This window comes from Lampris incognitus, chromosome 10 (genome assembly GCF_029633865.1).
Source record: "Lampris incognitus isolate fLamInc1 chromosome 10, fLamInc1.hap2, whole genome shotgun sequence".
NCBI classification, from domain to species: domain Eukaryota; kingdom Metazoa; phylum Chordata; class Actinopteri; order Lampriformes; family Lampridae; genus Lampris; species Lampris incognitus.
Window position 1 is genome coordinate 8,035,635 of NC_079220.1, and position 108,461 is coordinate 8,144,095.

At 46.1% G+C, this 108,461-nt stretch overlaps 4 protein-coding genes across 6 annotated transcripts in view; 1 reads left to right on the plus strand and 3 right to left on the minus strand.

Moving 5' to 3' along the window:
* rac2 (Rac family small GTPase 2) overlaps positions 1 to 257 on the minus strand; it is a 23,315-nt gene extending 23,058 nt beyond the window's left edge. Inside the window, exon 1 of the mRNA XM_056288757.1 lies at positions 1 to 257. This exon is cut by the window's left edge and continues 93 nt beyond it. The gene's annotated coding sequence lies outside the window, so the exon portion shown is untranslated.
* Positions 258 to 6,211: 5,954 nt separating this feature from the next.
* cyth4a (cytohesin 4a) lies at positions 6,212 to 23,773 on the plus strand. The gene is made up of 9 exons (XM_056287412.1): positions 6,212 to 6,540; positions 6,686 to 6,766; positions 12,978 to 13,090; positions 15,305 to 15,453; positions 16,340 to 16,451; positions 17,633 to 17,709; positions 18,988 to 19,062; positions 19,749 to 19,897; positions 22,525 to 23,773. The coding sequence occupies exons 2-9, from the start codon at positions 6,693 to 6,695 to the stop codon at positions 22,610 to 22,612; spliced, it is 837 nt and encodes a 278-aa protein (XP_056143387.1). The 5' UTR covers positions 6,212 to 6,540; positions 6,686 to 6,692; the 3' UTR covers positions 22,613 to 23,773.
* Positions 23,774 to 30,675: 6,902 nt separating this feature from the next.
* fam83fa (family with sequence similarity 83 member Fa) lies at positions 30,676 to 60,456 on the minus strand. The gene is made up of 5 exons (XM_056288705.1): positions 59,980 to 60,456; positions 52,132 to 52,299; positions 39,309 to 39,430; positions 31,998 to 32,791; positions 30,676 to 30,725 (listed from the first exon to the last, which is right to left on the minus strand). Exons 1-5 carry the CDS (start codon positions 60,454 to 60,456, stop codon positions 30,676 to 30,678), a joined length of 1,611 nt encoding a protein of 536 aa, XP_056144680.1.
* A 4,261-nt stretch (positions 60,457 to 64,717) lies between these two features.
* Positions 64,718 to 105,261, minus strand: grap2a (GRB2 related adaptor protein 2a). 3 transcript variants are annotated; one of them, XR_008810852.1, is made up of 9 exons: positions 94,651 to 94,894; positions 89,372 to 89,519; positions 85,255 to 85,346; positions 84,986 to 85,105; positions 83,893 to 84,082; positions 66,500 to 66,595; positions 66,127 to 66,246; positions 65,057 to 65,500; positions 64,720 to 64,855 (listed from the first exon to the last, which is right to left on the minus strand). XR_008810852.1 is itself a non-coding variant. In XM_056288047.1 (8 exons), exons 2-8 carry the CDS (start codon positions 89,447 to 89,449, stop codon positions 65,321 to 65,323), a joined length of 876 nt encoding a protein of 291 aa, XP_056144022.1. In that variant the 5' UTR covers positions 89,450 to 89,519; positions 105,180 to 105,261; the 3' UTR covers positions 64,718 to 65,320. The 3 variants fall into 3 exon arrangements, 2 of the variants coding, with proteins under 2 accessions (XP_056144022.1, XP_056144021.1); XM_056288047.1 differs by lacking the exon at positions 94,651 to 94,894 and adding an exon at positions 105,180 to 105,261 and having other exon boundaries at positions 64,718 to 65,500; XM_056288046.1 differs by having other exon boundaries at positions 64,718 to 65,500.
* Positions 105,262 to 108,461: the final 3,200 nt, after the last annotated feature.

The following is a 108,461-nucleotide window of genomic DNA, read 5'->3' on the forward strand; positions in this document are numbered from 1 at the left end:
AATGATGAGGAGGAGGAGGAGGAGGAGGAGGAGGATGGAGGAATCAAACGGAGTTCCTGGCAACAGACTCCTCTCTCTCTTCTGACTCGGCCAACCGTCTTCGTGCTGCTTCTGTGCCTCGTCTCTCGTTGCGGGCGGCGCGCCGGGAATGGTGCAACAGCCGCTGTGGAGTCTCACCCTCTCGGCTCTTGACGAGTAACAGGAAGTGCGGCTCGCACCGCCTGCAGGCTGAAGAGCGCGCCGCCCGCTTCCGCCCGAACTCGGCAAGCGCGTGAAAGCGTGCGTCTCAAATCTCCCAAAAAACGCCGCAAACTTCCGTTTTAATGCCGGCAACTCTCCGTGGGGAGGGGGGGGGGGGGGGGCAAAACAGGTGAGCCGAGCTCCGGGTTATGGGGGGGGCCGCGCAGGCCATAATTCACACCGCCCACTAGATGGCGCCAGATGCTTAGGAATGAAGCACGTTGGATGTCCTTTACAGGAATGGCAGCTGGTTTAGATTACGTTCCACCCGTTTCTATTTTTTTCCATTATTAAAAAAAAAAACAAAAAAACAAGATTAAGGAATAATGTAAGTACTGCATATGAAGGAGATTAGTGGCCTTCGCTTGCTCCACCACATGGTGTGTCGGTGTTTTCATCCCCGTTGTGATCACTGGGGGGTTTAATGAAAGAGAAATTGCTGGTATGCAGGACATATTATTTACCATTCAAAGTGTGAGTACGAGTTACTGACAGCATCTATTCTAGATTATGAAGGGAAAAAAAAAGATTCCCATACACAGAATATATTTTTATATAGTTTATATTCTGACATTGTCACGTCACCAAAAGACATGACCGCTGCTGACCACATCCAAAAAAATAAAAATAAATAAATAAATAAAAATGCTGTAATTCAAAGAGGGACCAGCGTGTTAATTCTCGGGTGGATACGTGTGAGTGGTTACGGCATCAGGCATGGCTACACCAGCCCTGTTTTCATTCTGACATATGTTTCCTGTACAGCCTCAGTACATTTCCACAGCCCACGACAAAGCATGGCCATCCGAAGAAGAGACAGCTTCCTTTGGGGAAAAGGTAAGCATTTTAACTTGGCTATTGTTTTTTTATTCGCGTTACGAACAATATGGTTATTATGGACCCTAAAGACGTTGAGGGAGGGGGGTGGTGTACTTCTATAGGGTATAGCAGAGTTGTCTTACAGGAGGCGTCAGTCAACAAGTCTAGAGGACTCACTTTAAGATGCACTTGTGTTCTGTCAGCCGACAAATGAAGCGAAGTCAGAGTTGATTCCACGCACTGGGAAAAGACAAAATAACGTTAACTGGCTTTTAAGCAGCCATTTAAAAAAAAATAATCACTTTTTGGTTTCTGCTACACCGGTTATTATCTCTATTCCCAATACCCAGTAATTCTCTCGGTCCAGTTACGACGCAATTGGAGACCCTTTTGGTACCGTTACCCTATTGCGCTTGCAACGGCCCCAAACTCATCCAGTTGACCCCTGTGATAAGGGACACACAGCAACCCTGCTGAGGTAAACGTGTCCTATTTAGTATGTTGGGGGGGGGGTGTTTCTTTTGTTTTTTGTGTGCACAGAATCCTCTGTATCATAACTGTGCCCTGGGAACTCGTCACGGGGTAGACGCAGGCAAACCAGGACAAACAGATCCCACTCCGGTTGGACTTGTCCTTCAACGGGGACGACCGTGCCGCAAGCGAGCGAATCGAGTCCTTCGTCCAGGAAAGAGTCGTTCTGTAGACGGAGAGGTGGAGATGTTTTAAGACAGGAGGCCGTGAAATCAGAGTATACGCCTATCGGCGTTAGCATGTGTGGGTGTGGGAGCCGGTCGTGAAGGCCGTCGAAACATCTCCCCACACTAGGAGATTGACGTGGCCCTTAGCGTTATGTATGTACTGAACCGGAGTTATTACCAGACACTGCAGAACTTGACTCATGTGGACTGTATTCATCAGACACACTAACACTTGTCCCTGACACGATCCCGCAGCTCCTGCCAAAGTCCCGTCACTAGAGAAGAGGACGATTGAGCGGATCGGAACTCACAAGAGGGACCTAATAGACGACATCCAGGTAACGTGTGCGATATCCTCCCGAGGCCTTTGGTGAAACGCGTCACGTCCTCTCCCCACCGGGTGACTAAGCGGACCTATTTGCGGCACACGAAAGCCGGCCCGTGGCATGCTTTCGGTCTGAAAGAGGTGTTGCGTCACAACTCTGCGAGTCGGGCTGACCGTAAACTGTGCGGCAACAGCTTAGGTCACCTGCGTGGGCCGGCCACGTCACACTTCTCGCCGACCTCACACTTCCTTTCTTTTTTTTCCTCTTACAGAAACTGAGGTTGGAGATCGGGGATGTCAGCACAGAGGCCCAGGGGGAACAGAAGTAAGTGGCGAAAGGTCGCTCTTGAGTCAGCACGGCCTGCTTCCTATTTTAGGCCGACCCTTTGGCCGTGCTGTAAAACGCCCATCGGGTTTTTGTTTCTTTCTCATTTATGCCCACAGATCTTGTTCCTTATTTCCACTTGTCTTTGTGTTCATTTAATGCCTCACGTGTGCGATAGAGGGGCGGCACGGTGGCGCAGCGGTTAGCGCGGTCGCCTCACAGCGAGAAGGTCCCGGGTTCGAGCCCCTGGGTAGTCCAACCTTGGGGGTCGTCCGGTTTCCTCCCACAGTCCAAAGACATGCAGGTCAGGTGAATCAGCCGTACTAAATTGTCCCTAGGTGTGAATGTGGGTGTTGGCCCTGTGATGGACTGGCGGCCTGTCCAGGGTGTCTCCCCGCCTGCTGCCCGATGGCTGCTGGGATAGGCTCCAGCATCCCACGACCCCGGTTGGGATAAGCGGCTTGGATAATGGATGGGTAGCTGTGTCAAAGCGGTCACACACCTGACTTACTTACGTTGAGATGTCTGTCTGGGTGTATGGAGGGAGAAGGTGTGGGGACTCTGAGCCTTATGCAATGTAAATGTAATGGAGAAGGGTCTTGCTGTGTGATGAAGGCTTTTTTTTTTGGTTTGTGTCGCCGTGTGTGTCACTTCTGTGTGTTGTCACACACGTAGGAAGATGGTAAACCTCTTGTATATTTGCAACATGATAACATAACAGCAATTTACTGGCCCGCGTGTCTCAATATGTGCGGTTCAGCTCGTACATACCAGCATTAAAAGCAGTTTATCTGTGAACTTGGAGAAGGTATCAAGTCTCTCAAGTCAGAACGCTCAAGTCCATGTCCAGTCACGAGTCCTCGGTGTTGACGTCAACGTCGAGTTGCAAGTCTGTCTCAGTTTTTGTCAAGCCAAAGTCATCAAATCTGTGATTTGAGTCTGACTCGAGTCCAAGTCACTGGACTCGAGTCCAAGTCATATGACTCGAGTCCACTCCTCTAGTAATACGTATCTCTCTCTGTAGTAAAAGTGCCGTCAGGAACAAGAAATTATTGTGTGGGAAGAAAAAGTTCAACATGGACCACAAAAAGGTGAGCTCATTCAGTGGCGGTTGGTGCTAAAAAGATTTTTTGGGGGGGGGGGCGCAATTTACCTTGGCACACCTGACAGCTGCTTTAAGCACACATTAAGTCACACATTAATTAAACACAGTCACAGGGTTATTAAGAAGGACAATGTAGTCTATAGATTTTTCAGATGGTGGATGATTGACAGTTGAGACGAGGCGTGGTGGTGCTTGTGAACATGATTGACAGCCATGAGAATTGTCCAATCACATTTGATCAAAGAACATTTAAACAATACCGATTCACTGCCAATAAAAGTGGGCGTGTCTGGGGCAGCACAGAACTGCGCCCCCTGGAAAATCTGAAGAAACCAATCAGGCAGCAGCCTCAGGTCACCTGCTCGCCACAAGTTCGAGGGCTTACATAAGGTGTGGTTTGGCCTGCACCCCCTCACCCAGGAAGTATATGTATTCAGACAGAAACCGACCAAATACCACCTGGAACCAATATTTAATGGGTTCTGACAGGCGCTCACAGACTGAATACACCTTTATTTCATAATTATACAACTAAATTATATTTAACATGTTTAAGTAGATTTTAATCTCTTGATGTTTGAAGGGGCGGCGCCCCAGCGCCCTGTACTGGCCACACCACATGCCCCAAATGATCTATTTTATGAAATGTTGCACAGATCCACATCCGGGTAAAATCAAACAAGTCAACTCTGATCCATTACACACAACACAACAGTGGGTTTAAATGTGATGACACAACTGGTTTTGATCATGTTAGGTGCGCTAGTTTAAATCTAGGCCGTGCCCTGTAACACCTCCCCATGTAAAAAAACCCTCAAATGACAGGTAAAAACCACAAGTTCCCATCACTCACTGCTCGCCGCCATGTGCCTCATGTCATTAGATTCGCCCATTCACACACAAGGACGACGTGCCACACCGACAGGATGGATAATAGTGAATATTGTCTTTAATTCACGTCACATTTTCTGAGAGATGGCAGAGAAGATAGCCCCAGCACAGTGCATGAGCGGATGTAGAGGGAGAGAGAGAGCCACCTTATCTGCAGAACTGCAACTTGTGCAAAGGCAGACGGGGTGACTGAGAAAGAGAGCAAGAGATGGTGTGGAAACCACATCCTGTTCCCTGAAGTGGGGTAGAAGAACAGGATGCCGATTAACCACAGTGGCCTCCTCCTCCTCCTCATCCGAGACTCGTGTAAGATGAAGGAACTTTATGCACAAAGTCCCTGCAACACCCCTACCCCGTCCCATGTAGGCGGCAACTGACCACCTTGCCCTGTGGAGATCATGAAGCAGGCGTATTAGATGTTTTTAAGATTTCTCGGCAGTAATGGTGTCTTCAGATTAAACTGGTTTGATCTGGGTAGAGTAGCTGCAGTACACTTGCCTGCAGTGCACCATCAACACAGGTCTGTTTTTTTTTGCTGATGCCAAATTATTCTAATGTGTAGCTGCATAGTCTGGGGAAATAACTAAGTCACCAAGAAGCTTTCTAAGAAACTGTGGTTGATTAGTCTGTCAACACACCGAGCGAGCGGGACTAATTTCCATTCAAGAACCTCCATCTCCTAAAAAAGAAGTCTGCTAGCCAAACAGGACCTATTCCCTGTAGCAGGACCCAGGCAAGAGTGAGAGAGCTGAAGGAAATGTTATTTATTATGAGGCTTGAATGTTGCACATTGCAAGATTCTCCACTAGGGAGAAGCAAACGGTTCAAAGTTGCACTTTTCTCTTTAGACCATGGATACCCCATCTCATACAGACGGCTAGCATATGAGGGTGGCACGGTGGCGCAGTGGTTAGTGCGGTCGCCTCACAGCAAGAAGGTCCCGGGTTCGAGCCCTGGGGTAGTCCAACCTTGGGGTCGTCCCGAGTCATCCTCTGTGTGGAGTTTGCATGTTCTCCCTGTGTCTGTGTGGGTTTCCTCCGGGGGCTCCGGTTTCCTCCCACAGTCCAAAGACATGTAGGTCAGGTGACTCGGCCGTACTACATTGCCCCTGGGTATGAATGTGTGTGTGTGTTAGTGTGTGTGGGCCCTGTGTGATGACCTGGGTGTCGTGTAACGTCGGTATTGTAGCGAATTCAGGGGCAGCCCGGGAGCCGCCGCAGCCAGGATGCGAACCCGGATCTCCCGCACCACGGGCGACAATGTTAACCAGTCGACTAAAGCGTCCGACCAGTTAGCCAAGGGCTAGTGAGTCTACACAACCGTGGTTGTCACACTACCCCCCTCCTTCAGGAAGGGCATCCCCACGCTTCAGCATATCAGCTCCCTCACGCCTCTGGGCGCATACACTTCCGATGGCCCCATGGTCTCACCACCCCACTTCTGACACCAATGTAGCGAATTCAGGGGCCACCTCCAGGGTGTCTCCCCGCCTGCCGCCCAATGACTGCTGGGATAGGCTCCAGCGTCTCCGCGACCCTGAGAGCATAAGTGGTTCGGGTAATGGATGGATGGATGGACTGATATACGACACCAGCAGGGCGGCAGGGGGTGTCAGCTGACACCACCAACCACAGGGATTTTAAAGCAGCAGTTCAGCAGCACTTAAATACCCGAGAAATGACAAAAAAACCTTACTTACTTAAGTAATATTTATTAAAAAAGATGCTCGTCACAAAAGTCCTTAAGTCAGTTAAGAAAAAATCGAAATTTAAGAAGCATACCACAATATGCCAAGCATAAGACAGAAATATCACTGGGTAAAAACGATAAAAATACCCACAGCAATTCAATTTACACATGCAGAGAGAACGCTTAATGCGGCACGGCACGAGAAATGAAACACAAATCACAGTAGAAAGATTATATTCATTAACACACATTCCCAAATTGTGTGCATGTGGTTTCCAAAACGGTGAACAGACAATTTCCCTCTGATTGACCATAACCCTGTGCTTCAGGGGATTCATTACCTGGTGGGAAACGGTCTGCTGGAATGGACGGCGGGGACGGTGGCAGAGTTCCTGTACAAGGAGGATGGACTCAACAAGACTGCCATAGGAAATTTCCTGGGAGAGAGGTACACAGCACTATTAACCACGGTTCTGATGATGACAGCCGGCGTGCAGTTGATCATTACCTTAAGATTGACATCATAATTAGAAAAAGTGAGGATTTCAGATGGCAAATAACTGACACGGCTTCTTTTTTTTGCGCGCACACAGGGAGGAAATGCACCTTGAGGTTTTGAAAGCCTTCGTGGGCCTGCACGAGTTCTCAGACCTGAATCTGGTGCAGGCGTTGAGGTTGGTTGGTTATTTATTTATTTATTTATTTACTTGAATTCATCTCTAAGGAAAGTCACATCCCATGTTCAGCAGGGACGTTCACGTTCACACTGCATGCATGACCTTCAAGTCCTCTGCTGCTGGAAGGGTGGGCTGCTGCGCTAAAGCGGCTGGTTAAAGGTTAAGAGCTCCTCCATAGAAGTTGAAAAGAGAGAGGAGCGTTAAACTTTCTCTCTTCTCCAACATCTTTTTTTTTTTTTACATACATGGTCTCTCTCTTGCTGTCTCTCTCTCTATATATATATACGTATATATATATATATATATATATATATATATATATATATATATATATATAAATAAAACATCCAGCTAGTCAAGTGAATTCTTTATGACAGTACAAGCCTGTTTCATGCCATAAGCAATCATCAGCTTTTATTGAATTTTATTTTATTTTATTTTTAGTAGTTTTATTGAGTAGTTTTATTGACAGCTGATGATTGCTTATGGCATGAAACAGGCTTGTACTGTCTCATAGAGAATTTACTTGACTCACTGGATTATTTTACTCCTTATTTGTTCAGCACTTTCCCTACCGTTGAGTGTTTCTTTTAACAAAGTTATATATACATATACACTACCGTTCAAAAGTTTGGGATCACCCAAACAATTTCGTGTTTTCCATGAAAAGTCACACTTATTCACCACCATATGTTGTGAAATGAATAGAAAATAGAGTCAAGACATTGACAAGGTTAGAAATAATGATTTGTATTTGAAATAAGATTTTTTTTACATCAAACTTTGCTTTCGTCAAAGAATCCTCCATTTGCAGCAATTACAGCATTGCAGACCTTTGGCATTCTAGCTGTTAATTTGTTGAGGTAATCTGGAGAAATTGCAGCCCACGCTTCCAGAAGCAGCTCCCACAAGTTGGATTGGTTGGATGGGCACTTCTTTGAGCAGATTGAGTTTCTGGAGCATCACATTTGTGGGGTCAATTAAACGCTCAAAATGGCCAGAAAAAGAGAACTTTCATCTGAAACTCGACAGTCTATTCTTGTTCTTAGAAATGAAGGCTATTCCATGCGAGAAATTGCTAAGAAATTGAAGATTTCCTACACCGGTGTGTACTACTCCCTTCAGAGGACAGCACAAACAGGCTCTAACAGGTACTATTTAATGAAGATGCCAGTTGGGGACCTGTGAGGTGTCTGTTTCTCAAACTAGAGACTCTAATGTACTTATCTTCTTGCTCAGTTGTGCAACGCGGCCTCCCACTTCTTTTTCTACTCTGGTTAGAGCCTGTTTGTGCTGTCCTCTGAAGGGAGTAGTACACACCGGTGTAGGAAATCTTCAATTTCTTAGCAATTTCTCGCATGGAATAGCCTTCATTTCTAAGAACAAGAATAGACTGTCGAGTTTCAGATGAAAGTTCTCTTTTTCTGGCCATTTTGAGCGTTTAATTGACCCCACAAATGTGATGCTCCAGAAACTCAATCTGCTCAAAGAAGTGCCCATCCAACCAATCCAACTTGTGGGAGCTGCTTCTGGAAGCGTGGGGTGCAATTTCTCCAGATTACCTCAACAAATTAACAGCTAGAATGCCAAAGGTCTGCAATGCTGTAATTGCTGCAAATGGAGGATTCTTTGACGAAAGCAAAGTTTGATGTAAAAAAAATCTTATTTCAAATACAAATCATTATTTCTAACCTTGTCAATGTCTTGACTCTATTTTCTATTCATTTCACAACATATGGTGGTGAATAAGTGTGACTTTTCATGGAAAACACAAAATTGTTTGGGTGATCCCAAACTTTTGAACGGTAGTGTATATATATATATATATATATATATATATATATACACACACACATATATAGGTATATGTTGTTGACCTGGGGTGCGCAATCTTCTTCTTGCGTATGGAGGATAAGCAAAGCTTGACTCGGCTCTCTGCTACCGACTCTTACAACAGGCTTAAAACACACTGTCGCACACAGAGAACGTGGCGACGTCACATCTGAATGCACCGTAAAGCCTTAGACGGAACAATAATACGGCTGGTACCGTAATACAATGAGTAAGGGCGCCATTAAATAACCACTTAACACCCCCACTCGCTCTTAGCTCACTGGGTTACCTGGAAAACAAAACAACAAAAAATAAGGCTTCTTCTTTACCTCGACAATGAGCACACACCCTTGGCACTTCTAGTGCCAAACATGTCTTGCGCAAACCTCTTTAGCTTTAGCTTGGTGGCTGCCTTTGTCATTACATCAGCGAACATTGCTCAGTAGGGCAGTTTTCCAAGATTACCTTTCCATTATTGACAGTTTTCCCTTATGAAGTGGTCCTCAATATCAATGTGCTTGCACCTCTGCCTGTTTCCTGGGTTTCTGGCTAGGGCTATAGTACCTTGGTTGTCTTCGTACACCTTTGTTTGTGCATAATGGTATTTGTCTATACCTCTGAGTAGCTGTTCTACGTAGATACATTCCTGTATGGCTGATGCTAAGGACATGTACTCTGCTTCGCAAGTAGATAGTTCTACTGTTGGTTGTTTTCTCGTCTTCCATGAGATCAAAGAGCTTCCTTCACTTAGACCGACACAATATCCTGATGTACTACATCTGTCTGTTACATCTGATGCCCATTCAGCATCACTGCAGACTCTTAGACCTAGTCTCTCTGTGTCATTTCTCTTGAAGCATATCTCCTATTCTGCTGTACTTTTGAGGTATCTGAACACATGTTTTACAGTGTTCCAGTGTTCTTCTGTTGGTTCACCAAAGTGCTGAGATAGTTTACTGACTATGAAACTTATATCTGGTCGAGTGCATGGGGACAAGTAAATTAAACTTCCCACTGCCTCTCTGTACTTTTTTGGCTCTTTCATTTTTTCAGCATTTTCTGTGTACTCAAGTTTTGGCTCACATGGAGTCACTCTGGACCTGCAATCCTGCAATTCAAATCTCTCCAGTATTTTGCTCACATATCTCTTCTGTGACATTTTAACTTGACCTTCTGCTTGCTCAAAATCTATCCCCAAGAAATGTTTCAACTTTCCCAGGTCTTTCATTTTGAACCTTTCAGTGAGCATCCCCTTTACACATTTCAGTACACTCTTGTCGCTAGCTGCTATGATCAGATCGTCAACCCATATATCAAATTACCTTTTCGTTATGTTTTTCTCTTGTATACACGCAGTGATCAGCGGGATGCTGTACAAAACCATTTTCACACAAACATGTATGTAACACAGCATTCCAGTTTCTGCCTGACTGCTTTAGACCATAGAGAGACTTCTGCAACTTGCATACTAGCTTTTCACACGTTTCTGACTTTTTCTCATAACCTTCTGGATGCTCTATATAGATTTCAGTCAATTGGTGCATGCAAATAAGCAGTCTTAACGTCCATCTGGTGTAAGACTGGGTTCTCCTGTGGTGCCTTCCTCATGACCACTTGTCATATCAGCTGTGGGTGAGAATGTCTCCTCGCAGTCAGTTCCTGGTTTCTGATTGTAGCCTTTTGATACGAATACCGCCTTGTATTTATCTGATCCATCAACATCATACTTGAGTGTGCAGACCCATCTACCCCCCACTGCCTGTTTACCTGGTGGCAACTGGGTGAGGCTGAAGGCCTCGTTCTCCTCCAGTGATCGCATCTCCTTGTTCATGGCATTTTTCCACTGCCTTGATTTGGTTGACGCTATGGCGTCCTGACAGGTTTGAGGAATGTCGCATACTGCTCTATAACAAGAGTCCACGCACGTTTGCAGTTTGTCCTCTGTGTCCTCAGTCTCGAATTCCTGTAGGTAAGCTGGTCTCCTCTTGGTTCGCGGTGGGCTCCTTCTGATTACAGTCTGATTACACTCATGGTCTCGCCTGCATCTCTCTCAGAGCCGTAATGAGGTTCTCCGCCCTTATCTGTCATGCGTAGCTTGGGTTAATGACGTGTATAAATGTATTATCTGCGGCTTGCTTTTTCCGGAATAATGTTCTCTCAGTATTCTCAGAGCTTCCTGCCATCACCAGCAGCTTCATGTCTTATCAGCGATACGCTTTCATCATCTATCAGTCTTATTAGCTCAGCACAGCAATCAGCATTCTTCCTCCTATCTTCAGCTAACTGTTCTTCACGTTAAATAGCCTCTTTTAGCTTCAGAGTGTGTAAGCAGCCCAGGAATCTTGTTTCCCAAAGTTCCTACTTATCTTCGGATCCGTCGAACAAAAGCTGCGGTGCCAGGACTCCCGTTGCTCTGCTCGCCATGTTGCTAACGCGCGAATTTTACCGCGGCCTGCTAGCTTGCTATACTTTTTCTTTGCTAAGCTAGCTTGTTAGCTTCACTGGCTAACGCATAATACGTGGCGTAAAACTTCTTCCGAGAATATTGTAACCGGTTATTTTCCTGCCCGGTGCGGGATTCGACACGAGGTGTACTGCACCACAAGGCGACATCGCTAACCGCTCGGCTAAAGGGTCAGACCCGTTAGCTAGGGGCTAACGTGTCTTATTAGTAGTTCACAGTCGTCACCCTCCCCGGAAGCGCGCCCTCGCGCTTTGTTCTTCCCGCGCTCCGAAGAGACTTCTGAGGATCTGCATACTTCCGGATCCCGCCGCTGCCACCAATGTAACCGGTTATTTTCTTGCCCGGTGCGGGATTCGAAACGGGGTGTACTGCACCACAAGGCGACATCACTAACCGCTCGGTTAAAGGGTCAGACCCGTTAGCTAGGGGCTAACGTGTCTTATTAGTAGTTTACAATATTAACACAGATTAAGAAACTCTGCGATATAAACGCTCACTTACCTCCAAGCTGGTCCACATAGGCTGTAGAAGTTCCGTGTAATGCTTGGCGTTAAACTTCTAGCTTGCGTCCAACTCCGCCTGGGCCCGTAACCTGTTGAGCTGGGGTGCGCAACCTTCTCCTTGCGTATGGAGGATAAGCAAAGCTTGACTCGGTTTTCTCCTTAGCCTTTAACGTTGGGCATACTTATTTAGGCAAATACAGCCGGACCTGACTCTCTGCTACCGACTCTTACAACAGGCTGACAACACACTGCGGCACACCGAGAACGTGGCGACGTCACATCCGAATGCGCCGTAAAACCTTACGCAGAACAATAATACGGCCGGTACCGTAATACAATGAATAAGGGCGCCATTAAATACCAACAATTAACACACACACACATTGTCTCATTCTCTTCAGCTCCTCATTTGTTGAACACTTTTATCCACACCATTGACGGTTTCTGAAAAAAATCTCTCTCTCTCTCTCTCTCTCTCTCTCTCTCTCTCTCTCTCTCTCTCTCTCTCTCTCTCTCTCTCTCTCTCTCTCTCTCTCTCTCTATATATATATATATATATATATGCATTCATGCATACAAACATATATACATACATGGGCTGCTGCATCCTGTGGGCCCAGGGCCCACGGCCCAGGGCCCTGCCTGGAGCTGTGCTGAAGAGGTAACTCCGAGGGTGTTCTGACAGGATGCGGAAGCGGGGCAGGCTAAGCTAACTGCTAGCCCATGCAGACCGGCAGTCATCTTGGCTGGAGCGCGTTCTCCTGGACAGTTATTTATTTTTTTATTTTTTTAGTTTAGCTATATGTGTTAGTTTGGATATGTGTGTTCTTGTTGTGTTTGTCCTTGCGTTGCACTGCTGTGGGCTGTGGGCTGTGGGCAATGAAGTTTCGTTTCATTTCATGTGCATGTAATGAAACGACCAAGTGTTTCTGATTGTGGTTTTGACACATACATACATACATACATACAGACAGACAGACAGACAGACAGACAGACAGACAGACAGACAGACACGTTAAGTACATAGATACAGAGACATAATATACTGATAGATAGATGGATAGACAGACAGACAGACAGACAGACAGACAGACAGACAGACAGACAGACAGATAGATAGATAGATAGATAGATAGATAGATAGATAGATAGATAGATAGATAGATAGATAGATAGATAGATAGATAGATAGAGAGATAGAGAGAGAGAGAGATAGAGAGATAGATAGATAGATAGATAGATAGATAGATAGATAGATAGATAGATAGATAGATAGATAGATAGATAGATAGATAGATAGATAGATAGATAGATAGACAGATAGATAGATAGATAGACAGACCTGTTTGTGTGAAATCGGAAATCCCCCTCTCTGAGTGACATTTGAATTGTTCTTCTCGTCTTGCAGGCAGTTTCTGTGGAGCTTTCGTCTTCCAGGGGAAGCGCAGAAGATCGACAGGATGATGGAGGCGTTTGCGTCGCGGTACTGTGACTGTAACACGGGGGTCTTCCAGTCAGCAGGTAGCTACTGGCAGTGCAATACGTGGTCGACGTGGTTAAAAAAACAAACCAGAAAACTGTGGCTTGAGCTTCCATCGAGGTCTAACTCTGCTGTGGAGGTCTCACTCTGCTGTGGAGGTCTCACTCTGCTGTGCAGGTCTAATTCTGCTGTGGAGGTCTCACTCTGCTGTGCAGGTCTAACTCTGCTGTGGAGGTCTCACTCTGCTGTGGAGGTCTCACTCTGCTGTGCAGGTCTAACTCTGCTGTGGAGGTCTCACTCTGCTGTGCAGGTCTAACTCTGCTGTGGAGGTCTCACTCTGCTGTGGAGGTCTCACTCTGCTGTGCAGGTCTAACTCTGCTGTGGAGGTCTCACTCTGCTGCGGAGGTCTCACTCTGCTGTGCAGGTCTAACTCTGCTGTGGAGGTCTAACTCTGCTGTGGAGGTCTCACTCTGCTGTGCAGGTCTAACTCTGCTGTGGAGGTCTCACTCTGCTGTGCAGGTCTAACTCTGCTGTGGAGGTCTAACTCTGCTGCGGAGGTCTAACTGCTGCGGAGGTCTAACTCTGCTGTGGAGGTCTAACTCTGCTGTGGAGGTCTAACTCTGCTGTGGAGGTCTAACTCTGCTGTGCAGGTCTAACTCTGCTGTGGAGGTCTAACTGCTGTGCAAGTCTAACTCTGCTGTGCAGGTCTAACTCTGCTGTGGAGGTCTAACTCTGCTGTGGAGGTCTAACTCTGCTGCGGAGGTCTAACTCTGCTGTGCAGGTCTAACTCTGCTGTGGAGGTCTAACTGCTGTGCAAGTCTAACTCTGCTGTGCAGGTCTAACTCTGCTGTGGAGGTCTAACTCTGCTGCGGAGGTCTAACTCTGCTGCGGAGGTCTAACTCTGCTGTGGAGGTCTCACTCTGCTGTGGAGGTCTAACTCTGCTGTGGAGGTCTCACTCTGCTGTGGAGGTCTAACTCTGCTGTGCAGGTCTAACTCTGCTGTGGAGGTCTAACTGCTGTGCAGGTCTAACTCTGCTGTGCAGGTCTAACTCTGCTGTGGAGGTCTAACTCTGCTGTGGAGGTCTAACTCTGCTGTGCAGGTCTAACTGCTGTGCAAGTCTAACTCTGCTGTGCAGGTCTCACTCTGCTGTGGAGGTCTAACTCTGCTGCGGAGGTCTAACTCTGCTGTGGAGGTCTCACTCTGCTGTACAGGTCTAACTCTGCTGTACAGGTCTAACTCTGCTGTGGAGGTCTCACTCTGCTGTGCAGGTCTAACTCTGCTGTGGAGGTCTCACCCTGCTGTGGAGGTCTAACTCTGCTGTGGAGGTCTAACTCTGCTGCGCAGATCTAACTCTGCTGTGGAGGTCTAACTCTGCTGTGGAGGTCTCACTCTGCTGTGCAGGTCTAACTCTGCTGCGGAGGTCTAACTCTGCTGTGGAGGTCTCACTCTGCTGTACAGGTCTAACTCTGCTGTACAGGTCTAACTCTGCTGTGGAGGTCTCACTCTGCTGTGCAGGTCTAACTCTGCTGTGGAGGTCTCACCCTGCTGTGGAGGTCTAACTCTGCTGTGGAGGTCTAACTCTGCTGCGCAGATCTAACTCTGCTGTGGAGGTCTAACTCTGCTGTGGAGGTCTCACTCTGCTGTGCAGGTCTAACTCTGCTGTGGAGGTCTAACTCTGCTGTGGAGGTCTAACTGCTGTGCAAGTCTAACTCCGCTGTGCAGGTCTAACTCTGCTGTGGAGGTCTAACTCTGCTGTGGAGGTCTAACTCTGCTGTGCAGGTCTAACTGCTGTGCAAGTCTAACTCCGCTGTGCAGGTCTAACTCTGCTGTGGAGGTCTAACTCTGCTGCGGAGGTCTAACTCTGCTGCGGTTGATAGTCGCTAAAGGATCTGATTTGGCTTTTTCGTGCGGCGCGCTTTACCCGAGCGTCCTAAACTCTGTTATGTCCTATGTCGTGGGCTCGTGGCCACATACAAGCGTACTCGAGTCAAAGATTCATATTTATTTAGTTTTTGCTGTTGTTCTGTTGCTGTTTTGTGAGGGAGGATAAAAAAAATGGCCACCTTGTACACAAGTACCGCCAAACCAAGCTAAATCCTAACCTTCTACTGAAATGATGAGGTACAAAAACTCACTTCTGTATTCCTGTGTGTGTGTGTGTGTGTGTGTGTGTGTGTGTGTGTGTGTGTGTGTGTGTGTGTGTGTGTGTGTGTGTGTGTGTGTGTGTGTGATGGGGGGGGGGGCTTGTTAACAGACACCTGCTACATCCTGTCGTTTGCGATCATCATGCTCAACACCAGCCTCCACAACCCCAACGTTAAGGACAAGCCCACCCTGCAGCGGTTCGTCTGCATGAACCGAGGCATCAACAACGGCAGAGATCTGCCCGACGAGCTGCTCAAGGTGAGGGCAGCGTTATCTGCCCCACGGGGGGGGGGGGGGTGGAACGTCCACATACACATTCAATCTAATTATACATTCAACAGAAGACTCTCGGTCTAGTTCCTCAATTAGACGTGGTGGTGGTGGTGGGGAGGGGGGGAGGTGGGGTTAGTTTGGACTTTTCCTCCGGTTTCAGAATCCTTACCTTAGGGCAGGGGTGGGCAGTGTTGTCCAGAAAGGGCCGGTGTGGGTGAAGGGTTTTGGTCCAGCCGAGCAGTTGCACAACTGTGTCTCCTCATCAAGTGCAGCAGGGACTCTGCTGGTGGATTAGTGGGACCAGATGTGTAACTGCTTGGTTGCAACAAAAACCTTCACCCACATGGGCCCTTTCTGGATAAGACTGCCCACCCCCCAGTCTGTGGTTCTGCCGCATGTCACTCCTGATGAGCAATACATCATTGGCTCTAGACCAGGGATAGGCAACACGATCCCATTGGCTCTAGACCAGGGATAGGCAACACGGTCCCCGGTGTGGGTGCAGGTCTTTGTTCCAACCAAGCAGTTACACACCTGGTTCTATGAGTCAACCAATAGTCTTCGCTAAGGACCTTGATTTGTAGACTCAGGTGTGTAACTCCTTGGTTGGAACAAAGACCTGCACCCACACCGGACCTTTCTGGACCATGTTGCCCATCCCTGCTCTAGACCCAAAATGGATGCGGTCTTAAAGAGCTCTCTCTGATCTCTGATCTGGTCTCTATTGCTTCCACCTGACATGACCTCTATTTTTGGTCATACCGGTTTATAATAAGATTATGGCGGCGTATTAAAGAAAACAGCTGATGTTGACTGACTGATAATCAAACTGAGATTTGTTCCCCCTCATCTCAAAAAATTGCCCTCACAGAAACTGTACGACAGTATTCACAACGAGCCGTTCAAAATCCCCGAGGACGATGGGAACGACCTCACGTACACCTTCTTCAACCCGGAGAGAGAGGGGTGGCTCCTCAAAATGGGTGAGATTTCATTATGGAGCGGCATTACAGCTATGTAGAGGGTCACTTTGACTTGACCGCCGTAGACTTCGCCCCTAAAAGCCATGGCGTTATTCAGCCTCTGAGGCGTTTTTCCTCATCCAAATGAGAAGCTGCTGTGTCCTTGATGCGTGCTCAGTAATCCAGGTAAGAAACACACAGGAAGTTGAGTCGGCTCATCTGGACACAGCGTTTATTGACAGGTTTCATCACCCCTCTAAGGGACCTCTTCAGTCTCAGCTGACTTCAGGTATCCCCACCCGTACAAACAATACGGTGGCATAACGACCCAAACCAACGACCGGGTTCATATGCAAATATGGGTGCGACCATTAACTAGAGTTACAGTGGCCATGCGTACTACTCACAGAGGGTCGGGGAATGGTTGCACAAACACAGCAATATAGTGTGCGCTTGAGTGCCAGGAGGATTGTCGTGACTTGTACATCGTGGAAACCAAACAGACGCTGGCCAAGAGGACGGCACAACACAGGAGAGCTAACACGTCAGACCAGGACTCCACAGTCTACACCACCTACAGGCCAGTGGCCACTCTTTCAGGGATGAGGATGTGCACATCCTTGATAGGGAGGAGCGCTGGTTTGACGTGGAGTCAAAGAGGCCGTCTATGGGAAGAGGGAACCACCATCCCTGAACCAGGGGGGGGGGGCTAAAGAGTACATCTGTCACCATCTTCCAATGCTGTGATTGCAACCATTCCCCAACCCTCTGTGAACAGTACACATGGCCATTGTAACTCTAGTTAATGGTCACACCCATATTTGCATATGACACTGGTCGTTGGTTTGGGTCGTTGTGCCCCTGTGTTGTTTATAAGGGTGGGGACACCTGCAGTCAGCTGAGACGGAAGAGGTCCCTTAGATGAGCGATGAAACCCATCTGTCAATAAACGTCGCGTCCAGATGAACTGACTCAACTTCCTGTGAAGACGTTGTAGCCCATCATTATCTACCGTTTCTAGGGTATCTGTTGTATCTACTGCATCTTCCTGTTTCTACTACTGTTTCTACTCTCCGTATATCTCCCTGTGTGAATGTAGAGGCCCCTGAGACGAACTGTGATCTAGGGCAACACAAATGAACTTGACTTAAAATCTCAGTTGCTGTGCTCAGTAAATCAAAAAGACGTGTCGTTCTCTGTAGGGGGAAGAGTGAAAACCTGGAAGAGGAGGTGGTTTATTTTGACCGACAGCTGCCTTTACTACTTTGAATACACCACAGTAAGTAACCATCGCTCCGTTTGGAAACTGAAGCGGCTGCAATTGAGGAACAAAAAGCATTTATTCTGAGCACATCTGAAATCCGGTGGCGCAGTGGTTAGCGCGGTCACCTCACAGCAAGAAGGCCCCTGGGTTCGAGCCCCAGGGTAGTCCAACCTTGAGGGGAGTCGACCCGGGAGTCGGGAGTCCCCGTGTCTGCATGGGCCCCTGGGTTCGAGTCCCAGGGTAGTCCAACCTTGAGGGGAGTCGACCCGGGAGTCGGGAGTCCCCGTGTCTGCATGGGCCCCTGGGTTCGAGCCCCAGGGTCGTCCAACCTCAAGGGGAGTCGACCCGGGAGTCGGGAGTCCCCGTGTCTGCATGGGCCCCTGGGTTCGAGCCCCAGGGTAGTCCAACCTTGAGGGGAGTCGACCCGGGAGTCGGGAGTCCCCGTGTCTGCATGGGACCCTGGGTTCGAGCCCCAGGGTCGTCCAACCTTGAGGGGAGTCGACCCGGGAGTCGGGAGTCCCCGTGTCTGCATGGGCCCCTGGGTTCGAGTCCCAGGGTAGTCCAACCTTGAGGGGAGTCGACCCGGGAGTCGGGAGTCCCCGTGTCTGCTGGGCCCCTGGGTTCGAGCCCCAGGGCAGTCCAACCTTGAGGGGAGTCGACCCGGGAGTCGGGAGTCCCCGTGTCTGCATGGGCCCCTGGGTTCGAGCCCCAGGGTAGTCCAACCTTGAGGGGAGTCGACCCGGGAGTCGGGAGTCCCCGTGTCTGCATGGGCCCCTGGGTTCGAGTCCCAGGGTAGTCCAACCTTGAGGGGAGTCGACCCGGGAGTCGGGAGTCCCCGTGTCTGCATGGGCTCCTGGGTTCGAGCCCCAGGGCAGTCCAACCTTGAGGGGAGTCGACCCGGGAGTCGGGAGTCCCCGTGTCTGCATGGGCGCCTGGGTTCGAGCCCCAGGGTAGTCCAACCTTGAGGGGAGTCCACCCGGGAGTCTCCGTGTCTGCATGGGTTTCTTCCTGGTGCTCCGGTATCCTCCTTCAGTCCAAAGACATGTAGGTCAGGTGAATCGGCCATACTAAATTACCCCTATGAATCTGTGTGTGTGTGTCGGCCCTGTGTGATGGCCTGGTGGCCTGTCCAGGGTGTCCTCTCACCTGCCGCCCAACGACTGCTGGGATACAGGCTCCAGCATCCCCGCGACCCTGAAAGCAGGAGAAGCGGGTCGGATAATGGATGGATGGGTGGACATCTGAAATCCAAGCACCTTCTGCATGTTTCAAAATGTCTCCGTCTCCCCCCAGGATACGGACCCGATTGGAATAATTCCTCTTGAGAACCTGAGTGTCAGGGAGTGTCAGGGAGACACAGGCAAACAGGTATGAAGTATAACTCAAAATATCCTCTCAGTGCTAATGCTAACACGGCTACTTTCGGTCTCGTGGTCTTTGCTGACGTGTCATGATTCCTCAGAGTAGCATCAGCAACCACAGCACCGAATGACTCATCCTGCAGCTTTAGTTAGCACAGAAGACATCATGATGATATCACGGGGGGCGGCACGGCGGCGCAGTGGTTAGCGCTGTCGCCTCACAGCGAGAAGGTCCTGGGTTCGAACCCCGGGGTTCTCCAACCTCGGAGGTCATCCCAGGTCGTCCTCTGTGTGGAGTTTGCGTGTTCTCCCCGTGTCTGCGGTGGGGTTTCTCCGGGTGCTCCGGTTTCCCCCACCATCAAAAAGACCTGCATGTTAGGGTTTATACGCCTATGGGACTCCTGTGGACCACGTGTTCTCATGAAGACAGTGGAATCACAAAACATCTGCCTCATGGGGACACATTGTTGGCACTCAAGAGGAAAAAGGATATTTCTGGGCGAGGGGTTAGCTTAACAGCTCGGGTTACAGTTGGGGTCATGATTAGGTTTAGGTCAAGGATTAAAGTAATACATGTGATTTAGGCTGGGGATTAACATTAAGGGTTAAGGTCAGGTTTACATTTTTTGTCCCCACAAGGATATATAAATTGTGTGTGTGTGTGTGTGTGTGTGTGTGTCTGTGTACAAACAGTATTGTCTGGAGTTGTATAACAGCAAGGGACAGAAGATTAAGGCGTGTAAGACGGAGAACCGAGGGAAGGTGGTGATGGGGAAACACCAGTCCTACAGGTTCAGTGCAGCCAGTGCAGAGGAGCGAGATCTCTGGATGGCCTCCATCAGGTAACACACTCAACACGGGCCTGGTCTCACAATGTCACAACGAGTGTGCAATTGACGAGACCCGGGTCTCGTAAAGTTAAAACTAAGCGATTTATCGTTTCACAATCGGCATATTAATACACACATGTGCAGTATTGTCATACTGCGAAGGATGCAGTGTAATGCAAGTTGGGTCCATCTGTCATTTTACACTAAAACTCAATAAGAAAACTTGCAAGCAGTGGCGGCTGGCCAGTACAGGGCGCTGGGGCGCCGCCCCCTTCAAACATGTTCAATATAATTTAGTTGTATAATGCAAATAATTATGAAATAAAAGTGTTTTCAGTCTGTCAGCAGCCATTAAATATTGGTTCCAGGTGGTGTTTGGTTGGTTTCTGTCTGAATACATATACTTCCTGGGTGAGGGGCGCCGGCCAAGCGATACCTTATGTAAGCCCTCAAACTTGTGGCGAGCAGGTGACCTGAGGCTGCTGTCTGATTGGTTTCTTCAGATTTTCCATAGGGGGCGCAGTTCTGTGCTGCCCCAGACACGCCCACTTTTATTGGCAGCGAATCGGTATTGTTTTAATGTGTTTGGATCTAATGTGATTGGACAATTCTCGTGGCTGTCAATCATGTTCACACCCACGACGACGCCTCGTCTCGACTGTCAATCATCCACCGTCCACGAACCCTGATAGAATCTACAGGCCGCATCGTCCTTCTTAATAACTGTGACTGGTTGGACATTAAAGCAGCTGTCAGGTGGGCTGCGCCAAGGTAAATTGCCCCCCCCCCCAAACATTTTTAGCACCATCCGCCACTGCTTGCAAGGCCTGTTTTTATGACTGCATTTGAGGAAAAACACTCTCGTGCATCTGACAGATAATATAATTTAGTCCGATTTAACGACTTCTTGGACAACCGCCTTATTTCCAATCTAAAATCATCCTAATCAATGAGAGTGATCAATTCTTTCCAAATGGAGCTTTGATAGTTACAAGCTGAGTATGTCACCCCTTTGTACTCTTTAATATTGCAAAAAAAAAAAAGCATTGCAGTGTTGGGGTTAATATTCATTGCATATAATTATTATTAATTTAATATTTCTGCAGTTTTATCAGTTTTAGCTCTTGTAAACGACGTGTGACTTCTGCGGCAGCATCAAGTGTCACTTTTATCTCGTGTGATTTGCACCGTTTATCTTACATGCTGCTCACAGATGTGATCCGGGTTGCTTGTATTTATTCGATGAGACGATTTGTTGGTCTCGAGAGCGACGGGGCTGATCCGGATCCGCTCGGGCTGCGAGCGATTCCGGCAAAACCTGTCTGTTTGATGCAAACGCAGAGAACCTGGGTGGATGAAGCGAGATGATAGCCATCTTTGCAGTTGGGACTGGCATCAGTCAGCCACTGCAACCACAAGTTGACTAAGTGGACCTTCCTTTGTAAGACGGGGCCTTCCTGGATGGCAGTGGACGATAAACTGCGACTGCGCGCCCGTAGATTTGCCCCCAAAGAATTTTTTTTTCAAAAAGAGCTTTTAATTTGAAAGTCACCTGAGATTACCTGAGTAGAATGTATAGGGACAAAGCTGTGAAGGGTCGGGGAAGAGCTGCCGAACTCATCCCAGGCCTGAAAGAGACATCATATGAAGAGAGGTCAAGACATTTAAACTGCCAGCTCGGGAGACATACAGGAGGCCCGGTTGAAGTCTATAAGCTTGTTCACAGAATATGTGCTCCCGCAGCTGAGTCTGTTGTCTACTTTGGGAATAACAGGTGCGAGTTAGGAGGGAACTCCTGAAAACTACCCCCACTGAAGTGTCTTTTACTCCGAAAAGAGAAGAAAACTTCTCCACATTTCGTGCCATAAGAGCACGGAACCAACTTCCAGAGGAGGTGGTGCAGGCTCCGTCAGTTAACTCTTAGAACTAGATTCTCCCCTTTTGGATCCGGCCAATTACCCCACCCTTCCGAGCCGTCCCGGTCGCTGCTCCACCCCCTCTGCCGATCCGGGGAGGGCTGCAGACTACCACATGCCTCCTCCCATACATGTGGAGTCGCCAGCCGCTTCTTTTCACCTGACAGTGAGGAGTTTCACCAGGGGGGTGTAGCGCGTGGAGGATCACGCTACCCCCCCCCCTGAACAGGCGCCCCCAACCGACCAGAGGAGGCGCTAGTGCAGCGACAAGGACACATACCCACATCCGGCCTACAGACACGGCCAATTGTGTCTGTAGGGACGCCCGACCAAGCCGGAGGTAACACGGGGATTCGAACCGCCGACCCCTGTGTTGGTAGGCAACGGAGTAGACCGCTACACCACCCGGACGCCCCTTATTGTGATTTTAATAACGATATTGTGGTTCTTCTTTTGTATGGTTGTTTGCTTTGATGGTCGAGTCTGGTGTAGAGGATTTGTATCCTGTGCCGGAAAATGTTTCATTAAAATGTCATTAAGCTACCAGGCTCATTAAGCTACCAGGCTCATTAAGCAAGGACCACGAGTTCGTGACACTTTTTTGTTTGCCGTCTCTGCTACAATATGTGTATTAGTCTCAAGTAGTTGTGTGTGAACGCCTCATGTGACATTCGCTCTTTATCTTCTCATTTTCAAACTGAATTTTGACCTTTGCCCTGACAGAGCGAGCATCACAAAGGACCCCTTCTATGACCTGGTGGCGGCCCGCAAGAGGAAAGTCACCACTGGCACCGCCGGCTCGCAGAGCTGAGACTCAACGGACGGGTTGATCTTCTGACGGATCAGACCCCCAGATCTGTTTGTTTTCCCTGTGATCATCCCGTGCTTCCACGCGGCCCGCCGGGGCGTGGAAGCTGTGCCCCTATGAAAGCGTTGAGCCCTGGTGCCGTACAGCGAAGTGCAGCGCGGGGGGGCAGTAATTGAGTTTTGCTGATGAGGAGCGTGAAACGACCCGTGTGTGAGCTGCAGTGTTGCGCCGTACAGAGCACAACTTTACTTTGCTGCTACTTTATGTCACGTGCTCCGCTACCCAGACAGCATCCGGATGTGGGCCACTTCAGGCAGCGATGCGGCACCGACGGCCTTCTTCTGGCCCTGACAAAACGGACGTGAGCCTGAAGTGGCCCACACGTATAATAGCAAACATGGCCCAAATATGCCAAATCAAATGTGGGCCTTTTTTGGCAAAGATGTGATCTGGATGTGAGCCTGAAGTGGTGAATATGGCCCAAATATCACAAAACAAATATGGCCACCTTTGGCAAATATGTGGCACATGCGGCATTGCTATGGCTTGGTTCTGGCCCAGATCTGGCCAACAGGAGCGGACCGCCCAAGTGCCATCATTCCACGTGGTATGTGGGCCGGACCAAGTGTGGGGTGTGGGACGGGTCCAGGCCACAGCAGTTTTGCTATCTGGGTACAGACGTGGGGTGCAGCTCTAATGCAGATTTAATGCAAAAGTCAGTGTGAGAAAATTTCTTTCGATTCAGTAAAATGTGTTATTCTGTTCTTGAATGGAGATATGGGCCATTATGGTGGGGGTGGGGTGGGGGGGGGACAAAAAGAGGAAGGAGCAGAAATTTAATTTTAGCCATTTCACTTCCTTATCAGCTCAATTAAAACCAGTGTATACTTCCTCCCCAGTACTGACTTTTTTTATTTTTGACAAAGGTGTGGCTCATCGCCTCAGATTGTTGCAGTCAAACATTTTTTATGAGGTCACTGAAAATAAGCTGTACGCGGTTAAAATAAGACGGTAGAAATAGTTTTTTCTTTGTGTTAAGCTCACATTTTGTAAATGTTTCCAGTCTAATGCACGTTAATTATTCACGAATCTTCACACTTGTAATTTATTTAAAGACTATATTGATGGGAAAACGAGTAACTTTGCATACAATAAATGTGTTGAGAACGGAGCCGTGTGGTTGTCTCTCCAGCAGAGGGCGCTGTGTAGGTGTCCAATGAAAACTACAAACCTGAAACTTCATCACAAGTTTAATGTACGGCTGTGAATTTAACTGATAGGTTTGATAAGTGTAAAGAAAACGAAACAGAAAAATCTTGTCAACTCTCCCATTATTAATTATTATTATTATTATTATTATTATTATTATTACTGAGAGGGTGGCTCTCGGTGTTTAACTGAGTTAGTAAGAATCCAGACAGGACACAGTTTTACGCTAAATATCACATTGTAGAGCACACTCCAAACATAAACATCTTTTAAAACTGTAATTATCTGTTCAGTGAATGCCACATAAAATAACAACCACATAAAACAGCTTCAAATGACAGTTCTCCGTATTTGATAGCTGATAAAATATTAAAAAATGTTGAGATAAGACTACTCTAGGGGAAAAATAGACCTACACACACACAAATATATATATATATATATATATATATATATATATATATATATATATATATAGTGGCAAATTCAGGGGGCAGCCGGGACACGAACCCGGGTCTCCCACACCACGGGCGACTACATTAACCAGTCAACTTGTTAACGTAGCATAAATGGCCGAGAGAGAGAGAGATTATTTTTTTTGACACTTAGGAGTTTATCTCATTTTCTCTAACACTGAACGTAATTGTCACTTTGAGTTTCACACTAAAAGGAAAACTAAATCGTTTGTTGTTTCGTGTTGGAACATCCAGGGTCTGAGGTCCCCTGCTTTTGGCCTTAGAAGCAGGACCCCGGACTTGACCAGAGAGTCAGGAGCTGCAGGTGTGTTTATTTTACAGGAGACTTGGAGTAGAGGAGACATGTCCCCTGGTTGTCCCGTGGGCTACAGAGAGACAGTGTTCCCATCTAGCAAGCTGAAAGGAGTGACCCAGGGCAGAGTCTCAGGAGGAATGCTCATTTGCTACAAGGCAAATCTTGTACACTCAATAGAATTAATTAACAAAGGCACATTTTCAATTTGGGTCAAAATAAAAAGAGAGGTTGTCTCCACAGATAAAGACATATTCTTGTGTGCAGCATACCCCCCCCCCAACAGAATCTCCTTATTATAATGAAAATAGTTTCTCAATTGTTGAAGGCGAGATCAGTCACCACCAGACACAGGGAAGTGTACTGATCTGTGGAGACCTTAATGCCAGGACAGGTCTAGAATCAGACTATCAACCCACAGAGAGACAAACCTATAACTGGCCAAGTCAGCACTTCCCTCCCCTCATATCCCCACAGGAACAACTTTTGGGGACCCTTTTGATCACCACACACACAACTCTCTTCTTGGCAAAAGCACAGTAGATTACAATATCACAGACCTAGACCCCTTCTGTCTGAGAGCATTCACAGTCAGCCCCCAAACACCCTTATCTGATCATAGTCAAATTACTCTATACATTAGAAAGATGGTAACAGACCCTCATGCAGCAGAACCCAATAAACTGAACTATACAAAACAACCTTATAGATGGACCAACAATAGCAAGGATGACTACCAGAAAGTAATTGCACGTCAAATAATTCAATCCCAATTAGACCATTTTCTTTCCACATCATATCCCCACAACAACGGCCTGAATCAGGCTGTACAAGATATCAACAACATATCTGACAATGCGGCAGATTTATCCAATCTGAAAAAGCTTCAGCATCTCCGATCAAAGAAGTCAGCCAATGAAAAGTGGTACGACGCAGACTGCAGGCATCTGAGAAGAACACTCAGAACTTTATCAAATCAAAAACACAGACAACCTGCCAACCCTGAGCTCCGCTGTCAATATTGGGAAACACTGAAATTATACAGAAGAACACTCAGAACTAAAAGGGAACAGCATGCACAACAACAACTTATCGCAATTGAAGAGTCCATTGACTCAAATAATTTCTGGAAAAAATTGGCACTCTTTCAGCAAACCACACGAGGAAGAATTGGCTATTCAAAATGGTGAAACGTGGAAAAAAAACTTTGAAAACCTGTATAGTACTATTACACTGAATTCGGCCCAAAATGATCTCCTCAACAAGCTACAAACCCTAGGATCAGCCATTAAAGACAATCAAAACCATTTAGACTACCAAATTACCGAAGAAGAGCTACAGGCTAGGTTCCAGGCCCTACAACCAAGGAAGGCCAGTGGTCCTGAGGGTATTTTAATGCTGAAATTTAGCAACCATAAGTTTAACATTGCCATATTAAAATCATTCAACCTCGTTCTGAGCACTGGACATTTCCCTGGCATCTGGAGCAAGGGAATTGTCACACCAACCTTTAAAAATGGAAATAAATTTGACCCAAACAATTACCGAGGCATTTGTTTCAGTAGCAACCTGGGGAAGTTCTTCTGCAGCATCCTAAACAGCCGACTGCAAGACTTCCCCAGTGAACATAATGTCCTGAGCAACAGACAAATCGGTTTTACATCACAACATCGAACTAGAGACCATATCTATACCCTCCACACCCTCGTTAATAAACATGTCCATCAAAACAAGAACAAATTTTTCTCTTGCTTTGTAGATTTCAAAAAAGCATTTGACTCAATTTGGCACAACGGTCTGTTTCTGAAATTAATTGAAAAAGGTGTAGGGGGGAAACATATGACACAATCAAAACAATGTATACAAATAATAAATGCGCTGTGAAAATTGCCAATATGGAAACAGATTTTTCCCCCCAAAGTAAGGGGTGTGAAACAGGGCTGCAGTCTCAGCCCCACCCTGTTTAACATTTATATTGATGAACTGGCAAAATCCCTAGAACAATCAGATATCCCTGGTCTCACCCTCTCTGACACAGAAGTTAAATGCCTACTTTTTGCAGATGAACCAATATTATTAGCTCCACCTAAGGAGGCATTACAACAGCAACTGGATCATCTGCCAAACCTCTGTCAGACCTGGGCTCTGACAGTTAATCTGGAAAAAAACACTAGAATTATGGTCTTCCAGAAATGACCCAGGTGTCAGTGAAACCCATCTAGGTTCTTACTAGGCTCCACTGACATAGAACGCACATACAGCTACAAATATTTGGGGCTAATAATTACCTCTACAGGAAATTTCAATCTCACTATTAATGATGTCAGAGACAAGGGAAGAAGGGCTTTCTATACTATAAAAAGTCTTCAAACATAGACATACCTGTTAGAACATGGCTCAAAATATTCAAATCCATAATTGAACCAATGTTACTATATGGTAGTGAAGTGTGGGGTCCTCTTGTAAATCAAGACTTTGAAAAATGGGACAAACACCCGATCGAAACCCTGCACGCTGAGATTAGCATTCTCAGAGTAAACAGGAACACGCCCAACAATGGATGCCGATCAGAACTAGGCCAGTTTGCCCTGTTAATAACGATGCAAAAAAGAGCAATCAAATTCTACCAACACCTAAAAGCAAGTGATCCCAACTTCTACCACTGCAAAGCTCTCAATTACCAAGAGGAGAACAAAGAGAGGAGTACCCTCAGCCAGCTGGTCCTGAGGCTCAGCTCAGCCAACAGCACGAGGCATCAGGACAGCCCTCACACAATCTGGCCCAACCAAATTATAGCTAAAGAAAAAGAAAATTACATTAACCACTGGACATCCATCACAAAAATTCAAAGCAAACTTCAATGTTATGTGGCTCTAAACAGATGGTACACGATGGCAGACTACTGACCACCGTGACCGACCAGAAACTGAGAAAGACATTGACTATGTACAGACTCAGTGATCACAGCTTGGCCATAGTGACTGGCCGACACAGGCAGACCTGCTGCCCAGAGAAGACAGGCTGTGTCAGCTCTGTCCAGAGAGAGACAGGTGGAGACAGAGCAACACTTCCTGCTACAATGTAGCACATACGAAGACTTAAGAACCCAATTCTTCACAAAAATTAAATGTAAATTCCAAGACTTGGACATACTCTCTGACCAGACCAAAATGACTTGGACACACTCTCTGACCAGACCACCATGACTTGGACACACTCTCTGACCAGACCACCATGACTTGGACACACTCTCTGACCAGACCAAAATGACTTGGACACACTCTCTGACCAGACCAACATGACTTGGACACACTCTCTGACCAGACCAACATGACTTGGACACACTCTCTGACCAGACCAACATGACTTGGACACACTCTCTGACCAGACCAAAATGACTTGGACACACTCTGACCAGACCAAAATGACTTGGACACACTCTCTGACCAGACCACCATGACTTGGACACACTCTCTGACCAGACCAAAATGACTTGGACACACTCTCTGACCAGACCAAAGTGCAGCATGTACTTGGGGAGCACAGTGTCAGCTCATAGCTGCAGCGAGACATGGCAGGTCATGTCACAGCCTGAGAGACAAGCAGCACAACACATGACGGCTGTAGTCTCCTCACCACCCATGCTCCACCTTCTGATCTACTTCCGTTTCTCTCTTGTTATGGCTGTTTTATCATTTCTTTATTGATCGTTACAATTTTGTGTTGATGTTCATTATTAGTGTTATTGTGTACCGTTCAAACTGTATTTTTGATGCTTTGGCAACATTGTTGTAAAACTTTCATGCCAATAAAGCCCTTTGAATTGAATTGAATTGAATTGAGAGAGAGAGAGAGAGAGTCACACAAATCCAATTTTATAGAAGATTACAAAGCTTCTTGTATGCTAGCAAGAGTCCTGAGACAACTTGTTCTTATTTAGCGTGATGTGTAAGACGTTGCGATGCCCTGGTGTGTGAACGTCTGTTTTTTTATCTGTAGTTTTCTCTTTATTTACCGCTTCTTCAGAGTCGGTAGAGATCAAGGGGGCAAATTGCTTTGCTTTTTGCAAGACTGAGTTCTCCCACACCCCTGTTGGAAAACCAGGGAGGCCCTTTAACGTCGGCTCGTTTGTGAAAGATATAGATGGAGTGTATGGTGCACTGTTAAATGTACGTGACTAGAAAACTTCAAACCATAATTTTCTGGCGAGACGACGGCTAAACGGAAAATGCTGCAACGACCACAGATGAGTGGACTCGCCAGCCCTTGGCTAACGGGTCGAACCCTTTAGTCGAGCGGTTAACGAAGTCGCCCGTGGCGCGGGAGATTCAAGTTCGCTTCCCGGCTGCGGCGGTTCCCGGCTGCCCCCCTGCCCCGCCCCGAACCCGCTACAGTGTATTCATGTTTTATGCAGATGATGTGCCGTTTTTAGCTGGAAGAGGATCGAACAACCAATCAAACTGCACCGATCGTTTAACTCTTCCGTTTTATTCCATTTCCAAAATCAAGTTTACATTACTTGCGGCCTTGAGTTGTACTCGAGGCCAGAGGTGGAAAAACCCGGTCCAGAAAGTAAAAACCCTAACCGTGTCTTTACTCCATCCACGTATTAAACCAGCTAATTTGGGAAACCAGTCAGTGCAATCCGATGGTTTAGTACATGGGTGGAGTAAAGACACGGTTAGGGTTTTTACTTTCTGGACCGGGGTTTTTCCACCTCTGCTCAAGGCTTCACATTTTCATTTCAACACCGTTTGCTTCGCATTCTGAAGTTTCAACGACAGAAGAAAAAGTACCAAAAAAAAAAAAACACTTAAGTGCAAAATACAAAATGTCCTCACGCTGTTACCGTGAGGGAAACGGGGGGCGCTACAGAGGACAAGAAGGGACACGTTCACTTTGGAGATACAAAGCAGCCGGAAAGGGGCTGCAGTCCATTACACTGACAGTACCAGCGGCTGGCTTCTGAACACGGCGTGAATTATTCATCAGCTACACGACAAGCCCTGACGAATGCTCCGTCCGTCCACCTGCCGGAGCAGGCCCCGGTAACGGGATCCTCCTTAGCGAGGGGACCGCTCATCACTTTTCCTTTCCCCATAGGAACCTGGATGACATCAAGGCACGATGTAAACCACCGACCTGGGTAGGTGGTTTACACCTCTTTCGTAGGTGCAGCCACACAAAACAAGATAGTGTTTTCTTTCACGGCTGTAGTTGGGACGCCACACGAGTCTTTTCTCGAACGGGGAAATTCATTTTAACGACGGCTCATTGTGACAGATGCCGCGTGGTCGGATAGGTGTGACATCGGGACGCGTGGAAGACATTTCCTCGTGGGTTGTTGTGGGCTATTATTTCAGCTCTGGTTGAAAAAGCAAAACAAGGGCGTCCGGGTAGCATAGTGGTCTATTCAGTTGCCTACCGACACGGGGATCGCCGGTTCGAATCCGGTGTGCTACCTCCGGCTTGGTCGGGCGTCCCTACAGACACAATTGGCCGTGTCTTCAGCTGGGCAGCCGGATGTGGGTGTGTGTCCTGGTCGCTGCACTAGCGCCTCCTCTGGTTAGCCGGGGTGCCTGTTCAGGGAGGAGAGGGAACTGGGGGGAGTAGCGTGATCCTCCCACGTGCTACGTCCCCCTGGTGAAACTCCTCACCGTCAGGTGAAAAGAAGCGGCTGGTGACTCCACATGTATGGGAGGAGGCATGTGGTGGTCTGCAGCCCTCCCCGGATCGGCAGAGGGGGCGGAGCAGCGACCGGGACGGCTCGGAAGAGTGGGGTACGGAAGAGTGGGGGTACAACTGGGGAGAAAAAGGGGGGGGGGGAAATCAACAAAAAAAAGATAAATAAGCAATACAAGCTTAGTCGTGGTCGATCCCATAAGGCACTGTGTGGACTATAACGGAAAAAGTTCTGGTCGACTGGGGTGTGACAGGTCAACACCGTGAGGATGGCTGCCGGCCTGCACACTGCTGAGTTCGCCAACATTAAGTGACGTAGAAGTTGTAGGGTGACGCAGCGGCCATGTCGGTGCTGCAGGTTTCATCGAGCTCCTAAAGGTTGCTTACTATCTGTAGCCGTCTGTGGCTCAGGACTGAATGCAGTTCTTCTTTTGATGACGCTTGCGGCCTTTGAATCCTGTTGGCAGAGAAAACAAAGAAGAAGAACAGATGGATGAACTGATAAATGTTCCTCTAAACAAGGCAGGGTAATTAGAGGTTAATCCCTTTTTGTTTTTTTGTTGTATTTTTATCACTTGGGTGTGATTTTTGTAGTCTTTGCCATCATGCACATTGATCATGACGGTGTTTTACTTCGTTTTGGAGATTTTGGACCTGGCAGTCCCGCTGGACACGGTTCTACAAGCAGCCTTTTTGGGGACCATGGAAAACAAGCGTCAGACATGATTCAACAAATCTAATTTAACCAACAACTTGCCTAAAACATGCCCCCCCCCCTTCCCAGTTGTACTTGGCCAATTACCCCACTCTTCCGAGCCGTCCCGGTCGCTGCTCCGCCCCCTCTGCTGATCCGGGGAGGGCTGCAGACTACCACATGCCTCCTCCCATACATGTTGAGTCACCAGCCGCTTCTTTTCACCTGACAGGGAGGAGTTTCACCAGGGGGACGTAGCGCGTGGGAGGATCACGCTATTCCCCCCAGGTCCCCCTCCCCCCCCGAACAGGTGCCCCGACCGACCAGAGGAGGCGCTAGTGCAGCGACCAGGACACATACCCATAACTGGCTTCCCACCCACAGACACGGCCAATTGTGTCTGTAGGGACGCCCGACTAAGCCGGAGGTAACATGGGGATTCGAACCGGGATCCCCAGGTTGGTAGGCAACGGAATAGACCGCTACACCACCCGGACGCCCCTAAAACATGTTTGAAGGGAAAACAAACGTTATTACTCGAAATTTCCAACATGATCAACAATGGTCCATCACATTGCTGGGCTGCTTCCTTGTTCAACTTGCAGGAATGACCACAGCCAAAAGCAATTTTCTTCATAGTGTGAGTGGATCAACCTTATATAAGCTATTGTATAAGATTCATATAGTAACTCAGCTGCAATGGCTTAATATTTCTCTGTTACATATAATTCTATTATTATATAATAGAATAATTCTATAATTCTATTATATAATAACATAATAATAATAATGTAATTCTCTACTACAACGGTAATCGGGTTACACTGGACTTGCTGAAATGTGTCCGACATTTACATTTTGTGGCCCCAAAATATGTTTAAAAGCCGAGTCCGGCGGAGGTCATGTGTCCAAAATCTCCACAATGAAACCGAGTAAAACAATACTACGTATAACCGATACGCACGATGGCAAAAACTGGCAATCGCTAGACAGGTGTAAAGATATGGGATATGATTTGTGTTTTTCTGCACATACCCTCTGCATCTCCTGTGTTGATGGTCTGCAGAGACATACTTCTTGGCCCAAGCTTCGTGGGTTTCTTGATCTTGGATTTCACCAAAGACGGTTTCTCTATTATTTCAAACCGGTCCTCCAACTCACCGGTCTCAGCACCATCGGCCTCTGAGGTTTTGCGGCTCGGGGACGGGTTCTGTGGCGTGACCGTGCCCTCCTCTATAGTCTCTGGGCTACGGTTGATTCCTTTGGCCTTCTGGAAAAGCCTGAAGGAGGTGCGTTGTTTTTTATCTCCGGGGCTGTGCTGCTGCTTCTTCACCCCCCCTTTCCCTTCCCCTTCCTCCACGGGTGAACTGGGTGACTGCGGAGAGACCCTGTCAAGCTTCTCACTACTGCCCCCGCTGGCATTGGGTAACTTTTTCTGCAAGCCATTCGTCTGTGGGAGTCCGCCAGCTGGCAAGTCTCTCTGGGTGGACAGTTCCTGTAAGGAACACGTGCGGGCCAGACTGTTCCCCACCACCAAAGAGTATTTGGGATTGTGATATTTATGCGCAGGCACCTTCAGGTCAGGCTGTCTAAATTCCCCAACAGATACCTGGAAGCGGGAGGTGGAGACAGATAGGGGCTGTATTTGCTCCACCGGCTTCATGACCGGTGCCGGCATAGGGGGCTTGGTGATGTTGAACTCCTTGTAGAGGTCCACTTGTTCAGATGTGGCGTACATCTCCCTGAAGTCGGTGTCAAAGAAGTCCACAATTTGTCCCGACATCACCGTGATCGTGTTCCTGTCTATACGTGAAGATGTCCAGGTGAAGCTGAGGGGGAAAAAAAGAAGCAAAACAAAAAAGGTGATCAGTTTACAGCTTGAGTTTTGGGGCCATTAGCACTAGTAGGGTCTTTAAAGCTCCAATCCAGGAGTTTCTTCTATTAATAACTCCTTATTTTATCCATCTGGACCATGGAGTCAGGTTACATAACCCAGATAGCAAGACTGCAGTGGCCCGGACCCGTCCCACACCCGACACTTCATCCGGCCCACATACCGCGTGGAATGATGGAATTTGGGTGGTCCCGCTTCTGTTTGCCAGATCTGGGCCAGAACCAAGCCATAGCAATGCCGCATGTGCCACATATTTGCCAAAGGTGGCCCATATTTGTTTTGCGATATTTGGGCCATATTCATCATTTACCACACGGGCCACTTCAGGGTCACATCCAGATTACATGTTGCCCAGAGCACCGCATCTTTGCCAAAAAAGGCCCACATTTGATTTGGCATATTTGGGCCATATTTGGTGTTATAAATGTGGGCCACTTCAGGCTCACATCCGTTTCGTCAGGGCCAGAAGAAGGCCAGCAGTGCTGCATCATTGCCTGAAGTGGCCCACACCCAGATGCTATCTGGGTGTCATCTTTACCACGGTTAGAGTTACTCTCTATATACCACTGTTGACATTTACGACCAGGCAGAACAAACACTGGTGCAGCAAACAACTTCCTATTTGAACAGAAAAAGGACCGAAACATGATGGTGACGGGACTTTTACTAGATTAGACTGCTACTGTTAGCTTTGGTCCAAGGATGTATTTTTTTTTTTTTTTTACAAAGGTGGGAACTGTTCACTGCTGAGCTGATGGGACATGAGCAAAAATGGCTGCTACACCTTGTTTGTAGTTCCCATTGCAAGAGGGAGGGACGGATCGAGGAAATCATGGGTTTCAGCTTTAAGGCTAAACACAAACACACGTCAACATGACCACACAGTTCTCACTGATAACAGTGCCTCAGATTGCTCGGCCCGGAAAGGTCCGATGGTTTTGATGTATAATTTGCCCAGAGGTGGGAAAGTAAGTAGTTACGACTAAAACCGGAGACAATGTTCGAAGACCGGCGCTCAAACATCAACCCACCCGCCACATTTCCTGTCACCCCTCACAGTACTATTTAATAAGGCGGAAAATGCCTGAAAAATAACCTATAAAAACAAAGCGCGGATATCTCACTATGCACGAACAGGTTTTTATTCGCACCAAACACGACACCGACTGATGTTTCCTGGTTACCACACATTCAGCTAGCATCTGGCTCAAACGAAAACCTGCGTACTCCATGACCGGCTCTCCATGGCCTATGTTTAGGCTCCATCACATTAAAAGGAACAACAGAAAACCTACTTTTCCTTTTATTTTCCAGCGTCTGCAGTTTTAAGGCACGTGAACATTTTGCATAGTAGATGGCATGTCTCATTTCTGAGCATAAGGGCAGAACCGTACAATGACGTTGACAATCTGTGCTTACAGCGAGGCATTCAGCGCTTTACTGCCCAAAACCTGATACTCGGTTTTAATCACTACGGTTTTTATAATTCATCAACAGTTTTGTGAAATGATTCTGGAACATGTATGGTGTAAATTATTAGGTGCAGAGGCGGATTATGAGACAATGGGCCCCTGGGCACGGACATGTAAAAGACCCCCCCCCACCCCCACCCACCCAGCAGGACAGGTACACTGACTTGCAGCCAACAGCACAATAACTAGATTCACGTGTACGTCAACAGGATTCACAGTCCACATACACACAGTTAACGCCAACAGCATATTAACTAAGACACACATTCACCTGCAGTTTCCTTCAGTTATTCAGTAGGACTTAGAAGGATATAGACACCGACCAGAATACATGATGAAAATTCCTGCGGTGAACAGAATGGTTCACAGTCAACGAAGAAGGTCGCTAAGTGAGGGCTGCATGATTTCTTCAATGCTGTGACATCCGCCGCCACCCTATTCCCCCTCCCCCCCCGATAGCTCCGTATCGCGGTCTGCCCAGAGGAGTTGGAACTGTGGCAGATGAAATGTACTGACCATGATATGCTCACTAAGCCAGGTTTCAGTGGGACACAGGGGGGCAGATCTGGAAAAGTCCGAGTTTTTTCTGTTTATGAGTAGCAGTTCATCCATTTTGTTGGCCAGAGAGTGGACATTCCGAGGCTTAAAAGCTCTCCTCTGCTGTATGTGATCAAGCCTGGGCTGAAGAGGCATTAAAACACCTGGCTGATCATATTACAAACATGGAGCACAAACATCCAGACTCCCTACTCATTATCCTTGGGGGATTTTAACAGAACAAACCTCAGCCATGAACTGCCAGAATACGGACAGCATGGTAAATGTCCCACCAGAGACAAAAACACTCTGGATTATTGCTACACAATATTAAAGGGCGCCTATCACTCTGTCCCCCATGCAGCCCTGGGCCTCTCTGATCACTGTCTGATTCCTCTTATCCCAACCTACAGGCAGAAATTAAAATCTGCAAAACCTGTGGTTAAACCTGTGAAGAAATGGACCAATGAGTCAAAACTGGAGCTCCAGGCCTGCCTCGACTGCACTGACTGGAGGGTTTTTGAGGCTGCATCTACAGACCCGGATGAACCAATGGACACTGTGTCATCTTACATAAGCTTTTGTGAGGACATGTGTGCGCCCCCCAAGACCTTCTGTTCCTTTAACAACAATAAGCCCAGGTTTAAACTCAGGCAGCTTCGTCGGGCCAAAGGGGAAGCCTACAGGAGTGGATAGGATACGGTATAACAAAGCCAGAAATGTACTCACAAAGGAGATCAGGGTGGCAAAAAGGTGCTACTCTGAAAAGATGAAAAACAGGCTTACTGCCAACAACCCAGCAACAGTCTGTAGTGGTATGAGAGGCATTACCAACTACAGGCGACCATCCCCCCCCCCCCCCCCCCACACTGCAGGGAATCATCAACTGGCTGATGACCTAAATGGGTTTTATTGCAGGTTTGAAAAACAAATGTTCACACCCCGCACCCTCTCTGACCACTACACACAACCAACTGCACTCTCTGCCAGCCACTCCCCCCCTCCCCACTGAACCCCCACCCACACTCAGGATCTGTGTTGAGGAGGTGCGCCAGCTCTTCCAGAGACAGAAGACCAGGAAGGCACCTGACCCGGATGGCGTGTCACCCTCCGGTCTGAAGGTCTGTGCTGACCAGCTGGCCCCCATTTTCACACTGATTCTCAACAGATCACTGGAGCGGTGTGAAGCCCCTTCCTGCTTCAAGAGCCCCACTATCATCCCGGTCCCCAAGACACCCCATATCACAGAGTTAAATGACTACAGGCCCATTGCCCTAACGTCTGTGGTCATGAAATCCTTCGAGAGACTGGCGTTGGCCCACCTGAAGGAAATCACAGGCCTCCTGCTCAACCCCCTGCAGCTTGCCTACCGAGCACACAGGTCAGTGGAGGATGCAGTCGACATGGGATTGCACTACATCTTCCAACACCTCGACTCCCCAGGGACATACACAAGGGTCCTGTTTGTGCACTTCAGCTCAGTGTTCAACACCATTGCCCTAGATTTCCTCTACTCTAAAATCATCTGGCTCACTGTCCCAGACCCCATCTTCCAGTAGATTAAAAACTTACTGACAGACAGGAGGCAGCTGGTGAGGCTGGGGGGGAATCACATCCAGCACCTGGACAATCAGCACTGGTGCCCCCCAGGGATGTGTGTTCTCCCCTCTACTCTTCTTCCTCTACACAAATGACTGCACTTCAGGTGACCCATCTGTTAAACTCCTGAAGTTTGCGGATGACACAACCACCGTTGGCCTTATCTGGGATGGTGATGAGTCTGCATATAGATGGGAGGATGATCAGCTGGCCCTCTGGTGCGGCCATAACAACCTGAAGCTGAACATGCTGAAAACAGAGGAGACTACAGTGGACTTCGGGAGGAGCCCCCCCCCCCCCCCAACGCTGCCCTCCTCCCACCATACTCGACAGCACGTTGCCTATGGTGAAAACCTACAGATTTCTGGGTTCCACAATCTCGCAGGGCCTAAGGTGGGCATCCAACAGAGGCACAATCATCAAAAAGGCACAGCAGAGGATGTACTTTCTCTGCCAGCTCAAGAAGTTCAACCTGACTCAGGAACTGCTGATTCAGTTCTACATTGCAATAATCCAATCTGCCGTCTGCACATCCATCACTTTCTGGTTTGGATCGGCCACCAAACAGGACAGGGACAGACTACAATGGACAGTTAGGTCTCCAGAGAAAATCATTGATGCCAACCTGCCCTCCATTCAGGACTTATATGCCTCCAGACTCAGGAACATCACTGCAGACCCATAGCACCCTGGTCACAACCTGTCACAACTCGTCCCCTCTAGTAGGCGCTACAGAGCACTGTACCCCAAAACAACCAGATATAAAAGCAGTTTCTTTCCGTGGGCTGTCATTCAAATGATCGCTTAACACCGTCAATAAATCCAACCATTTTGTATAAACTGTACTGTACATTGTACGTATACTGGTACGCTCTGTCATGTCCATCTACCTCAGTCATGTATGTAAGTAACCTGCTCACATCTATAGCAGCATCTCTGATATATTCTCTGCACCATTGCACTTTATCACCTTTTATTTCGCCTATATAAATCAATCCTTGTGTATATATCTGAAGATTGTTGTGTTGTAGTGTTGTTACTGAGAAAGCCACCAAACTGGAGTCAAATTCCATGTATGTGCAAACCTACATGGCCAATAAACATGATTCTGATTCTGATTCTTAAGCTTCCAGGTCCATTCCAGTTCTTCCTTCAGCCTGTGGTACTTCTCTGTCTTTTCGTGCTCCTTCATTCTGATTTTGCTGTCAGCTGGGGTTGCTACACCTATCACTACTGCTCTCTTCTGCCCCTTGTCAACAACTGCTTTTTCTGATCGTTTTATTGTGATTATCAAGTTTCTTATTGTGTTTTTGAAAGTTATTGAGCCTATCAATATCATTAATTACTTATAGATCTTATAGATTTTATTCCACATTTAGCTCCCTGGAATGAAGGTTTTCTGGCATGACGCAGGTCTCAGTTAGAGCAAGAAAGTTGAGGGAGAGCAAGGATGCGTAGCCTGAGATAAACTCAGCTTTCAGCACTGCAGACTGGCAATTCCAGAGCCCTCCCATCACCACTTGCTCAACGTGAGTAGAGAGAGTGGGATAGATGAGATTGGTAGGGTCGCAGTGCCTAGGAGTGACCCAATGTCTATGCCAGCCCCGGGAAGAGGAAAGGACAGGAATGCGAAGGAAACACATAGTCTATACTAGGTACACAAAATACAGATGAATGACCGGATCTAAAAAGAGCAGTCCTTGCTGGACGAAGTCTTGGCTTGAAAAAGTTCACTCTAGCCTTCGTTGAACCTAGGCCCTCGGCTTGTTTGCCTGTCGCTTGGAAGCAACAATAGATATGTGTGTAGATATATATATATATATATATATATATATATATATATATATTCATTCATCCATTTTCTAAACCACTTATCCTGCTCTCAGGGTCGCAGGAGCCTATCCCAGCAGTGATTGGGCAGCAGGCGGAGAGACACCCTGGACAGGCCGCCAGACTATCAGACTAGTACGGCCGATTCACCTGACTTACATGTCTTTGGACTGTGGGAGGAAACTGGAGCACCCGCAGACACGGGGTGAACATGCAAACTCCACACAGGACGACCCCCAAGGTTGGACTACCCCGGGGCTCAAACCCAGGACCTTCTTACTGTGAGGCGACCGCGCTAACCACTGCGCCACCATACCACCATACATATATATATATATATATATATATATATATATATATACATATCACACAATATCTGCATATGCAAAAATACCATGTTTAAGAATCCAACTGAGGTTCATCATGTGGAACAGTTTGGTAATGTAAAGTATAATATCAAACCAAAAATTGTTTTCAAATGACACTCCGTCAAGTATTTCAGACCTCATTTTGTGAGAAATTTCATGAAATAAGATTCTGACCATTAACTTGGACAACAAAATTGTGAATCACGATGACAATGTCCGAATTTGATCCTGATACAACTGAAATATCATTGAGAGAGGCCTAATAATCTTCAATTGTTGATCAGCCCTAACATAACAAGTACACAAACTGATTCAACACAAAATTCACTTTAATGCAATGGAGCAAACTAACTTACGACTTTGGCATGTGCGCTGGTTGGAAATCATACGAATACTCTACTCGGATGATATTTTTCCTGATCAGGACAAAAATATCCATTGGTATTTTTGAAAATGGAAAGTGTACTTATTTTCAAAACCCTGCACAGTACTCGAGACTTATTCCACCACAAGGAAAGCAGATACTGCTGCACTGTTCTGGATCTGAAGAGTGACGCGAGCTTAGTTGGGGCGCTGAAGAATACCTCAACCCTGAACCCTGGAGTGTGTAGCAACGGGTGAAGCACGCTCGATGACATACACTCACCTGTAGGACCCAAACATGACTTTTTCTCCATCCACCAGCATGTATTTGGAGCACAGTGAGCCCGGCAGCTTGCCGAAGGACAGGGCCATCCCAGTGCCTTTCACTGTCCGCACACGCAGGTTCTGCAAGAAAAGACCCACTCAATTTCACAATTGGCTTGCTGGTCTCTCCCTCTCTCTCTCGCACACAAACACACACGTGGACCACAGTCAAATGAGTCAACCATAGCTATCAAATATACTGTCGCTCTATCACACACATGAGCTGAATAAGTGAAATGCCAAGTCAAGCGGCATCAACGGCTCACACAGCAATGCAACCAACCAGCACAAACTCTGTGAGAGAGAGAGAGAGACTGACTTTTAAAAGCTCCTTAATTAAAATACTGAGAAAGATGCATTGAAACCCGATACTGGCATTGGCCAATGTTTCAGAAAGTGCACCCCCCCACCCCACCCCCCCCACACACACACACACCAGAGATGGGCAGTATTTCAATGAAATGTATTTAAAATACTAGTTAATTACTTTTGAGTATTTCGCAATTTGCATTTTGCTGGAGAGAGAAAAAAAAAGATCTAATCTGTAACAAAATGTTTTAAGAGCTTGTATTTGTGTATTTGAAATACTTGAAATGCAATTTGTAATGTTGTTTTATTCTCAAATAAGACACATTTTTATCCCCAGGTTTCAACAGTAGGGGGAAAAAACTGTGCAACAATTAGCCTGATGACAGTCTTTGGCTCAATGCAAGTGGATCATGTTGCATGTCCTGTCGGGTCCAGCAATGCACTCATTGTGAACTACCATATTTCATTTGTGCTCCTTGTGACCAGGAGCTCGAGCAAAGACGCTGCTTTGGTGTTTAATGTCCCCTAAGATCAGGGGCTCTCAAGTCTCACGCATTGGGCGTGAGACACGCATTTCAACTCGTTCACACGCTCACACCTTGTATTTCTCACGCAGAGAACCAGGGTAACGCCCACCAAGTTGCGCCGCTATTCTCGATAACAGCGGAACAGGTGGGAATCAAGCGGATTCCCCATAGCGTTGAGAAGGGCCTGCCACGCACCAGCCAATCAAATTAAAGAATATAGCTGCCGAACAGCCAATCAAATGATAGCATTGCTGTATCCGGGTAAGATTTAGATATCCCCGCTACAACAACTTGACAGAAGAGGACAGCCAGCTACTAACTTAGTCACAAATCCGAGGTAGGACGACGACGACGTGGGAGAAGACCACATCCTATGTGTACAGTAAGTTATCTCGTCATCTGAGATAACTTGTCTCTTTTTTACTCTCTGTGAATATTGTGTCCAGGCATTTGGTTTAACCAGAGTGTGTGAACTAGCCTAGCTAGCTTAGGGTGACCAAACGGCCTCTTTTCCCCAGACATGTCCTGGGGGGGCGGGTTATAAATTCAGGAAAATGTCCAGTTTTCTGTGGTAGGTTTGCGTGTTGCTGAACTGTTATATATTATATTTTTACCCATCTCAAGCAAGCCAGCTGCTTTACCAGCGATGTTAATGGCAAGACACTGCTACTTCATATAATTTACTTTTTTTTTTTTTCCTGGTTGCTATGAGCTCTCCGTTTCCATGGAAATACATTTGGAATATTCAAAAAAGTGAGATTCATGAGCTTGGTGTTTTACTGTAAGACAGATTGTAACCTGATGTAAACTACTAGTAAGACCCGTTAGCCCCTAGCTAACGGGTCTGACCCTTTAGCCGAGCGGTTAGTGACGTCGCCTTGCAACCCTGTCGTTTGTATTCATAGCGAACATGTATACGGGTTTACTGCGCATATTAAGCAACGTTCTCCTGTTCTCGTTCAGGTCACCAGTTCTATCTGCACTTAAAAAAAATGATGAATTAAATAAATATTGTTATTTGTATGAATTTATGTGTCATTTATCAGATCAGACCCCCGTCCCCACCCCAACCAAACCCCCACCACCGCCGCCGCCAAAATCTCACTCTGACCTCAGTTCAAAACTTGAGAGCCCTGCCTGAAATAAAGACATGTAATCAAGTTATAATCAGATATTGCATGCTAAGGCAAGCTTTCTGAATGACTCTAAAGAAGAAAAGAGCAATTAGCAAATAAATGTGCTCTAGAACTGGCAAATATACTTACTAGCTAGTAACGTTAGCATATGTTACTAGCTAGTAATATTAGCTGGTATGCTAACGTTACTAGCTAGTAACGTTAGCATACCAGCTAACGTCACAGACATGCTCAGGCAGCCTGGGACAGTGGCATCTCGTGGTTAGTCATCATATGGGAAGCTTCGTTAGCTAGATGAATTGTTAGCAACTTCTTTAACTCGGCAAAATTGATTTATAGCATAGCTACATTTAGGCGTTTTATAGGGGCCGTTCTTAATAGTTGTCGGGGAAATACACTACCGTTAAAAAGTTTGGGATCACATTGAAATGTCCATATTTTTGAAGGAAAAGCACTGTACTGTTCAATGAAGATAACTTTAAACTAGTCTTAACTTTAAAGAAATACACTCTATACATTGCTAATGTGGTAAATGACTATTCTAGCTGCAAATGTCTGGTTTTTGGTGCAATATCTACATAGGTGTATAGAGGCCCATTTCAAGCAACTATCACTCCAGTGTTCTAATGGTACAATGTGTTTGCTCATTGGCTCAGAAGGCTAATTGATGATTAGAAAACCCTTGTGCAATCATGTTCACACATCTGAAAACAGTTTAGCTCGTTACAGAAGCTACAAAACTGACCTTCCTTTGAGCAGATTGAGTTTCTGGAGCATCACATTTGTGGGGTCAATTAAACGCTCAAAATGGCCAGAAAAAGAGAACTTTCATCTGAAACTCGACAGTCTATTCTTGTTCTTAGAAATGAAGGCTATTCCATGCGAGAAATTGCTAAGAAATTGAAGATTTCCTACACCGGTGTGTACTACTCCCTTCAGAGGACAGCACAAACAGGCTCTAACCAGAGTAGAAAAAGAAGTGGGAGGCCGCGTTGCACAACTGAGCAAGAAGATAAGTACATTAGAGTCTCTAGTTTGAGAAACAGACGCCTCACAGGTCCCCAACTGGCATCTTCATTAAATAGTACCCGCAAAACACCAGTGTCAACATCTACAGTGAAGAGGCGGCTGCGGGATTCTGGGCTTCAGGGCAGAGTGGCAAAGAAAAAGCCATATCTGAGACTGACCAATAAAAGAAAAAGATTAAGATGGGCAAAAGAACACAGACATTGGACAGAGGAAGACTGGAAAAAAGTGTTGTGGACGGATGAATCCAAGTTTGAGGTGTTTGGATCACAAAGAAGAACGTTTGTGAGACGCAGAACAAATGAAAAGATGCTGGAAGAATGCCTGACGCCATCTGTTAAGCATGGTGGAGGTAATGTGATGGTCTGGGGTTGCTTTGGTGCTGGTAAGGTGGGAGATTTGTACAGGGTAAAAGGGATTCTGAATAAGGAAGGCTATCACTCCATTTTGCAACGCCATGCCATACCCAGTGGACAGCGCTTGATTGGAGCCAATTTCATCCTACAACAGGACAATGACCCTAAACACACCTCCAAATTGTGCAAGAACTATTTAGAGCAGAAGCAGGCAGCTGGTATTCTATCGGTAATGGAGTGGCCAGCGCAGTCACCAGATCTGAACCCCATTGAGCTGTTGTGGGAGCAGCTTGACCGTATGGTACGCAAGAAGTGCCCATCCAACCAATCCAACTTGTGGGAGCTGCTTCTGGAAGCGTGGGGTGCAATTTCTCCAGATTACCTCAACAAATTAACAGCTAGAATGCCAAAGGTCTGCAATGCTGTAATTGCTGCAAATGGAGGATTCTTTGACGAAAGCAAAGTTTGATGTAAAAAAAATCTTATTTCAAATACAAATCATTATTTCTAACCTTGTCAATGTCTTGACTCTATTTTCTATTCATTTCACAACATATGGTGGTGAATAAGTGTGACTTTTCATGGAAAACACAAAATTGTTTGGGTGATCCCAAACTTTTGAACGGTAGTGTAGCTTGGGCAGTCCTATTGAGGATAAGGATAACATTTTACAGTGTTTGCTATGTCAAAGGATGGTCAGGTTAAAGAAAACTCATCATGGATTTTAAGAAAGAAATTCATGTCCATTATTATTCCATTATCCAAACCGCTTATCCTGCTCTCAGGGTCGCGAGGATGCTGGAGCCTATCCCAGCAGTCACTGGGCAGTAGGTGGGGAGACACCCTTGACAGGCTGCCAGTCCATCACAGGGCCAACACACACACACCTAGGGAGAATTTAGTATGGCTGATTCACCTGACATGCATGCCTTTGGACTGTGGGAGGAAACCAGAGCACCCGGAGGAAACACACACACAGACATGGGGAGAACATGCAAACTCCACACAGAGGACGACCCGGGATGACCCCCAAGGTTGGACTACCCTGGGGCTCGAACCCAGGTCCTTCTTTCTGTGAGGCGATCACGCTATCCACTGCGCCATCCTAAATGGAGGACAAGATATGGAATATCTGTGAAGAACTAAGTAATTAAAAAATGAGGACACAGCATAACACTTCATGTTGGTGCTACTTATAACCAAAGTGTTTCTAAGTAAACTCAGGTATCATACAAAGAAAGTTAAGTAGATATTTTTCTCAGGCTTACTAACACTTTTCATGTAATATTTGATGCTATTAACAAAACAACTTTTACTACTACTACAGTATTAAAAACAGATTGTATTACTGCTACCTATCTACCTGCCTGCCTGCCCACCCTACCTACCTACCTACCTACCTACCTACCTACCTACCTACCTGTGCCCTTGTGCGCCTGTGTCCATGCGTACATTGATTTGCTGAGTCAGCTGGCCTGACACCTCATTCCAGCAGACATAGTGTTAGAAAGCCATGTATCAATTAAAAATCTTTCATTCTGATCTTTACTCTAAAGCTAAATGTTGTTCATCTTTTTGTACAAACGTTTTACAATATGGATTATAGAGTTCAGACAATTCAAAGTGAATTGAACCCATTCCTGGATAATGCTTAAGTGACACATACGTCTATTATGTGAGTTGTTAGTGTTTTTTGGATGCTGTTGGTTTTAAGTTTCAGCTGGTAGGCCTCATCAATTTAATGGTATCTTTATACATTTTTCTTTAGGTGGAAGTCAGTCGTCTTGGGGATGAGTGGCAGTGAGCCATCAGAGCCTGGCCAGGCTGGCCCATCATCTGCCACATCTGCAGAAGAAGAAGCCACACCAATGCTCAAATGTGCAATGCTGGAAAGGAAATACTTCCAAATAGTGAAGAAGATCCCAAACGGAAAGACAGATGCTGAGTGTCAGCCGTGCACTAACAAAAAAGTCATGATATGTGGCTCTCTTACAGCGACATAAAAATGTAAAACCCACTTGAGACGAACGCACCCTAACAAAATAAAGGAAATTGAAGACCACAGAAAGGAATTTGCCAGTGGGAAAAGCAAAAAAAAAAAAAAACAGGGTCATATACAAACAAGCTACTCTTTTTGAACATGGTCCAGTGACACAAAATAAAATTGACTCTCTCGTCACATCCTGTCATGAAAGGCGTGTACCCCTTGGCCACCGTTGAGCATAAATAATTCATAGTCTTAGTACAGAAACTTTGCAGTACAGTTAAGTGCTTAAGTTATGTCCAGGAGGACACTTGGGGGAGGAGGATCGACGAAGACTAATAATAAAACAGCAAATTTGAAGGAGAGACTTAAGAGCACACAACATGTTTACACCGCTGCAGATTTCTGGTCAACTAAAAAAAACACGTTATATGGGAGTCACTGTACATTGGATTCAATCAGACACGCTAGAACGTGAATTGGCTGCGCTTGCTTGCAGATATTTGCCCAGTCCACATACCTACAATCACAATGCAGAACTACTGGAGGAAACACGTTGAGAATATGGACTCACAACTGACACTATTGTGGCTACTGTAACTGACAATGCATCAAACTTCTCAAAAGCATTTCGAGAGTTCAGTATCACAGTCGTTTCAGAGGAACAGGATGAGACAGATGAGCAGGAACAGGATCTAGGATCTTTCACTTGTAACAATAGATCCAGAGGGAGAAGAAGTGTGACGAGTGTCCCATCATTCTACCACCTCACGTCAGGTGTTCCACTCACACACTGAGTTTGGTTTCGATCATTGATGCCAAAAGGGCAATTAAAGACATTTCAACCCTCTCCAGGCTGAATCATTCCTCCACGGCAAAGTGTTCAGCACTATGGAATGCTTCTGGCAGGCCACAATATGAGGAAATACTCAACGACTTGACCAACCAGCAACTGAAGACACCCTGCGTTTAGCACTATGGAATGCTTCTGGCAGGCCACAATATGAGGAAATACTCAACGACTTGACCAACCAGCAACTGAAGACACCCTGCGTTTAGCACTATGGAATGCTTCTGGCAGGCCACAATATGAGGAAATACTCAACGACTTGACCAACCAGCAACTGAAGACACCCTGCGTTTGTACATGGAATTCTCTTTATGACTGTTTGAGTCAGCTGACATTTCTTTGGGAGAAGATCCCTGAGATCATGCCAGCCTTGGAATTCCCACCGTTCAGAGATAGAGCTTAATTTCCTTGAGGAATACTGCGGAGTCCGCAAGCCCATTGCCACTGCAATTGACCGCCTTCATGGTCCGACCTCATGCTACTATGGTGAACTCATACCTACCCTGTTTGCTGTTCAGGCTAAACTACACGACCTGCAAGCTTCAAACCTGTGTTACCGCTCACATATCTTTCAAGCCACCATAGCTGGCTTTGAGGAAAAGGTTCAGTGGCTTCGTACAGCTGAAGACTGACGTCATTGAAGCCATCCTGGCTACAGCAACCCTCTCATTTTTCAAGATGAGGTGGTTGCCTCCTAAACTAGCTGCAGCGAAGAAGAGGATACATCACCTGTTTCTGCACTCAGCTGAAGAACTTGGCCTTGTGTCAGAAAGTGAGACCGCCTCATCATACATGCCTGAAGAGAATAAAGACGATTTCTTCCTCGTCTCTGACCAGGATACGGGTAAACTACTCACTTCAGTGTCTTAAGGTTAAACTGTAATTTCATGAATTAATCATCAAAAATGAATAGTTGTCAATTAAAAAAATAAATGAGTAGCCAGTTTCATGTCACATTTTTAAATATTTTTGTGATATTAAAAATCCTTGACTTTAATGTAAATTCATAGCAACCTTGTTTTCCTGTTTGCCTCTACTGTTTCCAGTTCTAACAACAGGAACTGAGAGCCAGGTGGGCAGAGAGATGTTGCCCAGCCACAGCAAAGCAGAGTTGAAGACCCCTCACTTTCTGGAGGACCCCAGAAACGGCCTTCCTCACTGGATTCATATCCACTGATCAAGCTAGTCTTTGTGCGATTCAACACCACTTTGCCATCATCAGCACCAGTTGAGCATGTCTTCTCCTTTGCAGGCTGGTTTACCACCCTCACAGAAGGTGATTAACAGCTGAACTGATAGAGAAACTAGTTGTGCTGAAACACAACTAAAAGTGAAATGGAAGGACTGCAGTGTTAGGGGGTACACAAAGGAGTATACTATTTTTTGCTTTTAAGATAAAAAAACAGTATACTCCTTTGAGATATTTTATTGATCCCCGTGGGGAAATTCGTGCTCTGCATTTAACCTATCCTAGCTGTGTAGCTAGGAGGAGTGAGCAGCCACCGTGCAGCACCTGGGGACCGACTCCAGTTCGTCTTACCATGCCTCGGTCAAGGGCACAGACAGGAATATTAACCCTAAACATGCATGCATTTTTGATGGTGGGGGGAAACCGGAGCACCCGGAGAAAACCCACTGCAGACACGGGGAGAACATGCAAACTCCACACAGAGGATGACCTGGGATGACCCCCAATGTTGGACAACCCCGGGGTTCGAACCCAGGACCTTCTTGCTGTGAGGCAACAGCGCTAACCACTGCACCACCACCATGCCAGTGGCGCAGTGGTTTAGGTTGTTGTTGGCACTGGAGGGAAAGGGTGTACTTCTCTTTCTCGTCTACTGTTTTGTACTGTATCGTACTCTGCTGTAATGGTACTGTTATTTGTCTTTTGCACTCATTCAGTTGGTAGCTTGTAAAGCTGGAGAGCTCAGATAAATGTTCTTACTCCACTGCACTTACATTTATCGCTCTTGAGAAAGGCATCTGCTAAATGTCCAGTCTTATGGTCTTCCGAAAGAGCTAGTGCATCGCTGTGGCCTAGCTGTTCAGTTCCCCCAGTTGCATTTCAACTGGCTGTTCCCTCAAGTCAGTCAGTGGTCGCGCTGACCGACAGAAACCACCCAGCATGCACCCCTGAATTCGCAGCCGCCCACCTCCAAGACATCCTGATTGGCCACTTCAAATCTACAATGTGGGGAAATTAGCAGAGCTCATCTTTTCAGTGTTGGGGGGGGGTTAAGGTCAGGCCCATATTGAGGCTACTAAATGCAGTTTGTATAGAGCGTATTTTTGTATTTTCACATTAAGAATTACTTGTATTTCAATTAAACACATTTCCTCATACCAGTATTTTGCATTTTATTTTGATACATTTGATGAGCAAGTATTTGTAATCTGTAACAAGATGCTTTTTGACGTATTTGCGCCCGCCTCTGCCCCCCCCCTACACACACATACAAAGAAAGGAAAGAGAAAGAGAGGGATGTGGAGAGTAATAGTGAGAAAGACAATATGACAACGTAAACGAAAGAGAAAGAGCAAATGTGTGTGTGCGTGTGTGTGAGGGAGGGAGAGAGAGAGAGAGCGTAGGACAGATGGAAAGACAAAAAAGAGGTAGAAACAGAGATAGAGAGAATAAGACAGACAGACTAAAAAGTAGAATAATAATGGCAAACAGACAGAGATGGATAGATAGATAGAGACAAAAAGGTAGAAAAAGATAGATAGATAGATAGATAGATAGATAGATAGATAGATAGATAGATAGATAGATAGATAGATAGATAGATAGATAGATAGATAGATAGATAGATAGATAGATAGATAGATAGATAGATAGATAGATAGATAGATAGATAGATAGATAGATAGATAGATAGGGTGACAAAAAGGGTAGAAAAAGAGAATGAGAAACAGATAGATAGAGAGAGAGAGACAGATAGAAGAGACAAAAAGAGGTAGAAAAGGAGAACGAAGAACAGAGAGAGAATAAGACAAACAAAAAGGTAGAAAAAGAACAAGAAACAGATAGCTAGATGGAGAGAAAGACAGAGACAAAAAGGTAGAAAAGGAAAACGAGAAAGAAATATATATACATATGGAGAGAGAGAGTGAGAGTAAGAGACAGATACGAAGAGACAAAAAAGAGGTAGAAAAGGAGAATGAGAAACAGAAATATATATATAGAGAGAGAGTGAGAGACAGATACAAAGAGACAAAAAGATGTAGAAAATGAGAACGAGAAACAGAGAGAGAGAGAGAGAGAGAGAGAGAGAGAGAGAGAGAGCTAGAGAGAGAGAGAGAGAGAGAGGCAGATATGAAACAGCCCAGACATAGCAGGGGGATGCTAAATGCTAGGCTAGTGCTAACCCTGCGCTGCCATCGCTGTGTAAGGTGCAGCATTGGGTTACACGGCTGGGGATTGTTCCGGGCATCCGTGAGCATTCATGTATAACAAGGAAGTGTAACGGAGTCCAAAAGTCCCTGAAAAGGCCATTCGGTCTCATGAGTGGACACGGCGATAGCTCTCCGTTACAGCGTCTCCCCTTTATAACCTACGGCTCGGCGTGCATGGAGATCTGACAACACGGTTTCAGTAACAGGAATGAGCCTAACAGGCAAAAACGTACCGTTGGTATGAATAAAGCTTTGTATCAATATGCTTATTCTTGATAATGAGAACAGTTGGAGCAAAGAAGGCCGAGCTGCACTGAATAGCCTCCAGCAGCACCACCATGCCCCCCACCCTACATGGGCTATAGGACAAAGTGCAACTGTTCACACTGCAATGGCACATTTAGTTATAATGTGCAGTTTTAGACCCATCTATTCATCCTATCTATTCTTTTTTTTTAAATGTTTTTACCTTTTATTTCTTGATGTGTGGTTTTGTGTGTCGGGAGTGAAATGTTCTGTTTTGTCCATGGGGAGGACCGTCAAGCTCGGTTCTGCTTGTCCGCCACGTTGAAAGGTCAACTTTCCCTCACCTTCAGTTCCTCGTGAGATTACTTATTCTCTGTGATAGAGGAGCATTTAACACCACACAGGTGTGCTGATTAACATATCTTTGCTGCCGTCGTCAGATGAGTGCGCAACTGTAAAAAAGTGCCACGGTCAAAGATCGCCAGATGCTAACCGGCTAACCAAGGCTAACGGTAATGTCAGGGCGGCTAGCTTATTGTGATAGCACTTTTTGGGCTATTTGTTTCTACTTCAAATATGAATACCCACAGGTGATGAATGGGAAATGGGGAAACAGTACAGCAGGATGAGTGGTTAAAATTGGGGGGGGGGGCATGACTCTTATTAGGACTCCTCTACTAATACCTAATGATGTTTTGTGATCTAATTATCCATCAAAAATTAATAACAGCTTTGCAAATAACTTGCCACAAGCTTTGCGAATATTTTACATATCTTGAGAAAATGACAATAAATCATCATCACATTTGTATAGCGCTTTTCTAGACATCCAAAGCGCTTCACAGGGAAGGGGGTAACTCACTTCAACCGCCACCATGTAGCACCACCTGGGTGATGCACGGCAGCCATTTTGCGCCAGGACACTCACCACACATCAGCTTGAGGTGGAGACGGAGGAGTCACTGAGCCAGTTACATGGGGGATGATTAGGTGGCCAGGTGGAGAGAGAGCCAGGTTGGGAATGTTGCCAGGACACCGGGGGACACCCTACTCTTTGTGACAAGTGCCGTGGGATCTTTAATGACCCCAGTGAGTCAGGACCTCGGTTTAACGTCTCATCCGCAGGACGGCATCTCCTACAGCACACTGTCCCCGTCACCGCACTGGGGCATTGGGTTTTGATATTTGTTGCTTTTATTAGGACCCGAGGGAAGACTGCCCCTGTCTGGCCCACCAACACCACTTCCAGCAACAACTCAGTTTTCCCGGGAGGTCTCCCATACAAGTACTAGACAAGCTCACACCTGCTTAGCTTCTGTGATTTGGCAGAGCCAGGGCACATGTTGGTATGGCTGCAGGCTAAAAATAAGCGTGGGTTTCCTCCAGGTGCTCCGGTTTCCTCCCACAGTCCAAAAACATGTAGGTCAGGTGAATCAGGTGTACTAAATTGTCCTTAGGTGTGAATGTGAGTGTGTGTGTGTGTGTGTGTGTGTGTGTGTGGGCCCTGTGATGGCCTGGCAGCCTGTCCAGGGTGTTTCTCTGCCTGCCGCCCAATGACTGCTGGGATAGGCTCCAGCATCCCCCGCAACCCTGGGAGCAGGATGAGCGGTTTGGATAATGGATGGATGGATGGATGGATGGATGGATGGATGGATGGATGGATGGACGGACGGATGGATGGACGGGAGAGAAATGGGCCAAACTAACTTTCTTGTACGCCTGAATGTGTTTTTCTTTGCGAACAGAGGACTCTGATGTCTGGAGAGAAACCGAAGCGGCCAGGGTAGATGCTGTTAAAGCCACCAAGCTGTAGTCACTACAAGACAGACGCTTTCACCCAGAGCGACTTACGAGGGACTCGTCGAGTTCCTCCGGCCGCCGTCTCAGAGCATCACATGGTAATCACGTCATAGCCGAGCGTGCATGTCGAGTGCACTTAGGGCATTTACTAATGGGCTCGCGGATGTTGTATTCAAATAAACACATAGAGTAAGTTATGTTATTTCAGATGAGCATTGGGAAAAGTAGAACATGATCACCACCAACACTACTGCGCTGCCAACAAGACCACCCAGTTTCCACTCTTATCGTGTCCTTATTCAGTTGATCTTTATGCATTTTCTAAGCTGGCCTTCATTCCCTCTTTCTCTGTCTGTCTGTCTGTCTCTTTGTATCTCTGTCTGTCTCTCTCTGTCTGGCCGTCTCTCTCTGTGTCTGTCTGTCTGTCTGTCTGTCTGTCTCTCTGTCTTTGTCTGTCTGTCTGTCTCTCTGTCTTTGTCTGTCTGGCTCTCTCTGTCTTTCTGTCTCCCCCTCTCTCTCTTTGTCTGTCTCTCTCTACCACTGTCTGTCTGTCTGTCTGTCTGTCTGTCTGTCTGTCTGGCTCTCTCTGTCTTTCTGTCTCCCCCTCTCTCTCTTTGTCTGTCTCTCTCTACCGCTGTCTGTCTGTCTGTCTGTCTGTCTGTCTGTCTGTCTCTATCTCTCCCTCTCTGTCTGTCTGTCTCTCCCCCTCTCTGTCTATCTGTCTGTCTGTCTGTCTCTATCTCTCCCTCTCTGTCTGTCTGTCTGTCTGTCTGTCTCTCCCCCTCTCTGTCTATCTGTCTGTCTGTCTGTCTCTCTCTCTGGCTCTCTCTTTGTCTGTCTGTCTGTCTGTCTGTCTGTCTGTCTGGCTCTCTCTGTCTTTCTGTCTCCCCCCCCTCTCTCTCTTTGTCTGTCTCTCTCTACCGCTGTCTGTCTGTCTGTCTGTCTGTCTGTCTGTCTGTCTCTCTCTCTCCCTCTCTGTCTGTCTGTCTGTCTGTCTGTCTGTCTCTCCCCCTCACCGTTTCTCTCTGTTTATCTCTGTCTGTCTGTCTGTCTGTCTCCCCCTCTCCGTCTCTCTCTGTCTATCTCTGTCTGTCTGTCTGTCTGTCTCTCTCTGATTATCCCCTGTGTTTCGCTGGACTGTTTTCTCACCCGTAGGTGCACGGCGCTGATCTGCAGCCGGCTGCACATATCCAGGAAGTGGGGGACTCCCGTGGCCTCCAGCACCACGTAGATGGCCACGCCTCGCTTCGCCGACGCATCCAGCAGGTCCTGAAGGATCTGTAGGTCCGCCAGGAGGTCCATGACTATGGCCACCACCTGGAAGACACCAAACATGGCGAAAATGTCACCCTTTCTGTAAATCTCAGCACCCTGCGTGACGAAAGCCACTTTATTTGACCTTGTAATCTTACAACGAATGTGTTCTCTGCATTTAACCCCTCCTATTGTATAGGAGCAGCGGGCAGCTGCAGCGCCCGGGGACCGACTTGGCCCCACTCTACCGAGCCGTCCCGGTTGTTGCTCCACCCCCTCCGCTGATCCGGCGAGGGCTGCAGACTACCACATGCCTCCTGTGATACATGTGGAGTCGCCAGCCGCTTCTTTTCACCTGACAGTGAGAAGTTTCACCAGGGGAACATAGTGCATGGGAGGATCACGCTATTCCCCCCAGTTCCCCCTCCCCCCCGAACACGCGCCTCGACCGACCAGAGGAGGCGCTAGTGCAGCGACCAGGACACATACCCACATCCGGCTTGCCTCTGGGGACGCCCGACCAAGCCGGAGGTAACACGGGGATTCGAACCAGCAATCCCCATGTTGGTATACAAGGGAATAGACCGCCACGCCACCCGGACGCCCAACATGCATGTCTTTTTGACGGTGAGAGGAAACCCACACAGACACGGGGAGAAGTGCAAGCTCCACACAGAAAGGACCTGGGGTGGACTGGGGTTCGAACCCAGGACCTTCTTGCTGTGAGGCAACAGTGCTAACCACTGGGCAGCCCATGATAATAATAATAATAATGATATCAATACCTGCTCTCATTGTCACTGAATACCATCACACCTATTACATCTGGATTACATCTGGAAAGGGGAGGTGATGTCGGTACTGGTGAATGGGAGAGGCTTTGAAATGTATGTGCATCGAGCGAAACTGAAACTGAAATGTGTTTCATTGTGCACTGTTCCCTGTATCATGATCAGAGAAACGTTAGGATTAAGAGGGAAGACTGTCATTAATTTATCAATGGTTCGAGCCCCGGGGTAGTCCAACCTTGGGGGTCATCCCGGGTCGTCCTCTGTGTGGAATTTGCATGTTCTCCCCGTGTCTGTGTGGGTTTCCTCCGGGGGCTCCGGTTTCCTCCCACAGTCCAAAGACATGTAGGTCAGGTGAATGGGCCGTACTAAATTGTCCCTCGGTGTGTATATGTGGGTGTGGGCCCTGTGATGGCCTGGCGGCCTGTCCAGGGCGTCTCCCCGCCTGCCGCCCAGTGGCTGCTGGGACAGGCTGCAGCATCCCTGCGACCCTGAGAGCAGGATAAGCGGTTCGGATGATGGATGGAGACTGTGATAATGAAACGTCTGTGTGAGGTGGAAACATGTGTCTTTGTGGACACGTTGACCAGGTCGCTAGCTCTTCTTATTTTATTCGCCTTTAGGTTGAATATTGCCTTTGTTTTACTTTTCTATGTTGAGGTTTATCTGACAGTAATCGCTTATCTATTCATCAACTTAATCATTTTTGTCCTCTGTGTGTCGGTCTATTCTCTGTCCTCTGAACAGGACGCTGCATTTGTGTGTCCTGTAATCCCACGTGGGATGGGCCATTTAGACGGCGCGACACAAAGCTAAAATATTCCTTCATCCACTTGCTGTCCAGATAAGGCTACCGTCTCCAAACGAGACGCCGCCGTGCTGTTACGGTGCACAGACTTGCAGGTAAGTCGAGTTTCACGTTATCTCCCGTTACGAGGTTTGCAATGCTTTGAACATATACCGAAACAAAACAGCCGACACACGTCACCAGGACTTGTTTTTCTAGGTGATCAGGCGGGTCGCCGGAGGTGTTGGGCCCGGTCCAAACCCTGTCACCGTTTATCGTCACTTCTAATCACGTCTTTCACGAGTAGTGTGAGTAATGAGCGTTGTGCATCGCTGCACATGCAGGAGGTGTGACAGCAGCGGCTCCGTCTGTGGACGAGCTGCACAGCGATACGCTACGAGGACGATACAGTACAGCTGATGCTGTCCATCTTTATCCCTTCCCCAGGTTTTGTGACACACACACACACGCACACACACACACACATATTCACACCCAGAGACAAGAGATTGTCCTCCACCAAAAAAACGACCCCATAGGTCGTTTGTACAAGCAGCTTATTACGACCTATAGTGAGGTTTTAAGCTACGTCCTCGCGGTCCTGCGTCATTATAATACGTGACTTCCCTGTAACAATAAGCATCTCCTTCCATAAGCTGTCGTGAGAAGGAATATTAATAAAAGCAAAGTTTAATGTCACATAGCGGTTATAATGTGCACGCTAGCTGACTTGCTAACTTTTGGCTAACGTTAAGTTAGCTCTTATAACGTTATTCATAGCTAAACATGCTGCCAATAGCAATCTTACTTACTATACTAGACGGCAAGACAACACAACAACACACTGACTACATAGTCTATTGTTCTCACGTTGTTTTAAAAACCCACAATGCACAGAGGCGAAAAGTATCTGGGCATATCTCCTGCCGTTGGTAGGGGGCGCTAATTTAGGAAACGCTCCTGTGGGTCGTATTAGAGGACAAACGACCAAAGTGGTCGTATGGGTTGGAGGACTTGTTGAGGGACACGGGGAGAACATGCAAACTCCACGACCCCCAAGGTTGGACTACCCCAGTACCTTCTTGCTGTGAGCAGGGCCGGATCTCCACATAGGCCAACAAGGCCCACGCCTAGGGCCAAATTTCCGAGGGGGCCCAAAATTATGGGGGAAGGGGGGAAATATAATATATTTTAAAATTATTATTTTATTAGTAGCATTTTTTAACGTATCAACAATCCCTATGACACACGCCAAATAAATACATGTCTATCAATCAGGAATAATTATTCGCCATAAAAAGGAATAACGCAAATGAAACCGTGGCATCGTTCAGTCTAACTCTAAGAACTCCAGCACCGGTCCCAGCTCCATGGTCCCAGCACCTCCAAGGCCTGGAAGTGCTCCCGCCTCAACGTAAAGCCTATCCACCTCCACCGTTGCCCGGCTCAAGCGCCACGGAAGACCGCCCCCTGGAAGCAATAACGGTGCCGGAGTCAGCCCTTACCCCGGATGAGGAACATTCTATCGCCCGCGACCAAGAAGACGTGGCAGTGACCCCCTTCAATGGACAGACATTAACGAAGAAATAAAACAACATTTCAGCCGGAGCAGAACATTGGCATACCATAGCGTATCGTAGCGAATTCGGGGGGGGGGGCAGTCCGGGAACCGCCACAGCCGGGACGCGAACCCGTGTCTCCCACTCCGCAAGCGACAACGTTAACCAGTCGACTAAAGGGTCCGACCCGTTAGTCAACGTGTCTACTTATCCATGCACGTTACGGTATCTATGGCGACAAGAAAGGGCAACTGAAAAATAAACACTATTTCAGAGGGGCACAAAATGGTGAGCTGCTAGCTAGAGAGTGGCTTGTTCACTTCGCAATCTACCGGCGACGTGTTCTGTTCCGTTTGCAAACGATTCAGCGGGAAATCCAGCGCCCTCACATCAGGGTGTGTGACGACTGGAAAAACGTCACTTCCCGTTTGTGTGAACAGGAAAATTCGGCTGATCGCCTCAAAGCGATCCTCTGTATGGCGGCAGGGGCAGACAGGAATGCTACAATTGATTTGCAGTCTAGTTGCCCAAGCAGAACCAGAGCAGCCGGCTATCGCGAGACTTCGTGTCACAGTCACGAAATTTAATCGTAATTCCTATGGGCCAAGTTTCTACTAAGTCGCTTCGGTCCGTTCCGGTCGGAACACGTGGCTAAATGTGGACATTGGGGCAGAGGTCATGTGAATTACTTGTCATCCACCATCTGTGATGAATTCACGCAGCTTATGAGTGATGAAACTATCGTTGGTGAACTTAAAGCCTGAAAATATGACTCGATTGTTGTGGATTCCACCCCCCCGACACATCCCACACAGACCGGCTTACCTGCGTGGTTCGGTGTGTCGTGTCTAACGGAGAACCCGTGGCACGTTTTTCAACTTTCATCCCCATTCACGCGCACGCTGGCCAACATCTCGAGGCTGTGAGGCGACCGCGCTCACCACTGCGCCACCGTGCCGCCCTTTTTTAAAAACCACGTGACAGGCGTTATTTCCTTAATGGCGTGGTGCGGCTCGGCTGCATGCTTGGGCCTGATCCAGCTCCCCCTCAGAGCCAGTCCTCCCGCCATGCAGCCTTTTGTGTGTGTAGGCAGCGAGCCGACTTTATAAATCCTGCCTATCAAACAAGATGGATGGTAGTTTAAAACCAAAGTTCATGAAACCTTTTCATCATCCAGCATCCAAACAAATTATATTTGCGAGCCGGTCTGATCAAAACAGATTTACTCTTCTCGAGCTGGCAACTCATCTGGCATGGCCATTAAAAACATTAAACACATTTTGGACCCTCGACCCATATACAGTAGCTAGTTTAGTGTTGATTTTTAAAAAAAAAATCTTTTTTAAACAGAATGATGTTTAAATGAAGCACATTTCTGGATGTCTGTTCTTTTTTGTGTCCATCATGCATGCATGCATGCATGCATGCATGTATATATGCATGCATGCATGCATGCATGCATATGCATGTATGGATGTATGTATGTATGCATACATATTTATGTATGTATGTATGCATGCATGCATATATGTATATATGCATGCATACATACATATATGGATGGATGTATGTATGCATACATATGTATGTATGTATGTATGTATGCATACATCCATATATACATGCATACACACATGCATACATCCATATATACATGCATACACACATGCATACATCCATATATACATGCATACACACATGCATACACGCATGCATACATACATGCATACATACATACATACATATGTACGTGTGTATGTATGTATGTATGTATGTATGTATGCATGTATGTATGTATGTATGTATGTATGTATGTATGCATGTGTGTGTGTATGTATGCATATGTGAGAAAAACACATACAACTCAGGTGTTTCACATGTGCACCACGTCTTATATCATATGCATTTATGTTACGTGACATGTGGCACACAAAACATGAAAAGTATGTCCCACCTGAAGGTGTGTTGTCGCATGAAAAAAAGTACAATATGTAGTAATAATATACAAAGCACACGTTCCACAGTGCGCTCGTGTAATTTTATCATGTTAAGTGGCACATGTTCAGCTTCACACATGTGACATTCATGTGTTTGTGCGAGGGATGTGAGCGACTATTTCAAGTTCAGAGTGTTTGAAAAGGTGCATTCGTCGGGGGTGGGGGTGGGGGTGGGGGGGTGGTGGTGCTTAACAACATTCTTCACGAGTTCCTCAGAGTTGATAATTTACTCTGTGCCAAAAGGAAGCCATCCCAAGTAGTATATCAGCTGCTCAATAAGCAGCCAGAGCCATAAACAGGCTTCCGTAAACAGTGCCGCGATGACAAGAGGCAGATATCTCTGCTGGTCGAGTCTCAACAGATCAAGTACTGACTTGACAGCCGAACTATGGATTTATGAACAAGTTCTTTACAGGCCGCTTCACCAACCACCGGTCCCACATGGTCACAGGATCTGTCCCATCTGGATAGGGTTACCCCCCCCCACTACCTTACAAAGAAAGAGACAAGTGTTCTTTGTGCCAGTTGGGACAACCTATTTCTCTTGTCCCAGAAGCTAAGGCCTCCAGCACTATGCATCGGACCCATTACCAATGAGCATCCTGCGTTCATGTCTCAGGACCGCGTGCCTGGGAGGTCACCCAACCTGACGGTGCAGTGGGAGTGGGTGCAAAAAAAACCAATTTGCAAGCCTGTCATGTAAACCTTAAGGTAGCCTGCAGCACGGTGAAGCAATCCAGCGGCGAGGCTAAAGGAAAGGCTTGATCCACCGGTTGCAAGTCCTGATACGAGACTGACGTTTACAACGGTGACTGATAAGGCCTCTGTGCCTCAGCCAACTGCGAGTTAACTTGTTTAAACATGCATATGACCGTATGACTCAGACAGATACCATAATTTAATGACGTGGTCTACGTTAAGCCTTTTCCCTGTTCCCATGAAAGGCCTTTTATGATGGATGATGATCTGTTTATTGAAATCTAACCAGTGCGTTGGTTTTGTAAAACGATCATCGGGTTGAAGTTTGACCTTAAGTTTTAGGAGGTGTATTTTATAGCTTACACTGCAGAAAAAGTAAAACCCGTCCCAGGGTAATTCCAGTTATGGACGACGAGGTTGACCCACTTTGGCAAGCTTTCTTATTGTGCACATCAACTGGCTTCCAGGTATCATGTGATGTGGTCTGCAGATGCGCGACAGCAGTGATCCCTGGGCGTAGTGCAGCCGCCATGTCAGTCCCACTGATGTAATGTCAGGTCAGGTCCAAACTGCCAAAGTACTGGACAAGACTTTTCTGACTGAGTTTGAATGTTGATTTTCCACCAGTTTAAAGCCCCGTCTTGACCAAGTTAAGCAGTAAATCGAAACAAACTGGGTTGGAGATCTGACCATTGGCACTACAAATTCAAAGCCAGGAAATCTGTTCCTGCTTTTTACAAACACGAAAATTTCAAATCAGTAAATAACGGTGGCGGCTGGCCAGTACAGGGTGCTGGGGCACCGCCCCCTTCAAACGTCAAGAGATAAAGATCATGTTAAATATAATTTAGTTGTATAATGCAAATAATTAGGAAATGAAGGTGTTTTTCAGTCTGTGAGCGCCTGTCAGCAGCCATTAAATATTGGCTCCAAATGGTGTTTGGTTGGTTTCTGTCTGAATACATATACTTCCTGGGTGAGGGGCGCCGGCCAAACGACACCTTATGTAAGCCCTCAAACTTGTGGCGAGCAGGTGACCTGAGGCTGCTGTCTGATTGGTTTCTTCAAATTTCCCAGGGGGCGTAGTTCTGTGCTGCCCCAGACACGCCCACTTTTATTGGCATCGAATTGGTACCGTTTTAATGTTTTCTGCTCTAATGTGATTGGACAGTTCTCGTGGCTGTCAATCATGTCCACACCCAGAGGTGGAAATACCCCGGTCCAGAAAGTAAAAACCCTAACCGTGTCTTTACTCCACCCATGTACTAAACCATCAGATTGCACTGACTGGTTTCCCAAATTAGCTGGTTTAATACGTGGATGGAGTAAAGACACGGTTAGGGTTTTTACTTTCTGGACCGGGTTTTTCCACCTCTGTCCACACCCACCACGACGTCTCGACTGTCAATCATCCACCGTCTACGAACCCTGGTAAAATCTATAGGCCGCATCGTCCTCCTTAATAACTCTGTGACTGTGTGGACATTAAAGCAGCTGTCAGGTGCGCTGCGCCAAGGTCAATTGCGCCCCCCCCACCAAATTTTTTTAGCACCATCCGCCACTGGATTAAGTCAAAACTGCCAAAGCATTGGACAAAACTTTTCTGGCTGAGTTTGAATGTTGATTTCCCACCAGTTTAAAGCCAAATCTCGACCAAGTTAAGCTCCACAAATTCAAAACTAAGACGTCTGCTGCTTTTTACACACGCGAGCATTTACATCGATAAACGCGTCGGCCTGTCTGCGAGCATGGGAGTCCTATGTCTCTGATCCGCGCCGGGTTTCTTGGCACCTGGGGAAAAAAGGTGCTTGTTCTATTTGCGCGCGCGTCTTTAGCACACAACACCCCCCCCCCTCACACGCACACACGCACACACGCACACACACGCAACTTCACGCAACCCTGAAGCGTACCTTGCTGGATTCCTGGATGAGCCTCCTCACCACCTCCTTTATGTACGGGCTGTTGTCTTTGGGGGGGTGGGTGTACACGGACACCCGGGTGACCCCTTTGTACAGCGCGCCGCCCCCCGACCAGCCGATGTCCAGCGAGGGCACCGCGGTGTCCGACATCTGGGGCCAGTAGGTGGAGTGGACCCCGGAGTCGGCGCTGACCGACCCCCGGGACTTGTCGTGGTTCTCGCTGGACTCGGAGTCGCTGTCCGTGTCGTACTCCCTGAAGTTCTTGCGGATCCACTTGATCTCCCGGGCCGAGAGGAAGTCTCGGGTGTTGTCCTCCTTCAGGCGCATCTTGAAGGCGCCGTCGCCGTTCCTCAGGAGCTGGTCCAGCGCGGCGCGCTGCTCCTCGCTGTAGTAAAACGCCGGACGGGACTCCGGGATCTTCTCGTTGACGTGTTCGTCGTCCAAACACTGGACCTGAGACTCGGCCATCTTATTCGACTATAACCCCCCTCCACCCACCACCACCACCCGCTGTTTTCCCAGCACGGGCTGAAAGAGGTGTTTTTTGGGGTTTTGGTTTAACTTACGTGGACAGACCCCCTCCGCTCCGAGAGACACCTTTACCGTTTTGCGCACAGCGCGCATGCGCCGTAGGTTCACAGGTGACTCCGTTTGTCTGTCGTGAGGAGTCCGGGGGGGGGGGAGGAGGAGCCACACCGGGTTCGCCCGCACATCCTGGAGAAACCTGCATATGTAACCTGGTCTGTTTTCACCTCTGATGTGACGCCAACTTTGAGTATTTAGAAGATGTAATACTATCATCATCATCATCATCATCATCATCATCATCATTATTGTTATTATTGCTTATAGATTTGTTTCCAAGTCGTGCAGAACACCTGGAAAATGCTATAACTGATCAATATTCTAGAAAGTATATAGGTCACTAGAAGAACCCAGCTACAATGTAGCGGTTTGGTTATCCACCCCCCCCCCGTCTAAATCTCCCTCCTCTTCATCCTGCCAGCTAACCGCCTTCCCCCTGCCCCTAAAAACCCCCCCCACTCCAACTCCCTCCCCCCAAATGCTCAGAATCATCTGAAATGCCGAGAAAAGTGGTTTTTAGCCATTTTTAGAAAATGCATATTTTGCATAATTATGCATAATTATTATAATTATTTTAATGTTCTGCTATGTTTCTGGTCCTCTCTGGAACAATACCTACCACCTCCAAAAAAAAATGAGGATCATATATGCATTTTTGCAAAAATGCATTTATTTTGCATAATGCCAAAACATTTCGAAGTCCCAGAAAAAAAAAAATTATAGGTGAAAAAATCCAAGATGCTCAGAATCATCTGAAACGGCGAGAAAAGTGGTTTTTAGCCATTTTTAGAAATGCATATTTTGCATATTTATGCATAATTAATTATGTATAATTTTAATTTTCTGCTATTTTTTATAGGTGCCCCTGATCATCCCCAATAACCTTCGAAAAGAATCAAGGCCCCAAGTGCTTTAGTTTGGCCGTTTATAGACTCTCACACCGACACACAACACACACCACACACACGCTGTGACAATACAGGAGTAGATGGAAACTTTTTCAGTCGGCTTATAAAGTTATGTTATAAAATCATGGCACAGACACAGACCATATTATCCATATTTCTTAGCCGGCGGTGCTGTGGTTAGCGCGGTCGCCTCACAGCAAGAAGGTCCTGGGTTCGAGCCCCGGGGTGGTCCAATCTTGGGGGTCATCCCGGGTCGTCCTCTGTGTGGAGTTTGCATGTTCTCCCCCCCGTCTGCGTGGGTTTCCTCCGGGGGCTCCGGTTTCCTTCCACAGTCCAAAGACATGCAGGAGGATCGGCCGTACTAAATTGTCCCCAGGTATGAGTGTGTGTCTGTAGGGGTTTGTGTATCGAGGCTTCCACCGATAGTTCATGCTGAATAATATGGCCCTCTGTTAGCAGGTCATAGAAAATGTCCTTTAAAAGAATGATTTCCATAAAAAAGAGTGGGAACGCTAGAGAGGAGGCCCGCCTCAGTCAGACTTTAAATTATGGCCATACAGTCCATATGAAATAACTGCCAGGATGCAAATTGTATCTCCACTGACATGATGTGAGAAAGTTGTGTTACTGTCGAGCATGCAAATTTCATAACACGTACATTATGGTGCAGATAGGAAACCTGTGGCACGGCTAGAAATTAACTTGTGTGTGGGGGCCTAGAAGTCACTGGGTGGGCCTAGAAGTCACTGGGTGGACCTAGAAGTCACTGGGTGGGCCTATAGGTCACTGGGTGGGCCCAGAGGTCACTGGATGGGCCTAGAGGCTGCAGCATGCTCAGAAAAGCTTACTGACCCAAATGACTTACTACAGGGAGAGAATCACGTGAAAATAACCAATAAAATGACCCAACTCACACAGTGGGCAACAAAACATGGCGTGGCACAGCTAGAAATTAACTTGTGTGTGGGCCTATAGGTCACTGGTTGGGCCTAGAGGTCACTGGGTGGGAATAGAGGTCACTGGTTGGGCCTATAGGTCACTGGGTGGGACTAGAGGTCACTGGGTGGGCCTATAGGTCACTGGGTGGGCCTAGAGGTCACTGGGTGGGCCTATAGGTCACTGGGTGGGACTAGAGGTCACTAGGTGGGCCTATAGGTCACTGGGTGGGCCTAGAGGTCACTGGGTGTGACTAGAGGTCACTGGGTGGGCCTAGAGGTCACTGGGTGGGCCTATAGGTCACTGGGTGGGCCTAGAGGTCACTGGGTGGGCCTATAGGTCACTGGTTGGGCCTAGAGGTCACTGGGTGTGACTAGAGGTCACTGGGTGGGCCTAGAGGTCACTGGGTGTGACTAGAGGTCACTGGGTGGGCCTAGAGGTCACTGGATGGGCCTAGAGGCTGCAGCATGCTCAGAAAAGCTTACTGACCCAACTGACTTATTACAGGGAGAGAATCACGTGAAAATAACCAATAAAATGACCCAAGTCACACAGTGGGCAACAAAACATGGCGTGGCACAGCTAGAAATTAACTTGTGTGTGGGCCTATAGGTCACTGGGTGGGCCTAGAGGTCACTGGGTGGGCCTGGAGGTCACTGGGTGGGCCCAGAGGTCACTGGATGGGCCTAGAGGCTGCAGCATGCTCAGAAAAGCTTACTGACCCAACTGACTTACTACAGGGAGAGAATCACGTGAAAATAACCAATAAAATGACCCAAGTCACACAGTGGGGCACAAAACATGGCGTGGCACAGCTAGAAATTAACTTGTGTGTGGGCCTATAGGTCACTGGGTGGGCCTAGAGGTCACTGGGTGGGCCTAGAGGTCACTGGGTGGGCCCAGAGGTCACTGGATGGGCCTAGAGGCTGCAGCATGCTCAGAAAAGCTTACTGACCCAACTGACTTACTACAGGGAGAGAATCACGTGAAAATAACCAATAAAATGACCCAAGTCACACAGTGGGCAACAAAACATGGCGTGGCACAGCTAGAAATTAACTTGTGTGTGGGCCTATAGGTCACTGGTTGGGCCTAGAGGTCACTGGTTGGGACTAGAGGTCACTGGGTGGGCCTATAGGTCACTGGGTGGGCCTAGAGGTCACTGGGTGGGCCTATAGGTCACTGGGTGGGACTAGAGGTCACTGGGTGGGACTAGAGGTCACTGGTTGGGCCTAGAGGTCACTGGGTGGGCCTATAGGTCACTGGGTGGGTCTAGCGGTCACTGGGTGGGCATAGAGGTCACTGGGTGGGCCTAGAGGTCACTGGGTGGGCCTATAGGTCACTGGGTGGGCCTATAGGTCACTGGGTGGGACTAGAGGTCACTGGGTGGGCCTAGAGGTCACTGGGTGGGCCTAGAGGTCACTGGGTGGGCCTAGCGGTCACTGGGTGGGCCTATAGGTCACTGGGTGGGCCTAGAGGTCACTGGGTGGGCCTAGCGGTCACTGGGTGGGCCTATAGGTCACTGGGTGGGACTAGAGGTCACTGGTTGGGCCTAGAGGTCACTGGGTGGGCCTATAGGTCACTGGGTGGGCCTAGCGGTCACTGGGTGGGCCTATAGGTCACTGGGTGGGCCTATAGGTCACTGGGTGGGCCTATAGGTCACTGGGTGGGACTAGAGGTCACTGGGTGGGACTAGAGGTCACTGGTTGGGCCTAGAGGTCACTGGGTGGGCCTATAGGTCACTGGGTGGGACTAGAGGTCACTGGGTGGGCCTATAGGTCACTGGGTGGGCCTAGAGGTCACTGGGTGGGCCTATAGGTCACTGGTTGGGCCTAGCGGTCACTGGGTGGGCCTATAGGTCACTGGGTGGGCCTAGAGGTCACTGGTTGGGCCTAGAGGTCACTGGGTGGGACTAGAGGTCACTGGGTGGGACTAGAGGTCACTGGTTGGGCCTAGAGGTCACTGGGTGGGCCTAGAGGTCACTGGTTGGGCCTATAGGTCACTGGGTGGGCCTATAGGTCACTGGGTGGGCCTAGAGGTCACTGGTTGGGCCTAGAGGTCACTGGGTGGGCCTAGAGGTCACTGGGTGGGCCTATAGGCTGCATGCTGCAGCCTCTAGGCCCAGTTGGGTCAGAAAACTGGCCCAACTGACTTATTACAGGGAGAGAATCACGTGAAAATAACCAATAAAATGACCCAAGTCACACAGCGGGCAACAAAACATGGCGTCAGCCACAAAAATAAATAAATAATAGACACACAGAAAGGAAGAACTTGGATGAAAGGTAGAACATCTTCTCTTTTATTATAAGTATCACCCATCGCAAAATCCAGCTCTTTGATTGGGGGGGGGGGCATGTGGAGCGGGCCTGGGCCCACCTGTAGGCCACGCCACAGCGGGGAACACATCATACGATATGAGCACGATTAACACGTGACTGAGAAGACAAAAAAAATAAAAGACAGGTCGTGTTGCTCAGCTACGGTTATGGTGAGATAAAGCAGCAGGGCGTTGTGGAAATAAATACCTAACATCATCACGTGCATCATAAAGCAACGCAAAACCTACACATTGTGCAGTACCACTTATTTTCTTAATTGTACAATTTTTTTTTGTGTGGCTAAAATCTCTAACATACCAAGTATCGAGTCGCGGGAGATCCCCTGTTTCTGTGCCCTCCTATTGGTTCTCTGATGACCGACAGCGCCTTAATAACCCCCGACCCTCATGGAGTCTCGTTGGTGACGTCAGGTGACGCTGCAGAGGCAGTGCGTCGCGGAGCGGATCTGCCGCTGACTGCGGTGTCTTTGTCTCTGGCACAGATTTGCTCATAACCCTACGGGGGGAATCTGTATGAAGCTGGTCTAATAAGTCGTGTGCACACGTGGCCCAGGGAGGTCTCTCACAACAGCAACGTGTAGTTGGCCGGGAACAGCCCGCTTTTCCCGTGGAGCCTGCCTTTCCACCACGACGCGTCCGAGCGGTCCAGCACTTCGATGACGTCACCGGCGTGGAATCCCAGTTCGTCCTCCTCCTCCGCTACGAAGTTGTACAGCGCCTTCACCTGTACAGTGGTTGTCCTCTATGGGGACACAGTGACCCACACACACACACACTGTCAGGCCATTTGCCAGAGTTTCTCAGCCAAAATTCAAGAACAGTCTACCTTTCATGAGGGTACACTGTAAATTCTACAGTTAAGTTTACTTAAAAAAAAATCAGGAAACCGATTAGCTTGGGAAAAGTAAGTAAATGAACTTAACTGTGTTGAGTTATGTGGAATCATTTCACATAACTTGACGCAATTAAGTTCATTTACTTACTTTTACCAAGGTAAGGCGTTTCCTAATTTTTTGGTACGTAACGTTAACTTCTAGAATTTACAGTGTTGTAGTAGACCTTGATACCTTACATGTCATTGATATACAGAAAAAAACGATTTAGGGACTAATACTGACCCCTGTGGGACTCCACCAGTAATGTCCATGTAATCTGATGTGTAGTCACCTGTCCGCACAAATTGTTGTCTGTTTCCCATATAACTTTTCAGCCAATTTAGCCCCACCCCTCTGATACCATACCTTATCATTTTATTAAGTAATATTTCATGATCAATTGTATCAAATTGTTTTTTTTTTTTTTTTAATCTATAAACACTCCCACTGCATACTTCTTGTTATCAATATGAAGAGAGGACAAAGGGCTCACCCGAGGAACAGGAAGAGTTTCTGCCGTCCGTCGGGGTGCGGGGACATATCCACTGGGACTGCTGCTTCTACCTGTATGACTGATGGTGTGAGCTCGCTCTTCTAGGCTAACCCTTTTAGTCTGCAGAACAACGATTCGACATTACAGATCACATCTCTCATTCAATACCCAATGTCCCCTTGGGGATGAATAAAGTATTCTGATTCTGAAAAGCTGCCACCAAACAAATGCAAACACAGAGCCACCGGACAGGGCATCGGGCCACCAGAGCCTTATTGTTTGGCTTTGAGTGACTGTGTGAAACTAGATGCAGCATTGACTGTAATGCTGCATGACTCATAACCATATACTGAAGGGAAAGAAAAAACCCCACCTGGCTGATGGGTTGGTCTGAGGTTCGACGCTGCGTGGCTGCAGCTGCAGATGTGTGAGCATTGCTCCGTTGTTCAGGCAAACTCCCCTTCTTTACCTGGGGAGAAATACCAGGAGGAAGTATGTCATACATAAGTTACAGGAAAACTTTTTTTTTAAATTTTTTTTACAAATCCAGCAAATAACCTTGAAACGTTTTTACCACTGAAACTTGAACTTATTTAAGGTCAGACTAAAAAGTACGTTGAGGGGAAACGATCAAGAGTTTTCGGTCACGCTTTACATTAAGTGCATGTAATACGTGTTAGTTAATAGGTAATAAGGCCCTACAAAATGCTTAATAACGTGTTAATAAGACTTACTATTTAAGTAGCGAATTCAGGGGGCAGCCGGGAACCGCCGCAGCCGGGACGCGAACACGGGTCTCCCGCACCACGGGCCGACTACGTTACCCAGTCGACTGAAGGGCCCGACCCGTTCGCCAACTGGCTAGCGAGTCTAGTCATTCGTTGTGGTTACATTTAAGCGTTATTAATAGCATCATAAACGTGTTTCTGGCCACTAGGTGGCGCTTGCAAAATATGCAAAACCTACTTTTCCACACTCGTCTTCGGTTGTAAATCCAAGCATACCTAAGGACTCTCGTGATTAAGGGTTCATTAAAAGAATTGTGATAGTCCATAAAATGCAAAAGTTATGACTTATAAGGGCCTTGTTACCCATTAACTAACGCTTACAGTCGTATTAACACATTGTGGGAGTGCAGGAATGAGGAGACGGAGAGATCGAGTCGAGTCAACTCCGTTTACTCGCCACACAAAACGACACCGACACCGCACAACCTCTCGTGGCAACCAGCTAACCAACCGCTAGGCAGCTGCCAACATGGCTCCGCCCCGGAAACTCTAAGCAGTGCCTACGTCAGCACGCTGAACATCTGCCTTAAAGGAGCAGCAGCCCCTGGTGAATCTACCCTCATTCGTGTATCGCCGCGACATAATAATGTGAAAAAGCCTTTTATTAGGCTTCATAAGGGCCTTATTACCTATTAACTAACACTTAGTACACGCACTCAATGTAAAATGTTACTGAATTTTCGATATAATGTCGCCATGTATGTTGACGAGATAACACTCCATTAGCAGCCATAATACCGAGCAGTCATCTGTGTGTCTCCGAAATTGAGCCGGTGACGTCACTGGCGGACGATCCGTGAATGTCAAAACCTACTTCCTGGTGCAATAATAACCATGATACATGAGCTTTATTTCAAAGAGAAATCGTGTCTTTTCCAAACGTAGTTTCGCACTGGAATAGTTTCACTTCAGACCCGAACAGGAAGAAAATCTGGTGCTTGCGTTCTAAATATCTGATTATTAATAAGGTTAAGGGAGGGACTTTCACAATAATTCATCTTCTTTATCCCTCCAAGTTATTTCTGCAAAGATATAAAGAGGACATTGGTGTGGACTGCTCACTTTGGCAACTGGTTCCAGAAGATTTAGGTCACTTATTCTGGTCTTGTCCCCGCGTTTGTACTTTTTGGCAAGATGCCGGTACGTTTATTTCCCAATATATTGATCCTCGCTTTTCCCTTTCCTATGAAAATGTATTGCTTGGCTCCTTTACTTACAATTCTAGCAAGGCAAATCAATATTTTATCATCAATTTGATTTTTATCACTTGCAAAATCACACGCTCATAAACGTTTTCCAATCATAAACCATGAAATCAAACAATACACGACAACAATCCTATATTCTAAAAACAGGAAAGCTATTAAAACCATACATGTATGTACGGTCTATAAGATTTTTTTTGTGAGCTGATTTATGATTTCTGTCAGTGTTAGAAGAGCCCACATCTACAATAATGGTCAGGGGCATCATGGAGGGCTCCTGCCTTGCCTGGACGAATGCCTCACAAATCCCTATCAGGCAGCCAAATACCATCCAGGGAAAGGCACTAAAGATCATTGATGTGGATGAGGACTATGACCTGATGAATTATGCCATCACCAAGCTGAGCCTTTGCAGAACAGTTGCTGCAACAACTGCTCTTTTCAAGATGCACACTCCCAACTGTCCAGCAGACCCGAAACCACTGCTACCCTCAGCTTCCGTCCCAGGTCAAACCACCCAGATCTTACCTCCAAGCCATGCCTTTTTTACTCCCCGTGGCTAACGCCAAGTGCCTTGACAGCAGCGTTCTTCATTCTGCTGTAACAGCATGGGACAGCCTCCCCCCGGCTGTTGCCAGAGACATCCCATCAAGTAGTGTTGATGTCTTCAAGAAGAGACTGAACAAACACCTCCTCAACACGGGACTTTCATACTACAGCTCAAAGACTTTCAAACATACACAAATCAGCCTCATATACACTCACTGGCCACTTTATTAGGTACACCTTGCTAGTACCGGGTTGGACCCCCTTTTGCCTTCAGAACTGCCTCAATCCTTCGTGGCATAGATTCAACAAGGTACTGGAAACATTCCTCAGAGTCTGGCCATTCTCCTCTGACCTCTGGCATCAACAAGGCATTTTCGCCCACAGAACTGCCGCTCACTGGATATTTTCTCTTCTTCGGACCATTCTCTGTAAACCCTAGAGATGGTTGTGCGTGAAAATCCCAGTAGATCAGCAGTTTCTGAAATACTCAGACCAGCCCGTCTGGCACCAACAACCATGCCACGTTCGAAGTCACTTAAATCACCTTTCTTCCCCATTCTGATGCTCGGTTTGAACTGCAGCAGATCGTCTTGACCATGTCTACATGCCTAAATGCATTGAGTTGCTGCCATGTGATTGGCTGATTAGACATTTGCGTTAACGAGCAGTTGGACATGTGTGCCTAATAAAGTGGCCGGTGAGTGTATATTCCTGGGTAGCTGCAGAACAGTTCTCTGAATGGTATTCATGAAGCTTATAACTGTAAAAGCATAATTTAAAAAACCCATATAAATGAATGCTACGCTTAAAGTAAATAAAAAGCTGACTGCAGTTATATAGAAAGTCAGGCATCAGACCTGGGCTAATGCAACTTTTAGATTTAATTCGATTACCATAAACACGCTGGCTGCTTAGCAACAGGAGATATTTCAGCATTTGAAATGATGCAAATCTTAATCAAATTATTACTAAGTAGAATATTTAGGATAGCAATTAACATTTAAACTAAGTTGCACTCTTGCTTTTCCACATTTCACATTCTGCACACAATGATTTGTTACTCAGATGTGTATATATATACTGTATATATATATATACAGTATATATATACTGTATATATATACTGTATACATATACAGTATATATATATACTATATATATATATATACTGTATATATACAGTATATATATATACTAGAAGAACCCCGCTACAATGTAGCGGTTTGGTTATCCACGTGTCTAAATCTCCCTCCTCTTCCTCCTGCCAGCTAACCGCCTTCCCCCCTGCCCCTAACCCCCCCCCACTCCAACTCCCTTCCCCCAAATGCTCAGAATCATCCGAAATGCCGAGAAAAGTGGTTTTTAGCCATTTTTAGAAAAATGCAATTTTGCATAATTATGCATAATTTTAATTTTCTTGGATTTTTCCCGTATTCTCTGAGACAATACCTACCACCTCCAAAAAGAATTAGGATCATAAATGCTTTAGTTTTCGGTCCCGCTATCTACACTAACTAACACACACACACACAAACTAACACCACACACATTCCGAAAATATATGAGTAGATATATATATATATACACTACCGTTCAAAAGTTTGGGATCACCCAAACAATTTTGTGTTTTCCATGAAAAGTCACACTTATTCACCACCATATGTTGTGAAATGAATAGAAAATAGAGTCAAGACATTGACAAGGTTAGAAATAATGATTTGTATTTGAAATAAGATTTTTTTTACATCAAACTTTGCTTTCGTCAAAGAATCCTCCATTTGCAGCAATTACAGCATTGCAGACCTTTGGCATTCTAGCTGTTAATTTGTTGAGGTAATCTGGAGAAATTGCACCCCACGCTTCCAGAAGCAGCTCCCACAAGTTGGATTGGTTGGATGGGCACTTCTTTGAGCAGATTGAGTTTCTGGAGCATCACATTTGTGGGGTCAATTAAACGCTCAAAATGGCCAGAAAAAGAGAACTTTCATCTGAAACTCGACAGTCTATTCTTGTTCTTAGAAATGAAGGCTATTCCATGCGAGAAATTGCTAAGAAATTGAAGATTTCCTACACCGGTGTGTACTACTCCCTTCAGAGGACAGCGCAAACAGGCTCTAACCAGAGTAGAAAAAGAAGTGGGAGGCCGCGTTGCACAACTGAGCAAGAAGATAAGTACATTAGAGTCTCTAGTTTGAGAAACAGACGCCTCACAGGTCCCCAACTGGCATCTTCATTAAATAGTACCTGTTAGAGCCTGTTTGTGCTGTCCTCTGAAGGGAGTAGTACACACCGGTGTAGGAAATCTTCAATTTCTTAGCAATTTCTCGCATGGAATAGCCTTCATTTCTAAGAACAAGAATAGACTGTCGAGTTTCAGATGAAAGTTCTCTTTTTCTGGCCATTTTGAGCGTTTAATTGACCCCACAAATGTGATGCTCCAGAAACTCAATCTGCTCAAAGAAGTGCCCATCCAACCAATCCAACTTGTGGGAGCTGCTTCTGGAAGCGTGGGGTGCAATTTCTCCAGATTACCTCAACAAATTAACAGCTAGAATGCCAAAGGTCTGCAATGCTGTAATTGCTGCAAATGGAGGATTCTTTGACGAAAGCAAAGTTTGATGTAAAAAAAATCTTATTTCAAATACAAATCATTATTTCTAACCTTGTCAATGTCTTGACTCTATTTTCTATTCATTTCACAACATATGGTGGTGAATAAGTGTGACTTTTCATGGAAAACACAAAATTGTTTGGGTGATCCCAAACTTTTGAACGGTAGTGTATATGTGTGTGTGTGTGTGTGTGTGTGTGTGGGTGGGTGGGTGTGTGTTGGGGATGAGTTGTTGCCCTCAAGTGAAGGAGTTCAAGTACCTCGGGGTCTTGTTCACGGGTGAGGGTAGGATGGAGCGGGAGATTGACAGGCGGATTGGTGCAGCATCAGCAGTAATGCGGACGTTGTACCGGACCGTTGTGGTGAAGAGGGAGCTGAGCCGGGAGGCAAAGCTCTCAATCTACCAGCCAATCTTCGTTCCAGCCCTCACCTATGGTCATGAGCTTTGGGTAGTGACCGAAAGGGTGAGATCGCGGATACAAGCGGCTGAAATGAGTTTCCTCCGTAGGGTGTTTGGGCTCAGCCTTAGAGACAGGGTGAGGAGCTCGGACATCCGGAGGGAGCTCGGAGTAGAGCCGCTGCTCCTTCGCATCGAAAGCAGCCAGTTGAGGTTAAAGAGGTTAAAATGTTAATTTTGGTGTCAGCCGTTTCCTAACAGACACGTTAACGTAGTGTAACGTGCATGGATAAGAAGACACGCTGGCCGCCGGCTGGCGGGTCTGACCCTTTAGTCGAGCGGTTAGCGATGCCTCCTGCGGTGCGGGCGACACGGGTTCGCTTCCCGGCCGCGGCAGTTCCTGTGGTTGCGTTGTCCCCCGAATTCGCTACAATATTCAATGCATTAATATCTCAATCGAGTATTCATCCTGACAGAATATAGAGTTTAAGACCCGGCGGTCATTAGGTAGGAGTGAAATCCCGGTCGTTCTAGTTCAGTGTTTCTCAACCGGGGGTCCGCGGACCCCTAGTGGTCCGTGGTGTAATTGCAAGGGGTCCGTGAAAATAAAATATCTTTAAAAAAAAGATCCTATGACATTTATAGAAATAGGATTATTTTACTCAAATGTGACTGAGACCTTTATCTACCTAAACTATAAAGGGTAACGGGACTTTTTTCTCTAATTACATCTGTTTCACAAGTGTAATTTACTGTATTTTAATAAGAGATCTCGCTCCCGTTTGCATTGTTAAAAGTTACTGAATACATATTCTGTTTTGTTACATATATCTGAAAGTTACTGAATACATATTCTGTTTTGTTACATATATCTGAAAGTTACTGAATACATATTCTGTTTTGTTACATATATCTGAAAGTTACTGAATACACATTCTGTTTTGTTACATATATCTGAAAGTTACTGAATACATATTCTGTTTTGTTACATATATCTGAAAGTTACTGAATACATATTCTGTGTTGTTACATATATCTGAAAGTTACTGCATAAGAATTCATGTTTTGTTAACTATATCTAAGTTACAACTGAAAGCTCTTATTTTTGCCCCAAAGAGTGAATAAATGCTATAATGCAATTTAAAATGCAGTTTCTACTGTTTCTATCAAATTGCAACCCTCCTCCCCCAAGATCAGGTGGAGGGGTCCTCAGGGTAGATCAAAAATACGCAGGGGGTCCAGGACCCCAAAAAGGTTGAGAACCACTGGTCTAGTTAATAACACACGACCTGGGGAAATGGGGGAGCATCTTGAACCGTGAAGGCCGTATCGAACGATTCGGAACCCAATTCTGTATCGTCCCACCCCTACAGGACACGAACCCACATCCGGCTTCCCACTCACAGACACATGTTGCTAGACCGCCACGCCGCCTGGACGCCCTGCCACTAAAAGTTTTGACTTGCTGTCACCTAACCGTGACCCTTAACTCTCACCCCTCGCTTCGCTGTTTTGCAGGAGAGGGGATACCAAATGAACCGGCTAAGAAGGATGTTCTACAACACTTAGCCAGGACCTGCTACTTGCTGGTGCAGTTGTAGACCTGTATCAGCAGGAACTGGGGACCAGCCTCGAAAACCGGATCCATTTTTGGATGTGACCCTTTCTCTCCCCTCTGAAAAGGCCCAACAAAGGACCGAAACTGAGTTTGGTTCTCACTTTGACTCGTCACCACAATACCGAAATGTGGTTCAGCATAACTATGGCCCTTTTAAAGACGCAGTTAGGTGTCTTATTGAGATCGCCAGAAGTTGTGCGCGTCACTTGTTACCCATTTAAAAAAAAAGAAAAGGGGTCATCTGAACAAGCTGAGCTTTTCCTTAAGAACCAAGGTCATCAGATTTGCTGTAAGGAATGTCAAACCACCTACTCTGTTTTAACCACTTCCTCGACGAACTGCTATTCTTAAGAGGTGAACAGCCGTTACCAGCTCCTGTTCCATTGCAAAACTCTGCAAGTCCTCGGTTTCCTAAATTAGCGCCCCCTACCGGCGGCAGGAGATATGCCACTGACACGTTTCACCTCTGTGCATTGTGGGGTTTTTATTTACTTGTTGACATCCTTTCTGCGACGCCTCATAGACAGGCTAATAAAGGTGAGCAGTCAGTAAATAGTGATAAAAACAATTTGAGAACAACAGAATAAGTAGTCAGTGGGTTTTTGTGTTGTTTCACCGTCGAGCACAGTAACTAAGATTGCTACTGACAGCACGACCGCTAGAGGTCGCTCAACTTTAAAACGTAGCCATAGGCCATAATAAGCTGCTTGTACAAACGACCTATGGGGTCGTTTTTTGGGCGGAGGAAAAACACCAAAATGTGGTTTTAAACATTATAACGAACAAGTACACAAGCGGATGTGATTAAAATGTGAAAAGAAAACACCTCAAGACTTAAAGCAAGCCAGAGGTGGTTCGGCTTGTTCCTGGAGAGCTGCACAGGCTGCAGGTTGTCACGCCGGTCTGAAACGACAAACGGCCCATTTCACTGACAAGTTCTGCTTCCTCTGATGCAGAAAACTGATAAAATGACAGATCAGCAGCTGTGTGGCGTTTGCTCGAGATGCAAACCCTGCAGCCTCTGTAGTTTCCCGGTAACACGTTCGCCCGGCCTTACTGAAACGCGTGGGTTACTCCCGTTTGTGCCCCCTCGAGAGAAGACGAGACAGCAGAGAGAGACCCCCTTAACCCGGTGCAGCCTGGAGTCAGGCTAGTCTGCTCGGCACTGCAGGCAGTTAACGGCCACTTTTCCACACGTTTGGCGTCGAACCAGAGACTCGCGGCATGCGTTGCACATGGGCCCTGCCGTCGCAGCTGCGAGGTTTTACACAAGAAACGTTTGATGCAGAAAATAACATTTAATAGTTACTTTCAGTGTACAAGAAGAAAATTTGGGTAACACTTTAGTATGGGGAACATAAAAAAACTTAATTACTAGTGAATTAGTAATGATCAAGATGTCACTTTAGTATGGGGAACATATTCTAAGGAACAAAACTTAATTACTAGTGAATTAGTAATGATCAAGATGTCACTTTAGTATGGGGAACATATTCTAAGGAACAAAACTTAATTACTAGTGAATTAGTAATGCTCAAGATGTCACTTTAGTATGGGGAACATATTCTAAGGAACAAAACTTAATTACTAGTGAATTAGTAATGATCAAGGTGTCACTTTAGTATGGGGAACATATTCTAAGGAACAAAACTTAATTACTAGTGAATTAGTAATGATCAAGGTGTCACTTTAGTATGGGGAACATATTCTAAGGAACAAAACTTAATTACTAGTGAATTAGTAATGATCAAGGTGTCACTTTAGTATGGGGAACATATTCTAAGTAACAAACACTTAATTACTAGTGAATTAGTAATGATCAAGATGTCACTTTAGTATGGGGAACATATTCTAAGGAACAAAAACTTAATTACTAGTGAATTAGTAATGATCAAGGTGTCACTTTAGTATGGGAAACATATTCTAAGTAACAAAAACTTAATTACTAGTGAATTAGTAATGATCAAGGTGTCACTTTAGTATGGGGAACATATTCTAAGTAACAAAAACTTAATTACTAGTGAATTAGTAATGATCAAGATGTCGCTTTAGTATGGGGAACATATTCTAAGGAACAAAAACTTAATTTACAGTAATGTAACACTATTAACACTTGTAGTTTTGTGTGTTGTTATGTAAGAACAGAGCATATTCATTAAGTGTTAGTAAGGGAGAATAACTCTTCTTGTGGTACTACCACCTTATAAAGGCCACACTAAGCAAAGCATATTGAGATGGTACTACTAATAAGCAATACTTCTGAGGTTATAGAGGGAAAACTCATAGTTAATGGCTTACTGGTTGTATAATAAGGCCATGCAGAATAAGGCATTAATGAGTACTTAATAATGACCAATTAAGAGCTAATATGCTGCTAATTTGCGTGCTAATAAGCACCTACTTAATGGTGACTACGTTCCCCATACTAAAGTGTTACCAAATATTTACTGAGGGCTACGTTTTGTACTGTACAAGCAGCGGCATCGTAGTGGGGGGGGGCTACCATGGCCCAGAAAGGGGGGGGGGCTTGTGAAGCCTGGAATTAAAAGTTTGTTGGTTTGCAAATGTCTACCTAATTAGTGTCATAACTTCACAATTGCTTCGTGCACACAAGATGGAAAAAAAATATCACCTTTCAGGGCCTTAGGAGCTCCCTATAAACCAGCTAACCCACCAAAAAATAGAGCCAATTTACTGTTAAAGTAACGCAATGAACCCTGCCGTATTTCGGACACACTTGAGAAATCAACAAACTTAACAATAACGCAATTTACCCCCGTGGTCTTTAAAGCATGGGCCTACAGCGTCTTCGCTACAAGATGATATCTTGTCCCCACAAGAGATGATCTCTTGTGGGGACAAGATAAAACTCAAATATATCACCCCTGGGGACTTTAGGGGCTCCAGAGTAAACATCTCGTTTCCTGATTGTGGTTTTCTCATTTCAAAATGAAAATCCGTTAGTCGCCAAGTGCCAAGACCCCACCCCAAACACGACTATCTGGCCCACCATCTTCAGCTTATCACCAAACGGCTGCAACCAGAGCAACAACTAAACAAATCATACCTGGCAGGAAATAGAGCAAACTGAATGTCAGGAATTATCAATATCTGGGCCCCCATTTCTCTCCGAATCAATCAAAAATCATAACTGCTTTAAAAATAGCGACGACCCTGAAGGCCTCTATCCCCAAATTAAACTCACTCCCATTTGGCACAAGCACAACCCAGATTTTCAGGTTAAAAAAATAAAAATCCATTAATCTTCAAGTCTTGGAAGCGACAAGGAATCACTCACCTGCAGCACATTTTTGATAACAATTCCTTTCTATAATTCCCAAAATTAACTCAAAGGTATGCCATAGACGGTCACAGCTTTCTGCAGTATCTCCAACTGCAGCAGTCTCTACAAGTAAAAATCCAATTAATTAACAACACCCTTCAACTGGTCACTCCAGTGATCAATGTTCTCACCCATATCGCTAGCTTGAAAAACATTCGTTTCTAGAATATACTACAAATTCCTATTTTAAAAAAAAGATGACACTGTCTTTACCAACCACCAGGGGCGGATCTACAGGGTGGCAGCAGGGGTGGCAGCTGCCACCTCTGGGACACAGTCTTGCCACCCCCTGTTGCCACCCCATTTTTAAATCAGATAATATGCTTTTAAAGTATATTTTATGTACATGCATGGTGAAGGTCAATGAGACCCGCACCAAACTCATCTCAAACAGAAGTCGCCGATTTAGAATCCCCCCTCCCCCTCACAGGGGCGGATCTACAGGGTGGCAAGGGGTGGCAGCTGCCACCTCTGGGACACAGTCTTGCCACCCCTGTTGCCACCCCAGGAAAAAATCTCTAGATCCACCACTGCCAACCACAGAGTGGGACAGAGACCTAGCTGTCACCACCGATGTTGCCATCTGGAGGTCAGGGTCAGCGGGCCAGGAGAGGTGCGAGTGGTTCGGCTCTGATGAGCCTGGACGACTCATACAGTGTGCAGCCCGCTCTATTGCAGAGGAACAGAAAACTACTACTACTGTAGGTTAAAGAAAAAAAATCATGGCCAAACAAAGCAGATTGCTCAAGTTTTTAACAAAAGGACTCCGTGGGGAAGAGCAGGAGGAAGCGACGCCTCCTCCAGCACCAGTTTCTCAACAAGTGCCAAGTAACAACACGTACGTGGCTGCTAATTCGGCCCTTTCCCCGTCCGCAGCAGCATGGGCCTTAGCACTTGATTCTCCAATGACCCACATCCACCCCTCCATCACAAAGCACCGGTACCTGCAGCCAGGCACTCAGAAAAGCACATTTAAATATTCCAAATGCCCAGGAATGAATATACACTGTGTTTAACTAGTGTTAATTTGTTCCAGGCTCGGCTCGGCCCAGCACTGAGGATGTACAAGCCCCATCAGACTTGTCCACTATAGATGAACCTGCGACCCAGCCCAAACGCAGTTCATCCCCAGTGACCGCAACCCGGTATCACGCCAAAGCGTGTACTACACCCCGCCGGGCCAACGTGTCAGTGTCACGGTTTGCCTCGCTCAGGCGTGAAAAGTACACGCGTGTGTGAAAGTGCAGTGCCAGCAGGGGGCGATGATTAAGAGGTGAAGGCAGGTTAGGGTTAGGGTTAGGGCAGGCAAAACTAGGAATTTTTCTGCCCGCTGGTACAAGAGATTCTCGCCGCTAGAGTGCAGCACTTCAAGGGATGCTGCGTTTTGTAAGGCACGTCGTCATTTCCCCCGAAGTGGCCATTGAGGGGGCTTGTAGAACCTGATAATGTAATAAATTCCCAATAATGTAATAACCCCGATAATGTAATAAAAATCTGCTCTTGAGTCAATTGAAAATGCAATAAAACCTGATAATGTAATAAAGTGCATTTCAGTGATACAGTGGTTGTGAAAAGCGGATAAACAGGTCAAAAGTTAATAAACATTCATGCATGTCCAACTTTGACCTGTTGGTGGCGCTAGAGCTCTGGAGCTAGAGTTGCCAACACAGTATCGCCACTTGAACCCATTAATAGGTGGTCTGCTGTTAAATTATTACAATATTGGGGAATTATTACATTATCAAGACCTGCAAAATGAAGGCTAACCTGATCATGTAATAACCTCCCGTTAATGCAACACATTATTACATTATCGGTAAAAAGTTTATTACATTATCGGGAAATGCACTTTATTACATTATCAGGTTTTATTGCTTTTTCAATGGCCTCAAGTGCATTTTTTTTTATTACATTATCAGGGTTATTACATTATCGGGGATTTATTACGTTATCAGGTTCTACAGGGCTGATTCATAAAAAAAACAAAAATGGCTTCAAAGACTGGAAACTTCTTTCTCAATTTTGTGGTAAACATGGGGGGGTAGCAGGGCACGTGCTACAGCGCCGGGCAGAACCGAAGGGTACAAATCAAAGCCATCAACTAGGACGGGGAAATATTATAAACCAGCTAAACAACCATGCTATCAACAGGGCGTTTATGGACGGGAGTACAGAGCACATTAAAATTGTAGTAAACCTCATTTTATTCTGGGCAAAACAGGATGTCCCGTTGAGTGGGCATTGTGAAAACGAGGAAGCGTGAACAGAGGCAACTTCTTGGAATTATTTCAACCGCTGTCTAACTATGACCCAGAAATAAAACAGCAACTGGAGGAATTACCTCGAAACGGGAGCCCCAACATCCAAGAATGAGATACTGGAAATCACAGCATCGCTACTTATCTGCAACATAAAGATGGATTTGCATGACGAGACGGACACGTACTATGCAAGTTTGGCAGACGAGTGTAAAGACGTATGGAAACGAGAGCTTGTGCAAAGTTCCTGCAAGTACCGGAGCCGCTGCAGCTGAACCCTGCATTGAGCGTTGGATTTGGGTTCGATGGGGCCTCGGTTATGCCCAGGAACAAAGAAGGGGGATATAAGATTTTAAAGATGCTTCCCCACGCCATATATATGCATCACAATTCCCACCGCCTAAACTTGGTCCTGTGCACAGCATCAAAGGTGTTCCCCGGCATTTCAACGTTTTCCGATGTCATCAACAACCTGCATAATTTCATGAGCGGGTCACATGGACACGCTATATTTATGGAGATCCAACAACAGCTGCGACCAGGGAAAGGAACTTTGGAACGAGAAGAGATCCCACGGTGTCCGATGGAGCTCGCGGTCAAATGCAGTAAACAAAGTCTTGACCACTTTTTGGTGCAACTTTGGAGAGACCCTTGCTGAATTCTTTGAAAGCTCCGGCCACACAAAACCTGAAGCTGGCTCTACTTCAGCAAATGCGCGTGCAAAAAAAATGTGTGTTTCTATTTGTCAAGTTATTTGAAATGAGTGACTATGCCACTAAGGGCTTGCAATTTTCCACCATTATCTCAGTTAGGAATACAGGAAATGGCTTTGATAAAGTAACGACACTGACGGATGACGAAACATGACACTCTGAGCTGCGGCATCACTGGGTCTCGAAAGAGGAAGTTGGCAGCTAAGTTGGGCGACACACAGGTTGAATCTACCGTGGGCAAAGCATCACGTGTAAAGGACAACTCAGAACTAAAACATATAAGGAATGGTATATACTAGACATGCAGATCATGGACCTGAACACTCATTTGAAGGGGGACACGTATGGGCCTTATGAGAGCCACTGCTGCTCGCTTGCCTCGGTCAAACACCTTTGGTGACAGGGCATTAATGCAGCCCACCAGCACACACCTGTCCGCTGTGACCGTTCTCTTCAGGTGCTGTACGAACACGTCACGTCCTCCATCGCTGTGAAAGGTGCAGGACATGGAGTGTTCGTACAGCAGCTGAAGAGCAAGGTCACAGCGGACGGGGCCTTCCCATCACTTGATGAAGTGTGAAGACTGAAGAGGTCACTTAGACGAGCGATGAAACGTATCTGTCGATGAACGTCGTGTCCAGACGTACTGATTTAGCTTTCTGTGATTTTATTGGGAAGCTGACATGAATGAAGTATTATTGGTCTTGGACGGCCTAGGCCCACCTGGTTTTCTCTGTGCCCGCCCACGCCGTGATTTCTGCCTACGCCACAGGCTGCAGAGCCTGTCTACTGCTCGGGGAAGCTACAATAAGTCGTGGATCTCAGACACCGGAATTTATTGGGATTAACCCCATGTACTCACAGGTGGACACATCACATGCACATACACACTGCTGGCATCTGCCTCACGCACTCCCTGGAACACTCTGGATTACACCCTTCTTTTAAATCCCCCCCACAATTGTACCAGTCCAATTACCCCACTCTTCCGAGCCTTCCCGGTCACTGCTCCACCCCCTCTGCCGACCCGGGCAGGGCTGCAGACTACCACCTGCCTCCCCCGATACATGTGGAGTCACCAGCCGCTTCTTTTCACCTGACAGTGAGGAGTTTCACCAGGAGGACGTAGTGCATGGGAGGATCACGCTATTCCCCCCAGTCCCCCACCTCCCCGAACAGGCGCCCCGACCGACCAGAGGAGGCGCTAGTGCAGCGACCAGGACACATACCTACATCCGGCTTCCTACCCGCAGACACGGCCAATTGTGTCTGTAGGGACGCCCGGCCAAGCTGGAGGTAACACGGGGATTCGAACCAGCGATCCTCGCATTGGTAGGCAACGGAATAGAAGGCTACGCTACCTGGATACCCTAACATGCCATGCACGTCTTTTTGATGGTGGGAGGAAACCGGAGCACCCCGAGGAAACCCACGCAGACACGGGGAGGACATGCAAACTCCACACAGAAAGGACCCGGGACGGCCTGGGGTTCAAACCCAGGACCTTCTGTCTGTGAGGCAACAGTGCTGACCACTGGGCCACTGTGCCACCATACATAGTTTTAACAGGTCATCATTGTTACAAATAAATCGAAACATGCCGTGTAAGCTGTATATTGTATACATGGATACTTCCGTCATGTCCACCTACCTGATGTTTAAATAGTACCCCTTTAAGATATTTACCCTCGCACTTTTGCACTCTGCACCATTGCATTATTGTCTTCCTGTTACAACATTATTGTCCTTTCTTTTTTTTTTGCTTTGTTTTTTAGAATATATTTTACATACATCTATATCTGTACATAGTAGTTAAATGTTTATGTCTACCTTGCTCAGCTTTTGTGGTCTTTGTTTTAGCTGTATGTCTATTCTGTGTAAGTACATGGAGAGCAATGGAGGAGCTGGAGTCATATGTCTTGTACGTGTAGGCCTACGCATACTTGGCCAAATACAACTGGTTCTGATAACTAATAAAAGATTGCATTTGCAGGTGGAGAATCTGAACTTCACATTTGCAGGTTAAGTCTGTCTGGGACGTGTCTTGATGCATCCTCAATAATCCATAAGAAAATCAAAGAAAGTTGAATCAGTTCATCTGGATACAACGTTTATTGACAGAAACGTTTCATCACTCATCTAAGTGACATCATCAGTCTAAACTGACTGCAGGTATCCCCACCCTTATAAACAATACAGCTGCATAACGACCGCAACCAATGATGAATTCATATGAAAATAGGTGTGACCATTACTAGAGTTTCAACGGCCATGTGCACTATTTACAGAGGACTGGGGAATAGTTGGTTCAGGGATGGTCGCTCCCTCTTCACATAGATGGCCTCTTTGACTCCCTGTTCAAACCAGTGTTCCTCCCTATCAAGGATGTGCACATCCTCATCCTTGAAAGAGTGGCCGCTGGCCCGTAGGTGGTGTAGACTGCAGAGTCCTGGTCTGACGTGTTAGCTCGCCTGTGTCGTGCCACCCTCTTGGCCAGCGTCTGTTTGGTTTCCCCAAATGTACAAGTCACGGCAATCCTCCCGGCACATAACAGCGTACACTATATTGCTCTGTTTGTGCCAGGGGACCCGATCCTTGGGGTGGACCAATTTCTGGTGCAGCGTGTTTGTCAAGATCCTCCAGAAGGCACAGAGCCAGCTGTTGAACGAACGGGTGAGACAAACCAATTTTACCATCGATGCTTTGAAAGCCAAAGAGGAGAAGATGCAGAAGAGACTCGCGTCACGTCTAGATGAGACCATTTCTCAACATCGCGTCTAGATGAGACCACTTTCCAATGTCGCATCTAGATGAAACCCCTTTTCAACGTCGCGTCTAGATGAGACCACTTTTCAATATCGTGTCTAGATGAGACCACTTCAACATCGCATCTAGATGAGACAAGTTTTCAATGTCGAGTCTAGATAAGGCCACTTTTCAATGTCATGTCTAGATGAGACCACTTTTCAATGTTGCGTCTAGATGAGACCACTTTTCAGCGTCGCGTCTAGATGAGACCACTTTTCAATGTCGCGTCTAGATGAGACCACTTTTCAGCGTCGCGTCTAGATGAGACCACTTTTCAGTGTTGCGTCTAGATGAGACCATTTTTCAATGTCACATCTAGATGAAACCACTTTTCAACGTTGCGTCTAGATGAGACCACTTTTCAATATCGTGTCTAGATGAGACCACTTCAACATCGCATCTAGATGAGACAAGTTTTCAATGTCGAGTCTAGATAAGGCCACTTTTCAATGTCGAGTCTAGTTGAGCCCACTTTTCAGTGTGATTGAGTTCACAGATAAGGCTCGTCTAGCCCTTGTATCGTCCACACATTCTATATACTGCCCTTGTCTTAAGGGTCACTTATGACCCGCCTTCATTAAACCTTTAAATTAAAGCAACTTAATTTAATTTTAAACCCCAAATCTCTTTTGCATGAAGAAAGAACCTGTCATTCATCACAAACTTTGTGACTATCTGGGTTTTCCCTCGTCACAGTGCAGAAAGACTGCATTGCATTTAATCAGTGGACACCCCTCGTTTTTATAGGGTCAAACATGACCCAAACATGTCTTAGGGTCAAAAATGACCCTAAGACGATCTTAGTACCCTAGCGGTGTACAGCTTTCATGGAAATATGAACAAAAACAAATTTTCACTTTTTCTAATGTTGGGGGTCACTCTTGGGAAAGTCATCAAATTTCAGGTTGAAAAAATATAATTTAGAGTCTTTTCTCTGCTGTTAAACACTGTTATGGGCCATTTTTGGCCCGTAAGACAAACAGAAGGGCTAGCTCAACACGAAAAGTCGAAAACCGGGCAGCAAAAGAAATCCAACCCTACTTGCTGCACGCCAGAGACATCGGCGGACACACGCCGGCTAAGAGTACATCTGTCGCCATCTTATAATGCAACTATTCCCCAATCCTCTGTGAATAGTACACATAGCCAGTGAAACTCTAGCTAATGGCCTCCCCCATATTTTCATATGAAACCGGTGGCTGGTTTCGGTCGTTGTACCACAGTATTGTTTATAAGGGTGGGGACACCTGCAGTCAGTTGAGACTGAATATGTCAAGAGGTCACTTAGAAGAGCGATGAAACGTTTCTCTCAGTAAACGCCGTGTGCAGATGAACTGATTCAGCTTCCTGTGATCTGTCTGGGACACATTGGAATACAAGTCCCCTGTGCTGTAGTACGCCAAGGCCTGCCGACAGCACAGGTTCAAATTTAAAAAAACAAGTTTTGGCTATGAAAGAATGAATGCGTTGAAATACCGGTTGGGCCGCTGTTGGACTTTTGCTGTCTTGGCTGCAGTCTTTGAGGTAGATATCCCTTTGCTTTGAGATGGAGGTCATCTTGTAGAAGTCCACAAGCTTGTTTAAGGAGGTGAACTTCTCCGACCACAGGAAGTAGTGGCCCCTGTTGTCCTTCATCACTTTGAAGTGCTGCACGTCCGACTCGTGTCTGAGATATGATCACATCGTCAGATGCAGAGCGTCAAAATAGGGTACTTACATTAGTGCCAACCTTGAATTCGTGGCATGACCTGTTCCCATATTCTTTTGTTTCAGAGTTTTTTTTTGCTATTTCCTCAGCCACCTTCCTGATTCCTGCAGGTGAGAGATGTTCTCGGATCAACAGTTTATAAGCTGACCTTGGCCTGACCCTGCACCACATAGCACTGAAAATTTGGCTCAGATGTGGCCCACACTTCCAGTTTTCTTACGGTTCATGCTGCCAAAACTCAGCCACAGGTCCACCTAACAGGGTCTGGACCTCGGGTATGATATGGTAGTGGCCAGATCTGGACTGGAACACAACTTAAATCTGGTTCACATGTGGCCCACACAACATATGCCTCTTGGCCTCATTCAAGTGCTGCACGTCCAAGTCGTGACTCAATCCTTCTGGGCCGCACAACACTTGCTGGTGCTAGAACTGGACCCGAAGTGCCAAAAGCGGCCCAGATGAGGGCCAGATGTGTCTGCTATTTGGGAACCCTGACCCTAATCATATTTCTAACATGAATCTGATAGGATAAATACTATGACAAGTCGGGGACATCACGTCAGAGAAGATCTTTCATATGCAGAAGTAAGGATAACAGTTTCCTCAGCTGGATGGTCCCCTGCTGGCCAACATTAAGACCTACAACAAAAAAGCTTACCGAGAACACCTGTTAACCAGTAACAAAATAGTTATACCAGTATAAAAGTACATACATAATGGTACATAATGGTTTGAAATATACTCCGACGAGCCTCTACACATGCGTGCATGCGCGTGCACACACACACACACACACACACACACACACACACACACACACACACACACACACACACACACACACACACACACACTTACTTGACAGAGATGGAGAAATCTCCAGGGGAGCTCTGACACCCTCGGATCAAAAAGCATCCCACACTCTTGGACATCAGGAGGTCCTCTGCAGCACTGCGGCTAGCGTTCCCCCGGTACCATCTGGAAGCACACATACAATTCATTCCTATCAGCTGGAAGCATCCACCTATAGTCACACACACACACACACACACACACACACACACACACACACAAGCGTGTAAACGGCCATGAATACATGTCCTGCGTGCGATTTCATTTGCTTTCACCTTGGAGTTTGCATTTCGATGTAGTTCTTTGGCACATATCCTTCATGTCCATGTAGCTCGGCCTTATACCAGTCTTCTTCAGCGCCCAAAATCTAAAACACGAAAAAAGGAAAAACATCAAGACGTCAATAAAATCACAGAGTCAAGGGACGTTTTACAAAGGAAAAACTAAAAAATAAACCGCAGTAACGACTAATGGCTAAGGTCACAGATCTCAAGCGCGGGGTTTTCCCACACATCCTGGAAAACCTGGAAAAGTAGTTTTCCAGGTGTGGAAAATACCGGGAACATGACCAAATTCGGGAATCAGGAATACTTTGGCGTTTCATTTCATGCACCTGGGCACGCAAAATGAAACGAAATGTGGTCCCCCTCCCCACCCCCACCCCCAGTCCACAGCAGTGCAACACAAAGACACACCCCAAAACTACAAGAACACATATCTCCAAACTAACACATATATCCAGACTAACACATATCTCCAAACTAACACATATCTCCAGACTAACACATATCTCCAAACTAACACATACATCCAAACTAACACATATCTCCAAACTAACACATATCTCCAAACTAACACATATATCTAAACTAACACATATATCCAAACTAACACATATCTCCACACTAACACATACCTCCAAACTAACACATATCTCCAAACTAACACATATATCCAGACTAACACATATCTCCAAACTAACACATATATCCAAACTAACACATATATCTAAACTAACACATATATCCAAACTAACACATATATCCAAACTAACACATATCTCCAAACTAACACATATATCCAAACTAACACATATCTCCAAACTAACACATACCTCCAAACTAACACATACCTCCAAACTAACACATATCTCCAAACTAACACATATATCCAAACTAACACATATATCTAAACTAACACATATATCTAAACTAACACATATATCCAAACTAACACATATCTCCACACTAACACATACCTCCAAACTAACACATATCTCCAAACTAACACATATATCCAGACTAACACATATCTCCAAACTAACACATATATCCAAACTAACACATATATCTAAACTAACACATTTATCCAAACTAACACATATCTCCAAACTAACACATATATCCAAACTAACACATATCTCCAAACTAACACATACCTCCAAACTAACACATACCTCCAAACTAACACATATATCCAAACTAACACATATATCCAAACTAACACATATCTCCCAACTAACACATATATCTAAACTAACACATATATCCAGACTAACACATATATCCAAACTAAACAAACAAACAAAAACTGTCCAGAAGAACAAACACCAGCCAGGATGACTGTCAGAAGGGCCCGTCTGCATGGGCTAGCAGTATTTATTTATTTATTTATTTATTCATTCATTCATTCTATTGAAACGTTTAAATTCTACATACAACAAACACATAAAACAAAAGAAAGAGGGGAGGAAATAAAAGTAAAGAAAAGGAAGAACATTAAATAAATATTATTGAGTGCATAAATGAAAGGGAGGTGAGTCCTAGGTGTCCTCTGCAAGTTCTTCCATCAAGTCGGAGAGTTCCACGGCGTTCTTCTCCTCCATTATCCTCGGTGATGAGAAATAATGACAAAGTTCCCCATGAAATGCGCAGAAGTGTGGCCGCGTTTTCAAGAATCTGTTCCTCATGTAAAAACAACGCTCTAAGAATAATAATTATGTTGATTGCCAAATCGTGTGTTCCATCTTTCACAACCAAAAACCACATCCTCCTTTTTTAGCTCAGAGAAATTGTCAGATTTAGGAAACAACCAGTAATGCAGACTAGCAAACTGACATTCACAAAACACGTGTTCTGTTGTTTCAGTGTGCTCACTGCAAAGTGAGCAGTTGTTACAGTCTAAACCAAATCAGTCTTACAAATTCCCCAGAAGGATCTGTTCCACTGAGGATTGTAAAGTGCACTTCCTTTACTTCTGGTGGAGTTAGAAACTTAAAAGAATCTTGCTCTCAAATTTTCAGCTTCATCTTTGGAGAAATATTATAAGATTGAGTTTCGGTTTGATGAAAATGGATCTAGCTCTTAGACAAACACTCTCCGGATTGTGGTGTTGGGCAAATTTTAACCTATGAGATCATGTCCATTCACCAAAAGTTTAGAAAGGTGTGGCTCTACATTATTTTGAAACAAGTTATAAGACATTACTATTACAGACTGTGGGATTGCTCTGATAACAGTATCATATTGTTTTCATTCATTTAAATTAAATGTTGAACAAAAATTATCATAAGATATAACATTTCCTGTATTTTCCATTAAGTGTATTACAGACCATATTGCTTTCTCAAGCCAATTTTTATAAAACAAGGATTCATTTCTAAATACCACATACCTGCAATTCTACAGTGGAGTGGAATAGGGACTACAGTTATGCTTGTAGATCATTTTCCAATATCTGTTCATGAAATGTGGACAATTTGATAGGGAGTTTTTCTGAGGTCATAATCACATCTAAGAAGGTTGATGCCTCCAAGCTTCATAAAAATTTGGCTTGGGATACGGAACCATAAGCTGTTTTCATTTTTCACAAAGGATCTTAGCCAATTTATTTTGATAGTACCAACAATACATTCAATGTCAATGGTTTTTAGCAGCCCTCCTTCCTCATAATCTTTAACCATAATTCATTTTCTAATATAGTGTGTTTTTCTCTTCCAGATATAATTAAAGTTGACCTGGTTTATTGCTTTTGCTGCATTTTTAGGGAGTGACCGAGTAAGCTGGGTAAATGAATCTTGAAACACTCTACCATTTCTGTGAGAAAGATTCGGCGAATAATAAAGACGTCTCTTTGGGACCACGAATTCCGATAAGATTTACCTTCACCTAAATTATTCCAAATGTTGAGATTATCCAGTGTGTTGTCCTTTGTAATGTGTATACCTACGCATTTAACAGTTGATCTAACAGGGATATTGTGAATTGTTATCAGAGGAGGGTTATGAATTGGGAGTAATTCACATTTTTTTAAGGTTTAATCTTACACCAGATGCCTTAGAGAAGAAATCAGTTGAGTTGAGAATTTTTGGAATTTGATCACCATTTTTCATGAATGTGGTTGCATCATCTGCCAGTTGGCTGATCGACAGCTATTTGCCCAGTACCGTCAGTTTTTCTAAATCTGAATTTTTCACAGTAATAATAATGATAAATTAAACTTATATAGCGCTTTTCTAACACTCAAAGTCAACAGATAAGCATGACACAGACATACAGGGGTGGATGGAAACGGGGGCTGCGAGAGGGAGAAGCGGCAGCCACACACACAAATGGAGAGCGTCTCCACTGCGGTGACAAAAAGCAGAGGAGGGAAGGGACAACCTTGCTTAAGTCCTTTGTCAATTAAGAATCTTAGTGTCCTTATAAACGAGTTTAACTAAATTTATAACGTTTTCGCCCGCTCCAGACAATTCTAAAGCACGAAACAGACACTTGTGTTCGATCGTGTCAAAGGCGAGAACTAGCAGTTAGCTTAGCCTGCCCCGCTCCCGCATCCTGTCAGACCGCCCTCGGTGTTTCCTCTTCGGGCGCAGCTCCAGGCAGGGCCGTGGTCCCTGGGCCCACAGGATGTGGCTGACCAGGCTCCCTCAGCCGAGCCGATGCCAGCTCTCCAAGCCAGACACCCTCGACACAGTTAACCCCCGGGCAAGGCCACTGCCAGACCGCCCTCGGTGTGATCAGAGCTATTATCGGAAACTGAGCAAATGTCCAGGAAATATTACTACGCTAATAGCAGATGATAAAATTAGGTTATGAAATTGTATTCGCCCCGCTGAAAATGGCACATTTTAGCGTCATCTAGCCGAGATTTTCGTTCATATTTGTAGCTGCTGAGATTTCACGTCCGTGTTTGAAGGTGACTGGCGATCACAGTATATTCAGAGACTGTTGAAACGTCAACTGATGGCTAACACTGAATAAAATCACCTTCTTTCAGAGACAGCCGTCATGTATATTCGACCAAAAGTGGTGGAAAACGTCCTTGAAAAGTCCGGAGAGGCCCCGGGAAGCCCGTTCCACTCAGGGCCAACCCCCGGCGTTGAGCACTCACCTTGATGAGGTCCCCTTTCAGGAAGCTCAGCTCGTCGTCCGCCGTGGAAGTGAAATCGTACAACCCCTTGGCCTCCATCGGGGGAACCTGCGATGCGGAAAAGGGGTTTTCGCCGAGGTCGAGAAGGACGAGGGGTCCACGGTAAAGTCTTTGCACAGAGAGAGGAAATGAAAAGAGAAGTTAAAGAAAAAAATTTTTCTCTTCTTTTTTTAATCCTGTTGGTTAAAACAAAGGCGGAGGCCAAAAAAAAAACAACCTTCAGGCGTCACCAACACCGTCAGAAAACAAATCATTCAAAACACAAAAAGATCTGAATCCCGAGAAGAGGATGAGAGAGAGGCCGAGCAGAGGGACATTTAAAACAAATCTATGACACAGCTGCCGAGCAGGCAGGCAGGCAGGCAGGCCGGGGCCGAGCCGAGCCGAGCCGAGCTATAATGAAACACTGGAGGCGAGCTATACTGAAACACTGTGGTTAGTTTGAAGAGGCAGATTAGTGGTGCATATCTCAGCAAATGAGCAAACTGAAAAACGCTGACCGCTTTTCAGACTCTTGAGATACCTTATCTGAGAAAGGAGAGAGACGTTTAGCGTGGGGGGGAGGAGGGGAGGGGAGGAGGGGAATCTGCACGATGCGGCCTCCGAAGAGAGCGAGTGTCGTTTTTGAGGGTTTTCCTCGTTATAAGCGAAACACCGTGTTGCGTCACGACTCACTGAAGGCCGAAGAGATTCTAACATGAAAGCGAATCGGCGTATATCTTCTTAAACAACTACAACATTATTATTATTTCGTTGAACATCGGTGACGTAATGCTGAGTTTCGCAGCGTCCGGGCTGCGCGGCTTGTATAGTCACGGATGACGGAGACGACGATGCGACGGAGACGAGCGTTTGGTGTGACTCGGGCTCAAATTTGAGACCGCAACAGGAAGTCGTGAGAAACGATCCCAAATCTGAGAACTAACGTGACACAGACGGCCTTGCCAATTCACTGGGTACAGTATCTACATGTTTAAAATTTAAAAAAAAATAGAAATAAAAATAAAGGTTGCATTTACTTTAAGATGTAAGGTCAAGTGGTTCCTGCTAACACAGAATGAGAATTTTTTTTGTGTGTGGGGAGATTTTATTGATTTCATTGTTTTATTGTGTGAAGCACTTTGTGTTACATTTGTTTGCATGAGAAGTGCTTACACAAATAAAATCTGATTGATTGATTGGTTGAATCTGATTGACTGACAGAAGAACTTGACACGGTTGAAATGGAAGTTGTGTGGCGCCACGTGACCTTACATTTTGAAGTAAATCCAGTGTTTCATTGACTGGAGTGAATAAGATCCAGTTTCTCAGGGCATCTTCTCCACCTGCTGGGCGGATGAGCTGCTTTGGTAGATGCTGCCGCGCACATAAGCTAGAGCTAGCAAGGGGAACAAATCCAAACGTAAACTGTTAGAATATGCAGGTTCTGAGACAATAGTCTTGGTCCTTGTGTTCAAACAAGGTTTCCTTTTCCACGTCTCTCAGAATTAGCAGCGCTCCTTCAACAGGCCCTCGGAAATGTGATGCCAGGGATCGTTCTTTCCTTCTGAGCTCAGACAGGCCGCACTCGAACACAACTGCCAGTTAAGACTCTCATTTGTATTTTAACTTCTTTTTTTGGGGGGGGGGGGTTAGGTCATGAACCTACTTAGCTAGCTATATTCAGCACGATAGTGATTCTGGGCCGGTCCTGCTCACTCGCAGGATCCAGGATGAAATTTCTCATGGCGGTGAGTAAACTTTATAGACAAGCTCGTGACTTCGTGACGTGTTATGGATATATCAGGACAGCGGGACACGCGGCCTGCAGGTGAGGTGCTGCAGATACAGTGCATGAGGGGATGGGATGCAGGAAATAAAGGAAGTACAAAAAAGCTGTGTGTAAACCATTTTAAAACAGGTACAACCGTGTCGTTTACTTCCACTTGCGAGGCGGCGATTGCCGGGGAGGGGGGGTGTCAACACACCTCATGCGATGCAGTCAACTACCACAAACTAAGATGAGATGGGACGGAGCCAAAAAAAAAGCAAAATGTAATTTCCTGAGCCGTTTCTGTAGAACACTCGTCACATGCCCGAATCTCCCGCCGCCGTGATTCAAATCCCATGATGCTAATTATCTTTCATGTTTGACCCCCCCCCCCCGCATAGAGAGAGACATGACTAACTAAACCCCCCCCTCCCTTCTCTGCTCACAGATTTTGTGGTAATGAACAAAAATGCGTCCCCATCATCTCATACCTCCACTTAATGACCTGCTCTCTGTACTGTACTTGGTGCAGACAAGAAGCCCTTTCACTGCGGCAGCCGCTCCTCGTTCACTGACCCAGTCATCCAGGGGATGTGAATGAGGAGCGCGGTAATTCACAAATGAGGGATTTCCAACTCAATTACACGCACACGAGTACAATAGATTTTTTTCATCTTCCTACAATTAACGCGAGGGCCGCTCATCACATCCCGACGTCCACAGCCAGCGTGATACCTTCACTTTTCAGCCGTAACGGGTGGACATACATTAGCGTAGCGGGGAAACGTACAGTACGGGAGCTAAAACAGCAGGGCCGTCTGATGACATGGAGTCGAACGCACGAGCCTCGCAGGAGGTCATCGGAGGGACGGGGCTGTCTCGTGCACGGGCAGAAATTAGGCGAATTTCTCGATCCCTAAGATGCTCGCTATGGCTGGGAAAAGTTTGTGCACACATGCAGTTGTGCATATATATAAATATATATATATACATATAAGCCGCTTATCCTAATCGGGGTCACGGGCTGCTTGAATCTATCCCAGCAGTCACTGAGTGGCAGGCGGGGAGACACCCTGGACAGGCCGCCAGTCCATCACAGGGCCGACACACGTTCACACCTAGGGACAATGTAGTACGGCTGATTCACCTGACCTCCATGTCTTTGGACTGTGGGAGGAAACCGGAGCCCCCGGAGGAAACCCACGCAGACACGGGGAGAACATGCAAACTCCACACAGAGGAATTAATAACATATTAATATTAATTAATATTATATTAATTTAATAACATAATTGTTGGTTCCTCCTGATCAAGGATGTGCACATCTATATATATATTTATTTATATCTATATTTAATATTTATATTTATATATTTTATATATATCTTAAAATAAACCAAACTGGTTTTCAAACAATACTGCTATCAAATATTTCAGACCCCATTTCTGAGAATTCTTTGGCGATGGGTTCTTGTTGTCGTTAATTTAGACAAAAAAGACTTTGAAATATCTGCCTTCCTGCACGGCACCGCGGAAGGCCGTATAACTGCTCACGTGCAGCGCGATGGGGGGCACGACCTCGACGTAGAAGGCCGAAAGAATCCAGTAAACCAGAATATGAAGAAACACAGCGATCCATCTTTAAAACCAGCGTGGACGGAAATACTGTATTGTGACCTTCTGAATGCGAAGCGGCGCTGACGTTAGGGTTCAACACTACTCTGTGACCCAGAGAGAATAGAGAGGCCTATGAACCAGTCCGGTTCCAATAAACTCGGGGGCCAGATCATGCCGGGGCCTCCTCCTCTGTGTTGCGTTTGTATATTTGGTGCTTGAAGTGAACCGAGTTATAAAACGGGTTCCCTCGCCAGGGCCCATTGACCCAGGTGCTGTGGAGTAGGCAAAGCATGTCAACCGCGATGCAAATCAAACCCTCGCAGAAACGACAAAGCCCTTTCGCCACCCCATTTACATTTCAGGTGAACCGTCGGCCACGCAGGCGAGCGTGTTGGGTTCAGCGTCTTTGTTCGAGGACACTCTGACACAGAAACACGGCAGTCAGAACTTACACGGGTCCAGGTTGGTCTCTAAGCCATAGGCCCCCGTGCCATCCAGCCACCCTCGTCCATGAACGTCTGAAGCTACAACCCTGATTTGGGTGCTTTCCTGTTCCTGGTAACAACATTAGTGTCTGACCACCCCGCGGGGGAAATTACGCTCTGCATTTAGCCCACCCTAGCGCTGTAGCTAGGAGCAGCAGGCAGCCGCCGTGCAGCATCCGGGCACCAACTCCACTTCGTCTCGCCATGCCTCCTCGGTCAGGGGCACAGACAGGAGTATTAACCCAAACGTCCATGTCTTTTTGGTGGTAGGGGAAACTGGAGCACCCGGAGAAAACCCACCGCAGACCCGGGGAGAACATGCAAACTCCACACAGAGGGCGACCTGGGATGACCCCCCCCCCCCCCGGGGTTCGAACCCATGACCTTCTTGCTGTGAGGGGACAGCACTAACCACTGTGCCGCCCAATTCTAAATGATCGTAGCGAGACTGTATAACTCAACAGTGAAAGAGAGTCCAGCCAGATAGGAACCACTCAGATAAGCCTCTGTATGATTTGGATATCCCTTCATTTAACTATTTCCTTGAATATGCCGGCGACAGACCATGTTAAGGAGGCCATTTAGGTGCGTGGGACTCTGCAGGATCGTAGCTTCAAGCTCGCCAAAGGAGGTTTAAAGTGCTTGCCGGGGAGGATTTTTGTGGACTGGTGCACTTAAGACACACAGGGCGACATCTGGGCTCAGACCCTGAATTCTGACTCCTCTGGTGATTGACATATGCCTGAACAATTCACTATCGAACTATCGACACCAGTTTTGCATAGATGGGGTTTCAGTTTGGTGAGTGGTGTCTCGGTGCTGTGGACAAAAAAGTGTTGGGAGATGCTTCACAAAACCAGAAGGAAACATCTTGACCCTTACTACTGCGCCCACGTACGCGTTTCCTTCGCTTTGTTCGCCCAACGTAGTAAGTTCTGACAAAGGTCCGTTACAAGTTTTAACTCCTCTCTGCAGAGACGGCGATAGCCTCTGTGAACTCTCTCTCTCTGCCCAACAACAGGCTTCGAAACCACTTCCCACTTCGGCTGAAGTGAAATGTGCGGCTGGCAGCAACAAGGAACAAGCATTCTGCCGAGTTCACAGACTAACAACGAGAGAGACCACAACTTCAACACAACCCGTTTCTACTTCTGTCAGAGATTTCATTTTTGCAACAGCAATCACTGTTTGTACTGCACAGCCAACTGCAAGCATCCGTCTAGCAAAGGCCAAGCTGTCAGACTGCGTTAACGTCGGTGTAAGAGAGAAAGTCCCACGGGCACAGATGCAGAAAAGAGTCAGAAAAGTGTTCTGGCCCTTTTGTTTCTTTAACTACGAGGGAGAGACGGGACTTCAGCATCTACTCAAAACGAGCCAGCTCACCGTACCTTTCACTTTCCAAACAGCCAAACAGCGCCGAGTGTGATTCCTGATCAGCTTACTCTCGGTTCGCTCTCTCCGTCCAGTGTGTGAACAGCATGTTAGTCAATAATCAGTGGTGATGATGATGAGGATGACGATGAGGATGTGATGAGGATTAGTCCACGGTGGCTTTGCATCTGCAGAACGATCCACACTGCACTTGTGTGGTTGAATCTCCTATGTGGTCTCGCTTTGTGTCATGCAGCATGATGTGAGAGAGAGAGGGGGGGGGAGAGAGAGAGAGAGAGAGAGAGAGAGAGAGAGAGAGAGAGAGAGAGAGAGAGAGAGAGAGAGAGAGAGAGAGAGAGAGACCGCCTCTTTTCAGAGCAAACTCTTCCTCAGAGCCTTCCTCCTCTGCATGCTCGCTGCATTACATTGCAACAAATGCAAACTGGAAGCTAAACTGATTATCAGCAGAAGCGTAGATTCGATAACTCTTATCAAAATGTCATGCACACGATTGACATCTGTGCTCTTGTGCAATTATGCACATGTGCACACACACACAAGCGTGCACAAAAAACACGTACAAATATAGTATACACACACACACACACACAAACACACACACACACACACACACACAAACACACACACAAACACACACGCACGCAAAACTTCATCAGGGGAAAACATGAGTGCTTGTACGCAGTCGTGTCGTCTCCATACAGGGGGCTGCAAATCACACCCGGCAACTGCCGGCCCACTCTGATTCATTTTGCCCCCTTGCCCCACTTTGGTCTTCCCTTGTGTGTATCTCTGCCCCGTGCTCCACTGAGTGTCTAGTATGTGTTGTGTGTAGTTGATGAAGTACGTGTCCGGACAAAGTTCTACTTTTACTTGCAATATACTTTTATTATGCCAAGCCAAGCAGGAATCTTATATTGATCTTTGATATATATGTGATAAACCTTAATATACACTACCGTTCAAAAGTTTGGGATCACCCAAACAATTTTGTGTTTTCCATGAAAAGTCACACTTATTCACCACCATATGTTGTGAAATGAATAGAAAATAGAGTCAAGACATTGACAAGGTTAGAAATAATGATTTGTATTTGAAATAAGATTTTTTTTACATCAAACTTTGCTTTCGTCAAAGAATCCTCCATTTGCAGCAATTACAGCATTGCAGACCTTTGGCATTCTAGCTGTTAATTTGTTGAGGTAATCTGGAGAAATTGCACCCCACGCTTCCAGAAGCAGCTCCCACAAGTTGGATTGGTTGGATGGGCACTTCTTTGAGCAGATTGAGTTTCTGGAGCATCACATTTGTGGGGTCAATTAAACGCTCAAAATGGCCAGAAAAAGAGAACTTTCATCTGAAACTCGACAGTCTATTCTTGTTCTTAGAAATGAAGGCTATTCCATGCGAGAAATTGCTAAGAAATTGAAGATTTCCTACACCGGTGTGTACTACTCCCTTCAGAGGACAGCACAAACAGGCTCTAACAGGTACTATTTAATGAAGATGCCAGTTGGGGACCTGTGAGGCGTCTGTTTCTCAAACTAGAGACTCTAATGTACTTATCTTCTTGCTCAGTTGTGCAACGCGGCCTCCCACTTCTTTTTCTACTCTGGTTAGAGCCTGTTTGTGCTGTCCTCTGAAGGGAGTAGTACACACCGGTGTAGGAAATCTTCAATTTCTTAGCAATTTCTCGCATGGAATAGCCTTCATTTCTAAGAACAAGAATAGACTGTCGAGTTTCAGATGAAAGTTCTCTTTTTCTGGCCATTTTGAGCGTTTAATTGACCCCACAAATGTGATGCTCCAGAAACTCAATCTGCTCAAAGAAGTGCCCATCCAACCAATCCAACTTGTGGGAGCTGCTTCTGGAAGCGTGGGGTGCAATTTCTCCAGATTACCTCAACAAATTAACAGCTAGAATGCCAAAGGTCTGCAATGCTGTAATTGCTGCAAATGGAGGATTCTTTGACGAAAGCAAAGTTTGATGTAAAAAAAATCTTATTTCAAATACAAATCATTATTTCTAACCTTGTCAATGTCTTGACTCTATTTTCTATTCATTTCACAACATATGGTGGTGAATAAGTGTGACTTTTCATGGAAAACACAAAATTGTTTGGGTGATCCCAAACTTTTGAACGGTAGTGTATGTTGAATTAATATTGATACGTATATAGATATATAGACATATATATATGTGGAATAAACCTTAATATATGTTGAATGAATATTGATACTTATATAGATATAGATAGATAGATAGATAGATAGATAGATAGATAGATAGATAGATAGATAGATAGATAGATAGATAGATATAGAATAAACCTTAATATATGTTGAATGAACATTGGTATATATATATAGATAGATAGATAGATAGATAGATAGATAGATAGATAGATAGATAGATAGATAGATAGATAGATATAGAATAAACCTTAATATATGTTGAATGAACATTGGTATATATATAGATAGATAGATAGATAGATAGATAGATAGATAGATAGATAGATAGATAGATAGATATAGAATAAACCTTAATATATGTTGAATGAACATTGGTATATATATAGATAGATAGATAGATAGATAGATAGATAGATAGATAGATAGATAGATAGATAGATAGATAGATAGATAGATATAGAATAAACCTTAATATATGTTGAATGAACATTGGTATAGATAGATAGATAGATAGATAGATAGATAGATAGATAGATAGATAGATAGATAGATAGATATAGAATAAACCTTAATATATGTTGAAGGGACATTGATACATATATAGATATAGATATATGTGGAATAAACCTTAATATATGTTGAATGAACATAGATAGATAGATAGATAGATAGATAGATAGATAGATAGATAGATAGATCTAGATATATATGGAATAAACCTTAATATATGTTGAATGAACATTGATATGTGTGTGTGTGTGTGTATGTGTGTGTGTGTGTGTATATATATATGAAAGAGAGAAAGAAAGACAGAAAGACACTGTATTTGCCATCGTAAGCAAGCATGCAGTGAAGTTCATCCTCTGCATGTAGCCCCTCCTATGCCAGGACCAGTGGACAGCCGCAGTGCAGAACTGGGGTTCTTCTTGCCATGGTCCTGGTCAGGGCCACAGACAGGACGGAATGAACATTTGATGGATAATGATCTTCGATATATGTATATGATGAATGATTTAGGTTTCTGCATCCATCCATTATCCAAGCCGCTTATCCCGATCGGGGTCGCGGGGATGCTGGAGCCTATCCCAGCAGTCATGGGGCGGCAGGCGGGGAGACACCCTGGACAGGCCGCCGGTCGTCCATCACAGGGCCCTATTTCAGCAGCTCAGATATATTCCATATTTCCAAGTTCAATACCTCTCCCAGATCTTAAATCTCCTCACTAGACTTGAGGGTTTTGGTTTTGGTTGTATATTTATACAGTGAATGCATACAAATATTGAAATATAACTTTGTTAAAAGAAACACTCAATGGTAGGGAAAGTGCTCAACAAACAAGGAGCAAAATAATCCCGTGAGTCAGGTAAATTGTTTATGAGACAGTAAAAGCCTGTGTCATGCCATAAGCAATCATCAGCTGTCAATATTCTATGTAAATTATATGTAAAATGTGCAATATATATGTGTCCAACTGAAAAATATTTTATCACTTGCAAACCAGAAATGTCCACATTGACTAACAGGAGTGAACTGGCCAGCAGTTGCAGACAATAGATATAAGCACCTATTTTGTAATTATAAATAAATCATGCCAATAGACAAATACCAACCACCACCACCCCCCCCCCATTGGACGTTGTGCAGGTGATGTGCATGACGAGGCAGTAAGTGGTACTATGTCCTTTCCCCAGTAGCTTTATTGACAGCTGATGATTGCTTATGGCATGAAACAGGCTTGTACTGTCTCATAGAAAATTTACTTGACTCACTGGATTTTATATATATATATATATATATATATATATATATATATAGCGTAATTTTTTCTTCCGGAAACCATCAATGGTGTAGATAAAAGTGCTTAACAAATGAGGAGCAGAATATTAAGATAAATGTATCTTATTCTACATCTATCTTAATATATATATATATATATAGAGAGAGAGAGAGAGAGAGAGAGAGAGAGAGAGAGAGAGAGAGATAGATATATATAGATATAGATATAGATATGTATGTATGTATATATACTGAATATTTGATTGATATTGAATGAAAAAAATTATAGGTATACATTAAAGTTTATTTTGCCTACAGAGGCCTGTAGAGGAGGAGAGGGTCTGTCTGCTACAAGACATGCCCACTCCCATCACTTACCCCAACCTTCACCTCCCACCCTTAACCTTACCCCCCCCCCCCCGTTAAAGGTTGTTTTGTTTTGTTTTTTTCTTTTGGGGTTGTTGCTCATCCGACGCGAGGCGTCTAAGGACAGGATGTTGGGTTGCTGTAAAGCCCCCGCAGGCAAATATGTCGTTTGTGATATCGGGCGGTACGAATAAGTAATGCCAGTGTGATGTTTCGTGGGTCTCATAACATCAATAAATGGACACACAACGACTGGAGTGAACGATGACTTGAGTGACGTCTCACAGGATATAGTTACACATGGCAGGTGGCTTCCTGACTGCACACTGAGTTTGGGAGGAAATCCTGAAGTCGGCCTGCAGAGCTGGGTGTCGCACCACACAGGTGAGAATGTGACCCTGGACACGGCAGGTTGGCTGCTAAAGGCAACGCACTCGGCAATACAGGCGGCCACCACGGTTTCATTGCCGCCATCTATGTGGGCCACGGGGCCTGCAGACACAAACACCTTGGGCTCCACAAGCACGCTGACTGTGGTGGAGGCCTCAAAATTGCCCAGGGAGAAAGTAGACACCTTGCAAGTGCAGACTCCGCCGTCAGCAAAGCCCACATCCTCCGGTATGATTGTGTTTGTATGACATGACTTGACTTAACCTCAGCGGGGGGGAGAAGGGTGGGGGGGGGTGTCAACAAAGCCAAACTGTGAACGTTTTAGACCAACGAACATAATGCAGGAATTCAGTCATCAGTCCCCAACCCCACCCAGAGCCATGTATGTATACCAACATTCTCTCCATATATATAGTATATATATATATATATATATATATATATATATATATATATATATGTGTGTGTGTGTGTGTGTGTGTATCTATATATACTATAGCGTTTTTTTCTGAAACCATCAATGGTGTTATAAGTGCTCAACTAATGAGGAGCAGAATATCCACACAGATACGGGGAAAAACAGTTTTAATACATGGGTGAAGAGAGGACATTTAGGTGCCAACACAGATACAGGAACACAGATACAGGAAACTTTCAACTTCAGCTTTCAAATTTCAACTTTCAGCTTTCAGCTTTCAACGTCAGCTTTCAGCTTTCAACTTTCAGCTTTCAGCTTTCAACTTTCAACTTTCAGCTTTCAACTTTCAGCTTTCAGCTTTCAGCTTTCAACTTTCAGCTTTCAACTTCAACTTTCAGCTTTAAACTCAGCTTTCAGCTTTCAACTTTCCGCTTTCAACTTCAGCTTTCAACTTTCAACTTTCAGCTTTCAGCTTTCAACGTCAGCTTTCAGCTTTCAACTTTCAGCTTTCAACTTCAACTTTCAGCTTTAAACTCAGCTTTCAGCTTTCAACTTCAGCTTTCAACTTCAGCTTTCAGCTTTCAAATTTCAGCTTTCAACTTTCAGTTTTCAGCTCTCAACTTTCAGCTTTCAACTTTCAGTTTTCAGCTCTCAACTTTCAGCTTTCAACTTTCAACTTTCAGCTTTCAACTTTCAGCTTTCAACTTTCAACTTTCAGCTTTCAGCTTTCAACTTTCAGCTTTCAACTTTCAGCTTTCAACTTCAGCTTTCAACTTCAGCTTTCAACTTCAGCTTTCAACTTTCAGCTTTCAACTTCAGCTTTCAGCTTTCAACTTTCAACTTTAAGCTTTCAACTTCAGCTTTCAGCTTTCAACTTTCAGCTTTCAACTTCAGCTTTCAGCTTTCAACTTCAGCTTTCAACTTTCAGCTTTAGCTTTCAGCTTTCAGCTTCAGCTTTCAGCTTTCAACTTCAGCTTTCAGCTTTCAGCTTTCAACTTTCAGCTTTAGCTTTCAGCTTTCAACTTCAGCTTTCAACTTCAGCTTTCAGCTTTCAACTTTCAGCTTTCAGCTTTCAGCTTTCAACTTTCAGCTTTAAACTCAGCTTTCAACTTTCAACTTTCAATTTCAGCTTTCAACTTCAGCTTTCAGCTTTCAACTTTCAGCTTTAAACTCAGCTTTCAGCTTTCAACTTTCAGCTTTCAACTTTCAGCTTTCAGCTTTCAACTTTCAGCTTTCAACTTTCAACTTTCAACTTCAGCTTTCAGCTTTCAACTTTCAGCTTTAAACTCAGCTTTCAGCTTTCAGCTTTCAACTTTCAACTTTCAGCTTTCAGCTTTCAACTTTCAGCTTTCAGCTTTCAACTTTCAGCTTTCAGCTTTCAACTTCAGCTTTCAGCTTTCAACTTTCAACTTTAAGCTTTCAACTTTCAGCTTTCAACTTCAGCTTTCAGCTTCAGCTTTCAGCTTCAGCTTTCAGCTTTCAACTTTCAGCTTCAACTTTCAGCTTCAGCTTTCAGCTTTCAGCTTTCAACTTTCAACTTTCAGCTTCAACTTTCAGCTTTCAACTTTCAGCTTTCAGCTTTCAACTTCAGCTTTCAGCTTTCAACTTCAGCTTTCAACTTCAGCTTTCAGCTTTCAACTTTCAGCTTTCAACTTTTAGCTTTCAGCTTTCAACTTCAGCTTTCAACTTCAGCTTTCAACTTCAGCTTTCAACTTTCAGCTTTAAACTCAGGTTTCAGCTTTCAGCTTTCAACTTTCAGCTTTCAACTTCAGCTTTCAGCTTTCAACTTTCAGCTTTCAACTTCAGCTTTCAGATTTCAGCTTTCAACTTTCAGCTTTCAACACAGATACAGGAAACTTTTGTTCCTGTATCTGTGTTTATATATATATATATATATATATATATATATATATATATATATATATATATATATACATACATATGTGTGTGTGTGTGTGTGTGTGTGTATGTGTGTGTGTTATATGAGCCACGTAGTCCATGACTAGGCCTCAGTTACACTTGAAACCAAGTGAAACAGCTGTGGTTTTCACAGCAGGTTACCAACAGGCTCCAGTACTCCAAATTGTTCAGTTTCTTGACCACCATCCGTCTACATAAACCATTCATTGCTCCGTCAGCGTGTCAGGATCAAACTGGGTCCGTCGGCCCGTGTGCCACCACCGGCCCGTGTCTTCATATCCGTCTCTACGTGTACATCACCTTAAAAGAAAATGGCTGAATATCTGCCAATAAGATGGGTTAAAAATGTGTTCACTTTAGGCAACATTCTGTTTAGTAATCCCACCCTGCACCCTGCAATAGCTGTGTTGTTTCTGCAGAGATGGCCTACGTTTCTGACGGGCGTCCGGTGGCAGCAGGACGCCCGGCGGTGCAGCACGCTCATAATGTATTGCCATTGTATACTGAAAGGTAGGCTGCTGGGAATGTGTACCTCAGTTTCCTCCATCACATAAGTGCAGTGTGCACACAATCAGCCGGTGTCATCACGACTGTCGTTCAAAGCGACGTTGGCTTCCTTCGAACCACTCCGCTCGCGCAGTTCACACGAAACAAACTGAAAAAAACTACTGTACGTTGGGAAACTCGTCCACTTTTTACAGCACGTCCCTCACCCACCTTTGCTTTTACACCAAATATAACCCCCCCCCCTCCCCAAACAAGATGGTGCTGCTTATTTTGCTGTTCAGACTTCACAAAAGCAACAACAACTTGAATTTATACAGCGGCCTTCGGTGGACCCAAGGAGGCTTTACACCTAGTGGAGCGGACAAAGCCAATGCAAGAACAGAAAATAGAAATAGTAAAGGGGTTCCAGCCGCGTATGGGGCGAAAAATGAGACGCGAGCTACGTTATCCCCATCCACCCGTAGCAACACCTGAGCAGCGTCCGGACACGTTCGGCGTGAGAAACGAGGAAACGAGGAGGGCCCTGACCTCCAGCCGCCATCCACTGGACTTCTCTGAACTTCCTGCTGTTCCAGGCGGCTCGGTTAGAGACAGGAACACCTGGCCTAAAAAAAACAACCCCAATTCAGCACGTTTGCTTGTTTTGGGGTTGTTAATTAACCGCTGCTATGTGGGGTTCTGTGAAACGGCTCCTTTGTTCGAGGAACTCCGCGCTCGGTTATGCCGGACCCAAAAAACGCGGCCCATCCCATTTAGGACAGCACGAAGTCCGGCGAAACCCTTCCCCTTAGACGGCCCTTATTAGCTGGGATCTTCTGCAGCGGTTGAGAGACGAACGGAGGGAGTTTTCGGTGTGCGAGGGAAAATGTGAGTTTCCCTGAAGCACGCACCACAAAGGAACGCGTGCACGCTGCAGATGGTGCAAGAATTAAGAGATGTTTATCTGTGCATCCTAATGAATTCCCCTTCACCATAACACGGCGCTGAAGTCGCTACGTGTTATGCTGGGCTGAGAGGGGGCCTGTGTGAGTCATTTGCATGGTTGTTTATTTGCCTATTTGTGGGGAATGCGGACTTGTCCTCCAGCTGAGATGCACGATGTGGAGCACTGATGTGATGCTGTCTGAGCTACAAACTGAGCATGCTCCCCCCCCCCCACCACCACCACCACCTCCGCCCCCCTTTTCTCCCGAATTGTACTTGGACAATTACCCTACTCTTCACACCCGGCTTCCCGCCCGCAGACACGTAGAGACGCCCGACCAGGCCGGAAGTAACGTTGACTTTGTTTGCACATGACGTCACGGACTACAGACGGAGGGCGGGAAGTGACTTTCTACCCAGGAAGCGCCAACACAAATGTTCGAAATGCCTACGTTTGGCGTCATTAACTGAGAAACCACAAGGGGGTTTTTATTGAGGACCAAAACTTGTTGTTCATGAGGGGTCAACGACGCAAGAAATTGGTCGAAAACGCCGGAAGAAAATGGCTCGCGAACCGCCGCCCGCGGCTCGGGAGGGGCGGAGTCGGACAACGCGCGCGTGTTGCAGTGACCACTTCCGTCAAAAATAAATCCCTCGTCATAAGGTACGGCTCGAGTCCAGCATGTCTTACTTGCCGTTTACACCTTTCGCTCACAATATCGTCTAAACTAGCACAGCTCGGGCTAAGCTAGCGCCATCTCCTCCATTCTGCTCTTCACTTCCGGCCCTTCATCTGGACCTCGCGCGTCGTCGGAGTCACGTGACCACAAACGTATGGAAACATGCAGACAGTAATGGCGTACCCGTTCATGACGCTTCGAAAATAGATAAAATACTGTAAACTACTAATAAGACACGTTAGTCCCCTAGCTAACGGGTCTGACCCTTTAGCCGAGCGGTTAGTGACGTCGCCTTGTGGTGCAGGACACTCCGTATCGAATCCCGCACCGGGCAAGAAAATAACCGGTTACATTGGCGGCAGCGGTGGGACCCGGAAGTGTGCAGATCCTCAGAAGTCTCTTCGGAGCGCGGGAAGAACAAAGTGCGAGGGCGCGCTTCCGGGAGAGGGTGACGACTGTAAACTACTAATAAGACACGTTAGCCCCTAGCTAACGGGTCTGACCCTTTAGCCGAGCGGTTAGTGATGCCCCCTTGTGGTGCAGTACACCTCGTATCGAATCCCGCACCGGGCAAGAAAATAACCGGCTACAATAAAAATGCTAGCTTGTCTGAGCAATTCCTCACGGATCCGCGGTGGGTTTTCTCCGGGTGCTCCGGTCCCCCCCCCCCCCCCCCACACACACACACCATCAGGAAGACATGCGTGTTAGGGTTAATACCCCTGTCTGTGGCCCCGAGGCGTGGCGAGACGAGCTGGATTCGGTCCCCGGGCCCCGCTGCCCCGAGCTACACAGCTAGCTAGCATGGGTTCAATGCAGCCCCCCCCCCCCCCCACGGGGCAACGTATCTCACATCTCATCTCGAGCTCGTCACCACAGACATTCCTCACACTTGATGAAGTAAATCTCACCTCGGTCCGGATGTCCGCCATATTCATATCTTACCCCCCCCGCCCGCCCCCCCACGAAGTCAGCGTGCCCTTAGAATAATGTTCAGCATCTGCGCTTATTATTTTTCATAACTTGTAGTAATAATCCCAGTGGCCGCCATGCAACAGATGACGTTTACCTCAAAATATGCAAATTGTTTAATCTGTCTGAGACACAAGACCCCCCCCTCTCCCCTTTCCCCGTTTATGTTGAGTGAGTGAACCCCTTTTTCACGGAGCCCGTTGTATCAGAGGCATAGGATGCTGCACGGAACCCTGATTCTGGGTTGTAAAAGGGTCTATAAATAATAACAAGCGGTGCAGCTCCAGCGGAGCGCTTTACTCCGCTGGAGCTGAACTATATTTGATCTTGCAGGAGAAGCAGTTTACAGAGAGTCTTCAATCGACCTGAATTTACTCACCACCGCCACCACCACATGCATGTAGCACCTCAGCCAAACCACCGGCGCTTCGCAGCTGCAGGTGGAGCTCACTCACATCCGCCTTTGCTGTTACTCCACACCACAACAGTGTACCTACGATGCTTCAGTTTACAGACACTAATCTGATGGGTGTGTGAGAGAGAGAGCGAGAGAGAGAGACAGACAGAGAGAGGGGGGGAGGAGGGGGGTGTTTGCATGTTTGTATGTATTTATGCATGTGTGTGTGTGGTGGTGGTGGGGGGTGGAGGTCTTGATGCATTGTTTGCCATGAATTTTTTGTGCACAGCGATACAGAAACGCTCAAGTCAACTTTTTCAGAAATGGTAAAAAACACGACTTAACCTGTTCTCTCCGTTTTACAAACTACCACGCCGTGCACGTAATTATGTTACAGTTTTTATCCCTATAAGTAGAAAAATAGAGACTGATAAGGAGAAGTAGTGGTGAACAAATAGAGAAGGAAAAGAGAAAGTGAATGACAGAGAGAGTGAAGAGTGAGAGACAGACAGAGATAGAGACAGAGGCAGACAGAGAGAGAGACACAGCGAGAGAAAGAGAGAGCGAGAGAGAGAGAGAAGAGTGAGAGAGGGACAGACAGAGACAGAGACAGACAGAGAGTGGGGGGGGGACAGATAGAGACACAGACAGAGAGAGAGAGAGAGAGAGACAGAGAGAGAAGAGTGAGAGAGAGACAGACAGAGACAGAGCTAGCGAGAGAGAGAGAGACACAGAGAGAGAGACAGCGATAGAGAGAGAGACAGACAGAGACAGAGCCAGCGAGAGAGAGAGAGACACAGAGAGAGACAGCGATAGAGAGAGAGAGAAGGAAGACAGAGGGTGTTTGCATGTACGTATGTACTTATGCATGTGGGTGGGGGTCTTGATGTGTATCTGCAGTGGTTGCCAGCGGTTGCTCCCTCTGTCTCAAGAGAGAGATAGAGGGAGACAGAGACAGAGGCAGAGACAGACAGAGAGAGGCGGGGGGGGGGGGGGGCAGACAGACAGACCAACAGAGGGAGACAGAGACAGACAGAGACAGACAGACAGACAGACCAACAGAGGGAGACAGAGACAGACAGAGACAGACAGACAGACAGACAGAGAAAGAGAGAGAGAGACAGAGAAAGACAGAGAGCGACAGAGACAGAGAAGAGAGACTCACCACATGTGAAAAATATAAACATGTCAGAGAAGCACATTTTAAACAATTCCAACTAATAACAAAAGGTTTTCTTAACCTACCAGATGAAGAAAAACTACCAGTCCTACTAGGAGAAGACCCAAAGAGCTGTAAGTTAGCAGCAGTCTGTATTGCTGCCTGCCATAAAGTGAGGGACAGTGAGGGTAAGTTAGCAGCAGTCTATATTGCAGCCTGCCATAAAGTGAGGGACAGTGAGGGTAAGTTAGCAGCAGTCTATATTGCAGCCTGCCATAAAGTGAGGGACAGTGAGGGTAAGTTAGCAGCAGTCTATATTGCTGCCTGCCATAAAGTGAGGGACAGTGAGTGTAAGTTAGCAGCAGTCTGTATTGCTGCCTGCCATAAAGTGAGGGCCAGTGAGTGTAAGTTAGCAGCAGTCTGTATTGCTGCCTGCCATAAAGTGAGGGACAGTGAGTCTAGTCAGAAGCAGTCTATATTGCAGCCTGCCATAAAGTGAGGGACAGTGAGTGTAAGTTAGCAGCAGTTTATATTGCTGCCTGTCATAAAGTGAGGGACAGTGAGTGTAAGTCAGAAGCAGTCTATATTGCAGCCTGCCATAAAGTGAGGGACAGCGAGTGTAGGTTAGCAGCAGTCTATATTACAGCCTGCCATAAAGTGAGGGACAGTGAGTGTAGGTTAGCAGCAGTCTATATTGCAGCCTGCCATAAAGTGAGGGACAGTGAGTCTAGTCAGAAGCAGTCTGTATTGCAGCCTGCCATAAAGTGAGGGACAGTGAGTGTAAGTTAGCAGCAGTCTATATTGCAGCCTGCCATAAAGTGAGGGACAGTGAGTGTAAGTCAGAAGCAGTCTATATTGCTGCCTGCCATAAAGTGAGGGACAGTGAGTGTAAGTTAGCAGCAGTCTATATTACATCCTGCCATAAGTTAGCAGCAGTCTATATTACATCCCGCCATAAAGTGAGGGACAGTGAGTGTAAGTCAGAAGCAGTCTATATTGCTGCCTGCCATAAAGTGAGGGACAGTGAGTGTAAGTTAGCAGCAGTTTATATTGCTGCCTGCCATAAAGTGAGGGCCAGTGAGTGTAAGTTAGCAGCAGTCTGTATTGCTGCCTGCCATAAAGTGAGGGACAGTGAGTCTAGTCAGAAGCAGTCTATATTGCAGCCTGCCATAAAGTGAGGGACAGTGAGTGTAAGTTAGGAGCAGTCTATATTGCTGCCTGCCATAAAGTGAGGGACAGTGAGTGTAAGTTAGCAGCAGTCTATATTGCAGCCTGCCATAAAGTGAGGGACAGTGAGTGTAAGTTAGCAGCAGTCTATATTGCTGCCTGCCATAAAGTGAGGGACAGTGAGTGTAAGTTAGCAGCAGTTTATATTGCTGCCTGTCATAAAGTGAGGGACAGTGAGTGTAAGTTAGCAGCAGTCTATATTGCAGCCTGCCATAAAGTGAGGGACAGTGAGTGTAAGTTAGCAGCAGTCTATATTACAGCCTGCCATAAAGTGAGGGACAGTGAGTGTAGGTTAGCAGCAGTCTATATTGCAGCCTGCCATAAAGTGAGGGACAGTGAGTCTAGTCAGAAGCAGTCTGTATTACAGCCTGCCATAAAGTGAGGGACAGTGAGCGTAAGTTAGCAGCAGTCTATATTGCAGCCTGCCATAAAGTGATGGACAGTGAGTGTAAGTCAGAAGCAGTCTATATTGCTGCCTGCCATAAAGTGAGGGACAGTGAGTGTAAGTTAGCAGCAGTCTGTATTGCTGCCTGCCATAAAGTGAGGGTATGTGAGTGTAAGGTAGCAGCAGCCTATGTTGCAGCCTGCCATAAAGTGAGGGACAGTGAGTGTAAGTTAGAAGCAGCCTATATTACAGCCTGCCATAAAGTGAGGGACAGTGAGTGACAGTCACCTGACACACGTTGTTGCTGTTATATTTGATGACGGTATATCATTTTGTGTTGTGCTAGTACGTTTCTTTGCTGTGGTGCGTTTGTTTCCGATAACGGTTTCCCGTTAATGTTTAGCTTTTCAATGTGTAAACCCTTGCTCTGGCAATATGTGCATCGTTACGTCAAGCCAATAAATCCATTTGAATTTGAATTTGAGAGGGGGGG

What these genes read in the sequence shown, in the direction of transcription:
- cyth4a (XM_056287412.1), top strand. Translation starts at nt 6,693, where the DNA reads ATGCACCTTGAGGTTTTGAAAGCCTTCGTGGGCCTGCACGAGTTCTCA. An exon ending in GGGGGTCTTCCAGTCAGCAG is followed by an intron (nt 13,091 to 15,304) that starts GTAGCTACTGGC and finishes GCTTGTTAACAG; the next exon opens with ACACCTGCTACATCCTGTCG. An exon ending in ACTACTTTGAATACACCACA is followed by an intron (nt 17,710 to 18,987) that starts GTAAGTAACCAT and finishes GTCTCCCCCCAG; the next exon opens with GATACGGACCCGATTGGAAT.
- grap2a (XM_056288047.1), bottom strand. Translation starts at nt 89,449, where the DNA reads ATGGAGGCCAAGGGGTTGTACGATTTCACTTCCACGGCGGACGACGAG. An exon ending in ATCGAAATGCAAACTCCAAG is followed by an intron (nt 85,106 to 85,254) that starts GTGAAAGCAAAT and finishes GTGTGCTTCCAG; the next exon opens with ATGGTACCGGGGGAACGCTA. An exon ending in AAACTCTTCCTGTTCCTCGG is followed by an intron (nt 65,501 to 66,126) that starts GTGAGCCCTTTG and finishes GTGTCCCCATAG; the next exon opens with AGGACAACCACTGTACAGGT.
- fam83fa (XM_056288705.1), bottom strand. Translation starts at nt 60,456, where the DNA reads ATGGCCGAGTCTCAGGTCCAGTGTTTGGACGACGAACACGTCAACGAG. An exon ending in TCATCCAGGAATCCAGCAAG is followed by an intron (nt 52,300 to 59,979) that starts GTACGCTTCAGG and finishes GGTGTCTTCCAG; the next exon opens with GTGGTGGCCATAGTCATGGA. An exon ending in CAACACAGGAGATGCAGAGG is followed by an intron (nt 30,726 to 31,997) that starts GTATGTGCAGAA and finishes CTCTGCCAACAG; the next exon opens with GATTCAAAGGCCGCAAGCGT.